This window comes from Lepidochelys olivacea (assembly GCF_965140295.1).
Source record: "Lepidochelys olivacea isolate rLepOli2 genome assembly, chromosome: 7".
Taxonomy (NCBI): Eukaryota; Metazoa; Chordata; order Testudines; family Cheloniidae; genus Lepidochelys; species Lepidochelys olivacea.
In genome coordinates, this window is record NC_140417.1 from 43,227,701 (window position 1) to 43,344,510 (window position 116,810).

The 116,810-nt window shown below is 42.6% G+C and overlaps 1 protein-coding gene across 1 annotated transcript; it reads left to right on the plus strand.

The window, feature by feature from the left end:
• The first annotated feature begins 10,548 nt into the window (after positions 1-10,548).
• Positions 10,549-116,520, plus strand: LOC311523923 (store-operated calcium entry regulator STIMATE-like). The gene is made up of 8 exons (XM_084634471.1): positions 10,549-10,897; positions 77,855-77,903; positions 84,152-84,247; positions 88,810-88,931; positions 105,228-105,340; positions 107,180-107,257; positions 107,909-108,058; positions 112,366-116,520. Exons 1-8 carry the CDS (start codon positions 10,702-10,704, stop codon positions 112,477-112,479), a joined length of 918 nt encoding a protein of 305 aa, XP_084490597.1. The 5' UTR covers positions 10,549-10,701; the 3' UTR covers positions 112,480-116,520.
• Positions 116,521-116,810: the final 290 nt, after the last annotated feature.

A 116,810-nucleotide genomic window follows, 5' to 3' on the forward strand; every position in this document is an offset into this window, starting at 1 on the left:
ACACTACGGCCAATTCTTATTAAATTAAAATTTATTAAAAAAGAAAAGAGTATGGTTGAAAGATCAAGATACATACAGACATGAGTTTAATTCTTGAGGTTCAGATACATAGCAGAGATGGTGAGCTTTGTAGTTGCAAAGAGTTCTTTTAGAATTTAGTTCATAGGTTATAGTCCAATGTCCAATATCACCTTCAGGGACTACCAGCATAACTGGGACCTCAATCTTGTGACTCAAACTTCCCCTGATGAAGCTAAAGCAGATCTGAGATAAAAGAATCAGGACCCAACCATCTTTTATACAGTGTTCTAGCATCCACTTGACCACACAGTCTTGGGTAAACAATAGGCTTTTGATGCAACCTTCAGCTTCCTAAACACCACCAGTAATTAGTTACACAAATTAACATAGGGCAATGTATCCATTAGGCAGTCTATCAAACTTCAAAGAGACACATAGACAGTGACATTATTTCACCCAAGATTCATAATACTACCTCTAATTTCAAACAACATAAGTTTGCATTTCAAAGTTCTAGCCTATTTAGCATGCAATGGCCCTAATTAACATTTCTAACCTGTCTTTAAAGGTCAGCTTTGGGTTAATTAGCCTGCAAGTTGTTTAAGCCTTTCTGGCCATGAGTTATACTTTTGTGTAAGCTTTGTTACAATTATATAACAGTGGTAGCAATAATGATTTGCATGGTTATATTTTAATCAAACAATATCACAGTCATCCTACATTTTCAAAAGTTTTATTAGGAGACGAATTGGTAAAAACAGCCCAAATATGCACAATTGTACTCTATAGTTGTATTTATTTTTTTGTTTGGGGTTTTTGTTTTGTTTCAGAGAAGTCTTAAACAAATGGATTAAGAATTTTTCATTTCTCCTGCTTCTGGCAATATCCTCAAAACTCAGTTAAATATTGTCTGTACAAATTCAGCCATAGCTTTAAAAAACACTATTTGAATATGGAGATTAGGCTCCATGTACATATTTGAATTTTTAAAGGAGGCGCAGTACCATATGAGGTGACGGTATCATCTACAGTCTAATTTGTTGACTGCCTTTTTACTGGTTTCAGAGTAACAGCCGTGTTAGTCTGTATTCGCAAAAAGAAAAGGAGTACTTGTGGCACCTTAGAGACTAACCAATTTATTTGAGCATGAGCTTTCGTGAGCTACAGCTCACTTCATCGGATGTATACCGTGGAAACTGCAGCAGACATTATATACACACAGAGATCATGAAACAATACCTCCTCCCACCCCACTGTCCTGCTGGTAATAGCTTATCTAAAGTGATCATCAAGTTGGGCCATTTCCAGCACAAATCCCACAGGCTGAAATTCTGGATGAAGAAGTCAAGCTAGAAGAGGATGTGGTGCTCCCAGCGGGGTCGTCCAATGGGGCAGGCAGCCAGTAACTTTTCTCCACCCCAGAAATGCTCTCTAGAGAGCAGGAAGCAGATGAGATGCTGGGTAAGTTGCTGTGGCTTGTGTAGGGAATTGAAAAGTGGGAGCTAGGTAGTGTTTTCTGTCACATTGCCCTGTGTAACTAATCTCCCTGGCCAAGCAGGGTGTCAACGGACATCGAGATCTGCAGGGAATCCTCCAGAGAGAGCTCTGGAAAGTTTCAAAGAGACACTTGTTAATCCTCTGCCGCAGATTCCAAGGGATTGCAGCCTTGTTAGTTCCCCCATTGTAGGAAACTGTACCATGCCATTTAGCAATCACTGGAGCTAGGACCAAAGCAGCACATAACTGAGCTGCATATAGACCAGGATGAAAGCCGCAAGCATTCAGCATCTGTGCCCTGGTTTCTCTAGTCACCTGCAACAGTGAGATGTCAGCCAGCAGGTTGGCCGTCTGTGAAAAAGAGTGGGATAATTTTAGAATGAGTTCCCTACAAAGCTGCCTTGCAAGCTGTGACCTTTTTGTCCATACGCAAAACCGTCTTTCCCCCCCACTCCCGACATTCACCATGATTGGGGTGCTCGCGGAGCTGTGTGCCTGCCTAGAGTCTCGGAGAGAAAGTGATTTCTACTAGCAAAATGCCCTTTTTACTAAAATGTTTCAATCATTTGCTGGAATGTAACAATCCGTCTTCTGTTCAGCAAAGACCTTGAAGAACATGCCCCCCCCCCCCACCGTGGACAGGCTTCAGCAGATAAGAAAAAAACCCCAGCGCAGCAAAGAAGATATGTTCCGGGAGGTGCTGTAGGCGCGATGAGAGACAGACTAGGGAACGGAAGAGTGCTCGGAAGATGAAAGGCAGGGCAGAAAAGAAAGAGAGTGCTGCTTTTGCTAGGTGGTGGAGGATCAGACAGAGATGCTCAAGTCTTTGATTCTGCTGCAGACTGAGCAGATCCGTGGTCGACCTCCACTGCAGCACATGCAGATGCACAATTCTTTGCCAACCCCACCCCCTCTATGCCCACACATTCCTTTTCACAGCCCTCCTGAGTTTCCCCATCACTCCGCCCCCCTCACAGCTTGCACAATGATAGCTGGAGCTACAAACAGTTGTGAGGTTTTACCCTTTTTAACAATAAATAAAGGCTAATGGTACAGTGTGTTTGTTCTGTGTTCTACAAAAGCATACAGCAATCAATTCACTCTTGTGTCATGCACCTTTCCAGACCAGCCTGCACTGATGTCCTTGAAATGCCCCTGGTGATCCACAAACACCTGCAACACCATGGAGAAGTATCCCTTCCTATTAATGTATTCACAGGCAAGATGGTCTGGCACTAATATACAATTGAAATATGTGCACCATCAATTGCCCTGCCACAGTTAGGGAAACCCATTTCTGCAAAGCCATCAACTATTTCATGCATATTTTCCAGAGACATGGTCCTATGCAGAAGGATGCGATTTATTGCCCTGCACACTTGGATTAATACAGCACCAAAAGTGGACTTTTCTACTCGAAATTGATTTGTGACTGACCAGTAGCAGTCTGTATCCACCAGCTTCCACACAGCAATTGCAACATGTTTCTCTACCAAAAGTACAGCTCTCAATCTGGTCTCCTTATGCGACAGGTCGGGGGACAGCTCAGCAGATAGCTCCATGAAGGTTGCTTTACGCATCCTAAAGTTCTGTACCCACTGGTTGTCATCCCACACCTGCATGACAATGCAATCCCACCAATCAGTGCTTGTTTTCCTAGCCCAAAAGCGATGGTCTACCATATGCAGCTGCTCTGTAAATGCACAAAGCACTGATAAGTTGCTGCCATCCATATCACACTTGGGTGCCTGCAATTCATCCTCTGCTAACTCTGCAAGTAACTGTGCTGCCATGCACGATGTCCTCACGACAGCTAACAGTGCATAGGAGAGAAGTGCAGGATCCATCCTCTCTCGCTGCAGATGCTGGCACGCCCTACAAAAGAATGACAGTTGGAAAAACAGCACGAAAGGAAGCCTGAACCCTTTGGAGGGGTGGGACACAAAGTGGTGCATGATGGTACATTTTCCCCACACAGTTTCCGCATTCCCACAACACCTACTGATGGATGGTGTCACCAGGCACTGTGGGATACATACCCACCGTCCATTGCTCTCGCTATTGACAAAGGTGCCCTGAGTGTGGACACAATCTGTTTACAGAGGGAGCAAATATAGACATGCTTTTGCCACTTTGCTTTTGTCGATTTTTCCTTGTCAACATTTGTTTCATCGACAAAACTTGTCAGTGTAGACGAGCTTACAGAAAGTGTGTTTTTTCCTGCAATATTTTGGAACAGGCATGTTGAAGTTTACTTTTCAAGATCATTGACGCTAGCAAAATCAGATTGCATGAATGCACATATAAAACAAATGTGAACAGGATGAAAATAGGAGTCAGACCATGTAGTTTAGGAAGAAATAGCACTTAAACCACCTTTAATAATGACTCCATTGGTTGTCTTAAGTACATCGATTTTGTGCAGCTTCTACTCTCCTTAATACATGCTGAGACTGGGTTTTATTCTTAGCCCTGGTCTACACTAGGACTTTAGGTCGAATTTAGCAGCGTTAAATCGATGTAAACCTGCACCTGTCCACACGATGAAGCCCTTTATTTTGACTTAAAGGGCTCTTAAAATCGATTTCCTTACTCCACCCCTGACAAGTGGATTAGCACTTAAATCAGCCTTGCTGGGTCGAATTTGGGGTACTGTGGACACAATTCGACAGTATTGGCCTCTGGGAGCTATCCCAGAGTGCACCATTGTGACTGCTCTGGACAGCACTCTCAACTCAGATGCACTGGCCAGGTAGACAGGAAAAGAACTGCGAACTTTTGAATCTCATTTCCTGTTTGGCCAGCATGGCAAGCTGCAGGTGACCATGCAGAGCTCATCAGCAGAGGTGACCATGATGGAGTCCTAGAATCGTAAAAGAGCTCCAGCATGGACTGAACGGGAGGTACGGGATCTGATCGCTGTATGGGGAGAGGAATCCGTGCTATCAAAACTCCCAGTTTTCGAAATGCCAAAGCCTTTGTCAAAATCTCCCAGGGCATGAAGGACAGAGGACATAACAGGGACCCGAAGCAGTGCCGCGTGAAACTGAAGGAGCTGAGGCAAGCCTACCAGAAAACCAGAGAGGCGAACGGCCGCTCCGGGTCAGAGCCCCAAACATGCCGCTTCTATGATGAGCTGCATGCCATTTTAGGGGGTTCAGCCACCACTACCCCAGCCGTGTTGTTTGACTCCTTCAATGGAGATGGAGGCAATACGGAAGCAGGTTTTGGGGACGAAGAAGAAGATGATAACTCACAGCAAGCAAGCGGAGAAACCGGTTTTTCCGACAGCCAGGAACTGTTTCTCACCCTGGACCTGGAGCCAGTACCCCCCAAACGCACCCAAGGCTGCTTCCTGGACCCGGCAGGCGGAGAAGGGACCTCCGGTGAGTGTACCTTTTAAAATACTATACATGGTTTAAAAGCAAGCACGTAAAAGGATTAATTTGTCCTGGCATTCGCGGCTCTCCTGGATGTACTCCCAAAGCCTTTGCAAAAGGTTTCTGGGGAGGGCAGCCTTATTGCGTCCTCCATGGTAGGACACTTTACCACTCCAGGCCAGTAACACATACTCGGGAATCATTGTACAACAAAGCATTGCAGTGTATGTTTGCTGGCGTTCAAACATCATCCGTTCTTTATCTCTCTCTATTATCCTCAGGAGAGTGAGATATCATTCATGGTCACCTGGTTGAAATAGGGTGCTTTTCTTCAGGGGACACTCAGAGGTGCCCATTCCTGCTGGGCTGTTTGCCTGTGGCTGAACAGAAATGTTCCCCGCTGTTAGCCACGGGGAGGGGGGAGGGTTGAGGGGGTAGCCACGCGGTGGGGGGAGGCAAAATGCGACCTTGTAACGAAAGCACATGTGCTATGTATGTAATGTTGACAGCAAGGTTTACCCTGAAAGAGTGTAGCCACTGTTTTATAAAATGTGTCTTTTTAAATACCGCTGTCCCTTTTTTTTTCTCCACCAGCTGCATGTGTTTCAATGATCACAGGATCTTCTCCTTCCCAAAGGCTAGTGAAGCTTAGAAAGAAAAAAAAACGCACTCGAGATGAAATGTTCTCCAAGCTCATGTTGTCCTCCCACACTGACAGAGCACAGACGAATGCAAATAATGTCAGAGTGCAGGAAAGCACAAAATGACCGGGAGGACAGGTGGCGAGCTGAAGAGAGTAAGTGGTGGGCTGAAGACAGGGCCGAAGCTCAAATGTGGCGGCAGCGTGATGAGAGGAGGCAGGATTCAATGCTGAGGCTGCTGGAGGATCAAACCAGTATGCTCCAGTGTATGGTTGAGCTGCAGCAAAGGCAGCTGGAGCACAGACTGCCACTACAGCCCCTGTGTAACCAACTGCCCTCCTCCCCAAGTTCCATAGCCTCCACACCCAGATGCCCAAGAACGTGGTGGGGGGGCCTCCGGCCAACCAGCCACTCCGACACAGAGGATTGCCCAAAAAACAGAAGGCTAGCATTCAATAAATTTTAAAGTTGTAAACTTTTAAAGTGCTGTGTGGCATTTTCCTTCCCTCCTCCATCACCCCTCCTGGGCTACCTTGGTAGTCATCCCCCTATTTGTGTGATGAATGAATAAAGAATGCATGAATGTGAAGCAACAATGACTTTATTGCCTCTGCAAGCGGTGATCGAAGGGAGGAGGGGAGGATGGTTAGCTTACAGTGAAGTAGAGTGAACCAAGGGGCGGGGGGTTTTATCAAGGAGAAACAAACCGAACTTTCACACCGTAGCGTGGCCAGTCATGAAACTGGTTTTCAAAGCTTCTCTGATGCGCACTGCGCCCTTCTGTGCTCTTCTAACCGCCCTGGTGTCTGGCTGCGCGTAACCAGCAGCCAGGCGATTTGCCTCAACCTCCCATCCCGCCATAAACATCTCCCCCTTACTCTCACAGATATTGTGGAGCGCACAGCAAGCAGTAATAACAGAGGGAATATTGGTTTCGCTGAGGTCTAAGCAAGTCAGTAAACTGCACCAGCGCGCCTTTAAACATCCAAATGCACATTCTACCACCATTCTGCACTTGCTCAGCCTGTAGTTGAACAGCTCCTGACTACTGTCCAGGCTGCCTGTGTACGGCTTCATGAGCCATAGCATTAAGGGGTAGGCTGGGTCCCCAAGGATAACTATAAGCATTTCAACATCCCCAACAGTTATTTTCTGGTCTGGGAATAAAGTCCCTTCCTGCAGCTTTTGAAACAGACCAGAGTTCCTGAAGATGCGAGCGTCATGTACCTTTCCTGGCCATCCCACGTTGATGTTGGTGAAACGTCCCTTGTGATCCACCAGAGCTTGCAGCACTATTGAAAAGTACCCCTTGCGGTTTATGTACTCGCCGGCTTGGTGCTCGGTGCCAAGATAGGGATATGGGTTCCGTCTATGGCCCCACCACAGTTAGGGAATCCCCTTGCAGCAAAGCCATCCACTATGACCTGCACATTTCCCAGGGTCACTACCCTTGAGATCAGCAGATCTTTGATTGCGTGGGCTACTTGCATCACAACAGCCCCAACAGTAGATTTGCCCACTCCAAATTGATTCCCAACTGACCGGTAGCTATCTGGCGTTGCAAGCTTCCACAGGGCTATCGCCACTCGCTTCTCAACTGTGAGGGCTGCTCTCATCTTGGTATTCATGTGCTTCAGGGCAGGGGAAAGCAAGTCACAAAGTTCCATAAAAGTGACCTTTACACATGCAAAAGTTTCGCAGCCATTGGGAATCGTCCCACACCCGCAACACTGTGCAGTCCCACCAGTCTGTGCTTGTTTCCCGAGCGCAGAATTGGCGTTCCACAGCATGAACCTGCCCCATTAGCACCATGATGCATGCATTGGCAGGGCTCATGCTTTCAGAGAAATCTGTGTCCATGTCCTGATCACTCACGTGACCGCGCTGACGTCGCCTCCTCGCCCGGTATCGCTCTGCCAGGTTCTGGTGCTGCATATACTGCTGGATAATGCATGTGGTGTTTAATGTGCTCCTAATTGCCTAAGTGAGCTGAGCGGCCTCCATGCTTGCTGTGGTATGGTGTCCGCACAGAAAAAAGGCGTGGAATGATTGTCTGCCGTTGCTCTGACGGAGGGAGGGGCGACTGACGACACGGCTTACAGGGTTGGCTTACAGGGAATTAAAATCAACAAAGGCGGTGGCTTTACATCAATGAGTATTTCAGGCAGGACTTCACGGAGGGTTCCAATAAGAAATGGTGCACCTAAGTAACTGTTCTTATTGGAACAAGCAGGTTGGTCTGGCCTCTGATTGATACATGCCTAGATTTACCTCGCTGCACCTTCTCTGTGAGTGACTGCAGTGTGACCTAGAGGAATGAGTCCCCTAGACGGCGGAGGGGGGGGGAAGCAAATGAGAACAAAACAAATCTGGTCTATTTCTTGTTTTGATCCACTCCATCTATCTTCTACATCTTTGGCTGGCAGCAGACGGTGCAGAAGGACTGCAAGCCATCCACATCTCATGGCTGCTCGACAGAAGACGGTGCCGTAGGACTGCTAGCCATCCTCATCTCTTGCCTGCCTGGCAGAAGATGGTACAGTAAGACTGCTAGCAATCCGTATTGCCTGCCTGCTCACCATAAGATGGTTCAATAGGACTGACTGCAGGACTAAAGAGAATGACCTGGTCAAGTCACTCCAAATTTAGTCCCTGCGCCCATGTCTACCCAGGCACTCCTGGCTGACGTGGCCAGGAGCACCTTGGACATGATGATGACTGCTACCAGTCGTACTGTACTGTCTGCTGCCACAAGGCAATGGGTTGATGCTGCTGTGTAGCAATGCAGTACCGCGTCTGCCAGCACCCAGGAGACATACGGTGACGGTTACCTGAGCGGGCTCCATGCTTGCCGTGGTATGGCGTCTGAACAGGTAACTCAGGAAAAAAGGCGTGAAACGATTGTCTGCCCTTGCTTTCACGGAGGGAGGGAGGGAACGGGGGCCTGACTATATGTACCCAGAACCACCCGCGACAATGTTTTAGCCCCATCAGGCATTGGGATCTCAACCCAGAATTCCAAGGGGCAGCGGAGACTGCGGGAACTGTGGGATAGCTATCCACAGTGCAACACTCTGGAAGTCGACTCTAGCCTCGGTACTGTGGAAGCACTCCGCCGAGTTAATGCACTTAAAGCATTTTCTGTGGGGGGACACACACTCGAATATATAAAACTGATTTCTACAAAACCGACTTCTATGAATTCAACCTAATTCTGTAGTGTAGACATACCCATAGAGTTGGTTCAGTTTTCCCTCTGAAAGAAAATCAGGGGAAGGTAGGGCTGGAAGGACCTTCAAGAAGTCATTAAGTCTATTGCTCCATGCTGAGGCAGGACCAACTAAATGTAGACCCTCTGTGACAACTGCGTTTTCTAATCTGTTTTTAAAAACCTCCAATGGTGAGGTTTCCACAGCCTCCCTTACCTACCCATACTGGTATAAAAAGGAAAAGGAGTACTAGGGGCACCTTAGAGACTAACAAATTTATTTGAGCATAAGCTTTTGTGAGCTACAGCTCACTTCCTTGGATGAGCTTATGCTCAAATAAATTTGTTGCGAATACAGACTAACACAGCTGCTACTCCGATACTGGTAGAAAGTTTTTCTTAATAGCTAATCTATATCTCCCTTGCTGCAGCTTAAACCAGTTTTGTGTTTTCCTACCTTCAGTAAATATGGAGAAAATTGATCACCCTTCTCTTTATCGCTCCCTTACCATATTTGAAGACTATTATTAGATCCTCCTTCGTCATCTCTTTTCAAGACTAAACAAACCCAGTTTTTTAACCTTTCTTTCTAATCCTTTTTCATAGTTGTGTGTTGCTAGACTCTCTCTAATTTGTCCACAGTTTCCTAAAGTGGGGGCTCAGACTTGGACCCAGTACTCCAGCTGTGCCCCCACTGGTATCAAGTGGAGCAGGACAATTAGCTCTTCTGGCTCAGATACACCCCAGAATATTAATTTTGGTTTTGTAGCTATATCACATATTATATTCAGTCTGTGATCTATCACCCCAAATTCCATTTCAGCAGTACCCCCATTTATGGAGATATACCTACCTCATAGAGCTGGAAGGGAGCTTGAAAGGTCAGAGAGTCCAGTCCCGTCTTCACAGCAGGACTAAATACCATCCCAGATCCCTAAATGGCCCCCTCAAGCATTGAACTCACAACCCTGGGTTTAGCAGGCCAATGCTCAACCACTGAGTTAGCCTTCCCTCTAGCCAGTTCCTCCCCAGTGTGTAGTTATGCATTTGATTTTTGTCTTCCTAGGTGAAGTACTGTGCCCTGGTCTTTATTTAATTTCATTTTGTTGGCTTCAGCCCAATTCTCTCATTTGTCACCATCATTCTGAAGTCTAACCGTGTCCTCCAAGCTGCTAGCAATCCCCTCACAGCTTGGTGTCATCTGCAAATTTTGTAAGCATATGCGCTTGTCTACTTTGTTAATGAAAATGTTGAACCCCTCCTGGCAGGACCCCACGGCGTACAGCGTCCCCGTTTGACAGCAGGCCCTTTAATACAAATTCTTCATGCGGTTAGTAGTGCAGCGCCTGTCACGGAGCGGGGTTTCCCCGGGCTGGGCGGATGCGTGGCGTGGCGGAGGGATTCCCTCCCCTGAGGCAGCCCGCTTTGCGGTGACGTCTTCGCCGAATTTCCCCCGCTGGGCAGAGCCTGAAAATCCCCCCGCTTGCGAAGGGCTGGGGTGGGGGAGGGCGCGTCTCTCGCTTTCCTCCCCCGCCGGTACAGCGCGGAGCAGGCAGGCCCCCCACCCGCCGCACGGCGGCTGCCCTCGCCGACGCTGAGCCCCCCGGGTTCCGCTCGCCTGTACCCGCGGCCCCAGGCAGCAGCGGCTGCGCTCCCCGCCCCCTGGGAGGCTCCGCCCCTCCTGCGCTCGACCCGTTCCGCAGGCCCCCCATCTCCACCCCTGCATCCCCATGCTAACGGGCTGCTGAGTCCGGCCCGCCACTTGTCTTCCGGTTAGCTCCTCCCCTCAGGTGCGGCCTCCGCCAATCCGGGGCGGCTGGTTGTGTCACACGTCGGGGTGACGCGCCGCGCGTCCTGGGAGGGGGCTGCTCCGCACCGGAAGCGCGAGGCCCCCGCCGGGTGCTCGGCCGGTGTCATGAGTCCCTGAGGCCGGCGCGCGCCGGGTTGCCTCGCCATGGGGGTCCCGATCCCTTTAGTCCCCGCCAACGAGAGCCTGAGCCTGACGGCCCGGCCTGGCCGCCTCGCCGTGTCCTCCTCGGGCGCCGGGCCCGGGGACGGCTACCGGGGCTGCGAGAACGGGGCCCTCATGGACAGCTTCGGCATCTTCCTGCAGGGGCTCCTGGGCGTCGTGGCCTTCAGCACCCTCATGCGTGAGTGACCCCTCCCCCTTCCGGGCCTGGCGCCGCGACCTCTTCCTCCTCAGGGCTGGCCTCCCTGGCACAACCCCCGTCCCCGCCTTGGGAACGAGCCCTCCCCGCTCCGGGGCCGGTGTAACGGCAAAAACGGCAGCCGTCCGTTTTTCCTACCCGTAGCCGTTACCGCCATGTAAGTCACAACACTGGCCTCCCCGGCACACCCACCCGCCTCGTGGCAGCGACCCTTCCCCCTTCCGGGAACCTCCTGCCCTCCCCCATGTGTGATTTCGAGGACCCAGATGTCCTGACCCCCTTCTCACACCCCATGTGTGTGAGAGTGACTTTTGAGACCCAGACCTGGTTCCTCTCCCCTTCCCTCCTTGTTCTGTCTCCTTCTATAATCCAGAGCCTGGTCTGGTTTGGTGTATCACCTTTCCCATGAGTGAGACTGTCTCCAGAAACACTGGTGGCACCAGGGTCTAGCCTGGGTTCCCCCTCCATCCCTCAGGCAGTGCTTACACACCCATTACCCTCTTATGTGAGTGACAGCCCTTCCCCACAAACACCAGGGATGCCCCTGTCCTGGCTCTTCTCCCATCTAGCGTCCCCTGGCATAAATGTCTCTCCACAATTGGGGTCTGGGTCGGGTTTCCTATCCTTTCCCCTTCAAACAACCACTTTCTCCTTGTCCTCATCCATCAGCCTCATGCATCAAAAATGCATGTATTTCCTTATTATACTAAAAACATATATCACTGGGAGTAAAAAGCTTGAAAAATCCTGCTTTCCTGGTGCTGTTAATGCTCACTTTATTTCTTGTATTTCTGTTTGCTTGTATAAAGGAAATCAATACAATCAGTGTCACTTGTTTAGATTGAGTCTTGTTTTTGGGTTCCGTTTTGCAATGCTTGGGTGACAATGTCCCTTTAATCAGTTGCACCGGCATAATAATGTGCTTTGTGAGGGGGATTTAAAATCTGGTCAGACTCTTTTCCAATCTAAAGAGTCTTTTATATGCTGTTGTCATGATTCTGTGAATATAAGGCAGGGGTCGGCAACCTTTTAGAAGTGGTGTGCTGAGTCTTCATTTATTCACTTTCATTTAAGGTTTTGCGTGCCAATAATACATTTTAACGTTTTTTAGAAGGTCTCTCTCTATAAGTCTGTATATTAAATAACTAAACTATTGTATGTAAACAGGTTTTTCAAAATGTTTAAGAAGCTTCATTTAAAATTAAATTAAAATGCTGATCTTACACCACTGGCCCGCTCAGCCCGTTGCCGGTCTGGGGTTCTGTTCACCTAGGCCGGCAGTGGGCTGAGCGGGGCCTGCGGCCGGGACCCTGGCTGGCCAGGGGCCGGCAGCCAGAACCCCAGACTGGCAGTGGGCTGAGCGGCTCAGCCCGCTGCCGCTCAGCCTGCTCTCGGTCTGGGATTCCATCTGCCGACTCCTGCCAGCCAGGGTCCCGGCTGCCGGCCCCGCTCAGCCCGCTGCTGGTCTGGAGTCCAGGCCTTGTCCACATAGAGTAGGTACCCACCTTCTCCCTAGTTCTAGCCATTCTCTTTCTCTCTCTGCACTGAGATGAGGGTGGGAGTGTGCTGAGAACAGGGCTGGGAGTGAAGGAGCAGGTTGGGGTGCAGGGTCTAGCCAGGAGCTAGAATGAGGGAGGGGGCTCAGGGTTGGGGCAGGAGGTTTGGGTGTGGAGCGCTTATCTGGGCATCTCCCATTTGGTGTGAGGGGTGCAGGTGGGAATGTGTGTGGGGGTGTGTGTGTGCAGGAGCTCCTGTTTGGTGCCAGGGGTGGGAGTGGGGATGTGGGGGGTGCAAGAGTCAGGGCATAAGGTGTGGTGGGGCTGGGTGTGTGTGAGGAGGGTGCAGGAGTCAGGGCAGGGGGCTGAGGGGGTGTGAGGAGGGTGCAGGAGTCAGGGCAGGGGGCTGGGGACATGGGGGTGCTCCCTGCCCTGAGCAACTCACGGCAGGGGCTGGAGGGGATATGCCCTGAATTCCACCCCATTCTCCAAGGTCCCCGGAGCAGAGAGCGTGCTGCAGCTCTGCTTTTACCTCTCCTGCTTGTAGCAAGGGCCATCAGCTGATCGGCCACAGGGAGGGAGAGAGAAGGAGGGGCAGGAACCCAGCATGCTGGGGGGAGGGGGAAGCTTGCCTGCCCTGCAAGGAGAAGGCTGGGGGGGTGGGGGGGACGACGCGGAAAAGAGCGGGCCGGGTCTGGCAGATAGCAGCGTGCCGTAAAAAATTGGCTCGAGTGCCGTGTTTGGCATGTGTGCCATAGGTTGCCGACCCCTGATACAAGGGATGGTGCCACCGTTTACTGCCTTCTCCTCTTATTTGTGTTAGGCACTTTTTTCTTCAGTACTGTATGCAGAAAGTGCCATCACTGGTTTCCTTTTTAAATACTGACAATTTAGCGGAGTTTTTCACAGAAACTGTATGTCCATTTGTGCTTGCATGTGCTTCTGTTTAATGTAATGTGTAATAGTGATTGAAGTGTGTTTCCTAATTCAGCACTTCTCCAAAGAACAAATTACACTTCCCCCAAAAGTTGGTATTTCATACCTAGAATTTAGTCTTCTTCCTTTCCACTCTGGTGTGTAATAGTTTCTTTTTTTCTATTTGACCTACTAGATAAAGAATCTTGGTCCTATATTTGTCTGAAGGAACCTGCCGCAGCAAGATACTAAATAAATGTTTGCACTAGCAGTTTTTAAGATTAGCCTCTGAACAGCTGTTGTAATGCAGAAGAAGAAATTGCTTACAAATGAAAATGGGGCAGTCACTTCAAGCTGACATCTTGTGGTCATTGAGGCATTGGGTCTTGATGTAGTGACACATGCAGTCTGCTCTGAGACTATTTTGTTTGCTTGTCAAATGTATATTTCTCATTCAGGTGAGGGGGAAAAAAGCTGTAGATAAGCGCAGGTTAGAGATCATTTGTTTAGTACTCGTGTGCCTTCATTTTTTGCATGTCTTAAGTTTACCCATACGCTAGAAAGAATGATTTACTTCACTCTTGCAGTAATATTCACATTTTCACATATGTAGCACTACTGACTCTGAATGACTTCCGTTGGAGTTAAAGCACTCAACACCATGCAGGATTGAGCTTTGCAGGTTGTTGTGAGTACTCTCTTAAAATTCTGAGATTTCTGTTGGCATTCAAGATTAGAATCAAATCTAGAAAGAGCACTTCAGTATTACTGAGAATTACTGTAAGTGATAGACTGAAGACATTTCTAAGTGACCAATGAAACATAGGTGATGGTTTATTGAAATTTATCATATTCGCTGGGAATTGATTGGAGCTGCAAACTTTCCAGGTTTAATAATTATGAATAAGGCTATATTTTAGTCATGGGTATTTTTAGTAAAAGTCATGGAAAGGTCACAGGCTGTAACCAAAAATTCACGGCCTGTGACCTGTCCATGACTTGTACAATATACCCCTAACTAAAATTTGGGTACTCCATGCGGGAGAGGAGGGGGATGCCACGGGTGCTCGGGGGGTGGGGAGAGAGGGGTGGCCCGGGGGGCGCCACGGGTGCTGGGGTGGGGGGCGTAGCCCAGGGGCACTGGGGGTACTTGCGGTGGAGGGGGGGAGGATTGACAGGGCTGGCAGGCTCCCCACCCAGTTCTGCGCAGCTCCCCAGAAGCGGAACATGTCCCTTGGCTCCTAGGTAGAGGTGTGGCCGGGGGGGCTCCGCGCACCGCCCTTACCCTGAGCGTCGGCTCCACAGCTCCCGTTGCCTGGGAGCCACAGTTAAGTGCTGCCCAGAGCCCTCACCGCTTCCTGCACCTCAACCCCCTGCCTCAGCTCAGAGCGCGCTCCCACACCCAAACTCCTGCTGCTGCTGCTCCTCGTGGGAGGGTGGATATGGTGGCCTGAGACTGCCCCAGCAGTGGCTGGTGTGGCTGGCCCTGGGACTGTCCGAGGTGCTCAGACAGCCCCCAGGCCAGCTGTAGAAGTCACGGAATCCATGGCCTCTGAGACAGACTCAGAGCCTTCATTATGAGTCCTTAGCATACTGCTCTGGTATGCTGCCAGATGCTGTACTAGGCTTCTGTGGTTTTCTCAACAATTTCTGGAGAATTAAAAAGAAAATTCTATCCCTTATGTTTGTGTGGGGCATAACAGATGCAATGATGTCTGAGTCTTCAGATAAACAACAATATTTCTGACATCTGATGTGTCCTAATCTTCTCAACAAGATTCTACTTCTGAGACCTGAGGTTTCAGAAAATGTATCTTTAACTATTTCTCTCATCATTTGGACAGTATTACATATTGAAATATATATTGAGTGGGAGAGTGAAGCATGCTATAGCACAGGGGTGGGCAAACTATGGTCCACGGGCCGGATCCGGCCTGTCAGGGCTTTGGATCTGGCCCATGGGATTGCCCCCCGTAGTGCCGCAGGCCCCACGCCACTCTCAGAAGTGGCCAGCACCAGTCCCTGTGGCCCTGGGGGAAGGGGGGGGCAGAGGACTCTGTGTGTTGCCCTTGCCTCCAGGCACCACCCCCTGCACCTACCATTGGCCGGAAACGGGGAACTGTGGCCAATGGGAGCTTTGGGGGAGGTACCTGGAGGCATGGCAAGAGCAGCATGCGGAGCCCTGTGGGCCCCCCCCTCCCCCCAGGGGCTGCATGGGGACATGGTTCCAGCCGCTTCCCAGAGTGGCATGGTGTAGGACCGGGGCAGGCAGGCATGGCATGGAGCCTGTCCTGGCCACGGTGTATGCCGCTGCCACCCCGGAGCCACTTTAGGTAAGCAGTGCCAGGCCGGAGCCCGAACCCCTCCTATACCCTGCCCCTCCAACTCCCTGCCCTAAGCCCCCTGCCTGCACCTCGCACCCCCATGCACTCCAACCCCCTGCCCTGAGCCCCCGCCGCACCCCCATGCACCCCAGCCCTGAGCTCCCTCCCGCAGTCTGCACCCCTCCTGCACCCCAGTCCTGAGCTCTCTCCTGCAGTCTGCACCGCTTCCCTGAGCCCCCTTCTGCACCCCAATCCCTTCCCTGAGCCCCCTTATACAACCCGCACCCCTCCTCTGCCCCAATCCCTTGTCCTGAGCCCGTTCCCACACACTGCACCCCCTCCCACACCCACACTCCGTGCCGCACCCCAACCCACTGCCCCGGCCCTGCATACAATTTCCTCACCCAGATGTGGCTCTCGGCCCAAAAAGTTTCCCACCCCTGGTATGGCAATATATTCTAGATAACCTGTGTTTTGTATTATTTCTATATTAAGTCAGTTATAGTGGTTTTGTGGATTGTACGGTGGTCTCTTATTTACAGCCCTGCTTACTATGGAAAAAATGTTTTGTCAGCTGACCGACTGAGCAAGCAATGGAACAAGACCTTCTGTCTTTGCAGAATGGCAACTGAGTGTACGAGCTTTGTATGTATGCTTTACCAAATATAAAAGGAGTACTTGTGGCACCTTAGAGACTAACCAATTTATTTGAGCATGAGCTTTCGTGAGCTACAGCTCACTTCATTACCAAATATGAACCTCATACATCCTACATGTTCTAAGTTTCTAAGTAATAAAGTTTCATCTTATTCTAAGTGCACAAGTCATATAAACTAAGTCAAATAGAAGGTAGTTGAACGGAGGCATTAACAGAAAATCTCTCAATCTAAGGACTGTACAGGCATAGAATCATTTTAGCAAATATTTTATAAACTAACCCAGGGGATGTGTAAATTTAGAACCATATACTACCCTTTATCTCAGTGGAACTCCCAGGGATGATAGTGGAAGGTTTGCACAAAGATCAGTGGTAGAATATGGCCTTAGATAGCGAATAATTAAGACCCCTGCAATTGGTGCTGTCAGCTCAGTACCAGGTTGTTAGTGTGTTTAGGTGTTACTTTCCTTGTTCTGTACTCTGTAACTAATAGCCAGTGTCACATACTTCCCTTAATACTTTTCTTTGTGAGCTTTTCTATTGTAAATACAGCCCAGATCCTAGTGAACCAATGTGTAAGGGCTTCCTATGGATTTTAATAGTATGTTGATTTAAAGCTGTATCAGAGTAGTTGCAAGGTTTTTGGAGGGGTGGACTTTATGTAGTGGAAGCATTAATTCTTAATCTGTCTTTCATAATAACCTGTACTGTACCCAGTATCCTGCCAGCTGAGGACTGGACTGTAGTCTTCCGTGCCATTATTTAACTGATCATGAGGTTGCTTTGTTAGGGTGAGTGGGACAAAATAACTGCACTACCAGCTTTGGCTAGCCCAGGGACCTCAGGGATGTTGTCAGTGAGCTTGTGTGTGTGTGTGTGTGTGCGCGCTTTCCGTGTACTGTCCGCAGCTCTGCTCAGATTGCTGATTCAGCAGACCTTAATAGTACTATCCTGTGTGGTTAAGTACTGGAGGCTTGGATGTCATTGCCTGAATAGTGCTGCTTAGGCTGCTCATTGCTTCTGTCTTTGGAGCTTCAATGTTAATAGTAGTGCATCATGTTAGTTCAGCAGACCTCAATGTACTAGCTCCCTGGATCAATGTTTATAATTATACTAACACATGTATGCTTGTTACAATAGACTCAGCTCAGTCAGTGGTGGGATTTTCCACTACTCCCTAGACTGGACAAAGGCTTAAAACGAAGGACCTTGACGTTTATCGGCTGAGACAAACAACTGGAATACACAACTTACCAGCTTATGAATTTCATGACATCTGTTTGTTACCCCCCTTCTTCCTAATATCTTGAACAAAATATCCTTATTTATTGTTCTCTCAAACCATTTTATCTTGAACTAGATTAACATGTCTGTACTAGCTAAAATATATTTGCCTAACTATCTAGTGCTAGTACACTAACAACAACTTTGCCAAGTTCATGTACCGGACAGTGAACTTGTAAACAGCTGCTTTAATATATGGCCTGATTTTAGTTCACAGCCTCTGGTCCAGGCCTCAGATCTTGCACCAGGCCCAGTGCTCCAGGTGTGTGCTTGCGCTCTCTCTCTCTCTCTCTCTCTCTCTCTCACTCACAAGGCATAGTAATCTTAGTAGATTTTTTTTAATTACTGAAATTCTTTCTAAAGTCACATTTGGTTATTCTAGGTACATTATTGAGAAATACTCATTCTGGCTCTTATCAACGAAAAGCTATATATCAAAAGAAACCATAACTGCTGTGTGTAAGATGCATGAATAAATATTCCAACTTGAAATGTACATTTTTTTTAGGATGTTACTTAAAACCTTTTCTTATTTCCTGGGAGTGTTGGAACTCCCTAGAAGCATCAGGAAAAGGAGCTATGGGCTAGGACAAAAGCTTAATCATTGGTCACACTTTCTGAATTCCCTCTAGTCATGCATGTTTAACCATAAATTGCTTCTCAATAAAAGTAGTAATATCAACAAAGTTCTCATTCATACAGGAAGGGGGAAAACCAGTGTTTGCAGGTTTCTTCATTCTTGTGTGATAAAAGGAATCGGCATTTGTAAGAAGCAGGAGTCAAAACAGAAACAACTTACTAACATTTTAAATAAAAATAAAAGGGTAGTTCTTATTCCAGACTTGACAGTTGTAGTGTTCTTCACTTCATCTTCCACTTCAGAGTGTTTTGGGGCATCTTTGGCAACAGAGCTGTGGGCCAAGTGTGTTGAAGAAGCAGCAATTGTCACTCAGAGAACTCTTAAATTCCAGTGAAAATGTCTCTAGCTATGGGACAGTGTTGACTTCTACAAGTCTCTTTAATAAAAGCCAGCTGGTAGAAATATTCGGGTCATGACTAGACTTATTCATGTAATAACTTAATAGGAATTTGCTTTAGAAACTGCACAATTATTGACTGTCTTGAGGGCAGTAGTTCTCTAATTTCTTCATTTTGTGGGAGCGACACATTATGGGCTACCTTGTCTCCTAGCTCAACTCCCATAGGAAGTATTGAGTTCTATTTGCTGATTATCTACTTTGAAATCATTTGGAGATTACCAACGTGAACTGATTTAAATAACTTATTTTAATAATGATTAAAATCAAACAGGAAATCTTGATTTTAAATAACAGATTTTAATCTTGTTTTGCATTTGTATTTTTTAGTTATTTTTCTAAAGAAAGGTTCATTCTAATAGGTTCATATAACCACTAAAACGTTAATTTGCCAATAAATATAGTTTTTATATTAAATGTTATACTTTTTGCTAACTAGGAATATAAGCATATCTATACATGTATATGAAGCTATATAATAGCTTAAATAAATTCAGATTCTTGCTTTTTACAATTTTTATTATAAAATGGTGTCTGATGCATTTCTTACTTACTAGATAATATTTGCTTGTTTTGTCAAGCTGTATTTGGATGGGAATAGGAATTTGATTAAAAGTGCACAAAAGCAGCATTTTAAATTTGTTTTTATTAAATAAAACTATCATAAATGTGTTGGATACGTAAGGCAAAAAGTAAGCTTATTAAAACATGTCTTGCATTTAAACCTGTTTTATTAAAGGAAGTATTAACTGTAGTTAGTGAATAAAGGGATTGTTTCTGGTCACTATGGGCCAGATTTTAAAAAGTATTGAGTCACCAAAAGATGCAGATAGAATTTTCAAAAGCACCTGCCTGCATCTTTAGGTGCCTAAATACCTTTGAAAATCTGGCCCATGTCCTTCAAGTTTTTAGAATTATATCTCCTTCTCTCCCTCCTGGCGTTTATTAAGAGATTGAAGGAAGAAAACACACTTCCTTATTTTTGCGACTCCCAGTTGGTTTCTCAACTTTGAATGCAGTAGCCCAAAGCAGTATTCTCTGCACCTGCTAGCTAAACTGAAACCAAAAGTAATTAAGGGTAAAGCTTTTCTGCACATCAGAAACAAAATACTTAAATTTGGAAAAGTGTAAATAGCAGCATTTGCTCCATTGCTAAGGCTGAAAACAATATGGATATTGGTTGGATATTCGTGTTGATCCCAGGATATTAAAGAAACCAGGTGGGTAAGGCAATATATTTTATTGGACCAACTTCTGTTGGTGAAAGAGAGATGGTTTTCAAGGAAGAAGAGCTCCGTGTAAGCTCAAAAGCTTCTCTGACCAACAGAAGTTGGTCCAATAAAAGATAGTACCTCATCCACCTTGTCTCTCACTATTGTCTGTTTACTTTACTTGGAGGTGATAGGGTGAGGGTGGGAAGAAAGTGCAGGTGTTAGAAGGCAGTTCAACATGTTTTTATTTTGTGCTCGTACCTGTGCTGCTGACCCCTTGCTAGAGAAAGACGTGAAAGTAACAGCAACATAAACATCTGGTGCAAGTACTATATACAAACACTCTTCATTGCAAAGCTTCCCTTGGAATATATTTTATTTAGAGAAATAGGGAGCAAGAATGGCTGCTGAATGAAATGGAGAGTAAAAGAAGTTCCTTGTTCTTACTGTTACCTTTTTACCAAGTAGATCTTGTAACTTAATGCCAAATATATATCACTTAATAACAAAGTGTATCATTTATCAGCTTGTCATCAAAACAAATTAACATGATCTCGTCACAGTGTCCCATTCATGATAGTGGTATTTTCTGAAAATGTAAGAACCAGATGTTCATAACATTCATGTGTCTATTACTGCAGGTTTAAAAACAAAAATTAATTCTTAAAAACACTGTGATGGTTCTTGTATTTCATTCAGCTTAGACACTGGTTTTAAAAATATCTAGTTTCACTTCTTGGTTTTCCTGTGTTAAAATAGCTATTGTATTTGTTTGTTGCTGATACTGTAGAGCTGTTTAAATATTTTCATGTTATGATCTTAAATTTACTTGTAAACAACTAGTTTCAAGAGCAGTCTCTCACTATGCCTTCTTAGTGATAAAGGGCTTGCAAGTGGTGTGCTGAGAAACGTATTATGTTATTCCCAGACAATTGAAACATTAAACAGTTTTCAACCATACCTGCATCTTAAACAACGTTATTAGGCCTTTGTAATTATACAAAGCCCAATGTATGAAAGGTGAAAGTGTAATAAATAAATAAATAAAAATTGACTCCACAGCCCTACCTATGACAAACTATCTTAATCTGCTGTGTCTGAGTTCTGTCAGATTATATTAAAAATATATGGCATATGCGTTCATTGTACATTGTGGAGGGTGGATAAATTGTTGGATTCTTTGATATTTAATGAAATGGTGACTGAGTTTTTCTGGACATTAAGGAACAGTAAGAAAAAAGATGTAGCTCCTGTTAATGAATGGTTGAAGTGGAGAAAGGTCCCTGGATCCCTTTGTAACAATGAGTGGGTATTGGAGGGTGGACAGAAGGCTGTGTATCTCTACGTGCAACGTGGTTGTAGTTCCACATGTAACATACTGAAGTTATGGTCAGTAACTCTGTTTATCTTTACTGTATTTATGGTATATTGGGTGTAAGGACTTATGGCTTATTGTTAATTGTTAGGTAATGGGTATCACTATTGGGTCAAAGTTAAGTAAGGATTCTTTCTGAAGCCTATATAAAATGGATACGTTTATTCCTTAATTTGTTTGTGAGAGGTGCTTTCTCTGTGCTTCTGTAATTCACGTAGTACTTAAAAGAAAACTGCCTAAGGAAAAGTGCTTACAAGAATTAGTTTACCCTATGATATGTCATTGTACAGCAAAGATTTTCCAACTGGTCAACCTGCAAGTAAAATATAGTTTTCTTCATCTCATAAGTGACTGACCATCACATTTGCTAAAAAGGGTGTGTATGGTATTTTGATTTCAGGACTTCTTTAAAGTCTCCAGAAGAAGTTGATTCTCGGATATCCTGCTTCATTTTTTAAAAAAAACTAATCTCAATAGGAGAACTTGAAGCACCTTGGTCACCATATGCTTTCCAAATTAATAGGACTGTCAAGTGATTAAAAAAATAAATTGCACGATTAATCGCACTGTTAAATAATTAAATATATTTGGATGTTTTCTACATTTTCAAATATTTTGATTTCTATTACAACACAGAATACAAAGTGTACAGTGGTCATTTTATATTTATTTTTGATTACATATATTTGCACTGTAAAAAACAAAAATAAAATAGTATTTTTCATATCACCTAATACAAGTCCTGTAGTGCAATCACTTTATCATGAAAGTTGAATTTACAGTGTAGAATTATGTACAAAAAGTAACTGCACTCAAAAATAAAACAATGTAAAACTTTAGAGCCCACAAGTCCACTCAGTCCTATTTCTTGTTCAGCCAATTGCTCAGAGAAGCAAGTTTGTTTACATTTGCAGGAGAAAATGCCTGCTTCTGGTTCACCTGAAAGTGAGAACAGGCGTTCACATGGCACTGTTGCAGCCATTTACATGCCAGATGCTCTAAAGATTCATATGTCCCTTCATGCTCCATTCCAGAGGACATGTGCCCATGCTGATGTCAGGTTCTGATTGATAACAATCCAAAGCAGTGCAGACCAACACATGTTCATTTTCATAATCTGAGTCTGATGCCATCAGCAGGTTGATTTTCTTTTTTGGTGGTTTGGGTTCTGTAGTTTCTACATTGGAGTGTTGCTCTTTTAAGACTTCTGAAAGCATGCTCCACACCTCATCCCTCTCAGATTTTGGAAGGCACTTCAGATTCTTAAACCTTGGGTCGAGTACTATAGCTATCTTTAGAAATCTCACATTGGTACCTCCTTTGCGTTTTGTCAAATCTGCAGCGAAAGTTTTCTTAAAACGAACAACATCCGAGTTAAAACAGGTCATCATCCAAGACTGCTATAACATTAAATATATGTCAGAATGCGAGTAAAACAGAGCCAGAGATGTACAGTTTTCCTCCAAGGAGTTCAGTCGCAAATTTAAGTAGCACATTATTTTTTTTAACAAGCATCATCAGCATGGAAGCCTGTCGTCTGGAATTGTGGCCAAAGCAAGAAAGGGCATACAAATGTTTAGCATATCTGGCATGTAAATACCTTGTAATGCCAGCTACAAAAGTCCCATGCAAACGCCTGTTCTCACTTTCTTGTGACATTGTACATAAGAAGTAGGCAGCATTATCTCTCATAAATGTAAACAAACTTGTTTGTCTTAGTGATTGGCTGAATAAGAAGTAGGACAGAGTGGACTTGTAGCCTCTAAAGATTTGCATTGTTTTGTTTTTGAGTGCAGTTATGTAACAAAAAATTCTACATTTGTAAGTTGCATTTTCACAATAGAGATTCAACTACGGTACTTGTATGAGGTGAACTGAAAAATTCTATTTCTTATCATTTTTATGATGTAAATATTGGTAATAAAAATATTAAGTGAGCAGTACACTTTGTATTCTGTGTTGTAATTGAAATCAATTGAAAATGTGGAAAAACATCCAAAATATTTAATAAATTTCAATTGGTATTCTATTGTTTAACAGTGCAATTAAAACTGCAATTAGTTGCAATTTTTTTAATTGCCATTAATTTTTGAGTTAATCACAAGTTAACTGCAAATAATCGACAGCTGTACAAATTAATAATTGGTCTACATAGTTTTGGTCAATTAGGAAAATACTTTATATATAATATTGTTTGGGGAGAGAGAGCTGTATGTAGGTAATCAAGCATCTCTCTAAAATCTACATAAACTGACTGAAAATCTTGTGACTTAACAATTAATATACCTTTTTCTACTAAGAGTTTGTCATCTAAAAAATTTAATAGATGACATGTCTGTGTACTGTTGAATGTTCATCTGAGTGTCACTTGCTGAGTAACTTATCTGGGACAAATAGACAAATGAGCAAACTAGCTTCTTTTTTTTTAGTTCTCTAACTTAAGTGATCCATTAAAACTAGGACTTCAGTTAGGCTTCCTGTGAGATTCCCTATCTCACAGAAAGCAGACTAGAAATCAGAACTTTTTTTATGATCCATGAAGTGTTGTTAGTTTCAGAAACCTTCTAAGGCATTGTGTTCTTAGGTGTTTTTCATAGTAGCTTTCTTGCTGACTTACTGTGATTGGGGGAGGGAGGGGAATACTACTTTTCTTAACTCTGTGGTATTTTAAAAAAAATCAATTGAGGATGAGTAGAAGACCGTATGGATTGAGTAATGGGATGTATTGTTGTAAAGCTTTGGCTGTATAAAAGACCAGATTTGTTGAAAAAAATGCTGACTAATGCAGAAGCCCTAAAAGTGACATAACTTTTGTCTTCATTAAGACAAGTGGATAAATCTGCTACACAGCATGCTATAAAACATACTCTAATTAAAATTTTCCCTAGGAATTACTGCTTTTGCTCTCTCAATTCTTTTCATAGCTGTGTCCCTATTTGAGGACCATGGACAGCTCCTATTACACTGGGACCTCAGAACCAGTTTCTATGTTTGTACTGCAGTAGCTTACAGAGGTCCCAGTCAGGACTCCTTTGTCCTAGTCATTCTACAGAAAAGTAGAACAAAAATTCACCACCCCAGCGTGCTCATGACCTAGGATAGAAGACAAGACTGAATAGGTGGATGATCGTGGGATGGGAACTGGTATTAGTTAAGTTAGTATATTTGAATAATTTAGTAATATCTGGTCAAAGTAAGCTGGTGGGCTACCTGTAACTAACTATATTAATGTTCTAAGCATTTTTATATAAAAAATATGGAGGTGGAAAGGTGTTAGGTTCCAATATTAAACTTACAGGCCCCATAGAAGATGATGCATCTTATTGTAGATTTACATCATAGATACTAATATATATGTATATATATTGACTTTTGGGAAAATGAGTGATCCTTGAATTTTTTTGTGTTTGGGGGAGACCCTGTAGCTAGCCTCTTAATCCTGTTTGTTTAGCTGCAATATAAAGTTTAAAAATGACATTGCAGAGATGACAGACCAGCTTATATATTGCACGCTTAGGGAAAATATGCATGTTTGCCAGTATTGACTAAAAGTGACTTCATATTATTCAGTCCTGTTTCAGTTATAACAGCTGTTTTTCACTTGAAATTCTTTGCATGACACCTGGAAGCATTGCTTTTAATATAGGTTTTGATAGTACTTTAATGACTTGGTAAATGTCTTGATAGTGGAATATCATGAATGGTCTAGTGCTATTAAATGCAGCATATTTCTTCCAGATAACATTTTGGTCATGTCTACAAAGAGGAAAAAATAAACTTTTTAAAACAGGGTCTGTATATTGTGCCTAAATTACCCCTGCCAGTAATGATCTGAGACCCATGTTTATCCCATTAGGAAAACATAAAGCATTTGCACATCATTGTTCAGTTGATTGCTGGATATAATTATGCTCCCAGATAATAGGATTGCTCTAAACATAACTTTGCATATCATTAACTTTGTAAAGTCTTTTAAATGTGCAACACTGACAGAACGTATCCTTTTTTTTTCCTGGTATTTGATACAAAATAGTACACAGTATAAGGGGGAAACATCTGTGAATTGTTAGCACTTGGTAGGTTAAGTAGAAGTTGAGGAGAGATTTGAAGTGTTTTAACTTCAGAAAACTTCTTGATAGTGACCATCAGCGGATCGCACTCACTTATCAAACTGCAGAATGAGATTGTATTTCTGCTTAACATTTTATAATTCAGTTCCCAAGAGGTTGGCTTGTACAACTATAGATTATGCAGTTTTTGGCTTCTGCTGTGATGTTAATTTCATGGTTAATAGGATTTGATTTAAACTAATCCTTATCAAGGTATTTACTATGTGGATCCTTCTGACAAAATGAAAATTGGATCTGTTCACCACTGTCTGCTGATTGAATGCGCAAAGAAAATAAATGCTTGAAACATTAGCCTTTTCATACAGCATAGTCTTGCTCATCTATTCTGTCAACACTGCAAAATTATTCCCAGTATAACTGAGGGTGGCATTTCTTTCAATGAAATGAGCATGTTTACAGTTCACATCAGAATGGGTATGCAGGTGAAGCAATGAATTGTTCTGGAGTTATTAAAATTGACAGTCATTCTGTACGTCACATGTTTGCTTTTCAGTTACTAAGGGTATGTCTACACTACGGAATAAGGTTGAATTTATAGAAGTCGTTTTTTTAGAAATCGGTTTTATATATTCGAGTGTGTGTCCCCCCACAGAAAATGCTCTAAGTGCATTAAGTGCATTAACTCGGCGGAGTGCTTCCACAGTACCGAGGCTAGAGTCGACTTCCGGAGCATTGCACTGTGGATAGCTATCCCACAGTTCCCGCAGTCTCTGCTGCCCATTGGAATTCTGGTTTGAGATCCCAATGCCTGACGGGGCTAAAACATTGTCGCGGGTGGTTCTGGGTACATATTGTCAGGCCCCCATTCCCGCCCTCCCTCCGTGAAAGCAAAGGCAGGCAATCGTTTCGCGCCTTTTTTCCTGAGTTACCTGTGCAGACGCCATACCACGGCAAGCATGGAGCCCGCTCAGGTAACCGTCACCCTGTCTCCTGAGTGCTGGCAGACGCGGTACGGCATTGCTACACAGTAGCAGCAACCCCTTGCCTTGGGACAGCAGACGGTACAGTACGACTGGTAGCCATCATCGTCATGTCCGAGGTGCTCCTGGCCACGTCGGCTGGGAGCGCCTGAACAGACATGGGCGCAGGGACTAAATTTGGAGTGACTTGAGCAGGTCATTCTCTTTAGTCCTGCAGTCAGTCCTATTGAACCGTCTTATGGTGAGCAGGCAGGCGATACGGATTGCTAGCAGTCCTACTGTACCATCTTCTGCCGGGCAGGCAAGAGATGAGGATGGCTAGCAGTCGTACTGTACCATCTTCTGCCGAGCAGCCATGAGATGTGGATGGCATGCAGTCCTTCTGCACCGTCTGCTGCCAGCCAAAGATGTAGAAGATAGATGGAGTGGATCAAAACAAGATATAGACCAGATTTGTTTTGTACTCATTTGCCTCCTCCCCTGTCTAGGGGACTCATTCCTCTAGGTCACACTGCAGTCACTCACAGAGAAGGTGCAGCGAGGTAAATCTAGCCATGTATCAATCAGAGGCCAGGCTAACCTCCTCATTCCAATAAGAACAATAACTTAGGTGCACCATTTCTTATTGGAACCCTCCGTGAAGTCCTGCCTGAAATACTCATTGATGTAAAGCCACCCCCTTTGTTGATTTTAGCTCCCTGAAGCCAACCCTGTAAGCCGTGTCGTCAGTCGCCCCTCCCTCCGTCAGAGCAACGGCAGACAATCATTCCGCGCCTTTTTTCTGTGTGGACGCCATACCAAGACAACCATGGAGGACGCTCAGCTCACTTTGGCAATTAGGAGCACATTAAACACCACACGCATTATCCAGCTATATATGCAGCACCAGAACCGGGCAAAGCTATACCGGGCGAGGAGGCGACGTCAGTGCGGTCACGTGAGTGATCAGGACATGGACACAGATTTCTCTGAAAGCATGGGCCCTGCCAATGCATGCATCATGGTGCTAATGGGGCAGGTTCATGCTGTGGAACGCCAATTCTGGGCTCGGGAAAAAAGCACAGACTGGTGAGACTGCATAGTGTTGCGGGTCTGGGATGATTCCCAGTGGCTGCAAAACTTTCGCATGCATAAGGGCACTTTCATGGAACTTTCTGACTTGCTTTCCCCTGCCCTGAGGTGCATGAATACCAAGATGAGAGCAGCCCTCACAGTTGAGAAGCGAGTGGCGATAGCCCTGTGGAAGCTTGCAACGCCAGACAGCTACCGGTCAGTTGGGAATCAATTTGGAGTGGGCAAATCTACTGTTGGGGCTGCTGTGATGCAAGTAGCCCACACAATCAAAGATCTGCTGATATCAAGGGTAGTGACCCTGGGAAATGTGCAGGTCATAGTGGATGGCTTTGCTGCAATGGGATTCCCTAACTGTGGTGGGGCCATAGACGGAACCCATATCCCTATCTTGGCACTGAGCACCAAGCCGGCGAGTACATAAACCAGAAGGGGTACTTTTCAATAGTGCTGTAAGCTCTGGTGGATCACAAGGGACGTTTCACCAACATCAACGTGGGATGGCCGGGAAAGGTACGTGACGCTCGCATTTTCAGGAACTCTGGTCTGTTTCAAAAACTGCAGGAAGGGACTTACTTCCCAGACCAGAAAATAACTGTTGGGGATGTTGAAATGCTTATATGTATCCTTGGGGACCCAACCTACCCCTTAATGCCATGGCTCATGAAGCCGTACACAGGCAGCCTGGACAGTAGTCAGGAACTGTTCAACTACAGGCTGAGCAAGTGCAGAATGGTGGTAGAATGTGCATTTGGACGTTTAAAGGCGCGCTGGCGCAGTTTACTGACTCGCTTAGACCTCAGCGTAACCAATATTCCCACTGTTATTACTGCTTGCTGTGCGCTCCACAATATCTGTGAGAGTAAGGGGGAGACGTTTATGGCGGGGTGGGAGGTTGAGGCAAATCGCCTGGCTGCTGGTTACGCGCAGCCAGATACCAGGGCGGTTAGAAGAGCACAGGAGGGCGCGGTACGCATCAGAGAAGCTTTGAAAACCAGTTCCATGACTGTCCAGGCTACGGTGTGAAAGTTCTGTTTGTTTCTCCTTGATGAAACTCCCCGCCCCTTGGTTCACTCTACTTCCCTGTAAGCTAACCACCCTCCCCTCCTCCCTTTAATCATTGCTTGCAGAGGCAATAAAGTCATTGCTGCTTCACAGTCATGCATTCGTTATTCATTCATCACACAAATAGGGAGATGACTACCAAGGTATCCCAGGAGGGGTGGTGGAGGAGGGAAGGAAAATGCCACACAGCACTTTAAGCACAGCACTTTAAAAGTTTACAACTTTAAAATTTATTGAATGACAGCCTTCTTTTTTTGGGGCAAACCTCTGTGGTGGAGTGGCTGGTTGGCCGGAGGCCTCCCCACCGCGTTCTTGGGCGTCTGGGTGTGGAGGCTATGGAACTTGGGGAGGAGGGCGGTTGGTTACAGAGGGGCTGCAGTGGCAGTCTGTGCTCCAGCTGCCTTTCCTGCAGCTCAACCATACACTGCAGCATACTGGTTTGGTTCTACAGCAGCCTCAGCATTGAATCCTGCCTCCTCTCTTCAGCCCGCCACCTCTCCTCCCGGTCATTTTGTGCTTTCCTGCACTCTGACATTATTTGCCTCCACGCATTCGTCTGTGCTCTGTTAGTGTGGGAGGACAGCATGAGCTCGGAGAACATTTCATCGCGAGTGCGTTTTTTTTCTTTCTAATCTTCACTAGCCTCTGGGAAGGAGAAGATCCTGTGATCATTGAAACACATGCAGCTGGTGGAGAGAAAAAAAAAGGGACAGCAGTATTTAAAAAGACACATTTTATAAAACAGTGGCTACACTCTTTCAGGGTAAACCTTGCTGTTAACATTACATACTTAGCACATGTGCTTTCGTTACAAGGTCGCATTTTGCCTCCCCCCACCGCGTGGCTACCCCCTCAACCCTCCCCCTTCCCCGTGGCTAACAGTGGGGAACATTTCTGTTTAGCCACAGGCAAACAGCCCATCAGGAACAGGCTCCCCTGAAGAAAAGCACTCTATTTCAACCAGGTGACCATGAATTATATCTCACTCTCCTGAGGATAACACAGAGAGATAAAAAACAGATGTTGTTTGAATGCCAGCAAACATACACTGCAATGCTTTGTTCTACAATGATTCCCGAGTACGTGTTACTGGCCTGGAGTGGTAAAGTGACCTACCATGAAAGATGCAATAAGGCTGCCCTCCCCAGAAACCTTTTGCAAAGGCTTTGGGAGTACATCCAGGAGAACCGCGAATGCCAGGGCAAAGTAATCCTTTCACATGCTTGCTTTTAAACCATGTATAGTATTTTAAAAGGTACACTCACCAGAGGTCCCTTCTCCGCCTGCTGGGTCCAGGAGGCAGCCTTGGGTGGGTTTGTGGGGTACTGGCTCCAGGTCCAGGGTGAGAAACAGTTCCTGGCTGTCGGGAAAACCGGTTTCTCCGCTTGCTTACTGTGAGCTATCTACAACCTCATCATCTTCTTCTTCTTCTTCGTCCCCAAAACCTGCTTCCGTATTGCCTCCATCTCCATTGAAGGAGTCAAACAACACGGCTGGGGTAGTGGTGGCTGAACCCCCTAAAATGGCATGCAGCTCATCATAGAAGTGGCATGTTTGGGGCTCTGACCCGGAGCGGCCGTTCGCCTCTCTGGTTTTCTGGTAGGCTTGCCTCAGCTCCTTCAGTTTCACGCGGCACTGCTTCGGGTCCCTGTTATGTCCTCTGTCCTTCATGCCCTGGGAGATTTTGACAAAGGTTTTGGCATTTCGAAAACTGGAACGGAGTTTTGATAGCACGGATTCCTCTCCCCAAACAGCGATCAGATCCCATATCTCCCGTTCGGTCCATGCTGGAGCTCTTTTGCGATTCTAGGACTCCATCATGGTCACCTCTGCTGATGAGCTCTGCATGGTCACCTGCAGCTTGCCACGCTGGCCAAACAGGAAATGAGATTCAAAAGTTCGCGGTTCTTTTCCTGTCTACCTGGCCAGTGCATCTGAGTTGAGAGTGCTGTCCAGAGCGGTCACAATGGAGTACTCTGAGATAGCTCCCGGAGGCCAATACCATCGAATTGTGTCCACAGTACCCCAAATTCGAGCTGGCAAGGCCGATTTAAGCGCTAATCCACTTGTCAGGGGTGGAGTAAGGAAATCGATTTTAAGAGCCCTTTAAGTCAAAATAAAGGGCTTCATCATGTGAACGGGTGCAGATTTACATTGATTTAATGCTGCTAAATTCGACCTGAAGTCCTAGTGTAGACCAGGGCTAAGCCAAGGTATTCTAAGGGTCATGAAAACACTAAAGCTACTACTGTGTATCTCCAGAACCTGCTCCTTAATCCTTACTACTTTCTAGAGTTCACAGTGGCTTTATATTGCTATGTGTTATAGTGCTGAATACTGCACCAATATTTTGCTTTCTGTTACCTAATTCATTCCTTGTGGGGCATGGATCAGCATTCATGTCGCAGTACCTGGCCCAGGCTGGGGAAACTAACGATCCAACCAGCGGACCAAATCCACTGATTGATCCTGGTCACGTGCCACATTGCACATACGCTAAGAAGATTCATTCACACTTTGTTGGTCGGTGATTAGCCCAGGCCCTAAGGCTAAATTGTGCTTTTTTACAGTTAGATAAATATAGAGTAGCTCTATTGATTTCAGTAAAGGAGTTGAAAAGGAAGACGCCTCTATTTCCAGTTGTGCAGAATCACAAATTGTTGGATCCTAAATCTCTTAAATACACAAGAACTGGTTAAAATCCTTCACATTTGCTTTAGGCTGTGACTTCCTATCGTTAAGGTCTACCCGAAGTTCTAGTGCTATCAGAAATGTGTAAGCATGCATTTGGTCATTTCTCTGATGTGCATCATCTACATTAAGTGATGTGCATGAATCACACACTGGCCCTTGTTGTCTGAATCGAGATGTTACATTGCATAGTATATTAATTGTAACTGATGGCTAGTATTCATAGCCATTACATTAAGCTTGTCTGTGTTCTTTTTATGTTGTTTAAAGGTTGACATTAAGGAGTAGCCTATGGCCATTGGTTAAATGAGATATATATAGAATACATTCATCTGTTACTGTGCCCAAACTATGTCATGGAGAGAACTGAGAATCAAAATCAGTAGGCTGGAATTTTGGGTAACAATTAAAGATGCTTAGGAGAGGGAACTTATAGCATCTTTAAATCTTAAGGGCTTCAAATATAATTCCTAGATTTGTGTATCTGCCAGGAATTGTCATCCTATGCTTAGTGCTCATAACTAGTGCTGGTCAACAGTTTTCCAACAGAACAGTTTTCTATCTGAAAATGCTCATTAGATTGAATCATATATAGAATCATAAAAATGTGGGACTGGAAGGGACCTCAGTAGGTCATCTCATCCTGTCCCCTGCACTGAGGCAGGACGAAGTATTATCTAGAGCATCCCTGACGGGCTTTTCTAACCTGTTCTTAAAAACCTCCAATGACAGAGATTCCACAATCTCCCCAGGTAACTTGTTCCAGTGCTTAACTACCCTTAAGAAGTTTTTCCTAATGTCTAAACTAAATCTCCCTTGTTGCAATACAAGACAGTTGCTTTTTGTCCTATACTCCATGAATAAGTAGAACAATTTATCACTCTTCTCTTTATAATAGTCTTTTACTACTTGAAGACTGGTCCTCCCTCAGTCTTCTCTTCTCCAGACTAAACAAACCAATTTTTTTTTCAATCTTTTCATGTAGGTCATGTTTTCTAGAACTTTAATTGTTTTTGTTGGTCTCCTCTGGACTTTTTGTCTACATATTACCAGAATTGTGGCACCCAGAACTGGACAGTTAATCCAGTTGATTCCTTATCAGTACTGAGTAGTGGAAGAATTACTACTTGTGTCTTGCTTACAGTACTCCTGCTAATACATCCCAGAGTGCTGTTCGATTTTTATTTATTTATTTATTTTTGCAACAGTATTACATTGTTGACTCATGGTCTGTTATAACCCCCCCAATAATTTTCTGCAGTACATTTTTTTTTAAGGCAGTATTTTCCATTTTGTATTTGTGCAATCCTGTCCTCCAAAGCATTTGCAACCCCTTCCAGTTGCAAACTTTATAAGTGTGCTCTGTGTACCATTATCCAAATCATTTATGAAGAACCAGACCCAGGACAGATACCTGTGACAGCCACACTCAATGTGCCTATCTAGCTTGACTGTAAACCTATTGATAACTAGTCAAAGTACAGTTTCCAACCAGTAATGCATTAATCTTTTCCCTTAGGCTGCTTCCTATGGGGTCTTGTTACCAATTCTCTGAGTTTTCTAAAATTTGTCTTCTTGAAGTCTCCTGTCTTTATTTTGCTGTTTTCCCTTCTACCATTCCTTAAAATCATTATTTCTAGGGCTGTCGATTAATTGCAGTTAAGTCACGCGATTAACTCAAAAAATTAATTGCTATTAAAAAAATAAATTGTGATTAATTGCAGTTTTAATCGCACTGTTAAACAATAGAATACCAACTGAAATTTATTAAATATTTTGGCTCTTTTTCTATATTTCATATATATTCTGTGTTGTAATTGAAATCAGTGTATATTATTTATTATAAATATTTGCACTATAAAAAGATAAACAAAATATTTTTCAATTCACCTCATACAAGTAATGTAGTGCAGTCTCTCTCTTGTGAAAGTGCAACTTACAAATGAAGGGGGTTTTTTTGTTTGTTTGTTCTATATCTGCAGTCATAAACAAAGCAATGTAAAACTTCAGAGCCTGCAAGTCCACTCTGTCCTCCTCCTTGTTCGGCCAGTTGCTAAGACAAACAAGTTTGTTTATATTTACAGGAGATAATGCTGCCCTCTTTTATTTACAATGTCACCAGAAAGTGAAAACAGGCATTTTCCTGGCACTTTTGTAGATATTTACGTGCCACATATGCTATTCCAGAGGGCATGCTTCCATGCTGATGATGCTAGTTTAAAAAATTATGCGTTTATTAAATTTGTAACTGAACTCCTTGTGGGAGAATTGTATGTCTCCAGCTCTGTTTTACCCACATTCTGCCATATTTTTCATATTATAGCAGTCTTGGATGATGACCCAGCACATGTTGTTCATTTTCAGAATACTTTCGCTGCAGATTGGACAAAATGCAAAGGTGGTACCAATGTGAGATTTCTAAAGATAGATAGTTATTGCACTTGACCCAAGATTTAAGAATCTGAAGTGCCTTCCAAAATCTGATCGGGATGGGGTGTGGAGCATGCTTTCAGAATTCTTAAAAGAGCAACACTCCAATGCAGAAACTACAGAACCCAGACCACCAAAAAAGAAAATCAACCTTCTGATGGTGGCATCTGACTCTGACAATGAAAATGAATGTGCGTTGGTCCACACTGCTTTGGATTGTTATCGAGCAGAACCCCTCATTAGCATAAACACATGTCCCCTGAAACAGCGGTTGAAGCATGAAGGGACATATGAATCTTTAGCACATTTGGCACGTGAATATCTTCCGACACCGGCCATAACCGTGCCGTGTGAATGCCTGTTCTTGCTTTCAGGTGACATTGTAAACAAGAAGCAGGCAGCATTATCTCCTGCAAATGTAAACAAACTTGTTTGTCTGAGCAATTGGCTGAACAAGAAGTAGGACTGAGTGAACTTGCAGGCTCTAAAATTGTACATTGTTTTATTTTTGAATGCAGGTTATTTTTGTACATAATTCTACATTTGTAAGTTCAACTTTCATGATAGAGATTGCACTACAGTACTTAGGTAAATTGAAAAATACAATTTCTTTTGTTTTTTTTTTACAGTGCAAATACTTATAATCAAAAATAAATATAAAGTGAGCACTGTACACTTTGTATTCTGTGTTGTAATTGAAATCAATATATTTGAAAATATAGAAAACATCCAAAAATATTTAAATGGTATGCTATTATTGTTTAACTGTGCAATTAATGGTGCATGATTTTTTTTATCGCGTGATTAATTTTTTTATTTGCTTGACAGCCCTAATGATTTCATCATTTCATGATCACTTTCACACAAGCTGCCTTTCATCTCCAATTCTCAGTCAGAATGGTGAGTATGTGAAGGGTGCCTTTTGACCTCTGTAGTCTGTGGGAGGTGGGTAACTTTTGGGGTAGTGTAGAAAAGATACTAAACTTACTACAGAGAGTCATGATTCTTAAGGATATGTCAATCATAGTGATATCAAAGGGCCACAGAGGGAAGCTGCTTGAGAGGGCTGGAAGTCACCTATGGCCATGTGCTGCTCGACTGTTCAAAGCTATGATTCGCAAGAGCTCCTTACAGTGCCAGGGGAAGATGTCCTATTGTGGCAGGAGAAACAAGGCTGCTTTGGCTTAGAAATGTCTGGGCAAAGATGAAATACGCCTGCTGGAAACATCTTGTGAAACTGTGCATGCAGACGTAAAGTTGTGCATGTTCACTCATGGTTTCGCTATAGTTTAAAATCAGTGCTTTACAAGTGCTTTGATTCTGTTCTGCAAAAGTATGTTATTGGCAATGCTTTGTGGCTGTTTTCCTATTTTTTTGGACCATTGCCTAATACTGCCATTTCATGCTGTTAAAATAAGGCAGGTAGTTCAAAACTTAATTCTAGTGTTCCCATGTGTGCTTTGGAACTATTTTTGAGAAGAGAAGGCCAAGGGAGAAGCAGGGACATTATGTTTCAGGCTGCGCTGGAGAATGTAAACAAAATGACTTGCATTAATGAGGCAGCCCTACATCTACATGAGTCTCCTTCCTCAGTGACTAACTGGCTCTGTGGGTCAGTGTTCTTGTTCATCCTGGCACACTCCATGTCCCCATCCTCAGTGATGACCTCATCTGTTACCAGCTCTGTGCTGTGAGGTGTCTACTGTTGTTGTCAGGAAGGTGGTGGGGTCCCAGCTCAGTATGGCATCAAGTTGTTCATGATAGGAATGTGAAATTGAGCTTCTTCTCTTCTGGTAGGCGTGCTGCAGCTCCTCATTGGCCCTCATCCTTGCTGTACTCCTGGGTCTCCATGCCTCTGCAGTTTGTCAATATGCATCTTTATCCTTTGGGAATTCCAAAGCTTTACCTGCACATGTTCTTTCTCTGCACAGGCTGAGGAAATCTAGGGCCTTTCTCTTTGACAATGCAGCAGCACAAGGGTGAGGAGGAGCCAGGCCTGTGCATCTGTGCTTGCAAAGGTGGGATAACAGGAAAGTACACTGGGGTTTTTAAATGGGAAGCGGGCTTCTCAGCACTACGACACCTGAGCAGCAATGGTCAAGAATTCAACCAGAACAGTTACATTGTGCGCTTGTTGCTGAAGGACTGCTTATACTGGTACAAGTACTTTTGCATCCCCACAGACATTAGGCCAGAGGATATATACTAGTAGAAGGCTTGTGTTGCTCAGGAAATTGGTTTAACTTCACCAGTGAAAGTTGGTTGTTTTGTTTGCAGGGCTGAAAATTGAGTGTCGACATGTACAAGGCAGTGCTGACAGGTGCTAGTCTTGCCAGTAAAAATTTCTGGTGTGGAGCAGGCCTAACATATCACAAGTCCGTATACTAGCACATTCAAAGTACATGGTGGTGGAGCTTGAGGAAGTTAACAAGTGCTTATGCAGTATAGGATTACTTTGAGAGTGGAAGAGTTTGGAAACCTGTTAAGGTAGAATAAAGTGTAGTTTAAGAAAATAGTATGTGCTGTTTCTTACTGTCCCTTCATGAAGCTTAGAGGGAATGAGGCACATAAAACAATCTCCCGGCACATGTTTCATTCAGAAGTATTGCTTTATTCCATCACCAGTCTGTTAAAAACAAACATTTACATCATGAACATAGTAACCGTTGCACATTTCCCTTTGAACGCAATACAGATGTAAGTGATCCTGTTACTCATAAAAGGGTTTTATGGCAGAGTAGTCCTCTTTCAAGGTTATGAGCTATAAAGCAGTCCAGTGAGTTTTCCGTAGCTTTCTTTTCTTGTTTGCGATCAGCAGACAAGTTGTGACTGGCTCTCCTCTTTAGGGAGCCCTCAGCCACAGACATCAGGATGAGCCCAAGACATGCCATCTTTAAGGTGCAGTGGAAGATCCTTTGCACTCCTTCCTTTAGTAATAATGACCAGAGTAGGCTGGCACCGTGTCGCCTGGAGAGACCAGAATTCAGGGAGAGTTTTGATCTTTCAGGCAGAACTTATGCTGTGTGTAGGTATGAGACAGTATGTACCTTGTTGCGATTTCCTTAATTAATGTTTGGTTAAATGCTTCTTTAGTGAGTAGTGCTGTTTGCTTTAGTACTGTTAAGCTATTGCTTGAAAACATTCTTTGTAACAGTTTCTCTACTCCTGGTATAACAAAAAAACGGTCCCTAACTTTACTTCCTGAGTTATGTTTGTACAATGCCTAGCACAATGGATCCCTGACCTCTAGGTACTGCCACAATATATGTACCCTTGGAAGAATTAGATTTTATTGGGAAACCTCAATTCCCCCCCTCCCCGATCAAAAAATATTTCCATTTATGAGACTCAAAATTTACAGGTATGAAAGTAAGAAAAATGCAGCTTTTGAGAACTTAGAATTTAAATAAAGATTATTTGCTTTGTATATTTTGATGTGATGTTGACTGTGTTTTAATAGTTATAAAGCTTTAACTTTTTGAATCTTATCTGCTGTCATTAAATATTTTTTATCCCCTGTTGTCTGACCTCCAGTAATTTCCTGCACCTGTGAAAATTAAATCAATAAAAATCAGAATATTTAAAAATAAATATCTGTCAATTATAAAAACATTAAAATCTAACTTGGTGGTGCCTAAATGTAATATGGTGGAGCCTAAATATGTTTGGCAGAATTTGATTTTTAAAAAATTTTGATGTATAATACCAATATTTATTTTAAGCTTTTTTATTTTTAATCTGTTTTCACAGTTGTGAGAAATTATGGGGGAGGGAGAGTCAGACAATAGCGAGATAAGGCGATAATTATTTGACAGTAGATGTTGAGGGTCAAAAAATTAAAGCTTTGACCATTAAAACACAAACTGTCAAAATCACATCAAAATATACAAAGTATATATCCTTAAATCAAACGAATAAGTTCTCAAGCAGAGTTTTCTTTCTTTCCCTATCTGTAAGTTTTGATGATCATCAATGGAAATACTTTTTTTAGTTGGCTTGTGTATGGTGAAATCGACCTTTACCAACATTTACCAACAAAAATCTAACACTTCCAAGCCTAAATAGAAGTAATAAAGAGGTGACATACAATGGCTCTGAAGGAATAAACGGTTGGTTAACTGGTTAGAGAGAGGAAACTTCTAAAATCTTGTGTTCAAAAGTTATAGTTGAGCCACTTTAAAGTTAGGATTCTGTTTAAAAATTGGTCAGAACGGATTGTAAAAATGTTTCTTTATTCCATATCTTACTGTTACATATCTGCTTCATTTACTGACAAAAAAGTTTATTCTTCTGTCAACACTGCAGTACCGCTCGCTGCCAAAGTAAGCTGTGTTCTTCTTAATCCGTTTCATGCCTCAACAAAATTGCCTTAGATTATTTGTATGAGGCAGAGATAACTCAATTTCAGAGTAGCAGCCGTGTTAGTCTGTATTCGCAGAAAGAAAAGGAGTACTTGTGGCACCTTAGAGACTAACAAATTTATCACGAAAGCTTATGCTCAAATAAATTTGTTAGTCTCTAAGGTGCCACAAGTACTCCTTTTCTTTTTACAATTTGACTTCTTTTCTAATACTAGCATGTTTGTAAAGAAAGCCATTGGAAAATCTTTCTTTGACTTAAGCCTTGTCTACACTACTGGAGTAAATCGAACTAAGTTATGCTATTTTAGTTACGTGAATAACGTCACTGTAGTCGATGTAGCTAGATCCAGTTACTGCAGTGTCTGCAACAAGCTGTGTTGATGGGAGATGCTCCCCTGCTGATGCCATGAAGCGAGTCTGGGCTATTAACCTTACTGTGTTCCTGAACAGCTCTCTGGGTCATTACTTACACTGCAGCTCCTCTTTCTGAAGTTTCTGCCCGTGTGACAACCCCATTACCGCTTAATGGGTCATACCTCTTCCATAACAATATCCATTGAGATCCAAAGGCTTAGTAAGATTCAGAAAGGGACTGGGCACTTGTATGCATAAGAAGATTCAGAGGTGTTATAGAAAGGAGTAAAAAAGCATTTTGGAGCAGGTATAAGCTCTCATTCTTTATGGCATAAATCAACTGTTAATGTGGGTTAAAAAGAAACTCTCCTTGTGGGTGTGGTTATTCAGTAACAGTTTTCTGCAAGGCTTCTGAAGTAGAGGTGGTACTGGTTACAGTGAAGATTGGTTCCTCTGTTCTGCTCAGTATGGTAATCCTTACGTTTCAGGAGTGTGGCCTAAACTGGACAGTAGGGAGAGAAGGATGAAAAAGGAAATATTTGGAGTTATTGTATGAAAAATAAGCAGCAAGGCTTTTGATGTGCCCTTTTATGGAGGGTGGGGGAAGGAGGAGAACTTCTCAGCTATGCAATGTGAAGTGGATCCAACAGAATAAAAGGAAGGAGAGTGAGGGTGGGACAGAAGTTGAGTTGTCAAGATCATAGGGTATATTGTTTGCTGGAAACATGCATCAAGCAGAAGTTATCTGGCTCCTGCAGTCTCTTCATGTTACAGATTGATTAGTACACTGTTTACTCATATTCTTTCAGAGAAAATATTCTGCACTATGGCATTCAAAAATATCTTTATAAAGAGGTCTTATCAAGTCACACAAATGCATGGGAATTAACAATGGCAGCATGGCTGACATACCTTTATAAAAGTATTGTTCTAGTCAAGTCCTGCTAAGAGTAGATCAGGAGTCGGCAACCTTTCAGAAGTGGTGTGCCGAGTTTTCATTTATTCACTTTAATTTAAGGGTTCATGTGCCGGTAATACATTTTAATGTTTTTTAGAAGGTCTCTGTCTCTATAAGTCAAATTTTATATAACTAAACTATTGTTGTATTGTAAAATAAACAAGATTTTCAAAATGTTTAAGAAGCTTCATTTAAAATTAAATTAAAATGTTGATCTTACGCCACTGGCCCGCTCAGCCTGCTGCTGGTCTGGGGTTCCGCTCACCTAAGCCGGCAGTGGGCTGAGCGGGGTCTGTGGCCGGGACCCTGGCTGGCAAGGAGCTGGCAGCCAGAATCCCAGACTGGGAGTGCGCTGAGTGGCTCAGCCTGCTGCCGCTCAGGGGTTCCATCTGTTGGCTCCTGCCAGCCAGGATCCCGGCTGCCAGACCCGCTCAGCCCGCTGCCGGTCTGGGGTCCCGGCCCTGCCCACATAGAGTGGGTACCTACCTTCTCCCTGGTTCTGGCCATTCTCTTCCTCTCTCTCTCTCTCTGCACTGAGCTGAGGGTGGGAGTGCACTGAGCACAGGGCTGGGGGTGAAGGAGCAGGCTGGGGGTTTGGGTGGAGGGTCTGGCCAGGAGCTAGAATGATGGAGGGGGCTCAGGGTTGGGGCAGGAGGTTTGGGTGGAGAGCACTTACCTGGGCAGCTCCCATTTGGTGCGAGGGGTGCAGGTGGGAATGTGGAGGGGGGGAGAGTTGCAGGAGCTCCTGTTTGGTGCTCAGGGTGGGGGTGGGGATGTGGGGTGTGCAGGAGTCAGGATGTGGGGGATGTGGGTGGACTGGTTATGTGGGAGGGTGCAAGAGTCAGGGCAGAGGCCTGGGGGTATGTGAGGGGGGTGCAGGTGTCAAGGCATGGGGTGTGGGGGGCCTGGGTATGTGTGGGGGTGCCAGAGTCAGGGCTGGGATCATGGAGGGGGGGGGTGAAGGAGTCAAGCAGAGCCGTGGGTGTGTGTGAGGGGGGGTACAGGGCTCAGGGCAGGGGCCTTGGGGGTGTGCGGGGCTGCAGGGCTCAGGACAGAGGGCTGGGTGTGTGTGAGAGGGGGTCAGGGCAGAGGGCTGGGGGTGTGGGCTGGGGTCATGGAGTACTCATGGCAGGGGGCTGGAGGGGATATGCCCCGCTTCCCCAAGTCCCTGCCTCCGCTTCTTCTCTGCCTCTGCCTGGAGCAGCAAACATGCTGACTCAGCTCCTCCTCCACCCACCCCCTCTCTTGCAAGGGCCATCAGCTGATCAGCCGGCAGGGAGGGGGATGGAGAGGAGGAGGAGGGGCAGTAACCCAGCACACTGCGGGAAGAGGCAGGGGAGCCAGCAGGACCAAGCTCCTGCCCCTGTGGGAGGGGGTGGGGAGTGGAGAAGAGCAGGCAGGGCTGGGCTGGATTTTTAATGGTATGCTACTGCCTCCCAGGATCCCGGCAGGCAGCAGTGTGCTATTAAAAATGGACTTGCATGCCATCTTTGGCACACATGCCATAGGTTGCCAACCCCTGGAGTAGATCATAGAATCATAGAATATCAGGGTTGGAAGGGATCTCAGGAGGGCATCTAGTCCAACCCCCTGCTCAAAGCAGGACCAATCCCCAACTAAACCATCCCAGCCAGGGCTTTGTCAAGCCTGACCTTAAAACCTCTGAGGAAGGAGATTCTACCACCTCCCTAGGTGATCCACTCCAGTCCTTCACCACCCTCCTAGGGAAAAAGTTTTTCCAACTTAAATCTCCCGCACTGAAACTTGAGACTATTACTCCTTGTTCTTTCATCTGGTACCACTGAGAACAGTCTAGATCCATCCTCTTTGGAACCTCCTTTCAGGGAGTTGAAAGCAGTTATCAAATCCCCCTTCATTCTTCTCTTTTACAGGCTAAATAATCCCAGTTCCCTCAGCCTCTCCTCATAAGTCATGTGCTCCAGCCCCCTAATAATGGATGCTTTCCAATTTTTTCACATCCTTCTTGTAGTGTGGGACCCAAAACTGGACACAGTATTCCAGATGAGGCCTCACCAATGCTGAATAGAGGTGAATGATCACATCACTTGATCTACTGGCAATGCTCCTACTTATACAGCCCAAAATGCCATTAGCCTTCTTGGCAACAAGGACATACTGTTGACTCATATCCAGCTTCTTGTCCACTGTAACTCCTAGGTCCTTTTCTGCAGAACTGTTGCCTAGCCACTCAGTTCCTAGTCTGTAGCGGTGCATGGGATTCTTCCGTCCTTAGTGCAGGACTCTGCCCTTGTCCTTGTTGAACCTCATCAGATTTCTTTTGGCCCAATCCTCTAATTTGTCTAAGTCTCTCTGTATCCTATCCCTACCCTCCAGCATATTTAGCACTCCTCCTAGTTTAGTGTCATCTGCAAACTTGCTGAGAGTGCAATCCACGCCATCCTCCAGATCATTAATGAAGATATTGAACAAAACCGGCCCCAGGACCGACCTTTGGGGCACTCCACTTGATATCAGCCGCCAACTAGACATGGAGCCATTGATCACTACCCATTGAGCCTGATGATCTAGCCAACTTTCTATCCACTTTATAGTCCATTCATCCAGCCCATACTACTTTAATTTGCTGGCAAGAATACTGTGGGGGACCGTATCAAAAGCTTCACTGTTTTCCCCTCATCCACGGAGCCAGTTATCTCATCATAGAAGGCAATTAGGTTAGTCAAGCATGACTTGCCCTTGGTGAATCTATGCTGAGTGTTCCTGATCACTTTCCTCTCCTGTAAGTGCTTCAGAATTGATTCCTTGAGGACCTGCTCCATGATTTTTTCCAGGGACTGAGGTGAGGCTGACTGGCTTGTAGTTCCCTGGATGCTCCTTTTTCCTTTTTTAAAAGATGGGCACTACATTAGCCTTTTTCCAGTCATCCGGGACCTCCCCGGATCGCTATCAGTTTTCAAAGATAATGGCCAATGGCTCTACAGTCACATCCACCAACTCCTTTAGCACTCTCAGATCCAGCCCCATGGACTTGTGCTCATCCAGCTTTTCTAAATAGTCCCGAACCACTTCTTTCTCCACAGAGGGCTGGTCACTTCCTCCTCATACTGTGCTGCCCAGTGCAGTAGTCTGGGAGCTGACCTTGTTCGTAAAGACAGGCAAAAAAAAGCATTGAGTACATTAGCTTTTTCTACATCCTCTGTCATTCGGTTGCCTCCCCCATTCAGTAAGGGGCCCACACTTTCCCTGACCACCTTCTTGTTGCTAACATAACTGTAGAAACCCTTCTTGTTACTCTTAACATCCCGTGCTAGCTGCAACTCCAGGTGCGATTTGGCCTTCCTGATTTCACTCCTGCATGTGTGAGCAATATTTTTATACTCCTCCCTGGTCATTTGTCCAATCTTCCACTTCTTGTAAGCTTCTTTTTTGTGTTTAAGATCAGCAAGGATTTCACTGTTAAGCCAGGCTGGTTGTCTGCCATATTTACTATTCTTTCTACACATCAGGATGGTTTGTTCCTGCAACCTCAGTAAGGATTCTTTAAAATACAGGCAGCTCTCCTGGACTCCTTTCCCCCTTATCTTATTCTCCCAGGGGATCTTGCCCATCAGTTCCCTGAGGACAGTGTAAGGATGGTGAAATGAGAACCTTTGACCTAGGAAAGCCTGTAATTTCTTAACACTCTTGGTTGCCTCCAAGGAAGTAATTGAGGAGAAATGAAACTGCAAATGTAAACCATTTAAAATCCTTGTGGTTGTGTGCCCTATCTGAGAAAAGCAGATGTGAAAAAAATCATGACAGCCTAAAATTCAGTTACAGTTGCAGTACCATGGTTATTAATCATTTAATTTTTCAGGGTTTTAAAGAGTTACTACTGTATGAGTGGTTTCAGAGTAGCAGCCGTGTTAGTCTGTATCTGCAAAAAGAAAAGGAGTACTTTGTGGCACCTTAGAGACTAAAAAATGTATTTGAGCATAAACTTTCTTGAGCTACAGCTCACTTCATCGGATGCGCATCCAATGAAGTGAGCTGTAGCCACAAAAGCTTATGCTCAAATAAATTTTTTAGTCTCTAAGGTGCCACAAGTACTCCTTTTCTTTTTACTATATGAGTACTGGACCAATTTCTGTTGGTGTGTGAGACAGCAACAGTGCAGTGTAGTTAACATATCTGTAGAAGAGGCAATATTGCCACACTGTGGTGGGAGGAGGAAAGCTATTAACAGAAACTGAACAGTCTTTCTGACTATATTTCCAAGTATAATTAAAAACTAGTTTATCTGGTTAGGTTACACAGTTCATTTAATTTCATATCTGGTAATTTACTCTTTAAATTCTGTCCCAAATATACCAGGTGATTATGCCATAATGAAAATTGCATAGTCACAATTGATGATTGAAGGTTTCTGAGTTATCAGCTGCAAAGGGCAAAGATGCAGCCCAGTCTAAGCAGTCATTTTAAAACCTGAACATAAGCTTTTCTCCCTATGGTTTCAGGCTAGTGTATTGATTTAGTTTCTAGGGAGGGGCTTTGGATATGGAATAGCTGTTTTGACAAGTATTCAGTACATAGGCAGCTAGTAAAACAAACAGGGCTTCCAAATGTTTTAGTAGGTTTGCCTCAATAGACATTGGAGAGAGTGTGAACCAGTATTATCTGGGGGTGCTGAACTATTCCCTCCAAACAAGTTGATCTGATTACTAGCATCAGTGCTTCTGTGCACTAGTATTGATATACTTTTCAGGAAGGTTAGCAGGTAAGATGTTGTTTCTGTGCATTGCAGTAGAGTACAGATGCCAAAATCACGACAGACACACCATAGCACTAAGTGCTGTACACATGTTGTCCTGCTCTGATAATTTTACAGCCGAATAGGTCAAGCATGTGCATAGAACAGTAGTAGCTCTGTCCACGTTAGTCTTTCTGTAGGTGTAAAAGCAGAACCAGGTGGTTGTTAAAAATATTGCAAGCCAACTAAACCAAAATAAACAAAACTTGTTATCTTGCAGGTTGGATTTCCAAAAAAGAAACATGTCCAGGAAGGGTAGTTTTGTGATTGTCGTTGGACTGGAACTTTTAGGATCTCTAGTTCTACATAGATTTCCTTTGTGTCCTTGAGCAAGTCACTTGGGATGGGATTTTCAAAAACACAAGAGTGAATTAGGGAAAATATCCTAAATAACTTAGCCATTTCTGAAAATATCACCCTTATTGTCTCAGTGCCTACTTTCTTTTGTGTCAAATTGAGATACTCTGTCTCCTAATTAGATAGCAATGACGTTCCCACCCTAGAGAGTTTGCAATGTGTATGTACAGCACCTAGCACAGGGTTGCAATACAGCTAATAAATAATAGTAAAATGACACTGAATTTTGCTTCAGGACCTTGGTAGTTAGTGATATAAAACACCTGTGGCTGCCTGACAATCAGGTTGATTTACGTCAAACTTGCTGTCCGTTCCTGCCATGGTTTGTGTCTCATTTTGAATGTGTCTTGCAATGAAGTTTTTACTTTACAGCAATTAGATTATTTCCAAGTGGATTCCAGATTTAGCACCATTTGGATGTATGATGGGAAAGGGAGCCAAAGGCTGTCATTTCTGTTCAGGCACAATTTCTTCATGGACAGCCTACAGCAGTAGAATGGGGTGTCAGGCAGTGACAGGTTGCAGTTACATAGGATTTAAGGCCTCAAACGGCAAATACTTATTTTGCCTTGGTGTATGACACTACTGCCCCTCTTTCAGTACGGTTTTGGCCACAATCCGAATGGTTTAGTCACAGTGTAATATAATGAACTGGAGAAAATTCATTTCCATTTCGATAGTACATGCTGCAGTTTGGTACTAACATGAAGTTTAATATTTTTTATAGATGCAGTGTGCTGAGTTAGGACGTGCTTTGGTCTAGGAAAGTGGCTTAAGATTCAGAGCTCTTATTCTTGGCACTGTGATCTGAGTTTCTCTTACTTCTGGGGGCTTAATTATTTTGTTCTACCAGCTCAGTTGTAATTTTGTAGTAATATAGTTCTGAGGTGATCGATCTGTGTTGAAGCTTAGGGAAGCTGAAACTTTTTGATGTGACACTTGTCTTTGTAAGTGAAGATTAATTTACATGGAGATGCTCTCAAGAGCATTAGATATATAAACTGAGCATATTTTTGCAGTGAAAAAAGAAATGTTATCTTAAGTGAGGCTTCCACTATATTGTTAATTTCAAAGGTGTAGTACCAGGAAAAAGTTGAATTAAATCCCCAATTATCTGTGCTTAACATTTCAACTAGCTTTTTTTAAATTTTCTTTTATCCTATGTGTGACCTTTTGATATTTCCTTGTTCACTGGCAATATCCCAGCCAGTGACACTTCAACTGCAATCCATATTTATGATGTGTCAGAATGATGTATTTTGGGCTATCCTCAATAAACCAGGAAATATTAAAAGGATTTCAGAGTTGTTAAAAAGACTAACTTTGTGCTGACTGTTCCCCAGAGCCTAATCAGAGAGAATATTCAGTAAAGAAATCTATGCTTAACCTTTTTTCTGGAGTTACTAGTACTTAGATTATTGAAACTGACAGCTTTCAATGTAGTTCACTTTTCACGATTTAAGTTTGGGTAGTAAGAATAATTAGACTGTTACTAATGAGTTTCACCTGGTTCTGTTTGCATTGATGCAGTTTGACCTGTTTGACGTCTCAACACTACAGGCAAATGCTTAAATATTAAATGGGGTTTGGGTTAATTTATTAAAAATTCTGTCAAAATCAGGTTTTATAAAATTGAACTTTCCAAAAATTAAAATTTGCAGTCTAAAATTAGTTTTTTCTTTACTATACTGGTACCATGTAAAGGAGCACCCCATACAATAATACTTTAGAAGGTGGAACTTCAGAATTAAACATAAACTAGTTGAAACTGGTTTCACTAAATAAAACTAGGATTTTTCATAGAAACGAATCCAGAAATAATCAACAAGCAATGCTCTAACCCAGGGGAATAACATTTTTTTTCATCCTCTTCTATTGGCAGTGTGTGGGTTTTGTCAAAATTGTTCACTTCCGTTCTAGTAATTATTGCTGGAAGCAATATAGCCATTTCTATAGCTTTGAAAAACTTATTGAATATTCTTTAGTTCACAGCCCTTTGCTTGTGTTTCAGTAATAACTGTGAAGACTAAGCCTCCCAACCTCCATGTCTTGATCTTAAGATCTTATTTCTGGCTGCTTGCATTATGCTGTCATCTTTAAAAGATGTCAAGGTTCTTGACATCTGCACAAGTCTGTTACAAAAGCACCCTTCCATCCTTCTTACTTTCTGCATGTAGAAGAACGGATCATTCTTCAAACTTAATGATAACCTTGGTTTTTTTCTTGAGGGGGAAGAGAATCCATACATAGAGCCAGTTCCAGGTTTCCCTTGTATAGTAGAACTAAGGCCACAGATTAAACAACATACCAGAGATCACAGAACAAGTTAATGGCAGATTGTGGAACCGGAGTCCTTACTCCTAGTCCAGTCGTTTCAGTTGCAGTTATGTAATCCACAGTCCACTGTGTGATACACCACCCCGTTAGGATATGCTCCTATAGCCACATTTACAGCCACATTTAGAATACACATCTTAACTGATCATATATTAGAAAGGCTTGTAAGAAGCCTTTCCCAAGCAAATATCTCTTGTATTTAGCAACAGTACTTCGAATTTCTGTAGCACCTTCTCAGAGTGTTAAAATCGAACTGCGTATCCAGGGTGTCTACCTCGCCATCTTGCTCATCCCCACTTCTCTTTCTGAATGCTCTCACAATGATTTTCTACTATGCATTTGGGGGTTTTTTGAGTTCTTCTCTCAGCTTTCTTTGAAGTAAATTATTTAAACCGTTTAACTTCTCCCCACAATTGGTGTGTGTATATTAAAACCGTTTAGTGTCTGTCTTTATTGCTCCCACCCTTTGATCAAACAATTCTGGAAACTGGGGCAGAAAAGGACAGTCTGACAGTCTAGGGTTTCCCCTCTAGCTCAAAAAGCTTCTGGGGGAAATGTTTTGGCTCTGAGACTACATATATACTAGGTGTGACATTTTGGGGTTCAATCAAGATAATAAGGGGTTGTCACCACCTGCCCTGTAATTCTGAGGGCCTTAAATGCTATGCTGTTGTGGCTCACAGGCGGGACACCACCATTGCCAGCCTACAAGCATACAGGTTACACCCTGGCTTCCACTGTCCAGTTACTGTTTGCAGAGTGACCCCAAGACCACCCCCATCCCAAATTTCCTCAAAACTCTCCCCTTGCAGTGTCCAGCCCTCTACTGAAACACTCTCAGAAGTTAGGTTCACTGCTCCTTTAAAGAGACAGAAACAGCAGCTTGTTATTTTGACTGGAGTTGATGATCACTTCAATTCAATCAAAGTACTGGGTTGCTTTAGATAAAAAGTAAAACAAGTTTATTTAATCAGAGAGGTTTTAAGTGAGTTCAGGTATAAAGGATAAAGATAGAAAGGGTTACAAATAAACAAAAGCAAAGATAAACTGTCTAATGGCTAAGACCTAACTTAACAAACTACAGTCTTTGTTCAATGTAGTTTCCTCATCAATTCTTTCTTTTCCAGCAATGGCTAACTAACTCTTAGTCAGAATCCCCACAGAATCCAAGGCACTGGTTTTCCTTGTCTCCTCAGATGAAGAATAAATTAGGGATTCTCTGCCCCTCTCTTTATAGCCCAGTAAACCTTTGAAAGTATATCTGTCAGCTTCAAGAGGCAGGAACACATCCTGGGCGCACAGTCTCCATCCCCGGTTGAGATTGTGATCATTTTCTTCCTCACTTGTTCTCCTGATGGCTTTGTTTGCCTGGCATGCAAATGTGCTTTTCTTTGGTCACACCTTGCTCAACTTAAAAGGGAGATGTGTTCTAACAGGCAGAACTGCATTCTTTTGTCTGGGAAGAAAACTATTTATCAACTTCCTTGACATGCCTAGTTGAAATAGATTTTAGTATAATTAAGGCTATGATTTTTTTCATGGAGGTTGCAGAAGTTATGGAATCTGTGACTTCCAGCAACCTCTGTGACTTCAACCTGCAGCGGCCTGGAGCTTAAGGCCCCCCTGCTGCCCAGAAGGGGTACTCAAATCTCCCGGCCACTGGCAGCAGCCCCCCCCGCCGGAGCTCCCAGCCACTGCCAGCAGCTGGGAGCCCCCAGAGCTCAAAGCGGGCTCCTACAGCTGCCTAGCCGCTGCGGGTGGTGTGGGGACCCTGCTGCTGAGCTCCCCATTTTGTCTTGGATACTTTTAGTAAAAGTCACAGACAGGACAAGTCATGGGTTTCCATGAATTTTTCTTTATTGTCCGTGACCTGTATGTGACTTTTACTAAAAATATCCATGTCAAAATCTTAGTCTTAGTCATAATTCCAGCATATCTGTATAATCCTTTTGGGTTGATCATATGTGACCAGGGTCCTAGTGGGGAGCCAGCTATGGTCACTCAATTAGGGTGAACTGCAAAGAATGGGGCAGCCAAACCCCAAAAGGCTGATGGATATTCAAATACTTTGATTCACCAAGCCAGCATAAAACAGCTTCTTTATTACCTTACTGGTTACTCAGAAGTCCAAACAACACAGTTCCCTTAAAGTGATCCAGCCTCAGGCCTCCATCCAAGTTCCCACATCAAATATGATGAAAATTTCTGTAAAACTTATTTCATCATATAAAAGAAAACATTCTACCAATCCCAAAGGATCGGACACATTACCTCCCAGGTTAATGAATGTGTCAGATCTTACTCAAACACATGCTACAGCCAATTCTTATTAACTAAACTAAAATTTATTAAAAAAACAAAAGAGGGAGTATGGCTAAAAAGATCAATATAGATACAGACATGAACTCAATCCATTGAGGTTCAGATTCATAGCAGAGATGGTGAGCTTTGTACTTGCAAAGGGTTCCTTTAGAATTCAGTTCATAGGTCATAGTCTAATGTCCAAATATCATATTCAAGGCATACCAGCATAACTGGGACCTCAGTCTTATTACTCAAACTTCCCCTGACAAAGCCTAAGCAGATCTGAGATGACAGAATCAGGACCCAAGGATCTTTTATACAATTTCATGTCTTTTGATAAGTTGGAATTCCTCAGGGAACAAAAGGTCATTAGAATGACTTTGAAGGAGGTCCATCACCGGTACTTAGTTATACGAATTAACATAAGGCCATTAGTTATACAAATTAATATAAGGCCAATGGCTTGTTCCTCCACCATTCACAGTACATTTTAAAGAGAGATGATGATTGAGATATCCCATGTTTACAATTCATGTATATGATAGGATCTTCTTTTGACTTCTGAATGATCAGAATACAGCATAGACAGGGATTGTTGATTTACATTGTCGGACCCTACTCATACATATATACAGGTTTCAGAGTAGCAGCCGTGTTAGTCTGTATTCGCAAAAAGAAAAAGAGTACTTGTGGCACCTTAGAGACTAACCAATTTATTTGAGCATAAGCTTTCGTAAGCTACAGCTCACTTCATCGGATGCATTCAGTGGAAAATACAGTGTGGAGATTTATATACATAGAGAACATGAAACAACGGGTGTTACCAGACACACTGTAATGAAATTGATCAAGTAAGGTGAGCTATTACCAGCAGGAGAGCAGGGGGAAAAAAAACCTTTTGTAGTGATATTCAAGGTGAGCCATTTCCAGCTGTTGACAAGAACATCTGAGGAACAATGGGGGGTGGAATAAACATGGGGAAATCGTTTTACTTTGTGTAATGACCCATCCACTCCCAGTCTTTATTCAAGCCTAAGTTAATTGTATCCAGTTTGCAAATTAATTCCAATTCAGCAGTCTCTCGTTGGAGTCTGTTTTGAAGTTTTTTTTGTTGAAGAATTGCCACTTTTAGGTCTGTAATCGAGTGACCAAAGAGATTGAAGTGTTCTCCGACTGGTTTTTGAATGTTATTCTTGACATCTGATTTGTGTCCATTTATTCTTTTACATAGAGACTGTCCAGTTTGATCAATGTACATGGCAGAGTGGCATTGCTGGCACATGATGGCATATATCACATTGATAGATGTGCAGGTGAATGAGCCTCTGATAGTGTGGCTGATGTGATTAGGCCCTGTGATGGTGTCCCCTGAATAGATATGTGGACACAGTTGGCAACGGGCTTTGTTGCAAGGATAGGTTCCTGGGTTAGTGGTTCTGTTGTGTGGTTGCTGGTGAGTATTTGCTTCAGGTTGTGGGGCTGTCTGTGAGTAAGGACTGGCCTGTTTCCCAAGATCTGTGAGAGTGATGGGTCGTCCTTCAGGATAGGTTGTTCAGGATAGGTTGCCTTGATGCATTGGAGAGGTTTTAGTTGGGGGCTGAAGGTGATGGCTAGTGGCGTTCTGTTATTTTCTTTGTTGGGCCTGTCCTGTAGTAGGTGACTTCTGGGTACTCTTCTGGCTCTGTCAATCTGTTTTTTCACTTCAGCAGGTGGGTATTGTAGTTGTAAGAACGCTTGATAGATATCTTGTAGGTGTTTGTCTCTGTCTGAGGGGTTGGAGCAAATGCAGTTGTATCATAGAGCTTGGCTGTAGACAATGGATCGTGTGGTGTGATCTGGGTGAAAGCTGGAGGCACGTAGGTAGGAATCGCGGTCCGCAAGTTTCCGGTATAGGGTGGTGTTTATGTGACCATCGCTTATTAGCACTGTAGTGTCCAGGAAGTGGATCTCTTGTGTGGACTGGTCCAGGCTGAGGTTGATGCTGGGATGGAAATTGTTGAAATCATGGGGGACATCTATTCAGGGGACACCATCATAGGGCCTAATCACATCAGCCACACTATCAGAGGCTCATTCACCTGCACATCTATCAATGTGATATATGCCATCATGTGCCAGCAATGCCGCTCTGCCATGTACATTGATCAAACTGGACAGTCTCTACGTAAAAGAATAAATGGACACAAATCAGATGTCAAGAATTATAACATTCAAAAGCCAATCGGAGAATACTTCAATCTCTTTGGTAGCTCGATTACAGACCTAAAAGTGGCAATTCTTCAACAAAAAAAACTTCAAAACAGACTCCAACGAGAGACTGCTGAATTGGAATTAATTTGCAAACTGGATACAATTAACTTAGGCTTGAATAAAGACTGGGAGTGGATGGGTCATTACACAAAGTAAAACGATTTCCCCATGTTTATTCCACCCCCCACTGTTCCTCAGATGTTCTTGTCAACAGCTGGAAATGGCTCACCTTGATTATCACTACAAAAGGTTTTTTCCCCCCTGCTCTCCTGCTGGTAATAGCTCACCTTACTTGATCACTTTCGTTACAATGTGTCTGGTAACACCCATTGTTTCACATTCTCTATGTATATAAATCTCCCCACTGTATTTTCCACTGAATGCATCCGATGAAGTGAGCTGTAGCTCACGAAAGCTTATGCTCAAATAAATTTGTTAGTCTCTAAGGTGCCACAAGTACTCCTTTTCTTCATACATATATAAATACACAAAAACACAAACATGATCTCCCAACATGTCTTTTGAGGGTTATTTATTTTGCAGGATGTTTAACCCTTTCTAGCCATGTGTCACACCATACAAACATCATGCAACAATATTAATCAGAGAGTTATTAGTTTTCCAGTGACCTATTGCATGACACCTGTTACATATAGATTATAACAATACTGACTTGGGGTACACTGAGGTGGTCAGGCCAGTTGTAGCTCATTGCTAGATACCTGGGAGCCCTTTGCCTTCTGGCATAGGGATGCTCTGAAAGTCACACTAGGCACAGTTTATACCACTTGCGGTGAGCTTATTTACTTTTTAAAAAATTGTTTAGTTAACAAACATGGGAAAGGTTTACATCTAATGAGAACTGTCATCAGACATCTTTTATGTAGGATGACATTGACTTGCATGGTGGTAGTTTCATTATTTTTTGATGTACATCAGTTTTTCGTGTATGAAAAGTTCACATGAATGTATTCTTTACAAAATTAACTTTGGCATCTTCACCTTTTGTTCTAAAAATGTAAGAACAGGTTTTTGGAAATTGTTCAGCCAGGCATATTGGAGTCAGAACCTGAAGCTGCTATTAGTATCAAATGGAGATTATAATTTCCAAGCCAATATGTTATATGCACACTTTTACTGAAAAATGGGTGAGAAATATTCATACATAAACTTGTAAGAAATATATTTACTATTACATAAGGTTATTGAAAACTACAAACCATGTGTAGTTTTTTTTTCCTCAATCACAAAATGCTGGTCTTGAAGTGAAGGAAGAGATTCTAGAACGCTGGATTTAGGAGATTGAATGAGATCCCCTGTTTGTGTCCATGGAGCTTTTTTAGTCTGTAAGGCTAGAAAATAAATTTTATATCATCTGCTGAGAATTATGTAGCTCTTAGTTTATCTTTTCTCCTCTTTGACTCTTGAATTATCCCCAATGACCTTATTAAAAATAGTTCTAGGTTGGCTGAGGATTGACATACAAAACTTGCTTCAAGTTTCTAGGCCAAGTTTTGAGAATCTTTCTGAAAACTGCCATTTTTAGAAAGTCTTTTACTGTGTGTTTTAAAAAAATCATAAACTTGAACTTAAAAATGTATGGAAATTACTTCATGCTAGCAAAATGTAGAGTTATTGGTAGGGCAATCTTAAATGCAATTTACAGTACTAATTTGCTCACTTGATGTCTGAAAGTGACTGTCTTGTCTCTCCTATTCCCCATTCTAAGGGCCTTCATTCTTTCCTGTGTTATGAAACCAGCTTCTGGCATAAGTATTGCAAAGTTCAGTTTTACCACACAACTTAAATTAAGGTGACTTATTTATAACATATTCTGAAGTAACTTTGAATCCCTCCTGTAGTGTTCCTGGGTCACTCATTCTATTTCTAGGAATGATGTATTGTTACAACAGTTTAATTAACCTGAATATCTGTGCTAATTACTCCATAGCTAAAAGAATAGCCTCCAACTCTTATCTTCTCTCAGCAAACTTCTGTCCAGCTGGCAGCTCAAGTTACTGCTTGGCAAAAGTTCCTTAATTTCCTCCTTTGAAGAATTCTAGCATAAAATGTGTAAACATATTAACAATATTTCTATTTTTACCAATTGCCAGATAACTCACTATCAAATTTTGTACAGAATTAGTTAATTCAAACAATCTTCAATATGGGTAATTTCTGCTGCGGAGAGAATAGCATGCTCAGATTTCAACCATATGTGATAGACTGCCCCTTTTATTAAACATTTTTGGGAATTGGCAGATTGAGCACCATCTGTCAACTGACATAAGGCTGTGAGTCTCCCAGTTAGTGCAATGGTAATACAGGTGCCAGGAAAAACTGTTAGAACAGCTGGAAGCACTAACAAGTAAAGCAATTTCCATGACAGCTAAATAGAAGGCCCACAACTTTCTATCCATTGACAGATGGTTCTCAAAAAAATCTGCTACATTCTTTAATTGAAGAAATTTACCAGTTTAAAGTCGCCTACAAATAATTTTAGCAGGTATATACTACACATTAAACTAATTCCTTATATTTATGTCTGTGTAAGTACTTCTGTTACCTACTGCTGTACAAATTTCTATTCAACTAGGTAATTAGTTTTTTAATGAACAAGTGAAATACCTTAATTAGTGGCGGGGGGGAGGGTTTGCAGTTATCAACAATGATGAAGGGTAAGCAAGTAGATTTTTGTGCCTGGGCTGGTAAACTTTCACAGCATCTTTGCAAGGCAGTAGGATCATATTTAATAGCTCTTGAACTTGTTTGAAGTGCTTATTGACTTGCATTTGAGATTTACCCATGCATAGTACTGTGCTTACATAGTTTTTCAGCACACCAGTTATCTTGGATCTTTCATTCTGAGGAGCCAAGAATTAAAAGCGCTACATGGAGTAGGGGATATTAGATCTTCCTAAATCACAAAACGTAGAGCAGGCTGGTTTAGCCTTCCTTTCCTTAGGCAAAGCCTTGTCATTTTACTGTAGTTTTATTGTGAAAACAATTAGTCCTGTTTTTTGTATGTAAGGCTAGTACATTTCCTTTAGGAAGTCCCTTATTCAGTGCTAGTCATTGGACATTTTCATAACTTCACAAGTGATTGGTGCATCATTCTTACTAGGAGTAGCGTGAATAGTTAATATTTCTAATTAAAATGGACTTCTGGAAATTGCCAGGCTTGGTATGAACTCAAACATCTCGTAAAATCAAGCACTAAATGCATATTCACTTTACATAATGATGATTTTTCACGGAATAGTAACTGGAATTTTGTTCGATTTTTATAGTGGTGGCTGAGCTGCTCAGTAATTCTCCTGTTCATTTTATTCATATTGCACCATGCAAATTTGCTGTAATTCTGCAGTTTGCCAGAAATAGGTTTTTAAGTTCATTGATTGGGCTGTCAAGTCGCTAGTAACTTCCCTTTTCCCGTTTGTATAACCAGTTGTGTAGTGTGGTGGTTTAGCTGAATTATACTTTTCTACCAACTTCTAATTTTTTGTACATTTGTACCGCATTAGTATATCCATGAATCTAGATATATTTTTCATTAGAAGCCATAGGCATCAAATGCCATTCATGGGGTCTACATGTGAAGTACCACTGAGACTTGGCAGAATTAAATTTTTTATTTTTCTATAATTTTGATGAATAATAATAATGTGTTAAGCATTTTTCAATTTTTACTTTAAGTTTTCAGTTATACAAAATTATGGGTTTTAAGTAGGGCTGTCAAGCAATTAAAAAAATTAATCACAATTAATCGTGCAATTAATTGCTCTGTTAAATAATAATAGAATACCATTTATTTAAATATTTTGGATGTTTTCTACATTTTCAAATATATTGATTTCAATTACAACATAGAATACAAAGTGTACAGTGCTCACTTTATATTTATTTTTGATTACAAGTATTTGCACTGTAAAAAAAAAAAAAGAAATAATAATTTTAATTCACCTAATACAAGTACTGTAGTGCAATCTCTTTATCATGAAAGTTGAACATGTAAAATTTTAGTTTGCAAGTCCATTCAGTCCGAGTTCTTGTTCAGCCAATCGCTCAGATAAACAAGTTTGTTTACATTTGCAGGAGATAATGCTGCCTGCTTCTTGTTTACAATGTCACCTGAAAGTAAGAACAAGTGTTCTCATGGCACTGTTGTAGCAGGCGTCGCAAGATATTTGCATGCCAGATGCACTAAAGATTCATATGTGCCTTCATTAATGGAATATTTTTTTACGCATTTGTACAGCAAAATCAAAGTTTTCCAACATTTACAGATGAAAATTTAGTCCTTTTAAGCCTAAGCATACTTTTTGTCCTCTCTTGTATTCCTAAATCTTAAATCACTGCATGTCAAAGAAATTGCTCCAAACTGGAAATTTTGTGTCCTGTAACTGTGAAACAGACCCTTTGAACCAAGATGCACTTCTCTAACTAGTATACTCTGTTTTCAGCTGGCATGGGCAAGCCATGGGTTTCTAATTTCAAAGTAGACATACCCATCAAACTAGCAGTGTGGCCATGGCAGCTTGGGCTTGTTGCTTGAGTACAGTCCCACCTGACCCCCTGCATAGGTATTCTGCTTGATTTAGTGTGTGTATATTTACCCAAGCTGGGAACTGTGTCTCTCTGCTGCTTCCCCCTCAAAGCTCGGAACAGACCTTCCTCCTGAATGCCTGCCACTCACAGCCTACTCCACATGTGGTTCCTCAGCTCTTGCTGCCTTGGTCAGCTTCCAGTTCTGTATGCATCTCCTCAGCCTCACTGCAGCCTGTTTCTCTGTGCTCTGTTCCCAGCTCACTAGGGTGACTACCTGTCCCAAATTGAATGGGACAGGCCAGAAATGCAGAATTCAAGTTCAGGTCCCGGGCCGAATGACTCCAGGACAGCATTTGTCTGAGATTCCCTGCAGCACCACTCTGCACCTGCCCAATGCTCAGGGACAGTGCTAGCCTCTTCCTGGTGGGGTGAGAGGCTGTTGGGCCTTAGCCCCGCATCACCACAAGGCCCTGCTCCTCCTCTCCCCCGAGGCCCTGGCCAGAAGCTGGAGCTGGACAGTAGTAAGAGCTTCCCAGGCTCTCTGTGGGGAGCCCCGGACCCTCCTCCTGCCAGGCGGTGCACCGCGGGGCGGTGGAGGGGGGACACAGGCCAGGGGCTGCTCTCAGGGCAGGTGTAGGGTCCGGGGCTCCCCACAATGAGCCAGGCTCCCTGAGCGGCTCTTACCATGATCCAACCTGGCTAGAGCTTTGGAGGGAAGAGGAGGAGCAGGAGGTTAGGCCCTGGGGGAAGAGGAGGGCTAGGGGTGAGGCCATTGAGGGGACAGGGCTTCTGCATGTGTCCTGCTTTTGCTTTTTGAAAAGTTGGTCACCTTACAGCTCACCATGCAACACCCCACCCCTCACTCCCCCAATCCCAATCTATCTTGTTCTGCTGCAGTCTTTCCAGAGAGAGCTCATTTCCTGGGTCAGACTCTTGTAAAGAGTTTTCACCACCTCTTTTTGGCCAGGAGAGGGGTCTAGGTCTACCCTTCCACCTGGGGAGGGGATCATTGATCAGCTGAGAGGGGTTAGCTAAGTACAGTAAAATAATCCACTAAAAATGCATAAATAAAGAATAAAAAAAACAAAGTTTCCCTCTCAGAGGGAGGTGTGTATCAATTTTTGTTCGTTAATATCCACGGTAAGAGATGTTATGCTTGGCATTTGTGAACAAATGAGAAGAGGGAGGTAGATCCACTAGTGACATTGCTTTTCCTGCCTTCAAAGGCTCTGTTATGGTAAAGCCACTTAGTGGACATTGTTAATTAAGAAGGTGTTTCTGAAACACAACATTCTTTGAGTTCAGTGCCTTTTATACAATGAAAGCTTAGACCCCATTACAGATGAATAGTAGAGTAACAGCCATTGCCTGGTCTACCACTCATACTTCTTCTGCAAGAGCAAAGCACGATCCACTCATGTACAGCTGGGTTATGTTCTTCTGAATACTGAAAACATTGCTCTTCTTAGAGTGCTGTCCCTGTGCATGCTCCACTCCAACGGCGCCAGGACGCACCGTCACCTGATCGGAGATCTTCGGTAGCAGTGCCTGGTTGGGACGCACGCACTGTCTGCAAGGAGCCTATGCCGCAGTCCGACGGGCACTCACTCTGTGTGAAATGCCTCGGCAAGACACAAGTCCTTGCCAAGTGTCTCCTCTGCACCAACTTGAAAACTAGGGCTTGTCGTGACAGAGACTTGCAGCTAAAAATGATCCTAATGGAGAAAGCTCTGCAGCCACCTATGAAGACGGGCAGTAAACCCTCTCCCTCACGCTCCCCTGCTAAGTTGGAACCGATCGGGAGCGCGGCTTCACCCTCTCAGGTGAAGAGGCAGGAAGCCCCAATGTCTCCATGCGAGACCTTCAAAAGGGTAAAGGGTTTCCTACAAGATCTTTACCCTCAGTACTGACAGCGCCAAGAGCAGGCGCCTCTGACTGCCCTAGCACCTCAGCCATGATTCACGCGGGGCGCAAGAGCAAGGAGACCGGACTTCCCCCAGCGGGAAGCTCTCCTTGGCACTGGTCCCACCGGTACCAATGATGGACCCGGTGCCAGCAGCGTGTTCCACCACAGTGCCGACAAGAATGTCAGCACCGAGCCTGCCCGTCACTCCTGCAGCAGACGCGGAACCTCTGCAGGGCTCCTACAAACGGCCTGCAGCTCCTGCTAAAGCTAAACAAAAGTCACTGCGGGCTGCCGCTCACACTCAGCGCCCTGCAGCCCAGGGACCAGCAGCAATTTCTACGTCATGCATCCGATGAAGTGGGTATTCACCCACGAAAGCTTATGCTCCAATATGTCTGGTAGTCTATAAGGTGCCACAGGACTCTTTGCCACTTTTACAGATCCAGAATAACACGGCTCCCTTGTGATACTTTACATCAGGATGATATCTCTGTGGCCGCTGAGCCTGACTCTCTGCTCCTTGACACAGCGCGCTCACTGTTTGAACAACCGCTCTCGCCACCTGACCTGGCTACCCTCACTGACAGCGAGAACGACATGCAGCAGCAGGTAGCGTTCTCCCCGCCTGATTCTCCTCCTCCACTGGAGTCATATCTGCCTCAAGGCACGGCACCTCACAAGAACCAGACCACCTAGGCACAGACAAAACCATGCAAAACCAGCTACCTCCCACCCATCGGGAAACAAACAATAATTTTGAAGTGCTGGTCGGGGGTCTGCGTGACCACCCCTTGACTCAGCTACCTATTTTCCCATTTGGCCACCGCCTCCAGATTTTCCACTGTGTCTGGCAACAGGTCACCCAGGACTGCTGGGTCCTGGAAATAGTTCAGTCAGGTTACTCCATCCCTTTCATATCCTGCCCGCCCACCCTTCTCCCGTCCCTCTTCAGGGACTCCTCTCACGAACACCTACTTCACGTAGAAGTGGCTCATCTTCTACAGCTAGGTGCAGTGGAACCTGTACCAACGCAACACTGGGGAAAAGGGTTCTACTCCCACTACTTTCTCACCCAAAAGAATGGCGGGGGATGGAGGCCTATACTGGACCTACGCTGACTGAACAAATTTGTGCATGTATAGAAATTCAAGATGGTCACATAGGGCACGATAATACCCGCGCTGGAACAAGGGGACTGGTTCGCAGCCCTCTGTCTACAAGATGCCTATTTCCACAGATCCATTCATCCAGCACACACATGCTTCCTGCAATTCACATTCGGACACGACCACTTTCAATACAGAGTACTTCCATTCGGACTCTCCACAGCACCGAGAGTATTCTCCTAGCCATAGTTGTGGCCCACCTCCGCAAGCATGGAATTATACTTTTCCCCTACTTAGACGACCGCCTTATCAAAGGCGGCTCATATGACGAGACATTAAAAGCAACGCGTTTTACCATCTCCCTCTTCCACGGTCTAGGCCTGCAAATAAACTTCCAAAAATCCACCTTGATACCCACACAGCAGATAGAGTTCATTGGCGCTTACCTGGACTCAGTTGAAACCAGAGCCTCGCTCCCATACAACAGATTCCTCACTATTACACATCTCATATGAATGCTCTCCATTCATCCCAGAACACAGGCACAGACCTGCCTACAGCTTCTTGGTCACATGGCAGCCACCACCTTCGTCAAATATGCCAGCCTGCACATGAGTTGCCTTCAGGGTTGGCTCACCTCCAGCTACAAACCCAGCAGACACAGCTTCTGCATGACACTTACTCCCCCAGGTAACGTATTGGTCTCCCTACAATGGTGGACAAAACCAGAGAACCTATGCACAGGTGTCCCCTTCCAGCCACACTCCCCAGTTCTCATGCTCACCATGGACACTTCCCTGATAGGTTGGGGAGTGCACCTAGGGGACCACAGGGCCACTGGTCCCTATCAGAGACGCATCTGCACATAAATCTTCTAGAGCTCAGTGCAGTCAGGTATGCCTGCCTTCCCTTTCTCCCCATCATAAGGAACAAATCCATTTAGGTCCTGACAGACAATATAGCATTTATGTTCTACATCAACAGGTGCGGGGAGCACGATCGCAATCTCTAGGCACAGAAGCCATCCAGTTATGGAATTGGTGCATACAACATCACATAGAAATCACCGCTTCCTACCTGCCTGGGTGTCACAACAGCAAATACTTCTCTGAGGAACACGAAAGGGAATTGCATCCCACGATACTCTGACAGCTCTTCTCCCACTGGGGCACCCCATCGATAGACCTGTTTTCCACATCTCGGAACCACAAATGCGATCTATTTTGCTCCAGAGCAGGACTTGGAACTGCATCCTAATTCTGTGGAACAAATCCCTCGTGTACGCTTTTCCACCGATCCCACTGATACACAGGGTTCTACGCGAGATCAGAGAGGACAAGGCCAGGGACATATTTATTGCCCCAGCTTGGCCCAGGCAGACATGGTACCCTTACCTGCTGCCATGTCCATCTGTCCTCCAAGGACTTTCCCCAGCAGACCAGATATGCTCTCTCAGGACAACAGTCAGCTTCTCCATCTGCAGCTCCACAAACTCCATCTGACGGCATGGTTCCTTCATGGTTTCAAACCCACGAATTAGCCTGTTCGGAGCAGGTCCAGTACGTCGTCCTGCACAGTAGAAGGGACTCCATTCATAACACTTAGCTGCAAAAGTAGAAATGCTTCTCTGTATGTTGCTTCCACAGACGCTCAACACCCCAGACCGCAACCCTCCCTGATGTCTTAGACTACCTTTTGAAACTAAAACAGGACGGGCTCTTGCTCAGTTCTATCAGAGTGCACTTCATAGCCCTCACCACCTTTCATGACCCGCTGAATGGATATTCACTTTTTGCCCACCCCACCATAAAACACTTCCTCACAGGCTTGCAAAATCTCTACCCTGAGATTCATCCGCCAGCACCCTCCTGGAACCTCAACCTAGTTCTCAGAGGTCTCCTGAAACCTCCCTTCGAGCCCCTAGCTACCTCATCCCTACGCCACATGTCTATGAAAGTAGCATTCTTGGTCGCCATAACATCAGTGAGAAGGGTCGGTGAAATAAGCACCCTGATGGCCTACCCTCCCTAACGATATTCTCTAAAGACAAGCTTACGATGCGACCCCACCCCAAATTCCTCCCCAAGGTGGTGTCTGCGTTCCACCTTAACCAGCCAATACATTTACCTGCATTCTATCCCAAACCTCGTAAGACTCCACAGAAAGTGGCATTACATACCCTCGATGTCCGAAGGGAAATTGCATTCTATCTTGAGAGAACTAAGCCATTTTGTAAATCCCCTTGGCTATTTGTCTCCACTATTGAGAGATCAAAGGGCGATGCTATAATATAAGCAACGACTCTCCAAGTGGATCTCTGACTGCATCAGATCCTGCTATGGACTTGGAATGCTCAACCACCCGAGGGTGTCAGGACTCATTCTATCCGTGCAATGTATACATCCGTTGCCTTCCTCCACAACATACCTATTACCGACATATCCAAGGCAGCCATGTGGACATCTGACCACACACTCGCCAAACTTTCATTCTATCACACAGGATACCACAGCAGATGCCATAGTAGGCCATACAAGTACTGTCTACCGTTATTACAGCCGCAACTCCAAAATCCCACCAACCATAGTTGGTACTGCTTCATGTTCATCTGGAGTGGAGCACCCACAGGGACAGCACTCTAAGAATGAGAGTGATTGAGGTTCTTCGAGATGTGTCCCTGTGGGTGCTCCACTACCCACCCTCCTCCCCTCTACTTTGGAGTACTAATCAGACAACTGTACGGTAGAGAAGGAATCTAAGGGAGCGTGGGATGCGCACACTCAGGCAGACTCTAACAATGCCACGAGACAGCAGCTTAGTGCATCCGTCCCGACCAGGCACTGCTACTGAAGATCTCCGATCACCAGGACACACCGTCACCAGGAGTGGAGCACCACAGGAACACACATCTCAAAGCACCTCAGTTACTGCAAGGTGAGTAACCTTCTCATATAGTAGTTGAGCAGTTAGACTATTAGGTATTCTTACATTGTTTAGCTATCATCAGTATGCTTTATTGCACTATTAGGACACTTTTCTAGAGAGACTAAGTGTTTTGTTAACTCTAGAAAAGCATATATTCTTAAAGACAGGATTGTATATGTGCACTGTATTCATAAGAATGCTACAGAATCAAAATACTGATCTGAGAATAGAAGGAAAAGTAAATAAAAGTAATAAAAGGAAAACGAGTTCAACAGATCTATGTTCATGAAGTGAAAAAATGTGAATTCTCTGATTTAAATACTTCAACTCATAAAGGATCAGTCATGTGAAGGGCATTAATCAATACTATTCAACAGTTACTGTCAGGTCATATTTTACACTTTGCGTCCAGAATTAGTGTTCATGTTTCTGTGGTCCTTTCTCTTCCTCCTTCTCCTATGCACTGATTTAAGTTATTGTGGGTGCATAGAAACTGTGGGAAAATTGGATTGTTTAATTCTGCCTAAGGAAGTAAATGGGATAAGGGAATGCAATGGCAAACTACATCTTTACCTGTTTGCTGGCAGTGTCTGCTTTTGTTACTGCTTTTCTTGTAGAGATAGTGAGAAGAATGAATTGGTAGCCATTTTAGTGAGAGAAACGTGTTACTTTGCCGAGTGATAGAGCACAAGTGTTGTTATAATACTTCATTTAGCAGAATATTTAAGTGATGCAGTGTTTGGGAAAAGTGCCTGACTTTCTGTGTCAGAAGTTGAAGCTTAAGTTATTCACACAATTATAACCTGAGAAGCAGCAATGCAAGCTTTCTCCACATTACAGTAGTCAATGTACTTCAACTCTGAACTGAAGAACTAATTCAAGGAATGAAAAGATGGTTCTTTCTCTGTACACATTTATTGTTTGACTACTGAATAGTGATAATTGTGGTGTGAACATCTGTCTGTAGGGAGCTGGACTGAAAATACAAACTCGTTTCACATGGATCCAGTCAGTACTATCCGGTAATCTTGTGTCACTGTTGATCTTTTGTTGGATGATTTAGCTGGGGATGGGTCCTGCTTTGAGCAGGGGGTTGGACTAAGTGACCTCCTAAGGTCCCTTCCAACCCTGATATTCTATGATTCTATGATCTTGCTTGGATTTGTAATTAATAAGATGAATGAATTCTACAGCCTCTGAAATCAGGCTGAACTTTTTGAGATGAACAAGCATCTCAAGCAGGTTATTAAGAAAAAGCAGAAAGCCTAGAAGGAATGGAAGAGGAGATGGATCAACAAGTAAAACCTACCTTTTGGAGGTCAGGAAGTATAGGGATAAAGGGAGAATTGCCAAAAGCCAAGCGGAATTGGACCTTGCAAAGCGAATTAAAATCAATACTAAATGGTTCTTTAGCCATATAAATAAAAACTAAAAAAGGAAGGAAGAAGTGGGACCACTAAACACTGAGGATGGGGTGGAGACTAAAGATAATTTAGGTGTGGCCCAACACCTAAACGAATACTTTGCCTCATCTTTTTTTAATAAGAGTACTGAGGGGTTTGGGGACAGTGGCAGGAAAATTTAGTTCAGTTGGAGAAGATGGGAATTAATATGGAAATTGAAAGGTGGGGAAGGAACAGATTTAAGAGGAGACCGCAATGGGTGATGCTGAAAGGTGGACTGTCAGTTTGGTCTTGGGCCATTCTTATTTTCATTAATGCCCTTGGCCATTTTCATTAATGCCTTTGGCACAATAAAATTTGCAGATGAGACAAAGTTGGAAGATACTGGCAATATGGAAGAGGACCGGCATATCATACAAGAAGATTTGACAACCATGAAAACTGGAGTAATAGAAATGGGATGAAATTTAATAGTGCAGAGTGCAAAGTCATGCTCATTACCAACTTGAAGCAACGAAGGAGAGACACCTGGGTGTGTGGGTCAATCACAAAATGTCTGAGCCACAAATTTGATATGTCCATGAAAAAGGCTAATGCAATCCTAGGATGCATCAAGCAAGGTATTTCCAGTAGAGATAGTGAAGTGTTACCACCATTGTGCAAGGCACTGGTGAGACCTCATCCAGCATACTGTGTGCAGTTCTGACTTCCCACATTTAAGAAAGGTTTCAGAGTAACAGCCATGTTAGTCTGTATTTGTAAAAAGAAAAGGAGTACTTGTGGCATCTTAGAGACTAACCAATTTATTTGAGCATAAGCTTTCATGAGCTACAGCTCACTTCATCACATGCATACTGTGGAAAATACAGAAGACATTTTTATACACACAAACCATGAAAAAGTGGGTGATTATCACTACAAAAGGTTTATTCTCCACCCACCCCACTCTCCTGCTGGTAATAGCTTATCTAAAGTGATCACTCTCCTTACAATGTGTATGATAATCACGGTGGGCCATTTCCAGCACAAATCCAGGGTTTAACAAGAACGTCTGAGGAAGGGGGCGGGGGATAGGAAAAAACAAGGGGAAATAGGTTACCTTGCATAATGACTTAGCCACTCCCAGTCTCTATTCAAGCCTAAGTTAATTGTATCCAATTTGCAAATGAATTCCAATTCAGCAATCTCTCGCTGGAGTCTGGATTTGAAGTTTTTTTGTTGAAGAATTGCCACTTTTAGGTCTGTAATCGAGCTACCAAAGAGATTGAAGTGTTCTCCAACTGGTTTTTGAATGTTATAATTTTTGACATCTGATTTGTGTCCCTTTATTCTTTTACGTAGAGACTGTCCAGTTTGACCAGTATACGTGGCAGAGGGGCATTGCTGGCACATGATGGCATATGTCACATTGGTAGATGTGCAGGTGAATGAGCTTCTGATAGTTTGGCTGATGTGATTAGGCCCTATGATGGTGTCCCCTGAATAGATATGTGGGCACAGTTGGCAACGGGCTTTGTTGCAAGGATAGGTTCCTGGGTTAGTGGTTCTGTTGTGTGGTATGTGGTTGCTTCAGGTTGGGGGGCTGTCTGTAGGCAAGGACTGGCCTGTCTCCCAAGATTTGTGAGAGTGTTGGGTCATCCTTCAGGATAGGTTGTAGATCCTTGATAATGCGTTGGAGGGGTTTTAGTTGGGGGCTGAAGGTGACGGCTAGTGGCGTTCTGTTATTTTCTTTGTTAGGCCTGTCCTGTAGTAGGTGACTTCTGGGAACTCTTCTGGCTCTATCAATCTGTTTCTTCACTTCCGCAGGTGGGTATTGTAGTTGTAAGAATGCTTGATAGAGATCTTGTAGGTGTTTGTCTCTGTCTGAGGGGTTGGAGCAAATGCGGTTGTATCGCAGAGCTTGGTTGTAGACAATGGATCGTGTGGTGTGGTCAGGGTGAAAGCTGGAGACATGTAGGTAGGAATAGCGGTCAGTAGGTTTCCGGTATAGGGTGGTGTTTACGTGACCATCATTTATTAGCACTGTAGTGTCCAGGAAGTGGATCTCTTGTGTGGACTGGACCAGGCTGAGGTTGATGGTGGGATGGGAATTGTTGAAATCATGGTGGAATTCCTCAAGGGCTTCTTTTCCATAGGTCCAGATGATGAAGATGTCATCAATATAGCGCAAGTAGAGTAGGGGCGTTAGGGGACGAGAGCTGAGGAAGCGTTGTTCTAAGTCAGCCATAAAAATGTTGGCATACTGGGGCCATGCGGGTACCCATAGCAGTGCCGCTGATTTGAAGGTATACATTGTCCCCAAATGTACGTAAAAGAATAAATGGACACAAATCAGATGTCAAGAATTATAACATTCATAAACCAGTCGGAGAACACTTCAATCTCTCTGGTCACGCGATTACAGACATGAAAGTTGCGATATTACAACAGAAAAACTTCAAATTCCAGGCTCCGGCGAGAGACTGCTGAATTGGAATTCATTTGCAAATTGGATACAATTAACTTAGGCTTGAATAGAGACTGGGAGTGGCCAAGTCATTATGCAAGGTAACCTATTTCCCCTTGTTTTTTCCTACCCTCCCCCCTTCCTCAGATGTTCTTGTTAAACCCTGGATTTGTGCTGGAAATGGACCACCTTGATTATCATACACACTGTAAGGAGAGTGATCACTTTAGATAAGCTATTACCAACAGGAGAGTGGGTTTGTGTGTGGGGGTGGGGTGGGATGGGGAGAAAACCTGAATTTGTGCTGGAAATGGACCACCTTGATTATCATACACATTGTAAGGAGAATGATCACTTTAGATAAGCTATTACCAGCAGGAGAGTGGGGTGGGGAGAGAGTAAACCTTTTGTAGTGATAATCACCCATTTTTTCATGGTTTGTGTGTATAAGAACGTCTTCTGTATTTTCCACAGTATGCATCTGATGAAGTGAGCTGTAGCTCACGAAAGCTTATGCTCAAATAAATAGGTTAGTCTCTAAGGTGCCACAAGTACTCCTTTTCTTTATTTAAGAAAGGTTTATTCAAACTGGAACAGGTACAGAGAGAGGCTACTAGGATGATCAGAAGAATGGAGAACCTACCTCATGAGAGGAGGCTTAAGGAGTTCAGCTTGATTATCTTAACAAAATGAAGGCCAAGGTGACATATGATTGCTCTCTCTAAATATATCAGAGGGATAGACATCAGGAAGGGAGGGGAGTTATTTAAGTTAAGGGCCAATGCTGGCACAAGAACAGATAGTTATAAACTAGCTATTGATAAGTTTAGGCTTGAAATTAGACAAAGGTTTCTAACCATCAGATAAGTGAAATTCTGGAACAATTTTCAACGGGGAATAGTAGGAGCAAAAAATCTAACTTTTTTTCAAGAGTGTTCTTGATATAAATTTATAGGGGGGAAGGTCTGATGAGATTGTCTACAATGGCATATGCCCCATCCACAACTGCTATTAACAGATATGTTCAATGGCTGGAGATGGGATACTAGATGGGGCGGATTCTGAGTTACTACAAAGAATTGTTTGCCAGGTATGTGTCTGGTGGGCCTCGCCCATGTGCTTAAGGTCTAGCTAATCATCATGTTTGGGGTCAGGAAGGAATTTTCTCTCAGGTCAGATTGACAGACCTTCTGGGGAGATTTTTACCTTCCTCTGCAGTTTAGGGCACAGGTCACTTACAGGTTTAAACTAGAGTAAATAGTGGATTCTGTGTAACTTGAGGTTTTTAAATCAATATTTAAGGACTTCAGTAACACAGCTAGAGGTTATGGTCCTGTTACAGGAGTGGGTGGGTGGGGTTGTGTGGCCTACCATGCACAGGAGGTCACATTAGATTATCATGATAAATCCCTTCTGTCCTTAAAGTCTGAGTCTGAGATGTCCAATCTCAGGTCACTTGGACTTCAAATGAGCCATTATGGATTAAACAGTTTAGCAGACTTTAAAATTAATAGTATTTAGATTGCCCCAGTAAATCTGTGGCCAGAATTCTTACTGTGTGAATTAGTAGCTTAATATACTGTACACCACACATGAATCCACAAACTAAATCTCTAGAAGTTTTCAAAGTAAGCTTTTTCATTGTGATCCATATTGACTCAAATGAAATGGCACATTTTTCAAAAGACAGTGACCAAACGGGAGTATGCTTATCTTGCAGTCTTTGCCCTCAGATAAGATGCTGATATAGCTCAAATAAATGTTTATCAAATACTCACTGTTGGATTGATTCCTTTTGGATGCTTTACCCAACACAGTGTTCAAAAATCCATAATGAAAATAATGGATCAAAATCTAATGTTGGACAGTGTTTTCAAAATGAGTCATTTATCAGTATAATTTCTACCTCATGTTTGCAGAAAAGGAATAATTTTCTGCGAACTTCAAAATAAGTTTCTTATAGTCCATGCTTAGTTATTTTAGCTGTGGCTTTCTGGTATTTCACAAAAGTGACACTGGATTTCATAATCCATGATAGCTCTGAAAAGACTTTTTTATTAACAGCATACTGGTTAACCTAGATGAATGTCACTTTTTAACAAGTGTTTTACATTAATGCTGGCTCTGCACATATGGAACTCTGTACTAGCACACCTTGTTATTAAAACTTTGCCTTCTGCCTAAATGTTCACTCATTTTTTCTTGTCAATTCTTAACTTAATGGTGATATTACAGGGAGGTCAATATAGTTTAGCACTCTGCTATGACAAGTTGTAAAAATTCTGAAAGAGGATAGCAAATTGCTAGTTTTAATCCAAGTATGAAATCCTGACTCTTCACCTCTAGAAACTATATTTGTAAATTATTTCAAAGACATGAGGTTACAAACTTGAGCATCTTACTGTATGGTGGTTCTTAATGTACAGGAAATTTTACATGAGGTGGATATTGTTGGATCATAAACCAGCACTCTTTCAATAGTTCCTAAGCTATAAAAGCATGGAAAAGATCTGCATGCATTATTGTTTGATTAACCTTGTTTCTCTAGGCTTTAGAAATGGCAGCCTATTTCAACATACTGGCGTACTGTCTGACCTACAGCTAAATGACAGCTGAACTTGTACCTGACTGATGCATACCTTCCAGAAAAGCATTGAGTTTTGATTTAAAGACATTAAGATATGGAGAATCCACCACTTCCCTTGATAGTTTGTTCCAATCAATAATTGTCCTCACTTAAAAGTTGTGCCTTATTTCTAATTTGACTTTATCTGCCTTCAGCTTCCAGCCACTGGTTCTTGCTATGCTTTTCTTGGCTAGATTGAAGAGCCCTTTAGCACCCAGTATTTCCTCCTCATGAAGGTACTTATTGACTGTAATCGTCACCAGTCAGTTTGTCTCACTGTATGGCATTTTCCGCAATTCTTGAGCCATTTTTGTGGCTTTTTCTTGGACCTTCTCTAATTTTTCAACATCCTTTAAAATATGTGAATGCCAGAACTGTACACAGTATTCCAGGAGCCATCTCACCAGTGCTGTATGCAAAGAGAAAATCTCCCTCTGTTTATACAAGGATCACATTTAACCCTTTTTGCTACAGCATCGCACAGGGAACTCATGTTGAGTTGCTTGTCTTCTATGATCCCACAATCCTTTTTATTCACTACTTTCCAGGACACAATCACCATTCTGTAGGTATGGCCTGCATTTTTGTTCCTAGATGTACCTTGCATTTGGCTGTATTAAATGTTTGGGCTCAGTTTACCAAGCAATCCAGATAATTCTATGAGACTTCCCTTTCCTCATTATTTGCCATTCAGCCAATCTGTATGATGTGCAAATCTTAAGTGATTTTATACTTCCAGGTCATGATGAAAATGTTGATTAGCATCGGACCTGGTATCAGTCCCTGTGGAACGCCAATAGAAACACCCCCCCATTCAGTGATTCCCCATTGACTACTTCTTGAGATCTGTTTAGCCAGTTCTTAATACATTTAACATGTGCTTGACTGATCTTGTATAGTGCTAATATTTTAATTAAATGTTGTGTGGTACTAAGTCAGATGCCTTACAAAAGTCAATATTACATCAATGCAGTTACTTTTGCACTTCAAAGAAGTACATCAGGTTTGTTTGACAAGATCTATTTTCCAGAAAACTGTCAGTTGGAATTAAATATACCTTAAAATCTATGATTCTATGATTGATTCATATTTTTTATTAATCGAATCTTGTATCAGCTTTTCCCTTATTTTGCCTTGGATTGATGTCAGGTAACCAACCAATAGTCATCAGCATCAATAGACTTGGCCTTTTTGAATATTGACACAACATTAGCACTCTTCTTGACGTAGCATATATGATATACCCAGTGGAATCTCAGTGGTTATCATTGATTGGACACTGTCACAGCTACAGGGCCAACTGTGGCTAGGACCCCTTCTATTATTTCTCAAATGCATCCCTTAGGTGACAGGCCTGGCTTCCTGCACCTCACTAAAGGTGAAATCACACAGTCCAGGCACTCTAGGACTGAATCTCTGGGCTGCAGCGCCCTGGTTCCCAACCATGTTAATCACACAGGTCCAATTTGGTTTTGGCACCTGTAAGAGTTTCCCTTCAGGAGCCCTTGGCAGCATCCATTTGCAAGTACACAAACTGCCTTCGAAACAAAGCATTACTTATTCATAAGGTTAAGTTCTTCTTTGAGTGGTTACTCATGTCGATTCCATTCTAGGTGTGTGCGTGCCCCCGTGCACAGTCATCAGAGATTTTTGCCTTAGCGGTATCTATCGGGTTGACTGTGGCACCCCCTTGAGTGTCGCACTCATGCGCTGTTATATTAGGCACTCATGACCCTACACCTTCTCAGTTCCTTCTTACCACCCTTGTCGGTTGATCGGAACGCCTTGTCTTGCATCACAAGAGTGTTAATGGTTCTTACAATCCATTGTTCCATCTCCTTTGTTTTTAGTTGTTAGGTACTTAGACCATTAAGTTAAGTGTTAGAGTAGTAGTTTGAGAGTTAGAGTCCCGGCTGGGACTTCACCTCTGAGCAGAGCATGCCATGTTCCCTAGTCTTTAAGCCATGCTCATCATGCAGCCAGCTAATGCCTATTAGTGACCCCCACGACAGCTGTTTAAAGTGTTTGGGGGACTCCCACAGAAAGGACAAATGCAGGATCTGCAAAAACTTTTGCCCTCGAACTGAAAAGGAATGAGATATTTGTGTGAGGGCCCTCCCCATGGAGGCTGCTCATCATCCTGCCTCGGAGCTCTCTCGATTGGACTCCACACCCGGCACTTGGGCATCGGTGCGCAGCGCACCGCCAGCACCAGAATCCGCCCAGAACCCTTCCCCCCCTGCCAGCACTGAAGAAATGGTCGAAGTTGACGGGCCCACTAGCACCGCTCCCTACACATCAACACCAGGGAGCTCAGAGCGGTTCACCTGGCCTGCCAAACCTTCCTACCTCACATAAAAAGCAGGGTGGTCCAGGTCCTTGTGGACAATACAGCAGCTATGTACTATATCAACAAGCAGAGCAGAGCCAAATCATCTACCCTTTGCTAGAAAGCCCTCAGGCTCTGGAACTTCTGTATAGAAAACAACATCCATCTCATAGCTGCACACCTCCCCGGGGCCAGGAACGCTTTGGCAGATCACCTCAGCAGGACCTTTTCATCTCGCAACGAGTGGTCCCTCCATCCAGGAGTGGTCAGCATCATCTTCCAGAGATGGGAGACTCCTCAGGTGGACCTGCTCGCGTCCAGGTAGAACAGGAAATGCTTGATTTGGGGATCGACCAAAGGCTCGCTGTCAGACGCTTTTCTGCTCCCATGGTTGGGAGCTCTGTTGTACACCTTCACAGAGTACGCAGGACAGGGCAAAGGTAATCTTCATATGCTGTCCCCTGTTCTGTTCCGGGGGGGGGACTGGGATGGGGTGCTATCTCTGGTGCCTTCCTCCTGTCCTGGTCAGGCCAGTTTCTCTATGCCTTCCCCCCGGTTCCCATTGATTAGCAAGGTCCTGGAAAAAGTAAAGACAGACGAGGTCCGGGTCCTCCTGATCGCTCTGGCATGGCCCAGGCAACATTGGTACGGAACCCTCACAGGCCTGGCGGTTGCTCCACCGTGGCTGTTGCCGTTCCGCCCGGACCTGCTCTCCAAGGACCGGGGCCACCTCCTCCACCCCAACCTAGTTGCTCTCCACCTCACAGTGTGGCTGCTCAGTGGTTAGGTAGGGAGGAAAGGACGTGCTCAGAAGAGGTTCAATGCATCCTCCTAGAAAGCAGGTGGCCCTCCACACGCCATGCCTACTTGGCAAAGTGGTCCCAATTCTCCAGATAGGTGGATGAGCGTAGCGTTTCCCCGGTGGCCACCCTAATCCATTTTATCCTGGACTACCTTCTCCACCTTAGAGCCCAGGGCCTGGCACCCTCATCAGTCAAGGTGCACCTGGCAGCCATATTGGCCTTCCATCCACCAGTGCAGGGTCACACGGTATTCTTCCATGCTATGACTGGCTGGTTCCTCAAGGGGGTTGGACCATCTTTTTCCATATGCTAGGCCCCCGGTCCCTCAGTGGGACCTGAACCTGGTGTTGGCTCGTCTCACGGGGTCCCTGTTTGAGCTGCTAGCCACGTGCTCCTGGTCCCACTCTTGTGGAAAGTGACCTTCCGGGTCGCGATCACGTCGGCCAGGCGGGTCTCGAAGCTCAGGGTCCTGATCTCCGAGCCTCCATACGCAGTTTTTCATAAGGACAGGGTCCAACTCTGCCCACACCCAGCGTTCCTCCCGAAGGTGGTCTCCGTCTATCACACAGGTCAGGACATTTTTCTACTGGTCCTCTGCCCCATGTCCCATGCATCCAGTGCGGAGCGCCGTCTCCACATGCTTGATGCACGACAAGCTCTGGCTCTCTACCTCGAGCAGACCAAGCCATTCAGAAAGTTCTCGCAACGGTTCATCACCTCAGCTGAGCACATGAGATGTCGGTCTCCACTCAGTGGCTCTCAAACCGGATCACTTCGTGCATCCGTACCTGTTAAGATCTGGAGGGTATCCCCCCGCCACTGATTGTGAAAGCACACTCGACTCGAGCGCAAGCCACATCAGCTGCCTTCTTGGCCCACGTCCCCATCCAGGACATTTGTAAGGCTGCCACGTGGTCTTTGGTTCACACGTTCACCTCGCACTATGAGATCATCTCCCAAATCAGGATGATGCCAGGTTCAGCAGGGCTGTACTCCATCCCGAGAATTTGTGAACTCCTACCCACCTCCAACAGATATAGCTTGGAATCACCTATTGTGGAATACACATGAGCAATCACTCGAAGAAGAAAAGACAGTTACTTTTTCTGTAACTGGTGTTCTTAGAGATGTGTTGCTCATGTCTATTCCACAATATCTCGAAGAACACTAGTTACAGAAAAGGTAACTGTCTTTTCACCCAGGACATGACTGCCAGGTTCCTCAAGGGCCTTGTGTGCCTCTGCCCTCACATCAGGAACCCCATTCCTCCATGGGGCCTGAATCTTGTGCTGTCACGGCTCACTGGACCTCCTTCCCCCCGCCCCTCGAATCTCTGGTTTCCTGCTCTCTCCTTCTCCTTCCCTAGAAGGTGGCGTTTCTGATTGCAATCCACCCACCGGGTCTCTGAGATTATTGCGCTTACCTCGGAAATCCCCCCATGTCGTCTTTTACAAAAACAAGGTCCAGCTGCAGCCACATCCAGTTTTCCTGCCCAAGGTGGTCTCAGTTTCATAGGGGCCAGGACATTTAGATACCTGTCTTTTTTTTTTTCTTCCCCAAAGCTGCATAAGTTGGAGGAGGAGTGTAGGTTGCATCCCCTAGGCGTCAGGAGAGCACTAGCCTTCTACACTGAAAGGACCAAGCCATTCTGCAAGTCGACACAGTTGTTACTACGGTGGCTGACAGGATAAAAAGTCGTCTGGTGTCCACTCAAAGAATTTCTTCTTGGATCACTGTCTGCATTCACTGCTGCTTCAATCAGGCAAAAGTGCCACCCCTGGCAATTGTAACCACCCACTCAACCACGGCGCAAGCCTCTGCAGCAGCTTTCCAAGCCTAGGTGCCTATCCAGGACATTTGCAGGACAGCCACCTGGTTGTCCGTCTGCACGTTTACGTCCCATTACACAGTTACCCAGCAGACCCAGGACGATCCTGGCTTTGTTAGAGCAGTGCTGCAAGCTGCTAGACTATGACCTCCACGCCCCCTCTCCGAGGATACTGTTTGCAAGTCATCTAGAATGGAATCAACAGGAGCAAGCACTCGAAGAAGAAAAAAGTTACCTACCTTTTCCTAACTGTTGTTGTTCAAGATGTGTTGCTCATGTCCATTCTGTTACCCACCCTCCTACCCCTCTTTCGGAGTTGCCAGCAAGAAGGAACTGAGAAGACGTAGGTTCGGAAGCGCCTAATATGCCAGCACATGAGCACAGCACTCAGGGGCGCCACAGCTGACCCTCTGGATACCGCTAAGGCAAAAATCTCTGACAACTGTGCATGTGGGTGCGCAAACACCTAGAATGGAATGGACATGAGCAACACATCTCAAAGAACAACCATTACGAAAAGGGAGATAACTGTATTTTCATCTTCTGTCACAGGTATTTTTAGTAAAAGTCAGGGACAGGTCGCGGACAATAAACAAAAATTCACAGAAGCACGCAACCTGTCCCTGACTTTTTTTTAAAAATACCTGGGGAGTGAGGGGGCTTGCTGCTGCTCCAGCCTCTGGGAGGAGCTGATTCAACTCCGACTGCTGTTCCAGTAGCCCTGGGGCTGGCTGCTGGTCAGCTGTTCCGGCGGGCCCGGGGCTGACCGAGAAGAAGTCACAGAGGTTCTGGAAAGTCATGGAATCCGTGACAGAATTGTAGCCTTACTTATTCATTCCTCAGAGGTACAAAGCATACAGAGGAAAGGCTACAAATAACTGAGGCCTAACTGAATGGATCTTACCTATCCTTTTAGGACTAGATGCTAAGACCCTGCTTAAAGACTACCTGCCTGCAGCTCCTATTTTTCTCCTAGTCTGTATGTCAGCCTTGTATCCCAGTGACCAGTTCCCTCTCCTTTGCTGCCAGGGGAACTATTTTAGCTGCTTACGGTCTTTTATGATCTCAGCCTTGGCAAAACAAATCCTGTTAAGTTTGCTGGCACCTGAAAGTAGCATCTCGCAAATTTGAAGATGTATACCAGAGGCTGCCCTAAATGGGAGAACTGTGGGTTCCCCCCTCTATAGCCTCCTTTAATTTAACTCCTGGCATGTAGGCAGGTTAATATCAGATAACCTGAGAGGCATACAATTTTTTTTTTTAAACACCTCCCTCATTTTCCAGAAACCCAGTGCAAATCCCTGAAATTTGTGAATGAGTTATGCAAACAAACCTAACCTAGCAAAGTCATTTGTGTTTTAGTTCTAATTTAAATCCATAGCATACCACTAAAAATACCCTAGTATAGTTTATTTTTAAAAAATGAAATGTGAAGTTTGTTTCCAATATTTCCATGCATTAGGGTTGTTTGATTCCTAGACTTTGACATGCAATAGCAATCTGGCTAGCCAGGATATTGATGGCATCTTCGCATAACCCTCTTGTATCTAAGTATTGCAATACATATGGTCTCCATGTGGGAGTCCTATTTGTGAGGTGAATTTTGCACTATGGTAGACTAAATCAAAATTTCCTTGCTTTATCTGAGACTTTACCCTTAATGTGTTAACTTGCTATTTTCTGCTTTATTAGCTAACAGAGTGACTGACTGACTCTCTAAATCTAACTAAAATGATCCATTATCTTCCAGTCACCTCCATTTCCTTCCCCACAATCGATCTCTCTAAGTAACAAAGCTTGACTAATTCCTTCTATTCTCCTCTCACACCATCATTCACTGCTGCTGGGTGTGCTGTATCTATCTCTGACATCTGTAGTATCTAGAACCAGTGGTTCTTGCAACAGAATTTTTGGTGGCCTCAAAGTGTGACCACCAACTCTTGCTGGGAGCCCTGCTGATCATTTTTCCTGAAATATTTAACTTCAGGAAAAACAAATAAATATGCACATACACGCGTCCAAATCTTTGTAATTTATTAAATCTTTTTGCAGACTCAATAATAAGAATACTGTACAGTTGTCTCTGTTCTTTACGGGACCTAAACAGAATAGAAACACAAATAAGGTGCTCTGCAGGTTCTTGTGTTTTTTGTTATTGTTTGTTTTGCTTTTTTGGTTGCTCTTTTTAAAAGACTTGCTCACTAGTAAGTCTGCTGCTGTGAAAAGTGATATTAACAAACATACAAATATCACTTTTCACAGCAGCAGACTGACTTAGTCCTGGCAAGCCTGGGGACAAATTAAGCTTTGGATGGGAAGGTCGGTAGGGGGGAAATAGGGGACGAGGGGGAACGCATGATGGGCTGGTGGGGGCCAAGGGCGATGTGGGGAGGTGAGCCCCTCACCCAGGGGTTGGAGCTCTGTGGCCAGAGCCTGCTGCCCACCACTCCAGGGCTGGAGCCCAACCCTACTGTCCTGAGGAAGGTGGGGAACTCACTACCTGCTGGCTCCTCCAGCATTTGTCTCAGGGCAGGAGGGTCCAACCCCTGCTGGTGGCCCTGGGGGAGGGACCACTGCTTCCCCCTTCCCCATCACTGCCCAGGAGGCTGTGGTTGCAAGAAATGCCCCTGGTGTACATATGCAGCCATGGTGGCTGCATTTGAGAAACACTGATCTAGACACACATAACAAATTAGTAATTCAAGGTTACAGCAGAAGAGCACTTATTGATTGCATTACAGATTGTGCAAGGGGTGAACGATTTACCTTCGTGTTTATTTTTGTAGGCTTATATAATTGGCATCACTCAATACTTGATTTTTTATAAGTAGGAAGTAAATGGCACTAAAATGCTCTCTTTTGTGTAGGACTTGTCTGATGTGAAAGCACGTTTTGCTTTTTGCTTTAATTTTGAGTAACGCAAGCTACACAAAGATCATCAAAACTATCCAGCCATAAAAGTACACTTCGTCAAGCAAGGAGTAGACTGCCTTTGCCCTGTGAATTATACTAATTCTTATGCTTTCTGTTTCTAGTCTTGTCAATTTAAACACTTTGTTCTGCACAGCTATGCTTTATACTGCATACATTGACTTATTTATTTCAAAGTAGCAAGGGGCAGAAGAAGTCAACTGCATTAAGTTTTGTGTTTTCCGAACCAGCCAAGATACCTTAGATTAAGGATTATTATTTGCTGGATGAATGACCATAACTAAGGACACCAGGATGATGAAAATAAGTGATATGGCTGTGAAAAAAGCTAATGCAGTCTTGGGATGCATCAGGCGAGGTATTTCTAGTAGAGATAAGGAGGTTTTAGTACCATTATACAAGGCATTTGTGAGACCTCATCTGGAATACTCTGTGCAGTTCTGGTCTCCCATGTTTAAGAAGGATGAATTCAAACTGGAACAGGTACAGAGAAGGGCTACTCGGATGATCCAAGGAATGGAAAACCTGGCTTATGAAAGGAGACTCAAGGAGCTTGGCTTGTTTAGCCTAACCAAAAGAAGGTTGAGTGGAGATATGATTGCTCTCTATAAGTATATCAGAGGGATAAATTCCAGAGAGGGAGAGGAATTATTTAAGCTCAGTACCAGTGTGGACAAAAGAACAAATGGACATAAACTAGTCATCGGGAAGTTTAGACTTGAAATTAGACGAAGGTTTCTAATCATCAGAGGAGTGAACTTTTGGAATAGCCTTCCAAGGGAAACAGTGGGGGCAAAAGACCTATCTGGCTTGAAGATTAAACTCGATAAGTTTATGGAAGAGATGGTATGATGGGATCACATGATTTTGGCAATTAATTGAGCTTTAACTATTCATAGTAAATAGGCCCAATGGCCTGTGATGGGATGTTAGATGGGGTGGGATCTGAGTTACTACAGAGAATTCTTTCCTGGGTATCTGGCTGGTGAATCTTGCTCAGATGCTCAGGGTTCAGCTGATCACCATATTTGGGATCAGGAAGGAATTTTCCTCCAGGGCAGATTGGAAGAGGCCTTGGAGGTTTTTCGCCTTCCTCTGGGGCATGGGTCACTTACTGGAGGATTCTCTTTTCCTTGAAGTCTTTAAACCATGGTTTGAGGACTTCAGTAGCTCAGACATAGGTGAGAGGTTTATCGCAGAGGTGGGTGGGTGAGACTCTGTGGACTGTTGTGCAGGAGGTCAGACTAGATGATCATAATGGTTCCTTCTGACCTTAATATCTATGAATCTAAGTAATTGCACATGATAAAAATCTGTAATAGTTGATTATCAAAGTAGAGAAAACCTTGCAACTGAAAAAAGAAGTCGATAGCTTAGAACATAAGAATAGCCGTTCTGGATCAGACCAGTGGTCTTTCTAGCCCATATCCTGTTGTCTTAGAGTGGACAGTTCCTGATGCTTCAAAGGAAATAAACAGAATAGGGCATTTATTGAGTGATCCATTCCCTGTCGTCCAGTCCCAGATTCTGGCAGTCAGATGTTTAGGACACCCAGCATATGAGGTTGCGTCCCTGACCATTTTGGATAATAGCCATTGATGTACCTATCCTCCATGAACCAATTGCTCTTTATGTGGCTGTCCCTAGGAGTTTGATATGTTGAAGCATGTTTCTGAATAAAGAACTTCAATACTATAAATTAATATTACACCTCCATATGCTGATCTACTTCTTAATTTTTTATTTTTGTTACATTGGGAATCACTGATTGTCTTCAATTTTCTTTCAGTAAAACGCTTCAGAGAACCAAAGCATGAAAGACGTCCTTGGAGGATATGGTAAGTCTTTAATAGCTCCTAGAATGTTTTTTTATATCCTAGATGTTCAGCTCATGGAAAATGAAAGAATGATCACTTGCATATAATGTATAATATGAGAAAGCACTTTAATAGTCAGACTTAAGGGAATACATGAGGAATGATGGACGCAAATCTGACATCAGGAATCATAACATTCAAAAACTGGTAAGAGAACACTTCAGCCTCTCTGGCCACTCAGTAAAAGATTTAAGGGTGGAAATTTTGCAACAGAAAAGCTTCAAAAACAGAGTCCAGCGAGAAACTGCTGAGCTTGAATTAATATGCAAACTTGATACCATTAACTTGGGTTTGAATAGAGACTGGGAGTGGCTGGGTCATTACACATATTGAATCTATTTCCCTAAGTTAAGTATCCTTACACCTTCTTGTCAACTATCTAAATGGGCCATCTTGATTATCACTACAACAGTTTTTTTTCTCCTGCTGATAATAGCTCATCTTAACTAATTAGCCTCTCACAGTTTGTATGGCAACTTCCAACTTAACTGTACGTGTGTGTGTGTATATATGTATATATCTTCTTGCTATATGTTCCATTCTATGCATCTGATGAAGTGGGCTGTAGCCCACAAAAGCTTATGCTCTAATAAATTTGTTAGTCTCTAAGGTGCCACAAGTATTCCAGTCATTATTTTACTGTATGTTTTTCCTGTTCGTTCTGTCTTACTACATACCCCTTTAGAAATCTTCTTCTAAATGCTAAAGATTCAAAAAATATTTGTGTGAAAGCTTGAGGTATCGTTTTTAAAGTAGCTGTTTTACTCCCTTTTCTGTACACCAAACTAAATCTTCCCTAAAATATGCCTGTGCAGATCCTTGTTGAGGCTTTGGGATCCATGTATTTAATTGAAGGTAGAATTTGGCCCATAATGTTGAAAAGCAGAATGTCTTGTCAGAGCTTTGTAAACTTGGACTCTTAGCTGATGTGCGGGTTCATATAAACACTATTCAGATTACCCCCAAAATGTCTTTCCTTTGTCATCTGTTTTTTCATTTATTGAAATGTCTAATATTTCTTAAAGAAAAGGCTTTAAAATGAAATTAAACCACAAAAATATCAGGAAAAATACTAAGTCTTTCAAAAGTAAATGGGGTCTTAAATTACAGGCCAAATTTTCAAACTTGGATGCTAAAAAATTTGTTTAGGCACCTAAATAGAACTATTTTGTAAGGTACCTTTTTGTAAATTGAAATCTAAATAAGTACCTGGACCTGGCTTTTCAGTGGTACTGAGCAGAAACAACTGCTGTTTGAAAACAGCTAAGGTTACACCTTTAAACATTAGGTCCCAGATATTTTTTGGCACCCAAGCTTAAAAATGTGGCCCAACCATTCTGAATACATATATTACCTAGTGTAAACAGTTTCACTTTTAGCATATGCCAGACAAAACTATCTAAAATGAACACCAAGATTGGCCAATTTAGGGAACCTAGTTGATCTTCATGAAAGAAGTTGACACTGGTTGAAAGTAAATTCCTTGCAGCTTGTTGTTAGAGTAAATTTTCTAGCTACATTACATGTAACTGCAATTCTCAGCTCTTGTGTGAGCATCAGATTTAATTTGAAGACGTTAACATTATCTTGTGTAACTTCACTGTTTGATCCAATGATCAACATGCAGCTATTCAGGAGTTGAAGTTGGTAATAAATTCTCTATTTTATATGCTATTTGTTTCATCATATGATCCTGGAGAACTGTTTTGTAGAGTTTTAACTCATTATTTGGTTGCCTATGAAATACTGACTTAAAGCAAACTTCAGATGAGTTATGATTGAAAGAAGCCAGTCTGGTCCTCTCCATCAGCCAGCATGGGAATAGTTTGACTTCAGTAAGTAAGATATACCTGGTGGAACCTACATCCAAAGGATCATGATTTCCCTTCTGAAAATGAATGTAGTGTGTTCCTTATATATAATTTCCCCTTCTTATTTATCAGTCTTCATTGTGCAAAGGTCACCAGATACATTAGTATGCTCCTTCAGCCTGCTTACGGCTTGAGGACAGAACTAGATCTGTCATTCACTGGCAGCAGGGGAATGTCATATCCACTGAAGCTCCCTTCAGTTTTGTCTGCCTCCACAGTGACATGTGGCTCAGCCCGATATTCTGCTGCAGGGCTTTTCTAAGAGAAATGTCAACTTTCTATTTAAAATTTCTGTATAATATTTTGACTCAATAACTTGTCCATCTCATTTCCAGCAGTGTCTTGGGGTTGCATTTGCCTTTGGAAAGACTGTCCTCTTAGTGCTGCTTCTTCTTGGGAGGCATTTGCAACAGCTGTTGTCTTTGCAGGCATCAGGAGATAAGTTAGGCCAAGGGAAAACCATTGGCAAAAGGAAAGATCTTGGCCTCCTGCTTCATCTCTCTCCCTCCAATCAAGTGTCTTGTTGAGGAGGTTGGCCAGCTCTGTGGGAAGAATACAGTTCCCCCCACAACCCAGTCTGGGCACAAAAGAAGCTAGGGTGGATTGGAGAGGCCAAGAGAGATGCACGGTATGTCTGCTTTGCAGCTGGGAGGTGTGACTGCATCTTGTGTAAGCATACCTGAGCTAGCTTTAATCTAGCTAGATTAAAGTTAGCTTGAACAACGATGGGAGTGTAGCCATGGAAGCTGGAGCAGCAGCGGGCCTAGCCTCCTGAGTACAAGGACTGGGTACATATCCAAGTGGCTAGCCTGTTCTGCTGCGCCTTAGCTTTGATCTAGATACATCAATCTTGGGTGGGCCTGTACAAGTTGCAATATCATATCTTCATTGTAGTGTAAATGTACCCACAGGCACAGTCTCCACAGCCCAGGCAGGGTTGCCTCTGCCTCCATCCCGCAAGCAAGAAAGGAGGCAGGCAAGATTGGGAAAAACTGGCTTGCAGGCAAGTGACTATTCTCCCATATTGTCAGGGAGTCACTGTTTCTAAAGGGGGAAGATTTTTTGCCTGAACTATGGCCTCCTTACTGTACAGGCCCTTCCATTAAACACACTAAGTGCCCTCACATGCTTTCACAAGCAGTACTAACATGGGTGCGCAGTATTGCAAGTATGAGCCCTCAACTAGAAATCCTATGACATAAGGGTGTCTTGCTGAAAAAGAGAGCAGGACACATCTTTCATGTAGGTATATGGGGCCTTCATCACTGAGATCAGATGCTCATGCAAATCAGTCCCCAGCTCTTATTGCTACAATGGGAAACTTTATGGGAAGTTGAGGCTATTCAGAGTAATCAGAAAAGTAGACTTACAATCCTGGCTTCTGCCAGACACTGTAGAAAGAAATTCCCATTTTTACATCCCAGAGGCAACTCTTCCTTTCTGCATATGGATGTCACTGTTTTTCAGCTTCAATCATTACCCCACAGGCAGCTTTCTTTTTGCATATGGATGTCGCTGTTTTGTTTAACTTTGATCATTACCACTTCTTCTGGCTAGTGCTTCCAGGTCTCTTCCAGGATCAATGTAGTATTAATACCAGCTTTAAGGAAGAAGAAAATTCTATTTTATTTCTGCCTGGACAGTTTTACTGATCAGGGCTTTGTACAGAGAGACCTGAAAAATCAGCACACTATGATATTGTTCTTGGAGTACTTTGGATTCATGATAAAAACAAACATACAATGTCAGAGAAGTCGGTCATAGGCCTGGCCTTAGGGTGAATGCGGTCATGTACAAGGTCTCTTTTCAACAGAATATTAATAGAAGATGAAGATGGCCATAAAGGAAAAGTGGTGTCATGGAAGAAAATGCAGTTTTGTTGGAGCGTACTGGGAATGCTGATCTCATGCACAGACATGCATCAATGAACACAAGACCTGTCCAGTAATTCCTGCAATCCCCTCTGCATTATCACATTGGCTGTGGAGATCAAGGTTCTATTATATACTCTCTCCTCTCTCAGGAACAATGGAAAAGGTAGGAAGGCGCATAGGCCACAGGGCACTTCATTTCAGTTTCCAGATGCAAGGTCACCATTGTAAATCAGTTTGACCTGGTGACCACTTGGCATCTGGAAACAGCAGTAGTCCCCTGTGGCCTCTTTGTGCACCATATGAGATGGTGAGTGACCTCTCACAAAGCTTGGCAATGTCTTTCCTATGTGACTTCCCACCTGTTCTGCTGCTAGCCAAGATCATACAAAAGATGGAAGCGTCAAAAAAGTGGAAGTCTGTTTATGCCTTCCTGGCTGAAGACTATGGCTTTGAGGCCTGATTAACCTAGTGTTCATTGGATCTTCTGATGTTTCTATCTCATAATGAAGTAAGCTTGATCTCCCTTAATGTTTGGTATCAGCTGAGGCTGATGTGAATCAGGTGCTATTGTTCTAGAAATTAGGAATTGCAATGAGCTTCAGCACTTTAAAATATTGTTTCCAGTGACCAATCCTAAACTTTAAAGTCATTGAAAATCTAAAACTCTTTGCTTCCCACATACTAGAAATTAATCTAGAGCTGAAATTCCTAGTCGGTGCCCCTCAGCAAGTAGTTTTCTATTTTTAAAACACAACATCTAGTTCCTAAACTTCCCAGCTGATGTGTGTGGTACTTGTTGGTGCTGATGAGGTAGATAACTTGCTGTTTTCTCAGTTCCTACATTCAACTCTCTGCATCTGGTGCTGAAGATGAGAGAATAGAGCTAAGGGACAAGAAAACCAGGAAGGGGACAAGAATACAGGGCAAGAACACTGTGTTGGTCTTTAAAAAGGAGAAATTTTTTTGAATTAATGCAAAAAGCCAGCAAAGGAAACAATAGACAATGAAAGAAAAGGAGAAAAATATTAAGTAACAAAAGGAGAGAACAGAGCTCATCCAGATGCACTGTTTTGATACATGTTTCCCATACTTCGTGATGTGAATAAAATGTGTACTGACCCCTCTAATTTTGTGCAGAAGAAAAGAGAATGTTCTTGATCTGGACTCACTGACATAGTCTGTATCTAGTGTAAAGGAGTCGTATTTTTAAAACTTTCCATAGTGATGGGATCTTTTTTCTCAATTAGTTTGCTACTTGGCAGTAATATTTGATGTATAACTTGCATTGTAATTTAATTGAGACAAGGTGGATGAGGTAATATCTTTTATTGAGCCAGCTTCTGTTGGTGGACGAGACAAGCTTTCGAGGAAGAAGAGCTCTCTGTAAGCTTGAAAGCTTGTCTATCACCAAAAGAAGTTGGTCCAATAAAAGATATTACTTCACCCACCTTCTCTCGCTATTAATGGCCAGTCTGTTTGATTTATTTGGAGGTGGTGGGGTGGGAGGAAAGTGCAGGTGTTAGAAGGCAGTTGAGCATGTTTTTATTTTCTGCTCCTACCTGTGCTGCTGACTCCTTGCTAGAGGAGGAGAAAGTAACAGCAACACACACATCCTGTACAAGTACTATATAGAAACAAACACTGTCTTCATTGCAAAGCTTCTGTTGGACTATATTTTATTTTAAATAAATAGGGAATAAGAACTGCTGCTGAATGAAATGGTGAGCAAAAGAAGTTCCTTGTTCTTCAAGTTACCTTTTCAGGAGGAAGAGCTCTGTGTAAACTCGAAAGGTTGGCACTCTCGCCATCAGAAGTTGGTTCAATAAAAAAAAATATTACCTCACCCATCTTGGCTCTCTAATATCCTGGGATCAACATGGCTACAACAACACTGCATACAACAATGGAAGATATTGTAAATTAATTGACATTCAGTATAGCCATTTACTTCCAGGCTAAAATATCAACATCAGCTTTTTAATAAACTAGACTTTAGATGAAGGGAGCATTATCTAGCTGTTAAAGTGCAGAACTAATGGCCAGATGATCTGAATTGTATTCCTCGCTCTGCCACAAACCTGCTATAAATGCATAAATAAAAAATAAAAAAATATTTCTTGCAAGACTGTGCTATATTTGTTTATAAAATTCTATTAATCTCTTTACTGTTACTGTAATGCTATTCTGTAATCTACACAAAATACTAGCAGCCTCTCCCCACTGCTTAAATTATAACAGAAGGAGGTGATAGTGAAGTTTCATATTATTCAGAACAGGTACATTACAAAGTACAAATTTAAAACTGCACTTTGTCAGAAATTAATGTGTTATGACTTGGTAATTTGAAAAAGTCCATAATTAGTACTGGGCTCTGACTAATTAGTATGAATTAGCAAGGTTCTACTATATTTTGATTGTTTAATGTAAGTACTTTTCAAAATCCAATCCTTTTTATTTTATACAGGTTTTTAGATACGTCCAAACAAGCCATAGGGATGTTGTTCATACACTTTGCAAATGTGTATTTATCAGACCTAACTGAAGAGGACCCTTGTTCACTGTGAGTGCTGTGAATTTGAGTAAACTACTCTTTAGGGAAATATCTTTTCTGAGATTCATTGACAGTTTAATTGGGGGTTGATGGTTGGAAAAAGAATCTGAGGAACTATATGAGGGGTTTTTGAAAGTTCACATTTTAAGAATAACTAATGGAGGATCAGAATTCTGGTATCGTTTCCTTGTCAGTGTGAACTGGGAATCATTGAGAGGCAATTGAGTGTCCTGACGCCTTGTATTGTGGGGAGAAAAGCACCTTGTATCTCCAAGGAAACATCACCCCACACACACACACACCCCTCCTCTCTTGCCAAATTAATGTATCATTAATAAGGATATGATTTAGTCATGGAGGTCACAGATTCGGTGACTTTAACAAACCTCTGTGACTTCTTCGGCTTCAGCCCCTGCAGCTGTGCCGTGGGCTGGGATCATCAGTCCTTTTTCCCCCCATCCCCTCGTATTTTTTAGTAAAACTCAGAGACAGGTTGTGGGCTTCTATGAATTCTTGTTTATTGTCCACGACCTGTCCGTGACTTTTACTAAAAATAACTGAAAAAATCTTAACTTTAATTGTTAAAAACCACATCCTAACAGAAGGAAAGGTTGTAACACAAGGCTGTTGTCGGGGGAGGGAGGAGGCGGTCAAGGAAGTAGGGGATCCTAGAGAGCTAAGAAAATCTACTATGGTTCCAATAAGTATCATGCATAAACACTCCAAAAATCTTACATTAATCCAGTCAGGCATGAATATTAAGTCAGAGTGGTGTCTGAGGATATTTTATAATGGCTTTCCTGTCTGTTTTCTAAAATGCAGTATTACTTTCACTGTTAATGCTGAAAAATGTTGCTCAGCATGTAGGAGGCTAATTCAGAAAACATTAATTTTGCAATCTCATGCTCTGAGCATTGTGACTATGCATATAAATTCCATTATGTTAATTCTGAAGATTTATGTCTTTGAGACAATTTTGAGCTCCTGAGTCTTTACCAGCAGCTACAGAAGGAAATGGAGGAGAGTTTGGGGTCTTTCTTGAAATGCGCTCCTGCCCAACAGCTTACTCTTCTGGTAATGGGTGCTGTAAAGCCACTTTTAACAGCATATCATTTTGGACCGGCATTTTACACTCTTGAGTCCCAACTAGAGGGTTGGCTCCACACACTGCACCAAAGGACACTGCTTACTTAGAAACTTCTGAGCTCATGTTCAGTGGGCTGTTCTCGGTTGATTTGAAATGGTGGCTCTACATAGCAAATCAAGAAATTATTATTGGAAGGCCATTGTATTTTTATCTAATAATTACACAAGGTTTTAGCTTTAAAAAGTCTTATAAATAGACTGGTATTATGAAAAACTTCAGTGTAATTGTAGCTCCTAATCTTGTGGGAATGCAAGAGACAGAGCCAGAATCTTGTCACATTAGGCTGTCCACCTAAACTGACAGGTTTCAGATATAACTTAGTTATACGAATTAACGTAAGGCCAATGGCTTGTTCCTCCACCATTCACAGTACATTTTAAAGAAAGATGATTATTGAGATATCCCATGTTTACAATTCATGTATATGATAGGATCTTCTTTTGACCTCTGAATGATTAGAATACAGCATAGACAGGGATTGTTGATTTACATTGTCGGACCCTACTCATACGTATATACAGGTTTCAGAGTAGCAGCCATGTTGGTCTGTATTCACAAAAAGAAAAGGAGTACTTGTGGCACCTTAGAGACTAACCAATTTATTTGAGCATAAGCTTTCGTGAGCTACAGCTCACTTCGTCGGATGCATTCAGTGGAATCCGATGAAGTGAGCTGTAGCTCATGAAAGCTTAAGCTCAAATAAATTTGTTAGTCTCTAAGGTGCCACAAGTACTCCTTTTCTTTTCACCTAAACTGAGTCATTTTTAACTTCTGGGAGTACAAAAAGGCATCAAGAAACTAGTACTCAGAATTCAGGGAGCTGCAAGTTAAAATCCCTGAACAAACTTTACGGGCAGATTTTAAATACCTTAAGATAAGGAGGATTGTAATTTAAACACTTAATTAGAAACGAGCAAGCAACTGCACTATAATATAGCCTACTAGATATTTTCCCAGTCTTTGGACTGCAGTGACCTCTTGTGGTCTTTGGAATAAAATGGTTTGTGTTAGCGATACTTGTGTTGCTTGTTGGTTCCTCTGCTAAACACTTAAAAATTGATTATATGGTCCTCTTAATCATAATTTTGAAGCAGAGTTGTTGTGTTAACATTTTAAAAAAATAATTATGGAAATACCAATTCTGCACAAAAAGCTGTGTGTGTAAGACCTGGGTGCAAAATGGCATGTTAACAGAAGTTTTGCTTTCTTTTTATATTCTTGCTGAGCCTCTTCTGAATCCCAAAACTGGTGTTGAGGCTCCAAACTGTTCAGTTTGGGAGACTACCATTTTAACCCTTTACACCCTATCTCCTCTTTCTAATAGTACCCATTTCACCACTACAGCCCTTTTCTTCCAATCACTAGAGCAGGGGTGGGCAAACTTTTTGGGCCGAGGGCCAGATCTGGGTGGGGAAGTTGTATGCAGGGCTGGTGCAGGAGGGAGTGCAGGGTGTGGGAGGAGGTGCGGTGTGCAGGAACAAGTTCAGGGTAAGGGATTGAGGCAGAGGAGGGATGTGGGTGTATGAAGGGGCTCAGAGAAGGAGGTTGGGGTGTGGAGGGCAGGAGGGGGCTCAGGGAAGGGGTGCAGGAGATGTGCGGATGGGAGCAGGGCAGGGGGTCGGGGTGCGGGGTATGGCGGGGGCCTCAGGGCAGGGGGCTAAGGGGCAAGGGATGTGTGAGATGCAGGCAGGGGGCTCAGAGCAGGGAGTTGGGGGGCAGGATGCAGGAGGGGTTCAGGCTCCGGCCCAGCGCCGCTTACCTAAGGTGGCTCCAGGGTGGCGGAGGTGTGCACCAGGGCAGGCTGCCTGCCTGCCCTCCTGCCCTGGCCCCACATCACACCGATCTGGGAAGCGGCCAGCACCATGTCCCTGCGTGGCCCCGGTGGGGCGCGGGCACAGGGCTCTGCGTGCTGCCCTTGCTGCACCTCTAGGTACCTCCCCTGAAGCTCCCATTGGCCATGGTTCCCTGTTCCCGGCCAATGGGAGCTGGGGGGGGGGCGGTGCCTGGAGGCAAGGGCAATGCATGGAGCCCTCTGCCTCTTCTCCCTCCCCTCCCATCCCCCAGGCCGCAGGGACGTGGTGCCAGCTGCTTCTGAGAGCAGCGCGGGGCCTGCAGCACCATGGGGGGCAATCCCGTGGGCCGGATCCAGAGCCCTGACGGGCCAGATCCGGCCCACGGGCCGTAGTTTGCCCACCCCTGCACTAAAGAGTGCCAATAGCTTCCTCTGAGACACCAGTTTTCCTCCTGCAGATGTGCAAGTAAAACAGACAATGTTGTCACCCTTTCTACTTGGGCACACCATCCACATGGAAGCACGAATCCCAGGTAGCAGTACAAAGAGTTACCATCAAGACCCCTGACTGGCTTCAAGTATTCATGTTAAAAATTTTCAACCCAATGTGGCCTTTAAAAGAACAGTTTAATGTCATGTCACTGGTAGCACCTGAGCTGTTACCTTGTTCAACCAAGAGTGATTAGCAAATGAGATACCAGAACATCTTGTAAGTCAATGTGACATTCTGGTGAAGATATAACTCATGATTCACTTAAATTCCATAATAATCCCTTTAGCTTTTGGTGTATACCATACAGCCAAAAGTTTCTTTTAAAACAACTTAACAGTAGAGTAGCAACTATATAACGATTGAAATAGTTATATATATTAAAAAGAAAAGGGGATTTAGACAGTCTTTCTGAAGATACGTACAATTAACATATTCAGAATGGTTATATACAGTAATTGACTTGGTGGAAATAAATCAGTCCAGTCTGTTTGGTGGAATTACTTTACATTTGTATTCTATAGTTATTACACCATACATGTTTTGTATTCAGCACCGGGCTGTTCATAGCTGGGTCTACAAGCATTACTTTTCAGTAGAAAAACTGATGGCTGCAGCATCTCACGTATGTAAGAGCTGTGCCTTCCTTTAACATCCACATGCAGCAAGTCCATATTTTCCATGACTGGAATGAGTTTGACTTTTTTTTTTCATTTTGAGCTGTTTTCCAAGCTATATAAGAAACAAGATGTTTTTAAAATAAGATGTTGTTCTCTGGCTCCACTTAAATGAAGTCTTTCCAAATAGAGAAATGAGAGTGGGAAGATGAAGTTGGTTTTAACTTGAGGACATAAAATGCAAATTGGAGTTTGTACACAGAAATACATGGAGCTTCATTTAACATTTAACTTGAAGGACAAATACTAGTAGTGGGGTAGTTATAAAACTGTTTAAAATCTCGGATAAGAAATGGGAGCAAATACATAACTGTTCAAGTTTTTAAAATCTCATAGTGATGCTGGCCTTTTAGAGAGGCAAGCAAATTTACCCTTTGTCAGTTGCAGTAATATGATGCCCGCTAACTCCAGGGGGAAAAAACCATGCTCATGGTTTTCTCTTCTGTACTTTCTCCCCCCTTCCAGGTACCTTATAAACTTCTTGCTGGATGCCACCTTAGGGATGCTGCTAATCTACGCTGGTGTGCGCGCAGTCAGCAGCATTGTGGAATGGCAGCAATGGGAGTCCCTTCGCTTTGGTGAATATGGTAAATATTTCTATTCTTGCAACTAAATGAATTGAAGAGTAGAGTCTTGCAGTGACACTGCACTTGCTTTTAAAGATGGTCAGTTAAACATTATTACACAAACGGGTGTGTAATAGTCAAGTCTAACACTTGACTAGCATCCTATGACAGACGCAGACTGGTTGGGTTCAGGAGTCTGATAGAAGGAAAACACACTGGATGAATAGTTTTCTGTTTCCTGAGTGACCAAGGCAGAGGCTACTGCAGAGCAGTCAGGAAGGTGCTAGAAGCAATTAATTCAGGCAGACTCCATAAGACACCCGGAATCAATTAAGAACTGATTAGAAGCAATTAAAGGAAACAGGGTAATCAGATCACCTGAAGCCCGTTTAGAACCATCTGGGACTAGTTTAAAAGGAAGCCCCTTCAGAGAGGCCGGCTGCTAGGAGCTGGGAGTAGGAAGGTGTGTTGTGGGAAGATTGGGAGAAAGAAGGTGTACAGTAAAAGACCCGGGAGAACAAGCGTGGTCAGGTACCAAGGAGAGTGCTAGGAGGGGCTGTTTGGGGAAGTAGCACAGGGAAGGGCTATAGCTCTGGTAGTATAGGAAAACTACCTGTTTCTGCTGCCAATTAGGGTCCCTGGGCTGGAACCCGGAGAAGAAGGTGGGCGCGGGTTCCCCCCAGTGTCCACACACACAAACGCTCTCTGAGAAGGAAGACAGGGACTAAAGAGGGTTCTTACACCGAATCTGTTGACTGGCTAATGATGAAGGTGATTCAGTAAACTGTAACCCACCCTTCTAGGAGGGGAGAGAGGCTACACTGAGGGTCACAGCAAGCCTCTGAGGCAACCACCTAGAAGTGCAGAACCCCACAAGGCAAGGCTGGTGCTCTGGCACAACTGGTGTGAAAAGTGGGATTCTTGGTCACAGCACGGCGGGGTCGGGGGAGGGAGGGGGGAAGGTGCACTGGGGAGTTGGTTGGTTTTTTTGTTGGTTTTTTTAAGGGTCAATGTGCCCTCACCACAATGGAGGAATTGGTGAAAGCTCTGGTACAAGCCACAGCAGCCCAGCAGGAGGCTACGTGGATACAAGGGATGGCAGTGCAGGAATCTTCCCAGTTACAACAAGAAACCAACCAGTTGTTAGTGAACCAAGCCGCCCAAGATCGAGTTCTCCTCTGAGAGGTAGTGGACCAACTAAAGACCCTCTCCAACCAAACCCAAGGGCCCAGAGGGACACAAACGTCAAGGGCAACAGGCTGTCTACCAGAAATGATGGCCAGGGATGACATCTCCTGTCTTTTGAAAGAATTGCTCAGCGTGAGGCGTGGCCACAGGACCAGTGGGCCAATATTCTCACCTCTTTTCTGTGCGGAGAAGCCCGGAAGGCCTATTTTGATCTGCCTGCCGGGGATGCAGCTAGCTACCCCGGCTGAGGACAGAGTTCCTGGCCTGATCAGGCGTGATGGCAGCCGTACGGGCCCAGAAGTTCCATGATTGGAAGTACCAGGAGAGCAAGCCACCAAGGTCTCAGCTGTTAGATCTAATGCACCTTGCTCGGAAGTGGCTACAGCCTAAGGCATGCAGCTCAGAGAAAGTTTTGGAGACGTTGGTCATAGACGAATTTATGCGGAGACTACCGCAAGACCTTTGTACGTGGGTAGGCAAGCACAACCCGTCCACCTACGATGAAACAGTTGTGCTGGTAGAGAGACAATTGATGGCCAGGGAATTGACCCATCTACCTAGGGAAGGCCCCATACGAGACAAGCGACTAACGCCAACCCCAGGGGTTCAGGTGACCAGGGACCCTTAGGTGGAAGAAGAGAGAGGCCGAAGACCAGATGGGACTCCAGGAGGATGGGAATGGATTGGGTGGGGGAAACCCCGAGCCTAAACCTCCTAATCCGTGGGATAGGAGAAGCAATTATAGGTGTTACGGGTGTGGAGAGCTGTGTTAGGCATGGCAGCCCAGTGCCCCAACCTCGAAGAGCACATGCAGTGTAATCTCGTGGACTGGAGTGGCCCATGCTCCCTCCTCAACCTTGTGGGGGTCGCAGTCACCCCCCACAAATATACAAGGCCAGTAAAAGTGGATGGGGTAGAAACGGTGGTGCTCATAGATTCGGGAGCACTATCACCCTGATCTCAGGTAAACTAGTAAAGCTCAGCAAGTTAACGCAAGCTAAACATACAGGGGTAACGTGTCCATGGGACTGTTAGCTACTACCCCATCATACCAGTAAAGCTAGAAGTTCAGGGAAATGTCACAAGGTGAAAGCAGGGGTGGTCCCACAGCTCTCCTATCCTGTGCTCATCAGAAGAGATTTTTCCCAGGTTTGGAAACTTGGGAGGGGTGGGAGGAAGAGGAGCTCCCCAAACTGAGGAAGGCCTCCACAGCAGAATGTTCTCCCCCAGTGTTCATGGAAGTATCCCAGGAACTATTCCCCGCCCACGGGGGAGGCCGGAACACAAAAAGGGAAAGAAGGGCTGCCAAGGCCTTGGGTACCCGAATCCTGCTACAAGGACAAAGGGCCGCCTGTATAGACGAGCAGAGTTGGGCTACTAAAAGGAAGGACCCCAAGACACAGGCAGGTTCAGAAACTGGTTCCAACCCCAACCCCACAGAGCCAGCTAGAGGGTAGAAGAAGATCCCTCAGAGTTCCAGCTCATAAGTCCCAGGGGGCAACTTTTGGACGGGACCAGTGGAGGACTCAAGGTATGAGAGTGCCAGGAAGGAGGTGGCCAAGATAGATGGGGTACCCGTAGCAGTAAAAACTCATACTTCATAATCAAGAAGGACCTCCTGTACAGGGTCGTGCGCATGCAGGACAAAAGATACACCAGCTCCTAGTACCCTGAAAACACCGGAGGGCAATATTAAACCTTCCCCGCAGTCACCTTTTTGGAGGACACCTGGGGGTGGAGAAAACCCAGGTGCGAATCTTGCTCAGGTTCTTCTGGCCGAGGAGACATGAGGATGTCCGGCAGTACTACACCTCCTGTCCCGAATGTCAATTGTGCAGCCCTCCTCCACATCTAAGAGCCCCTTTGGTACCCCTGTCGATCATTGAAGTTCCATTTGAGCGGATCGCCATGGATCTAGTGGGGCTGCTAGAGAAGATGACCCGAGGCCACCAGTATGTGCTTGTCATCCTAGACTGTGCACCCAGGTATCCAGAAGCTGTCCCCCTACGAAACACAGCCTCCAAGAGCAGTGCCAAAGTACTTGTGGAAATCTTCACCTGGGTAGGGCTACCAAAAGAAATCCTCACAGGACCAAGGAACACTGTTCATGTCCAAGCCAATGAAGGACCTGTGTTTCCTGCTCCATGTCCAGACCCTGCGGACCTCGGTTTACCACCCACAAACCGATGGTCTGGTGGAAAGATTTAACCGGAGCCTCAAGGCCTTGATAAAAAAAGGTGGTAAGCAAGGATGGGAAAGATTGGGACAACCTACTACCATACCTCATGTTCGCCATCCATGAGGTTCCCCAAGCTTCCACGGGATTCTCCCGCTTTGAGCTATTGTATGGACGCCACCCCTGAGGCATGTTGGACATACCCAAGGAAACTCGGGAGGAGGAACCCAGTGAGGGGAAGAACGAAATAGAGCATGTGCTACAAATGAGGGACCGGATAGCCTGGGTCACTCCCATAGTGAGGGAGCACCTAGAAAAGGCCCAAGAGGCCCAGCGAGCTTACTACAACTGTCAAGCCAAAGTTTGGCAGTTTCAACCTGGCATCCGAGTAGTGGCACTAGTACCCGTGGCAGAAAGTAAGCTATTGGCCCAGTGGGAAGGACCCTACGAAATAGCTGAACCTGTGGGGGGGCGGGGGTGGGTGGGTTGTAAATTACAAGGTGCGACAACCAGGACATAGAAAACTAGAGCAAATATATACCATGTCAACCTTCTGAAACCCTGGCATGCCTGAGAGGCATGTGCAGCTGTTCGAGAAGACCTGTACCCAGTGGACAAAATCCCTGAACAGGTGAGGGTGTGTCCCAATTTAACGCCAGTCCAGAAGAAGGAGGTATTTGAGATGATCATCCAGATGTATTCTCGACAAAGCCAGGTCGCACAAACGAGACATATCACCACATCGTCACGAACCCTGGGGCCAGAGTAACAATGAGGCCCTACCAGGTACCAGCAGCCAAAAGGAAGGAAATAAAAGCAGAAGTAAAACAAACACTGGAGATGGGGATCATCAAAGAATCCCACAGTTAGTGGTCCAGCCCGATAGTGGTGTTGCCCAAACCTGATGGCACCACAAGGTTCTGCAACGACTTCCGCCGACTGACTGAGATATCCCAGTTTGATGTATAACCCATACCTCGCATAGACAAACTAGTGGACCGTCTGGGTAATGCCTGGTATTTGATGACCCTAGACTTGACAAAAGGGTACTGGCAGATTCCCCTAGCCAAAGACGCAAAGGAAAAGATGGCGTTCTCTACACCAGAGTGTCTTTTCCAATACACTGTCCTTCCTTTTGGACTACATGGGGCTCCAGCTACGTTTCAGTGCCTCATGGACAAGCTATTGCGCCCCCATGCCAGGTATGCTGTGGCCTACCTGGATGATGTGGTTATTCATACCCCAGACTGGGAAACCCACTTGAAGGTGGGGGCAGTCCTTGATACCTTCAGGTGAGCTGGCCTTATGGCAAACCCTGTCAAGTGCGCCATAGGGTTCACGGAGGCCAAATATGTTGGCTATGTGGTAGGAAAAGGTCTGGTAAAACCCCAGCTGAATAAGTTAGAGGCCATCCAAAATTGGCCCCAGCCGAGTCATAAGAAGCAGGTCCTAACATTCCTAGTGGTGGGGTATTACCGGCATTTCATCCCCCATTTTGCCACAAGGGCAAGTCCCCTAATGGACTTAGTGAAGGCCTGTGGCCCTGATCCAGTCAGATGGTTGGATGCAGCAGCGAGGGCATTCGCAGACCTACGGACTAGCCTGTGCAGTAACCCTGTATTGGTAGCCCTGGATTTCACCATGGAATTCATCCTACAAACAGATGTATCCGAGGTGGGGTGAGAGGCCGTCCTCTGGCAGATGGTCAGGGAGGAGGAGCACCTAATACTCTACCTCAGCAGGAAACTCCTTCCGAGGGAACAAAAATATGTAGTGGTTGAGAGGGAGTGCCTCACTGTTAAATGGGCCATGGAAGCATAACGTTATTACCTGCTTGGGTGTAGATTTGTCCTTGTGACTGACCAGGCCCCACTTCAATGGATGCAGTGAAACAAGGAGAAGAACTCCAGGGTAACTAGGTGGTTCTTGTCCCTCCAACCTTTCGTGTTCCACATGCAACATAGAGCAAGGAGCCGCCATGGCAATGCCGATGGTTTGTCACGTGTGCACTTTATGTTGTCCCAAGCCGCCCAACCCCTTGCTGTTGAGCAGGGGGGAGGGATATGTGACAGACCCAGACCAGTTGGTACAGGAGTCTGGTAGAGGGAAACACACTGGATGAATAGTTTTCTGTTTCATGAGTAACCAAAGCAGAGGCTACTGCAGAGCAGTCAGGAAGGTGCTAGAAGCAATTAATTCAGGCAGACTCCATAAGACACCTGGAAGCAATCAAGAACTGATTAGGAGCAATCAAAAGAAACAGACTAATCAGATCACCTGAAGCCCTAAGCACCTAGAAGCCCAGTACCCTCCGAGGCATGGCCGGTGCTCTGCCACAATCCCTTTACAGTTTTTTAATTGGTTGCTATACCTACGGTATTACAAGAGAACACCTAATAAACAACTTTTTCCTTATTTAAAAAAACTTAAAACTCAGTTAGCATGGCATACAATACAAATGGAAGCCTGTCTGCAAAGTATTACCCTTTTTGTAAAATATAAAGAAAACTTACTAGACAAAAAAAAAATAGCTAGTCTTCCAAAATATTCAACACAGTTTTGATTTTACAAGATCATTTTGTGTAGGTTGCAGTCAAAGATCAATTGAACTTGAAGCCTTAACTTAACTAAGCCACCCACATTTAAAGATCAAGGATTGGGAATCTTCTAGCCAAGTTTCAGAGCTAACACTCAGTACAGATGCTTTACAAATAATGTAGAAAAGAATTATGCATGGTTGAATAATAACTTTTAATTAAATTAAATTCTCTGTGCTTTAACACAGAATAACAAGTTTTGGAAAGTACTGTAACTACCATATGATTTTTTAAAAAAACAGGTGATTAATGAAAAGGCGCACAAAAAATTAAATGACCTTGTGAAATACAAGTGTCAGGAGACTTATGAATTTTATGACTAACTCCAAACAAAGGGTTTTCTAGTGGTAAATCCTAATGTCAGATGTTTATAATAGAAATGCTGCCAAACTCACAGCGCAGTGGAACAACATATTGGTTCTGCAATAAACCCATTCTTAGATTGAGTTGATCTTTGTCCTTTAGGCTTCCTGTAATGGTGGTTCACGTTCTCAAGTCCCTAGATACTTTGAAGCATTGGTCTTAATTGACTTCTCAGTGCAGTTAAACTTGAAATTTTATTACATATGGAGTATTTCTAGACACAACTATTTAGTGCTAAAGAAAACTTGCAGTTCAGTTACATATTCACACTGTAAATCATACCCTATTTTGCCTATTTAAAATTCCAGAAAGGCCCTTTATTTTAATATGCAATATTTTGTGAAGATTTGCCATGTGGTATATGCATTTTTTCTTGTATTTTGGACATGCATATACCACATGGCAAATCTTCACAAAAGAGAACCTGTGCCACTGAAATAAGCCTCACCTTAGGTTTTGATGTTGAAGGAAGGAAATTTTTTCTACCTAAGTACTTGTATCTAACTTGGGAAACCCAGCTCATCTCTGTAACCCCAGTGATATGACTGGGATTGTGTTGATGTAACAGAAGTTAGAACTCCATCCTCCAAAGTTTAGTAGTAATCCCTCTTAGGACTTAAACACCTTAAATATCTACTAGCCAGCATTTCTTGTTTGTGAATATTTCCAGAAATTAGTCAGTATGTTGATATACATGGGTATATCAACATTCTCTCCATTCATACACCCACTTTTCAGGTATGCACATCACTGAACTAGCTCCATACTTTCTATTAAAACAAGAATACCCAATTGAGTTGTGGTTGTTAGGCATCTGGTTTTTGTCAGAAACACCTTTGTTCAGTTGTACTCTCCACCTTAAGTTTTAATTGAACTGCTTTTGTGTCCTAGAAGAATACACTCCATGATGAACTCACATCTCTGCTGGAAAAGTAAGCAACTTAGCGGTCACCTAGACCTGAGTAGGATCAAAAGTTTCAGTCCCTTGGGTTGAGCTCATGGCCTCTAAGTCAAGGCCTTTCTGCCCACATAGTCACTGATAACTATAGTCTCTCTTAAGGGGACACAATCAACTTATTTTTCAAACTGAAATACTATTGTTGACCTACTAATGTTACAAATAAGTAAGCTTACTGCAGCTCAAAGAATTAGGGAGAGAGAAATCTCTCTCTACTTTCTGCATCTGATAGTACTTGCTATATATTCATTTTCACTATTTTCCCTTGTGTAGTCAGTCAGTTTCTCCTATTTCAAACAAAGACTATTTTTAAAATCGGAAACTATTATTCAAAATCATAAAAGTTGGTGGGGAGAATTCCTGAAACTACTTTTAACTCATTTTGTAAATTCTGTACATTTCAAGTTAGCGTATCCCTTTCAAAAACAATTTTTACTTCATCATTTTTAGGCATCTATAGCCATGTTCCTCAGATCAGGATAACTAACATAACATCATTTTTATCTGTCCCATTGTGGAACCAGGACCATTTCAGTATTTCAGTATATCGTTGTCATTCACATTTAATTTCATTTAGGAAAACTAAGAGTGCTTCTCGTCAAATTCATTTGTCAGGCAGTTCTTCTCCAGCTGGGTACCTATAACTGATGCCTGCAAAATCTGATTATCTTTTAGTTCAGGTAGCTCTTAAAAGAAGTTTCTGGTGACTTTCTGTGTTTAAGCTTTTGCATCTTTTTATTCATGTGCATCTCATCTGTTTTCTTGCCCTGTGATTCCTAATGTTGCAAGTTGACAATCATTTTTTCCAGATCCTCCGAATTTAGTTTCTTTTGTACTAAGCTATCATAAGTGCCATTACAAAAAAATTGTGCTGTAAACAACTATTTCTGTTGATATGGTGGAAACATTCTGTATATAGTTAACTAGTTGTTACACCTGAAAAATTATTATTGTTGTACAAATAAGATTTGATTCCTTTAACTCAGCTAGTCATTGTATGCTTGGATATTTTTGTCCATAATGAAGGTAGAGTGATGTTCCCACCGAACATTGTGGTGACATTTTAGAAGATGTTTTTAATCTTAATGACAAAGCATTTGGTCTACAATTTGTGGTCTTAATGTGGAAGAAACGTAAAACCTCTCTAAAAAGGATAAATCACATGTCTATTTAAAAAAAACTGATTACATAAATATGAACTAAACTGCACTCAGTAGTTAGTGTCATGTATTTTTAATGTTCAAAGGTAAATTTAAGAAATTTGAATGTATATTTTTCACACACACAAGCTTATTGGGGGTCTCAGATTTTCCTACTAAAAATCCTCTAAGGGAGACCTAGAACTGTGAGCAAGAACCTCGATATTTTACTGAAAGATTTCTCTGGAGGTAGGCAAAGGAACTTCTTTCCTCTGAAGAGAATGTTTTCATCTTGATTGCAAGTATAAATAAAAACCAGGGCTCTCTTCTCTGCCTGAACTAACTAATGACACTGTCCTGTGCTGTTTGTATTTCTAGAAACTATATAATCATTCTCATGTTAGTTCTTGCTATGAGATCATCTCCTTTCTTAGCCCTGTTACTTGATCCCTCGTGATTCGTTACTTGAGATGTCCCACAGAAATAGCACTCCTACTGCTTTTATTGACAGTCTGTCTTTATATGGAGGATAGTTTTAAGAAAGGACTGATAACAGAATTTTTTATGTTCAGAAGTGGCTACTGTTTATACAGCAGATTAGATGTGTATGGTGCTTTATAAATAAAACTGCATGACTATGCCCCAAGAATAGTTACTCATTGTAGTTTTTGAATCTTAACATTCTCTGTGTTTTCAAATACAGTAATGACAGGTTTCAGAGTAACAGCCGTGTTAGTCTGTATTCGCAAAAAGAAAAGGAGTACTTGTGGCACCTTAGAGATTAACCAATTTATTTGAGCATGAGCTTTCGTGAGCTACAGCTCACTTCATCGGATGCATGCCGTGGAAACTGCAGCAGACTTTATTTATACACAGAGAATATGAAAAAATACCTCCTCCCACCCCACTGTCCTGCTGGTAATAGCTTATCTAAAGTGATCATCAGGTGGGCCATTTCCAGCACAAATCCAGGTTTTCTCACCCTCCACCCCCCCCCCCCCCACAAATTCACTCTCCTGCTGGTGATAGCCCATCCAAAGTGACAACTCTTTACACAATGTGCATGATAATAAAGTTGGGCCATTTCCTGCACAAATCCAGGTTCTCTCACCCCCCTCCCAAAAACCACACACACAAACTCACTATCCTGCTGGTAATAGCTCATCCAAAGTGATCATTCTCCCTACAATGTGCATAATTAAGGTGGGCCATTTCCAGCACAAATCCAGGTTTTCTCACATCCCCCCCCACCCCCATACACACACAAACTCACTCTCCTGCTGGTAATAGCTCATCCAAACTGACCACTCTCCAAGTTTAAATCCAAGTTAAACCAGAACATCTGGGGGGGGGGGGGGTAGGAAAAAACAAGAGGAAATAGGCTACCTTGCATAATGACTTAGCCACTCCCAGTCTCTATTTAAGCCTAAATTAATAGTATCCAATTTGCAAATGAATTCCAATTCAGCAGTTTCTCGCTGGAGTCTGGATTTGAAGTTTTTTTGTTTTAAGATAGCTACCTTTGTGTCTGTGATTGCGTGACCAGAGAGATTGAAGTGTTCTCCGACTGGTTTATGAATGTTATAATTCTTGACATCTGATTTGTGTCCATTTATTCTTTTATGTAGAGACTGTCCAGTTTGACCAATGTACATGGCAGAGGGGCATTGCTGGCACATGATGGCATATATCACATTGGTGGATGTGCAGGTATACGAGCCTCTGATAGTGTGGCTGATGTTATTAGGCCCTGTGATGGTGTCCCCTGAATAGATATGTGGGCACAATTGGCAACGGGCTTTGTTGCAAGGATAAGTTCCTGGGTTAGTGGTTCTGTTGTGTGGTATGTGGTTGTTGGTGAGTATTTGCTTCAGGTTGCGGGGCTGTCTGTAGGCAAGGACTGGCCTGTCTCCCAAGATTTGTGAGAGTGTTGGGTCATCCTTTAGGATAGGTTGTAGATCCTTAATAATGCGTTGGAGGGGTTTTAGTTGGGGGCTGAAGGTGACGGCTAGTGGCGTTCTGCCCAACTTTATTATCATGCACATTGTGTAAAGAGTTGTCACTTTGGATGGGCTATCACCAGCAGGAGAGTGAATTTGTGTGGGGGGGTGGAGGGTGAGAACCTGGATTTGTGCTGGAAATGGCCCACCTGATGATCACTTTAGATAAGCTATTACCAGCAGGACAGTGGGGTGGGAGGAGGTATTTTTTCATATTCTCTGTGTATAAATAAAGTCTGCTGCAGTTTCCACGGCATGCATCCGATGAAGTGAGCTGTAGCTCACGAAAGCTCATGCTCAAATAAATTGGTTAGTCTCTAAGGTGCCACAAGTACTCCTTTTCTTTTTGCAAATACAGTAAGTTAGAAGTCAAGCTTTTAATATGAAATAAATATAAAGCACAAAACCATTTAAAATTCATTTGAGCATAAAAAGGCAGGAGAAACAGCTGAAATTCACACTGAGAAGAACCTATTCCTGTATCTCAAGTACCAAAACGTTCTCCCCATCCTTGTGATGTTATACTTCTTAAATTGCTCTGAATAGACAACAGGTGTCTAGAATAACTTAGTAAAAATGACCATGTTTCTAACTTAAATCTTATCCTGTTGTCTCTGCTTGCTTTAACTTCTTAGCCTGCAAAGCACTCCAGTGCGTTCAGGAAATCAAACTATAATTTGATTTACTCTAGTTATAATTTGTGTTCTTCAGAGTATGTTGATGTTACAGGTAACTACCACTTCTGTTAAAATGTGTTAGTTTATTTAAGGAGATCTTCCTAATTTAATGTATAAACCATTGATTGTAAGGTAGTTTTTTTCCTTTCTCTTCTCTGGAGTTGCATGACATAGGTTTTGTAATGTTGTCAAATCCCTGAAGCAAACCAGTTCTCTCTTTCTACAATCAGTTTGTGTTCTTTTATTCTCTCCACAAGCAAATTAAATTGATCTTATCCTAACCATTATAGATAAATACTGAATTTGCTTGTTGCTCATTGCTCTTGAAATGTGTGACTTGGTAATAGTGTGTTGCAGGATAGCAGTGAGATGCACTGCCAGAGATGGGCAGGGAGTTTGCGATTAGTCTGCTTTTTGTTATTTCTCTTACTAGCATTGTTAATAACCCTTCATTTTCATAAGCATCAAATTAATTGTTTTAATGATTAAAAGGAAATGTGGCCCCATATCATATGGTAATGTTCTACTCCTTCCCATGACTGAGAATTTTACAAAGGCATAGTTGTCTGTATCGGGAGGAGCCTTGCATTGTAAAGAGCCACACTTCTGGCTTGGTAATTAGTGGTAGCATTGTTACTCAGATGTTATCAATTCAAACTATGTACCTATGACCAAAAAATCAGACACGTAGAACTGGAAGGGCCCTTGATAGATCTAGCCAATCCCCTGCACTCTAATCAGGACTAAGTAATAATTAGACCATTCCTGAGAGGTGTTTGTCTAATCTGTTCTTAAAATTCTCCAATATCGGAGATTCCACAACTTTCCTAGGTCATTTATACCAGTGCTTAACGACCCTGACAGGAAGTTTTTCCTAATGTCCAACCCAAGCCTCCCTTGCTGCAATTTAAGCGCATTGATTCTTGTTCTATCCTCAGAGGTTGAGAACAATTTTTCACCCTCCTCCTTGTAACAACTTGTTATGCACTGTACTTGAAACACAAAGATAATGTTAAGATTGAAAAACTTTCCATATTTTAAACCTCAGATCCTACCTCATTTTATATGTTAATGTTAAACAGCAGTCTATTTTGCTCATACACAGATACATTGTATATCTAGGGCATCCCAAGTATCCTGCCTAGCACACTAGATGATTTATAATCTTTATAAAACTACAGTGAAAGTTAGGGCCAGTGTTCAAAGACTAAGACCCTCTCTCCACATAACCCTCAAAATCTTCATTCACTCCACACATCTGCTTATCCCGCTCCCCAGAAATAGCCTGCAGGGAACAGATGGATATGACCTGACAGTCAACAGAATTCACCAAGAAAGGAAGCAGATTACTCAGTGCAGGTACCCTTCCAGTTAAACCAAAGGGTAATGTGTTCATTTTAGTTGATCTCAAATGCTATTGCCAGGTGGGGAAGTGCAGATTTCCCACAGTCTCATAAATATACCTTGAATAGGAGGGGTGAGAGAACAGAACCCTATGATACGCTACATGAAACAGCCTAGAGTAGACGAGCACTTACCTAACACTACTATCTGGAGCCTATCCTTGTGAATAGAGCCATTGCAAGACTGACTTGCCCATGGCAGAGTCTGCAGCCACATCAATACCTCAGTCAAGATTACTCCAAGGCCACTGATCAACCTAAAAGAATGAATATGTGCACTTTATTTTCATTCATCGGCAGGAGACTCAACCAGAGAAACTGTGCAGTATCTGTTCCATACCTACATCTAAAAGCAGGTGAACAGAATCAAAAAAAAATCTGAGGACTCAAAATATTGCCACAGTTGTGACACCACCTTCTCTAGAATCTTCACCAAAAAGAGAACATTACCATAGGGTCTCCACTCAGCAAGATTATCAACAATAAGAGAGTGCCATCAGACCTCGATTTTTCTATTTTAACACTGAACTGTATTTTATATACCAGTCTAGGTAATAGCCAGGACTTGTTCTTTCCCCTAGCTCTGAAAGCAATGCCATTATTCTGTTTTTTTCATCTAAATGGCACAAATGCAAGTGTTTTGTTCAGACAATGGAAATATTACTCTCTCTAAATGTATCCATTTGTTCCTAGCCCTGGAGCCTCCAGAAATAAGAGTGAGATCATCATAAAATAGGTTTATGCTTTTCTCCTAGTCTACCTTGGAGCAGGTCAATGAATTATTTTAACTTAAAGAAAAGGAGTACTTGTGGCACGTTAGAGACTAAGAGGTTAGTCTCTAAGGTGCCACAAGTACTTCTTTTCTTTTTGTGAATACAGACTAACACGGCTGCTACTCTGAAACTTATTTTAACTTGAATCTTTAAGGCTCTATCTCTTGTGGGGAATGGGAAGAAAAGCTGGTTTCTCTCCATTCTAATTCAGTGCGGTTTCTGTGAGCTCTCATCTACCTTGATGGGTCACTAAATCTGATTCATTTCAGATGCTCTTAGTGGAAAAGCAGTAGATATGAAAAGTCATCTCTTGGCTATATGAGCATTGTATTTTAGAATTTTCTTTTTATACAAGTGGTTTCCTTGCTATTGATAAACTGTCAGATACTGTCCACAAATTCAATTTTCTGTTTTCAAGCTTTCCCAAGAAAATGTTGGTCTATGTCGTTGTTTAGGACTTAGGATTTTTTCAGATGATGTTATACATTATCTGTATTAGTCTATAATAATTAGTAGTAAATCTGGCTCTGCTTCTTTCGGGCAGCAGAATTTTTACATGGCTTCATAACTTCTTTACATTATACAGAATATTTAAATTCTGAGGGCCTGCAAGATGTTTTTAAGATCAAAATAAATTAATATTGTCACAGGTCTTGAAAAATGCTAAGAATTCTAGAGCTCCATACTTAGTGTGTTTTTTAAACCACTTTTCTGGGTTGACTTTTAATTTGAGTTCTTTCCTCATCTTTGAAAATGTAGATACTCAAGAAAATTTTCTGCGTAACTTTCTAGAGGACACATAGTAATATTATTTTTTCCATGAAATCCATAATTTTAAAACTATTTCTATAATAATGGTGAAAGATAGTTTTGAAAGTTTGACAGACCATATCCAAAACTGAGTCAGATTTAATTTATTAAATGCAGCCGGGTTTCAAAAGTCTACCTCTAATCTGTCCCTAAATAGTTGCATTTCCTAACTGTGACATCAAATTTGATAGAATGACATTTGCTAGCACCTTTTTTTACCACTAGTAGGTTTTTATTATTTATGTTAACTATAACCAAGGTTTTGTGTACTCTGAGGTATAATGGTATCAAATTCCATGGTGTGGGATCAGAGTACATGGGACCTGATTTCAATTGAAAAAAGAAAAGGAGTACTTGTGGCACCTTAGAGACTAACCAATTTATTTGAGCATAAGCTTTCGTGAGCTACAGCTCACTTCATCGGATGTAGTGAGCTATAGCTCACGAAAGCTTATGCTCAAATAAATTGGTTAGTCTCTAAGGTGCCACAAGTACTCCTTTTCTTTTTGCGAATACAGACTAACACGGCTGTTACTCTGAAACCTGATTTCAATTGCTGTAACTTTCAAAATTTAGAGACCCCAGAATGGATTTTAAAGCCTCAATAGCAACTCTGTGTCTAAGGCTTTAATTTTGTTTTTTTCATAGCACTTATATAGCGAAGGAAAAATTAGAAAATACTAATAAAAGAAAAGTTTGAAAGTCTGGGAATTCATTTTTAATTTCAGTCTTAACTCAAACCCCACATCTCTGGAAAATTCATAGTTACATGGCAGATGGAGAAACATGATCTGGGGAACCTTCACTCAGAGTTTTCAAACTTTCAGACTTGGGTCTGTATAACTGAAGCCTTACATTACCAAAAATAAACACCTTAAAACCAGTATATTCAAATTGTAGCACTCTAGGAACATCTCCTGGTGAAATTTTTCTGGGAAAAGCTGGTCTAGGCTGAAAAATCAATTTCTGCCTGCTGTGGAATTTCAAGAGCAAAGTGTAAAACTCAAGACTATTTGCTGTATATCTTTCAATAGCTTTCTGGAAAAAGACATAGCCATGGTCCATTCTGCATTACAGCTGTATAAAGGCATTTGAATTTCCATTGCGCTTTATTCACAGACTTAAATATTAAGCCATATTTGATGCTCTAAAAGTTTTTTTATTGAAAGTGAATGGTGAAATCTGTGGAAAAACTTTGTTTTAAATGAAGTGTTAGTAAAGCACTTCTGAGTTGTCAAATTTTGGTGATATTGTGATGCTGGTTAAAATTCACCTGACTGTTTTGTCAGACACTCCACTCTTATCTCAGCTGCAACCAGGTATGTTCAGTTATGCTGTAGTTATATCAGGCTATATACTTTTTCTGTTGGAATATTTGTATGACTGTTCTAATTCCAGAGCAATCAATAATTTGCTTGGTATTCATTATACAGTACCTTACCTGGGGTACAGCAAAATTATTTCACTTTTTATGATTTACATTAATCGGTGCAACGAAGATATATCCTGATGAGCTTGCAGGAAGCTCTGAACAAAATTAAAATTTTGAAGGCTACTCATTCTCTTGTAATCTGTTGCAGTTTTTGCCATAATTACCATCAGCTAGTCATGGTTGCTGACATTTGTATAAGATACCTATATATCCAGGATGGCAAAAGCACAAATGTAGGAATATTCTAATTTTTTAAAAGGCTATCTATGCTAGAGCAAGATACACAATACTTGGCTGCTGCAGTGTACGTTTTCTTCCTTAGAAAACATCATTATTTGCCAAAATGGCAAATAATTTGTAGCAACTAGCTTTATGGAAAAGTGAAAATCTCCTGAGATGTAAGCTAATTCTGTGCTTTATCTGCTGAGTTCAATAATGTGTACTAAAGCAAACTGTAACAAGGTACTCCCTAACTAAACAAAAGGTGCTCTTTTATGTTCAGTTTATTAATTTATCTTTTTTGAGATTTCTAAAGTAAAAAATTTCTAAAGCACAAAAATTCGGACTCATCAGGGAAGGCAACTTCTTCATCCAAGCAAAGGGATATCAATGAATGTTGTTGCTATTGAGAAATATCATTAGGCTGCTTTTCAATGGCAATCCCGTATCAAATATTTCATTTTACTTTGGTTTACTAAGTTTTTCTCCCTTGTCTAATTTTGCTTTTGTTTTTCTTAAACATGTGCTAAGTCAAGTGACAGTGGGCTAAACTGGTGTATTAAAGCTTTGCTTTTCTTGTAGGTGACCCGCTGCAGTGCAGTGCTTGGGTGGGACAGTGTGCACTGTACATAGTGATCATGATGTTTGAGAAAACCATCATCATTATAGTCCTCCTAATACCTCAATGGAAAGAGGTTTGAGTCTTTATAGTATTTTTACAGTTAAATGAATTGCAGATAGATGCCAGAAGGTGATAAACTGTTAATTCTATTTAATCCAAAAAGACTAAGGCTATCATGCAAGCTATGTAGAGGTCCACAGTTGGTGCTACTTAACTGTTGCCTATGATAATGGAGTGTCCTGATACTCTAATTGGATTTCACTGGTGACAATGCTTCCATTCTATTTTGAATTTAGTAGGTATTGCATCGTGTACAATATAAGATCACATGCTCACTTGAGGTACCTAAAAGGAGACCGAGTGCATCAGCCTTTCTTTTAGTTAAATTACAGCCCTAACTTTAAACCTATTGTGTATTCTTTTCCACAGTTTTAGAGAATCTCCCCTAAATGTTCATAATAGAACATTGGTACATTTTTTGTAGTAAAACCTTAGTAATTCACACTGCAATAAAAGACACATTGCTGAGTTACTGAATTAAAAAAATCTGCCAGTAAGCAAACAATAGTCAATTTCTGCAGCACAAAGTGTATTTTGAACCCTTATACAGGTAAAGTATAGCTTAGCTTCAATTTATGCTAATACTATTAGTTATACTAGTAAGTGTGTGGCAGTATATTCAGTAAACATAATGAAGTTGCAGTAATGAGGAATGACTCCCAGGCTGAGATCTGTATGAAAGATCATAACATTGTAAGTGACCTGATTTATAATCTAAACCTGACAGTACTTACCTGGAGCAGCAGAAGTCTCTATAATGTATTGTAATTCACCTTTAAAATGTCTTTGTTTTATAAAATATTTGAACTTCTGCATCCCACGTCCAGATATTTAACTTTAAAACCGCAGCATGTGTTTGTAAGCAATTTTCCAAGATATTGGTTCTTCCAGTCAAAGCTTTCTGGAAAAAGGGTTCAGTGGATATTTGACTATAGCCTATGCTTTGTTTTTCTTGGTCAAACCTCTTTTATGGCCACAGTTAGTTCAACTGCAGGAAGCACATACATCATCTTGGACATGTCGCTAATAGAATCTTTCATCTCAATGTAGAATCAAGTGGGAACCACAAGTCCACACACTTTTAAAGGGATAATTTATAATTTTGTCTATAATTGATAAAGCATTTTATATAACTGAACTGTGGAATAAGTGTCAGGTAGGTACGAGGTGGATTGTCTGGTTTAGTACAGCATATGCAATTTAACATTCAAGATGATTACTCATAGCAGTTAGAGCTGAATAACCCCTGTAAGGTGTTCTAAACCAGGGGTTCTCAAACTGGGGTGTTGCGAGCTGTCAGCCTCCACCCCAAACCCCACTTCACCTCCAGCATTTATAATAGCGTTAAATATTTTAAAAAGTGTTTTTAATTTAGAAGGGAGATTGTACTCAGAGGCTTGCTGTGTGAAAGGGGTCACCAGTACAAAAGTTTGAGAACCACTGTTCTAGACCATCCCTGTAGAATAAAACAGGATTTTTTTACACTTTATTTTATAGTATTCTGACCAGTTTTTTTAAATCTCCAAGTGATGGGGCTTCAAACATTTTCCTTGGGATTATAAGGTGATTAATTTGTCAGATAGTATCTGGTTGCTTCACCTACCCACAAGTCATCACATTCCTTCTGTAGCCACAAATTAGTGGGATGGCAGATTGTTTTCAGTCAGCCGCACATTACGTGCGTTACTAAATGCAACAAACAAATGCTTCCTTGACAAAATTATATTCCTTTCCTATAAAACTGTCCTTTCTAATTCATCTGGCTACCAGCCTAATACTTTCTGTAACACTTTCTAACCCAGCTGCATTCACATACTGTTGTGGTCTGAATTTGATCTTTTTCTTTTCACAGGTAGCTTTATTGAATCCCATAGAGAACCCCCAGTTGGAGCTGGCTATCGTCATGCTGATAGTTCCCTTCTTTGTTAATGTTAGTACAACTGTACGCTTTTCAGAGATAGTTGACTTGTGTTCCCTCCCCCACCCATCCCCTTCTCCATCTGTTAAAATTAATCCGTACCACACAGTGCCTTGGTGTGATATCTTAGTGTTACAAGTCTTCAACTCCTCTGTGTGTGTGTGTGTGTGTGTGTGTGTATAAAATGTGATTATGTACTTATGTATCTATAAAATCCATAATCAGCAATGCCATTGGGCACAGAAATGGTGCACAGAATGCCCAGTGTTGAATGTACTATTCAGATACTGTTGTACCAGTTAGAAATTCCAGTTAAATTTGCTTTATTTAGGAAAGCATTAATTTGTTTGGAGTGCCAAAAAATATCATCCTATTGAAGTGCCCTAGACCGAGCAAGACGATCCATATGTCAAGATTAAGAGCTAATAAAAAATGCCCACTAAGCAGCAGCTTTTTTCTTATTGGTGCAAGAGCAGGAAATAGGGCAGCTATGTTTCAGGGGGTATATGTTAGATCATGTGACTGGATCTGTACAGGATTTTGCCATATTTGGCCAAATCCCACTTAGTACAACTATTCCCTAACTCCATTCCAAGGACTGAATGACTAACACATATACTGGTCTAAAGAAAACCTGAACTGTGAATTTTCCCCTGTTAACAGGCATTAATGTTCTGGGTGGTGGATAACTTTCTTATGAAGAAAGGGAAGACAAAAGCTAAACTCGAAGAAAAGGAAGTGGGGCAAGATTCAAGGAATGGAAGTAAAGTCCGATACAGGAGAGCAGCATCACATGAAGAGTCAGAGTCAGAAGTATGTAGATGCACCACTTGCTGTACCTGAGTCAACTCCCTTCCTTTTGACTTTGACTTACAATACTATCTTAGGCTTGATTAGTTTTGTACTAAATTTGCTTAGAGCCCTTTTTCGTAAGACCTCATTGAATAAATCGGGACTGCTAATTCACTTATTGACCCTTTACAAGGCTGCTGATGAAATTTTTCCTGGGGTACGAGACCTTTCAAAAGGATTGTTTTTAGATCCTGTGGTGTCAGATAATTCAGTTAACAGTGAACTACAGTTTTAGTGTGGCTATTTTATAAGGATATTGTATATCTAAAAATGGTGTCTCAGATTTGTTAAAACAGACATTTCATCTGTTATGATAATCTTACACATTTGAACAATAGATCAGTTTCAGGTTGGGGTTGTTTTGTTTTGTTTGTTTTTGAGGGTTGGTGAGGTTAAAGAGTCTACAGCAGTTTTAAAACCATATCTAGTCATTAGTGTACAGGATTATACACTACAAATAAGTGCCATGGCAGCTTCCCCATTCAGTGTTGCAAATAACCTTGATTTGACTTTAAACAACTGTGATAGGGTGAGAACATCATTCTCTCAGTTCTGTTCTCAATCTCTCCTTATCCGAAGAGCTTAAGGTGGATCAGAAATGTTCCTTTTGATTGCTACCCACTAAAAGAACTTAACCATGATGAAAGACCATTCAGTTGAAGCATACAGCTGTGTAAGAGCCATTGCTATATCTGGTACAACTCTCTAGTTCCATTTTTCTGTGGAATATAGTACTTTCAGTAATTACACTGAAAGTGAAGGGGCCAAAAAGTCAATTTTTTTAACTTCCCTGCTTTCAAGATAATCTTCCTTAAAATTTTGTTAAGCACTTTTTGCTTTGCATAAGGACAAGCAGCTTACTTGAGTATATGAGCACTTCTGTCACTATTGTTTAATATCCATTATCAGTAGTAACTCTTTTTTGTTTAGTAGATAAAACTGTCACTGAAAGATGGTCAGAAAATCTGTCTGCCCACAAGTGGAACATTTGTGGGATCCCAGTGTACCACAGGTCCCACTGTTCAGTGCTTTCTTCAGTCAAATGATCTTTCTTTAAGATCAGATAATACCTGTAGACTTTATGAGCCCATATGTCTATTAGAGATGAAGATGCCTGCTGTCTTCAATTTCTGAAAATGTGTTCATGGCAAATTGCTTAAACTGCTCTTGGTTAAAACACATTTTGGGCACCCTCATTTATTTCTTGCATGGAAGGTGAAGTACGAAAAAGCATTTTGATGTTTGAAAGTTACTTTCTAATTAGGGCTGTTAAGCAATTAAAAAATAATAGAACACCATTTATTTAAATATTTTTGAATGTTTTCTACATTTTCAAATATATTGATTTCAATTACCACACAAAATACAAAGTGTACAGTGCTCACTTTATATTATTATTTTTTATTACAAATATTTGCATAGTAAAAAACAAAAGAAATAGTATTTTTCCACTCACCTAATACAAATACTGTAGTGCAATCTGTCATAAAAGTTGCACTTACAAATATAGAATTATGTACAAAAAAAACTGCACTCAAAAATAAAACAATGTAAAATTTTAGAGCCTACAAGTCCACTTAATCACTTCTTGTTCAGCCAATCACTCAAATAAACAAGTTTGTTTACATTTGCAGGAGATAATGCTGCTCCCCCCATTTCTTGTTTACAACTTCATCTGAAAGTGACAACAGGTTTGCATGGCACAGTTGTAGCTGGTGTCGTGAGATATTTACGTGCCTGAAGATGCACTAAAGATGCATATGTCCCTTCATGCTTCAACCACCATTCCAGAGGACATGCATCCATGCCGATGACGGGATCTGCTTGATAATGATCCAAAGCAGTGCGGACCAGCGCATGTTCATTTTCATCATCTGAGTCAGATACCACCAGCAGAAGGTTGATTTTCGTTTTTGGTGGTTCAGTTCTGTAGTTTCCACAGCGGAGTGTTGCTCTTTTAAGACTTCTGAAAGCATGGTCCATACCTCATCCCTCTCAGATTTTGGAAGGCACTTCAGATTCTCAAACCTGGGGTTGACTGCTGTAGCTATCTTTAGAAATCTCGTATTAGTACCTTCTTTGCATTTTGTCAAATCTGTGAAAGTGTTCTTAAAATGAATATGTGCTGGGTCATCATCTGAGATTGCTATATCATGAAATATATGGCAGAATGTGGATAAAACAGAGCAGGAGACATACAATTCTCCCCCAAGGAGTTCAGTCACAAATTTAATTAACACATTTTTTTAACGAGTGTCATCAGCATGGAAGCATGTCCTCTGGAATGGTGGCCGAAGCATAGAATGATAGAACTGGAAGGGACCTCGAGAGGTCATCTAGTCCAGTCCCCTGCACTCAAGGCAGGACTGAAGTATTATCTAGACCATCCCTGAGAGGTATTTGTCTAACCTGCTCTTAAAAATCCCCAATGATGGAGATTCCACAGCCTCCCTAGGCAATTTATTCCAGTGCTTAACCACTCTGACAGTTAGGAAGTTTTTCCTATTATTCAACCTAAACCGCCCTTGCTGCAATTTAAGCCCATTGTTTCTTGTCCTATCCTGAGAGGTTAAGAATAATTTTTTTCCCTCCTCCTTGTAACAACCTTTTATGTACTTGAAAACTGTTACCATGTCCCCTCTGTCTTCTCTTCTCCAGACTAAACAAACCCAATTTTTTTCAATCTTCCCTCATAGGTCATGTTTGCTAGACCGTTAATCATTTTTGTTGCTCTCCTCTGGACTTTCTCCAATTTGTCCACATCTTTCCTGAAATGTGGTACCCAGAATTGGACACAATACTCCAGCTGAGGCCTACTCAGTGCGGAGAAGAGCGGAAGAATTACTTCTCATGTCTTGCTTACAATACTCCTGCTAATACATCCCAGAATGATGTTTGCTTTTTTGCAACAGTGTTACACTGTTGACTCATACTTAGCTTGTGATCCACTATGACCCCCACATCTCTTTCTGCAGTACTCCTTCCTAGGCAGTCATTTCCCATTTTGTATGTGTGCAACTGATTGTTCCTTCCTAAGTGGAGTACTTTGCATTTGTCCTTATTGAATTTCATCCTATTTACTTCAGACCATTTCTCCAGTTTGTCCAGATCAGTTTGAATTTTAATCCTATCCTCCAAAGCCCTTGCAACCCCTCTCAGCTTGATATTGTCTGCAAACTTTATAAGTGTTCTCTCTATGCCATTATCTAAATCATTGATGAAGATATTGAACAGAACCAGACCTAGAACCGATCTCTGCCAGACCCCACTCGTTATGCCCTTTCAGCATGACTGTGAACCGCTGATGAGTATTCTCTGGGAACAATTTTCCAACCAGTTATGCACCCACCTTATAGTAGCTCCATCTAGGTTGTATTTCCCTATTTTGTTTATGAGAAGGTCACGCGAGACAGTATCAAAAGCCTTACTTAAGTCAAGATATACCACAACTACCACTTCTCTTCTCTTCTCTTCCCCCCTCCCCCCCCCATCTACAAGGCTTGTTGCCCTGTCAAAGTAAGGGTCATGAAGGGGCATACAAATGTTTAGCTTATCTGGCATGTAAATACCTTGCAATGCCGGTTACAAAAGTGCCATGCAAATGCATGTTCTCACTTTCAGGTGACATTGTAAATAAGAAGCAGGCAGCGTTATGTCCCGTAAATGTAAACAAACGTGTTTCTCTTAGCAATTGACTGAATAAAAGGTAGAACTGAGTGGACTTGTAGGCTCTAAAGTTTTACATTGTTTTGTTTTTTGAGTGCAGTTATGTAACAAAAAAAATTGTAAGTTGCACTTTCATGATAAAGAGATTGCACTTCAGTTCATGTATGAGGTGAATTGAAAAATTCTATTTTTATAGTGCAAATATTTGTAATAAAAATAATAAGTGAGTATTGCAAACTTTGTCATCTGTGTAATAGAAATCAATATATTTGAAAATGTAGACGAACATCCAAAATATTAAAGTTACATTGGTATTCTATTGATTAACGGTGCGATTAAAAGTGCAATTAATCACAATTTTTTTGAGTTAAACATGTAAGTAAACTGCGATGATCGACAGTCCTATTTCTAATGTAATACGTCCGACAGGCAGTGACATGAAACCTAACAAATCCAAAATTCTCCTGTTTTAATAAAGCCTCTTTTCTTAAACATTGAATAATTGGGCATCTTACTAGAATAAATTATTTAAAATAGATTCAAAGGAGAAAAATAGAGATTGAATCTTATTTGAAACATGCTATTTATATTTCTGTTTTTAGATCCTTATTTCAGCAGATGATGAAATGGAGGAGTCAGAAGTTGAAGAGGACCTACGGAGACTGACTAACTTAAAGCCTATTAAGAAAAAGCATCGCTTTGGGCTGCCTGTATGATGCATTCCTGACCTGTGTATTTGCAGGTTTCGTGACATAAGCTTCCTGATCAGTGGATTTTCACTTTGCAACAGCATCCCTTTTTTCCTACTAACAGTTACTCAACAACAGGTCTGTGATTAGGATGCAGGTAGCTTGAAGCATTCCAGTTCAGTTGCACTACAGAAACACTGACCAAATATGCAAGAGCGTCTTTTCATCATTTGTGGAAACACCACATTGTTAGGGACCAGACACTAAAATGGTTTGTATCTGACACTTCAGAGAAGACGACAGAAAAACAATTACTCAGTGTCAACTCACTTATGGTTCCTGAGTGATTCAGTGCAAGACATTCTGGAAAAAGGCATCGGGGTTGACTAAGTGGAACTAGTGTGTTTTATTACTAAAACTGGCATTTGCAGCATATTAATTCCTAGAGCAGAATAGTTTTATGGTTACAAGCTGTAACTTAATGTTATTTTTTTAAGTACATGTTTACTTCCTACAAGGTACCTATGGAACTAATAGGCAGAACAAAGATTTTTTTCAAGTCTCCTCTAACCTATTTGACTATTTTATATTTAAGTTATATTTTCATACTGTTATATTTAAGGATTCTCTTTGTCAGAGAAAAGGATACTGTTCCCTTTTTTTGTGTGGAAAAAGATCAAAAGATTTGCAGTGAAGTTCTCATTCGTCCTTGTCACTTGATTAAGATAAGGCAAATGATGTTTTCACAAAGGGAAAAGCTTTCTTTCACTGTTGAAACCACCAAATGTCAACTAGAAATGTAGCCCCAAGTGTGGTTTTGGCAACGTCATTTAAGAATAGTGTTTTGTAAAATGGAGATGTTCTCTGCATATTTGGCAATATGCACTTTAGCAGATAAAGAAAACACATTTTTCTGATAGTTTCCTCATCTGTGAAATGAACTTCTAAGGATGACTTCATCAATATTTGTCTCATAAGAACTTGAAAATCTCTGATTGTACCTCTCAGCTATTCCAAAGGAGGCAGAACATTCCCTCTCTATATTTCTTACATGGGATCTAGCACACGAGATGCTGATCTGATTAGAGCTCTTAGCACTAACTTAATACATATAATTCTTTCTTTGGGTTGCATTTTTACTTAAGATTTTTTCCATTTAAATATAAATGTGTAGTGCTGATCTTTAGTAACAATACTTCATTTGAAGGCTTTAAAGCATACTTCCCCAGTGCACACATTCCTTAATTCCTCCAAAAAAGCCTACTTGTTTCTCCCTTTCTCTATCTGGAATAAAACTGAGAGGTACTATGCACCTGTTACTACATTTAAGATGTCTGTGGCTTTCAGTGTCGTCTTTCCGTGGTTAATGAAAACATATCTGCTGGTGTTGAACCCTTGTAGACCTGTTTTCAGTGACCTCCTGTTCCTTTGTGTATTTCCCAACTGTTCCAACAGCTTTCTTTGATTCAATTAAGCCTTGTGTAGGATGAGGTGATGCATCAAAAAGATGGCAAAGATCAGAAATAAGTTGCAAATCTGGACATCAGATGCGTTCCAAGCCTTAAAAAACCAAACAAGTTCACTGGAAGACAGCTCAGAACTTTTTAAAGATTTTTTTAAATTTTGTATATATTTAGTAGGTCTTAATGTGGTATGTTACCAATACTGCTGAAGTGGGGTCGGTAGGCCTTCGGAAATACTGTGTGCTCCCTTGCTTTCCTTCACTATTCAAATATTTGTTTACAGCTTAGCTATTGAGGTAAACAAAATGTCCTGTGACTTCTTCTGTATATCTCAATCTGTCCAGCTGACTAAAAGGGACATTTTACCAAACCTGACATTTGAGCTAGCTGGAGCCCCCCCCAATCACTGGTACTGTGTGTTAAAACATAATATTTGCAATAAGTTAAATGCTAATGTTTTTCTTACACTAAATCTAGAAACTAAGGGAAACAGACACTTGCCTAATTTGAGTTTCTCTGAAGTGTGAAGTAGGGAAGTGTCACTAATCAATGTTGCCTCCCAATTTATTAGCTTACCTTTTTCAGTAAATGTTTCATCTTTTTTGATTTAAGCCTTGTCTGAGTATTGTACAATCAGGCAAGTTCAACCTCTCCAGTACAGTAGTTTAAGCAATTCACTTCAATGAACAGTATATCTACTACAGCTTTGCCACTCCCACGGGAATTAAGAACTAGTCTCCTCTGTTCACAAACTTCGGTATTTTTAGTCAGGAGCTTGAGAGGATTTGCCTAGGCCTTGTTCTATTTGAGGTAATGAAATAAAACAGATGATGCTTTCTCTATTCCACCATATTATACTTACCTGTCCTCTTTAGTCATTAGGGATCATTTGAACAGCACACAAATCATGAGCTTTATTTTTTTGCTTCCTCTGTTCAAATTATGCAGAATATCAAAATGAGCTTTGTTTCTAGTGTCAAGTTTAGTCTGTGAACCATCAAATGGCCTTAATCATGTAAAATAAGCTTCTTTTGTACAGACCTCATATTTACTGTCCAAGTAAAGATAGTATAAAGCACCATATAGCTGTTTTCTTCAGATTGTTTTAAGGGTAAAAATGCTTTTTTTCCCTTTTTTTTTCTTAAGTGCTTCAGTACCTCTGAGTTGAGATTTATATTGTATTGTTTTGTAACAGGACTTGTGACATAGTGAAGTTCTATTAGCCAAAGACTCTTGAGCATTTCACATTCCCACAGTCATAACATGGAAAATGAATACCTTTTATTAGAAAGGTTGTTTGAGCATTAATTTTGATATAGTCCCTCTCTTTAATACTACACTCTTAAAGTTCCCCCAGGTGACAGCAAGATGTTACATTTTTGCTCATTAGTTTTCATTACCCTTTCAAAAAAGAAAAGGAAAATGTTAAATTATTTCCCTGTTTGCAAAAGTCTTAACTGAAAAAATGAATTCATGCAGTAGTTAAAGTTTATACATTTTTCTTTGAAGCTCAGACATATAACATCTAGTGCTTCACTGTTGGAGTATTTTGGCAGTACAGTTTAAGAGAAACTATTCTATAATGAGTTGATATGATGATGATTTGAAGTCCTGGAAGCACATATGTGATTCTCCTCCAAATGTTAGTCTGCTGTGGCAAATCCATCCTTTAAACAACTCACAATAGGTTTAATTCAGACTGTACTTCTAAAAGGTAGTCATTATGCCATTATTTGTTTGTTTAAAATAAGCTTGTGTATAAATAAATAAAAGGGATTCTAACTTTAAATGTATACTTGAGCAGAAATTAGAAATATTGGAGGTCAAGATTCATCACAACTTGTCAACCTTACAACACATGAACTGGTTATATCTGCGCTGTGATATGTTGTCATCTAATATGTGGTCTTAAAGTTCTGGCTTTAATGCATTCAGTTCCCCTTGTCCTACTTTATGTGGTAAAATGCTGTATATTAATGTTGCTGACTAAAATGTGCTATAGCTTTTCTTCAGGGAAAACTCATACTTGTTGAGTTGTGAACTTAACTAAAACAATGCAAAGCGTTCCAGAGGTTTCTAACAACTGTATGCACAGTTTCCAGCTGTGCCTGTTGGGGGAAAGAATGTTCAGCATTAGCAGTGAAGGGTTGAGTATCTTAAGGAATTTCTGCTATTGCCCCCAAGTCTGCAACGTGCTGTGCTTTTTGCAGCACCAAAAGTAGTGAAAGTGAACAAATCCAGCCACATCAGGTCAAAGTAGATCTAAAGCACAGCTGTGCAACTTTTTTTTAGACAATATGTAGTCTCCATTTCAATGACTGAAAATGACTACTATGGTTTTACAAAGTAAAACTACACTATCTTTAAAAAAGGGACTCTTTTTTGTAATTGGGTTTTTGTCTTGCCTGGGTATGTCTCAAATTGAACTTTGGGTTTATTTGTTTACAAGTAAATTGGGAGTAGAGCCTATGTCAGCAAACAATGACTGAAATCTGCTGCCCTCTGTTTGAACCATATTGTTTAATCAGTGGTGTTACATTAAAGTTTAAGGGTATATGATGTAAGGGTACTTACATTGTATAATGGTTTACAATAAAGTTTGACTTATTACAGATTTTTACATGTGTTCTGTGCTCCCTTATTATGTTAAAAATGAATGTACTTATTAGCTGTATTCAGTGTGCCTTTATGTTGATTACCTTCTGTTCTGGCACACATTTTGTTGTTTAGAGTTTAAGCACTGAACTTCAGATCTGCTGGTATTAGTTTTTGCTTCTGCATTGGGATTAGTTTCAGGATGTTGACACATCTCAATATCCATTTTCCAAGGAGAGACAAGACATGTTAGATTACAAATTTTGTTTTATGTGCAAATGTCGTACATATTTAAAATTT

What these genes read in the sequence shown, in the direction of transcription:
- LOC311523923 (XM_084634471.1), top strand. Translation starts at nt 10,702, where the DNA reads ATGGGGGTCCCGATCCCTTTAGTCCCCGCCAACGAGAGCCTGAGCCTG. An exon ending in TAATACCTCAATGGAAAGAG is followed by an intron (nt 105,341 to 107,179) that starts GTTTGAGTCTTT and finishes TTCTTTTCACAG; the next exon opens with GTAGCTTTATTGAATCCCAT. An exon ending in ATGAAGAGTCAGAGTCAGAA is followed by an intron (nt 108,059 to 112,365) that starts GTATGTAGATGC and finishes TTCTGTTTTTAG; the next exon opens with ATCCTTATTTCAGCAGATGA.